We start from the raw sequence: 144,179 nt of genomic DNA, 5'->3' as shown, positions 1-144,179 counted from the left end.
ATAGCTCAAACTTTCCTAATGCGAGACCTATTGCATTGCAAATGCTTGTTTTATCTAGCAGACATCTCTTGTAGAGGTATGTTGATGTAGATATCGGTGGTAGGCCGAATTGATATTTGTCTTTCATTTGTGTTTTGATGCTCTGTTTCAACAGGAACGAGTTCCATTTCATTGTTGGAAATTCCATCATTTTGTATAGGTGACTCTTCTAATGTTATGAGTCTTTCTGTCTGAACTTCCTGTATGGTAGCAAGAGTAGAGCGTCGGCTAAACAGGAGCCCACGAGGCTTACTATTCAGTATCGGCCTCATAGTGTGGTTTGATCAGATCAATGCCGGCAAGAGGCAGAAGAAGTACTGCTCTTGTACCTTCGACAGCTAGGACAGGTATGGCTTTCTATATGATGGCCTAAATTCTTTTTTGTCCACAATCTTTTTTCTGACCAGACCCCCGACGTTTGAGATCGAGGCAAGCCTTGCAATGACTGATTTGACTTCCCCAGTGGTGGTGCGTTTTACTTGCATGTTGCTTTGCAGTGCCCGGAATTCATTGAGATCCTTTAAAACAGCCAAACGTTTATTGATGTCAAATGGTTTTTCATCCGCCACTGTGCATTTATAATTGAAATAATTACACACATTCTCCTCCCGAATAGGACTTCATAAGGAGTGACACCTCATAGGGAACTTCTTGGCATATTTTTCAGAGCTGTCTGGACCCGATATAAGTTATTGACCAAATTATCATCCAAACCTAATAGTCTTGCTTTGAGTCTCATTTTGTCCTCTCCACAACCAAATTTCCCTCAGGATGGTATGGCGAGGAGTAGCACAATGCAACATCCAAACTTCCCATGGCTTCCTTTTAACCCCTAAAGCTAGACGTAGGGCCTCGGTCAGAATGTAATGTGCCAACTGCATTTGTCTCTTTAAAGACTCGCAAATCTTTTATAACAGTTCGAGCGTCAGCTGAGTGCTGAGGCCAAACTCATAGGAATCTGGGGCACGAATACACTGCCACCAAGATATACTTGTAAGGTACATCTGATTGCAGGGGGCTGCATTGGTCTAAAAAGACACAGACGAGAGGTCTGTCTGAAATTAGAAATGGTGTCTGCGCTGGATGCGCCACTGTGGACAAAATTCTTCATCTGTTTAGTTAATCCTGGCCACCAATAGCATTGTTTCAATAAAGAAAATGTTGCCGTAGACCCTCATGTGCAGCTAAAATTAAACCTAATCTGCGATCTCTGTTTGGTATTACTCTATACCCCACTCCTGGAATTTGAGCATACGGAATGTTATTTGCATCTAACTTGTAGGAGTACTTGAGTGAAAACCTTTCGGTAAGGGCTGTGCTGTTTCTGCAAGAAGCAATGACAGCTACCATTACCAGTCAGTCTATTCTTGTTTTGGAATGAGTGATTGCAGCTATGGCAGAAGTTCGTACTGCCCCCTTTGAGGCTTCATCGGCTAATGAATTCCCTTCAACATGAACGCCATCACGTTGATGACTCAGTGTGTGTATACCGTGAGCTCTCGGTAGTTCCCATGTCATTTTATGCTTAATTGTGCAACCTTTTGAGTCTTTAAACCTCTTCTGGCAGCAGTAGTGAAGATATTCATTGTATGACTGGACACAGTAAAATGAATCGTACACAATCATAATTCTCAATCCATATTTATAAGTGCCAGTAACAGGGCTTTTAATTCTGCCAGCTGTGCTGTGTAGTCTCCTAGAGACTGTTTTCGTACTGCTAAGGTGGAACTTGCCTTCCTGCATACGACCATTCACAATTGCACATACAGCGCTGTATTGTTGTGTAATATCTATGGCCGACTGAGCAAAACCGTCAGTGTAAATAATGTATCCATACTGATCAAAAGGCATTATGCCATTCAGGAGTGGATATTCTTGTTTGTATTGCAGGAATGCTTATGTTTTTTGTTTAGAGTCAAATTTGTAATCTGCATCTGTTGCAGTGAGAGAATTAGCCCATTGTATCCATCTTGAATGTAAAGCTTTAGCATTTGGAGTGCTTGCCTTTGTAACAGCCACTAAGGCTGGTACCGGAGTAACGACAATTATTCGTTTCCCCTGGGCCAGTGCTCTTTCTCTCACCACAGCAGTCTGTACTGCTCTCAGAATTTTTACTGTAGAAGCAAAACTTATTTCAGTGTTTGTGTATAAGTGTGATTTGTATGCTATGGGTACTGTTTAGCCTTCATTGAATGTTAGGTAAGTATACCCTGATTGACCCTCTATGACACGGATCACCAAATTTGTGGTGTTTATACATATGTGTAGGTGTTTTGAAGCTATCGAGTCAGCTTCTAAGGAATGAAGGATATCTGTGTGTTCCTGTGTCCAATGAACTGAAACATCAGGTCTTATTATGTTGTAGAAAGGTTTCACTTTTTATGTGTAATCTATAATGTAAGTTCTGCAGAAATTCAAGAATCCTAATGTGGGTTATATGTTTTTCAAAGATTTAGGAGGTTGGAGCAGCGCAATTTCTAAAATGTTAGCTTCCAGTCTTTTCCCTTCACTTGAAAGCTCATATCCAAAAAATGGGACATTAAGGTGGGTTATTTTTGATTTTTTAAAGTTGAATTTGTAGGCCTCTGAGGCGAACCCCAAAATTATGACCCGGGTCAAGGGATCCTTCAAATCATCATCCATCAAATAAATATCATTTACATAGGACAATGCCTCTTCATCCAAATTCTGAAGTAACTCTGAAGTAACTCTGTTACACTAGTGGGGAACAACCCAGGGCCATTTTCTTACCATTGGGGGAGTCAACAAAATTGACCCTGAGTACCGAGCGCTGAGAATGCTGTTAACTATCTGCTTTCAGACGCTATATTTTGGCAGATAAATCCATTTGAGATACCTAATGTGATTTTTTATTTCTTCCTCTCAACGTTATTCATTAATGCGGCACTGTGTGCATTCTGTTCTGCAAATGTTTTAGTGCATGTGTTCAGATGTAGTCTAAAACTGGACGGTATGAATTGTCAGGTTTCATTACAGAAAACATAGGATTATTTATTGATGAGGTGCAACTTTCAATTACACCCTGGTATTCAAAATGATCTAAGATCTCCCTGACGTTTTTTCACTTCTTGTTTTATTGAATACTGTCTCTGTAGAGTTAGAATACTTTTTACTAGGATTTCATGGTGAGGTGACTCAGCATCCCACACAACAAATGTTGCATTATAATGCTGGAGCAAGTGCTACTGCCCACTCCTGCACATATGCATATTTTAAGTATGTTGGAACGAGGTCGGAAAAAGCCGGTAAAATTACCGTTTCTTCGTTTGGGCACTCCATAAGAATTTCAGGCGGACAATCTTTTTCAGCCAAAAGAATGTCATATCCATGGGTCAGGTTCTCCCAAAAGAGACCTTTAATTTTTCTGGGGTGTCTCCCTGGAGTGTTATTTTATGCAACTTATGCGGGACACTTACCCTTGTATGCGGTGTTTCCACCGTTATATATTCATTCGACTCTTCTGTCACCAGAAACTCCAACAGGTTCTAGCATCTATCAGATCCAGCATCGTCAGAGCCTATTCCCTGTTCAGAAAGTGAGCCATCAGAATTCTGGGCATGTCTGACTTTAAGATCTGTTACCTTCTTCTTTTTAAATTGAGGTTTTTATTTGTTAATTCTTCTTATTTGGACGTATAGTCTGATGCACGTTGCGTGTCTCTGGACTTCATTATCTCTTCTTGTTTGTGTTTCAACCGTCCTTGCCTCTCTGAGTTTTTGGATGAACCATGAAAGGAACGAAAGGAACGTGCATCAGTATCCTGATACCTGTCAGATTTTTTTATATTATCACGTTTCCTAAGGTTGTACCTCCTTTCGGAGGGTTCCTGTTGAGGAGATCCACCGCTATTCTTTCTATTCTTTTGTTTTTTATTATTATCCCATTTCTTCTTAGAATAATCTGATGCTTGAATGTTGTTCTCTTTTTCAGGACTACACATGAGTTGAGGTTTTGTTGCTCTAGTTCCCAATCCATTTCTACCTAATTCAGCATAAATGTCTTCGATAATTTTAGGTAATTTACATTCCTGCTGTAAAGGAGTGAAATCCCTCAGGCGTTTGTGTATTTCCACTGCTGCTGCCTTCCCTTTTATGTTTGCTAATATGATAGCTGAAACCTGGTCAAAATTACCTAACAATTTCATCCCTGAGTTCAGAGCAGTTTCTGCTCCATACTCATTCTGTATTTGTCTTAATACATCTGGTATTACTGCTAATGAAGGGATACCTTGAGTTCTGGTATATATGGCTGCAAAAACTTGTACCCCAAAAGGTACAGTCCTCTATCTGGGGAACTATCCCCAATGGCGAGCAGATTGTTAGCATTCTGTGTTTTTCTTTAGGGCTCATGTGTGGAAATATTGCCTCTAGCTGTGCTATCTTTTGGGCTATCCAGAATGGCATGCTCACATCTAGTGGGCATTTAACCCATAACAGCGTGTAGCATTTGTGGTGTTATTTTAGTTGAGATCCGTGAATTTGTCCTGCTGGTGTAGCCCTTGCTGGCTGAACTGTGACTGTTCTCATCCCAAACGGTGTCAGGTTTCTGTAAAGTTTTATTATTTCTTTGTGAAGTGGACGTAAGTCTGCTTCTGGCATTGTGTCAATGTCTGGATGTAGTGTGTAAGCCGCTAGGACTGGCCAAGTTGCTCCATCTCTTGTGTGTGGATGGGTGCCTTTAAACCAGTGTATGTGCCACCGGTAGGTGAGCTGAATTTCAATGTCCTCATACGGACGGTATTCATTTGGTGTTTCATCTTCAGTGTTAAAATGAAATGTATTTGTTTGTGCATCTGCTTGTGGGAATTTAACCCATGAATAGAATACCTCTGTTCTATATGATTCTTGTGCCTCAATCACACATGTTACTGTCCCACCCCGAGCTATGACTCCATGGTCTTCTAGTTTTAAAGAAAAGGCAGCTCTGACATTTTCTGAAATGTTTATTTCATCTTCCTCTTCCTCCCTTGCTGCAGCCGCACCTTGTGCTGGTGCATTGGCCTCTTCCTCAGCCATTAGTTGGAAGAAGGAAAAGTTTCAAGGCAACTGAGAAAAGTTTTTATGCACAATAGGAACTATTTGTCCTTCAAGATTGATAAAAATACAGCCAATATATAGGATATGCATACTCAGCTGTGGCGGATAGTTCCCTTCCCACTCTAGACGTCTCTGAGAAAATGTGAGTAGGGGTCTCTGAGAATAGCACAACTGAACTACTCAGATTTAAATAAGTATCAAACCAACATTGGTGGAGGCATGTCATGTAGTTCCTCTATATCTATATAGGATCTGCACATTTAGAAAACATAGACTGTGAGATTGGTGTCCTGACTGATTTCAGATATCCCCCCCCCGGGTATGATCACCTGTATAGCAGCAAGCTCACAGTGACACTGTAAACTCCTCTTACCAAGGAGAGAATAGTTATTGGCAACTATCGAACATGACAACTCTATCCCATCAGGGATCGTGGAAACAGTGCAGTACTTTTTGCTCAGTCACTCATGCTCACTTTGTCTCAGAGAGATACACAGAATATAAACGGTGGAGATGTTAAGCATTTATTGAGCCAGTATCATTCTTGTGTAAAATATGTGTGCTGAAACAACCATAAGACAGAAACCGATTTACATGATTATAAGCACCAACAGAGTAAAAGGATGGTAGATTTCTACCATAGTGCTGAAACAATTAATACAGGCAGGTAAAAAAATACATGACAGTAAATATGCGTACTCCTACGATGCAACTCTAACTCGATGTTCCTAAGTGTACCTAGCATGTATGTAGGTGTAGAGCCAAGAATCCCTCAAGGATAAAGTCAACCCCATTACCTGAAGTGAGAGACTGTGGGACCCCGTCTCGAGATGGACACCCTGCAAGGGACGTCAGACCACTGCGAGCTGGAGTGTCTGTGTGCAGCAACCTCAGTGTCTTGCATCAGTGTTGTCAGCATGGAAGTCATTTTTCTCCTCTCCCTGCCTAAACAAAGATATGGGGTTTATACACCCAAAGTGGTACCCTCAGGGGTTTTACCTAGCTGTGTCATGTCGGACTTAAGATGACGGAAGGAATGACCCTTATATATAGTTATTATGCAGGAGTTGGCAGTCCTGCTGAGTTTCCCTGATTCCTAATGCATAATGAATGAGGCTAGTTTTCAGGGAAAACCACCGTCCTGTAAGTAGTACCGTAACTAGGTAAAAGGTGAGTCTCAAGAACCATTATGTAGTGTAATGGCAGGGGAAATATAGGTGAAAGGTTTGGATTGCTACCTGAGTCTCTATTGGCATACCTATATGAAACATAACAATATATAACCCCAAATGTTTATCAATTTTAACTTATGGAATGGGTATGCAGAGATGTGGGTGTTATGCAATTTGAGGAAAACAGATTTTTGCCTGCCGGCTATTATCCCATGCCCCCCATCATTTATTGCAATTGTTTGAAAAATGTTGTACATTTTGAAATTTCAACACATTTATTCTCTAACTGTGATTTTTTTATATAGTATGCTACAGTTTCCAATTGTAAATATATAATCAGTAGCAGGTTTAATGTACTTTCTACTTGTTAAGCACACTAGTATTAATATTGTTCAGTTATTCCAGTTTTTTTATTTAAATGTATTTTTTTATTTCATTGTATCTTCTCAAAATGATCTTTCCTGCAAAATATTTCATCCATTTCCTGAACATTTTTCATTTATTTTTTTCTTTATTAATATTCAATTTCCTTAAAATTTGTTTTCAATGACTTGTTTTCCTCCAATGTGGCTTCTCAATTTTAGTGTTTCGATTAATTCACATACATCAGTGCGCACAGCCCATACAAGTCCACTCTCAATTTTACCAACCAGCTTTCCAGTCCTACAAAATCATTAACTTGGGCCAAGTGTACCCTTACCACATAAATAACAAGCATTTGCAATGCAATAGGTCTCGCATTTGTGAGAGTTGGCGCTATTAGCGTTATAAATGATAATGTCTTTTAGCCATGTGTTTTTGTTTGGAGTGTTTTGGATGTATGTGGTGTGGAGTGGAATTATGTGGGTGGGATTGACATTGCTAGGCATTATAATAAACACTGGGAAAGCGTGTGTGACATCAAATGCATTCCAAAGACAATCTGAAACCCACGTGAAAGCTTGTCAAAAGCCAATTTTATCTTAAGGATGTTAATAGATCTATACCACTAGAGTGACCAACCCAAGTCATTACAGTAAACCAGGTTTAAGCAATGGGCCGGGAGTATAGGAGAGTTTGCACTGTACAAAAGATTTGTGCATAGTTTGCTAACATCAGAGCACTTTGACTGTAGTTAACCTATGGATCAGGAAACAGGTGTGATGTGATCTACCGGCGCAAAGTATTAGAAACCTTATCATAGTAAGAGCTGCTTACCACGATGAGTGAGAGAAAAGGAATAAAGAGGGCCAAAAGGTGGGCTTTAAGTATAAAAAGCTATAAAATTACTTGCCTTTGTTCTAATTTTTTCCCCTTTCGTCGCTCTATTTAGCCCCAAACGACTGACCCTGACACGCAACCGGCGGAGGAGTAAATTTGCGGTCAGAGACCACATAGCTTACATAATAGCTCAAAAGAAGGACAACTGCAGAGAACAGGATAACCAGTTTTACGTCATACAAGGAAGTGAAAATATAATTTGATTGCATACCCTATTTCTAAGTTTAAATCAAAATGGGCTCCAAAGCTGCTGTGTCCAAATAAAAAAGGTAACAAGAGTTACAGGTATTGGAGTTGTAAATGACAATGTCTTTTACCCATGTGTTTTGACAGCAAGGAGATCCTTACAGTAAGCAATAGCTAAAGTGCATGCAGGCAGATAGAAACAGAAATGAGAAAAACAAGGACCCCCTGGGTAGTAGTGAAAACAGACTCCTAGGGCAGGGTAAGTAAATTATGTGAACAAAATTTCCTAGGCCGTCTAACTAATAGGCAAACAATTGATCTGACCCAATAGCAAAAGGAACATTCAAGAAGTAAATTTATAAAACAAACATATTTTTAATTGACATGATAAAAATCATATAGGAACCTGAGCAAAAATCAGACTATATGATGAGGTTTTACAATTATCATAGCATATACATACACTAATCAAAACATTTCCATTTAATACATAAAAATTTAAAAGAACAGGAAATTAAAACAATTCAATACAATAGATAGAAACAGAACATATTACAAATTACAACTTCATATCGTAAGGAGGTATGCAGTGTCAAACATATGGGTGTAAGTAATGTGTGGTGTATGCGAAGTTTGCAGGCATAACTGCTTGTTAGGCAGACAGCATGCAGAGACTGTGAGGGGCCAAGGAAGGCAGGTGCTGTGTTAAGCATTTCTATTTTATATGTTTCATTCTCATGAGCTAACTACATTATGAGTCAGAAGAACAGACTAATTGACAGTATTAGCAACGTTATAATATACTAACCCGCTACCTCTAAGACAACAACATCCTGGACCCCTCACAATCCGGTTTTCGCAGCAACCACAGCACCGAGACCGCCCTCATCGCTGCCACTTATGACATCAGGACCCTTATGGACAAAGGAGAAACAGCCGCCCTCATCCTTCTGGACCTATCAGCAGCCTTCGACACAGTCTGCCACCGCACCCTATCAACACGCCTCCACGACGCCGGAATTCAAGATAAAGCCCTGGCCTGGACGACGTCCTTCCTCTCCGGCAGAACCCAGAGCGTCCACCTCCCGCCCTTCTGCTCGAAACCCACCAAGATCATCTGCGGCCTCCCACAGGGGTCCTCCCTCAGCCCGACGCTGTTCAATATCTACATGGCACCGCTCGCCCACGTATCTCGACAACATAACCTCAACATCATCTCCTATGCCGACGACACCCAGCTGATCATTTCCCTCACCGAAGACCCCCACACCGCCAAAGACAACTGATGGAGCGAGATTTGGAAATAATTTTATTTCAACTCGTGAAGTCACACTTCCATAATGAAAAATAACTTTATTAACGTTTGGTGCTGTGTTTGTATTAATTCAACCTAGATTAAAGTTACACTACACGCGGGATATTAACATGTGTGCTCAAAAACGTGCATATTTGTTGCATCTTTTGTTCGTGCAAATTAATAAATTAATTTTGTCTTTTTGTCATGTTATAACTAATTGCGGCTGTTTTTAAAAGTAGCATGTGCTTATTTTGCTTTCCTTGTCTATGTGGTGTCACTCTATTCTCTATAGGTGCATAAAGAACCCTGCTGGATTTAAAGAAGATTGGTAGATATAATGCTGCTTTAATTGTTTGCTTTGGCTAGGTAATTTAGACTAATGGGTTAATTATTAGTAATTGCTGGGTGGCAACAGAACGAATAATATTTCTTACATTAATTTTTCTTTTGTGTTTGTTTATATATTAGTGGACGTTAAATTGACTGCTTTGGGCCTAGTTTACTCGTGTTTGCAAATAATTTCTGCACGGAGCAAGAGAGAGTCCTTTCAAAGAAAGATTTCCTTTCGATGGCAACATTTGGAAAGCGTGGTGTGTTTCTAGCAGTCTCCTATTCGGACAAGGCCAAGGCTAGGAACCGGCAGGAGGAACATTTGATGACTTTGCATCCGAGGAAGCGAAACGACATGATGTAAAATTTTATGCAAGAAAATGTTGCAATCTGAGGAAGCCTCGGAGCTCGAATGCTAGAGACAATGGACTCTAAGAAAGAGACGGAACTGATGTTTTGAGAATGAGGTGACATGTCACTTGTCACTTGTGAACCAATGGGACTCCGACTTTTGCAGAAAAGAATTACTTTTACTTAGATTAGTTAGCGTAGTAAGGTATAAAAACCCATTCCCCGTGGAAGGGTTATGCTTGCTGGCTGCTGCTTTTGCTGACCTTTGGAAGAGGGTGTCATGCTGACGGATTTCACTTGGAGCACGTAAGAGCCCTCAAAGACTTTACTTTATTTTCATTTATTTAGCTTAGTTAGGGACTTAGGTTCTGAAAATGCCAAACTAATAAATACCTTTGCAAAAATAATTTTGAAACTTATAAAGTTTATACTTGCAATGATTCTAATAAAAATGCTTTAATAAAAATTACATTTATGAAATTATAATAAATAGCTAATAAAATCTTACTTTTGAAAACAAGCTGGTCTTGACATTTCATGGGTTCAGGTTACCATTAGCTAGATTCTATTGCCATAAGTGGCTTAATAAATAGTTAGTTTTATTGAAAAGATGATATCCTTTTACCGCGGTTGTATATAAATGTATATAAATTGTGAATAGGTTAATTAGGCCACATGGTTCAGTTGGTCATAATATGTCATGTTTGATTAATGGGCCTTTGTGTTTAATTAGTGATTATTAGTATAAGTGTGTAGAGTTGGGTAGCGTATTTTATGACATATTTTCTATAGGCCGCTGGATCAATTACCTTGGTAGCAGAATTTGATGGTTGCTATGGTAACCAACATATACGGTAGTTACATAGGATCAATTTCTAACATATTTTGAGTCCGTTTTCGTGCTATATGTAAGGTTTTTTCCAGCAGCGTGAAAATTCCTTGTTGTATCGGTACAAATTAGTGTGATGAGAAGGTAGTCACACAGCACATTTGATCTGTTTCAGAGTAGTGGTATCGCCGTGTATCACAAGTGTTGTCGCCGTGCAACACAAGTTAGGGTTAGGAGTAAGTGTTGTATAGTGAGGATTATCTAAGAAATTTGAGCAGCATGAGTATAGGGACAATGAGCCCGCTCTAAAACTCACTGTGATAAGAGTAATAGTATATATTCAAACTTGAGTGAAGGGTAAAATAACGCCGGTGTATAATTATCTATAAACAGGTGAGAGTCCTGTAGGGATAACATACTTAATATCTATAAACAGGTGAGAGTCCTGTATGGATAACGTTGTTTATTTTACTAACGGTGCATGATTATCTATAAACAGGTGAGAGTCCTGTACGGATTTCATTGTGTTTGATTAGGGATACTTTCCGTTTGAAAGTGCGTAATTGTTTTGTAATGGTGTTCAAGTTAAACTTTGAATTGTCACTTGGATGTGCTTTCTGAGGGAAATGAGTTCATTATTACTTGTTTGAAGGGTAGAGTAAAAAGATTACTTTATCGGCAAATGAGTATTCTGTGAGAATAGCGTCGTCTATTCCACGTATAGAATTCTTGTATGATTGAAATTCTATCACTTATTAGAGAAACAGACAGATGAGTCTTTCTTGTGGTTGTTGAATTAATTTTTCATTGAAAAAGCGTTCTTAAAATGGCGCTGTGAAAAGTTTTTGTAAAGGAGAGGTGAGCGCTGAGAGTGAGACACGAGAAACCGCAGCAGCTGTGTACGTCACTCGGTTCGCGCAGTGATTGGGTAGCATACGTCACAGGCTGTGTTCTGATTGGCTCTCGTAACTCTGACGTGCTGTAAACTGATTGGTTCTTTGAGAAAGAACAATTTCTATTCGTTGAGCAAGGTAGTGACGTAGCTCAACTCTGATTGGCTTGTTGGTGTGTTTCGCGCACGGATTGGCTAGTGTTACGAAACATTCAGGAAATATTTTACGATCATTTCCTTTAATTGGATTTGATTTGAAGAATGAGTTATTATTTTAAACATGTTGAGAAAAAGCCTACAATATTTCAGAAGTTTAAAAATTTTATTTCACCTGACAAGAAAATAAAAACGCGAGGTGGTAAATTGCTTCATAAATATAAAACACCTGCAGCGTATATGGAAGGTGAATATCGATATCATACTGTTTTGTGGTTTGATGTTTGGAAACATTATACTAAAGATGACGGTGTTTTGACTTGGCCCGAAGATGGTTCATTTAATATAAAAATTTTAAGAAATTTGAGAGAGAAGATGAATGCTCTTATTCCGAAACCAAGACCTACTCAATTTGAAGCTTTAGTTGAGTGGGAAGATGAAATGTTTCAACATCAAAGAGAAGCGAGTGGTATTAAAAGACCTCCGAAAATACCAAGCTATAAACGAGAGACGCATGAAGATAGAATGCGAATGTGGAGCCTGGGAGACATGTGTGATGGTCTCTATTTAATTAGAGAAATGGTTTTGGGATCTCCTGGTGAAAAAAAGATCTGAAAAGAAAAATAATGTAGTCATAGAAAGTGAAACTGAAGATGCAGTTTTAGAAGAAATTTTTACTTCTAATAAAGGAAATGAACCTTTGAGACCTCCTCGATTATGGTCTACTCCGATGGTTTCTACTGAAACCACTCCAAGTGCACCTTCTATTAATGAATCTCCAAGATTATACCCTAATAATTCAGAATCTTTTGAAACTTCAGAAAAATCAGAAACTGGGACAAATGCTGATGTTTGCATTGGGGGTAAACATTTTTCGTTAATTCCGAAAGAAAGGGAAGCCCCTAAAAATTTAATGAGAGAAACTAGGAATGAGGAAGTTGTAAATACTTCAGAATATTTACGATCAAAAGAAGAATTAATTCGACAAATTACTAAAGGCATGGAAGCTGTAACTGTTCCAGTAACTATTGGTCCTGTTCAGCCTGTTTTTGAACAGAGAGAAAATAACAGGACAAGTTTAACGATTCCTTTAAATGCAGAAGTTCAAAAGGTTGCTGAGAAATTTTATTCAGATTTATCTGAAATTAATCATGAGAAAACAAAAATGCCTGATTTAACTTTCAATGAAGGTTCGTTTAACAATTCACCATTGGGAGCAGAATCTGATGCTGAGTCTTCTGAAAGAAGAGGGTCAAATCCAAAACTTGATGTTGCAAAATTAAAAGCAAATCTAGAAGAATTAATAATTGGTACAATTGGTTCTGACAGTTTAAAATTTTGTCGTGATGATGAATTACTGTTCATCTGTAAGAGTATTCAATGGAAAACGAAGAATAAATATGATCAATTGGAGGAACTGGCAGCAGAACTCGAAATTGATTTAAGTAGACAAAAGAATTTTGGAAAGCATTATAGATTGGATTTTTCAGAAAAAGATATTGAGAATTTAAACTCAATTGGAAGAATAATGCACATAAAAGATTTGATTGTTTACATCAAAAAGCTTGGTGAATTGAGTAAATGGAGAGTGAAGTGGACTAGAAAGAAGGAGGATGAAAAATTAGAGAAATTATCAAAACAATTTCCAATGAGAGAAATTGCTGGTGGAGGTTATGTTCATGTTCCTTGGTCGAGACAGGATATTTTACTTTTTACTAATGATTTTCCAAGACTGAGGGAGAAGCCTGTTGAATGGTATCGACAAGTAGACAGTTTTATAAAAGTTTCAAAAGTTCTGTGGATTGATCTGGACGGATTTTTTGACATCGTCGTTCCGTCAGATCTTTGGACAGAATGTAAAATTGCTATAAGTTGGCCAAAAGAGGAACCGGAGCTCCAGCTCCAATAGTAATGGATTTTTATGGAAAGGTGATTTATTGGTTAAAACAAAAAATTGCTCCAAAAGAAGTGGATTGGGTTAAAATAGACCGAACTAATCAGGAACCTAAAGAATCAGTTCATTCATTTTATGAAAGGTTATTACTAGTTTTTAAACAATACAGTGGCTATGAAATGTTAGATGAAAAGGATATGAGCCATTTTATTTACAGATTTGTTTATGGTCTTAGACCTGAAGTTGGGGAAATGATTAGAAATAATATTGTCGGATGGCAATCACTTTCAGTTGATGACATTTTGAGAAAAGCAAAATACTGTAGTGATGAGTTAGAAGTCAAACAAAAGAAGTTAAAAGAAAAAGCGATGTGGGCGCAAGTGAAAGTGGCTGAGCAACAAATTGCCAGTCTTGAAAATAAAAATGGAAATTTTATTCAAAATCAGAACATGAATCAGGGTCAAGGAAAATTAAAATTTAATAATAATAAAAGATATAATGCTAAAATGGATGATTTAAAACAGAAATTGCCTTGTTTTAATTGCAGCGAAATTGGACACTGGAAGAGTGAGTGTAAAAACCCACCCAGAAATTTAAAAAATCCATTGTTAAACCCACAGATGCAGAACGATGTTGATCTGCAGCAACAGCTACGTTTGCAGCGTAAACTAAATGACCTGAGTCTTCAGCGACAGCTACAAAATCAATTGATTCAACAGCAGAATCAAATTCCACAGCCTCCCTTTCCAAATTCTGGGGGAAGTCAAAAATATAATCCAGGTGTGGGATTTGAAGGAGATGATCAGGTAATAAGGACTCAAAGACAAATTGTGCAAAATGCTTCAGGACAGTTTTTGTTAACAGCGAATCAAGGAAGTGATTCTGATGATTACTTCTGACGGTGCCCGAGAGAGGGGGAAGAGTGTGTAATTGGAGCCACTCTTGAGGTTGACCAGTCTGGTCCATTTGTAAATGGGAAAGTTAATGATGTGGACATCACTTTTCTAGTGGACACTGGTGCTACCCGTTCTACTGTTAGATGAGTGGAAATTGAAAACCTACCTCTCTCTGGGGAAAGCATCCAAGTAGTCGGAGTAAGTAATCAACAAATTAAAACTGATTTAACAGATCCAGTGCAAGTTGAAATTGGAAATTTTAAAGATAAACATAGATTTGTGGTTTGTAATAGCAGTCCAGTGAATTTACTAGGGAGAGATATATTGTGCAAGATGAATTGTAGAATATATTGTTCTCCTGATGGAGTAGAATTGCAAACAATGGAGGAAGATGGTTTGTATAGAATGACAATGATGTTAGTAGAATCAGAAGAAACAAAATTGTTTCCTGCTTTTGAAAACGAAATTCTTCCTGTAGAATTAAAAGAGACAGTCAAGAATGAAATTTGGGATTTGACTGGAAATGAGATGGGTCTGATGAAACATATCGATTCAGTCAAAATTTCATTGAAACAGGGAATAGATTTTCCAAACATTCCTCAATATAAAATGAAAGCAGAAACCATAGAAGGTGTTATTCCAGTGATTGAAAAATTCATTAAACAAGGTGTTTTAAAAGAAATTGAGAGTAGCCCTTGTAACTCACCGATTAAGGGAATTAAAAAATCAAATGGAACATATAGAATTGTTTAAGATCTAAGAAAGATTAATCAGATTGTCATTCCATATTGTCCTGTTGTTCCAAATCCAGCAGTCATTTTATATCAGATTCCACATGATGCTGAATGGTATACTGTCATTGATCTTTGTAATGCATTCTTTACTGTCCCTTTACATCCAGAGAGTCAGGAAATTTTTACTTTCAAATTCCAAAATAGGACCCTTGCATGGTGTAGAATCCCTCAAGGGTATACAGAGAGTCCTTCTATTTTTAATGAGTTGTTGAAGAGATCTTTAGAAGATTTAAATCTACCTGGCAGGTCGACATTAGTGCAATATATTGACGATCTACTAATTGCAGCAAAATCGAGAGAAAATTGTGTGACAGACACAATTGTACTTTTAAATCATCTAGCAGATGAGGGACATAAAGTGTCTCCTGCAAAATTGCAGTTTTGTAAACAAGAAGTGTAATACCTTGGACATAGAATTGCAAAAGGAATAAGACAAGTAACAATTGAAAGAATTAAAATGATTCAAGCAATGCAACCTCCAAGAACTCAAAGACAGGTAAGAATGTTTCTAGGAATGGTTGGCTACTGTCGACAATGGATAAGTGGATTTTCAGTAATTGCGAAACCACTACAGAAATTGACTAAATCTGATGTAAAAGATCCAATCATTCTTAATGAATCTGAGTTGGAAGCTTTTGAAAATCTAAAAAGAAGCCTATGTGAAGCTCCAGCTTTAGGCATGCCAAATTATGAAAAAGATTTTGAACTGTATTGCAGTGAAAGAGAAGGATGTGCATTGTCTGTACTAATTCAAAGACATGGGAATCTGAGAAAACCCATTGCATACTTTTCAGCAGTTCTTGATCCTGTTGCAAAAGCCTTACCAGGTTGCTTAAAAGCAGTTGCAGCAACTAGTGTCAGTTTGGAGCAGAGTGAAGGAATCATAATGGGGTTTCCTGTAAAAGTCTATGTTCCCCATTCAGTTGAAATACTCCTGACAAGGAGTAAGACACAACATCTGACTAGTAATAGATTGACAAAATATGAGAAAGTTATTTTAGGAGCAGATAATGTTTCTATTGCAAGATGTGTGAATTTGAATCCTTCTACATTATTGCCTGATTCTGAAATTATTGATGAAATAGATGTGGAGCATGAATGCTTGGATGTTATGGAATACTGTACCAAGCCAAGGCAAGATATTAAAGACGAACCTTTGCCTGAATCAGATTTTGTCTACTTTGTAGATGGCTCCTGTCTAAGATCAGAAGGAGGTGTTTTAAAGGCAGCATATTCAGTCTGTACAGTTGCAGATGTTGAAGAAGCATCATGTCTTGAAGGAATTCGTTCAGCACAGGTGGCTGAATTGATTGCTTTAATTCGTGCTTGTGAAATATCAAAAGATTTGAGAGTTACCATAATAACTGATAGCCAGTATGGATACGGAGTTGTGCATGAATATGGACAGCTCTGGTCTCAGAGAGGCTATTTAACTTCAGCAGGATCTCCAATTAAAAATGCAGTTTTCATTAAAAGATTGATAGATGGCATTCAGTTACCAAAAGAAATTGCTGTCGTGAAATGCGCAGCTCACAAAAAGGGTGAAGATTATATCACCAAAGGCAATGCTTATGCAGATGAGACGGCTAAGTATTGCGCAAGAAATGGTTGTGCATATAATCGGGAAAGGAGTAAAGAAAGTGATTCGAATTCATTGATGCTAACAACAGTAGTTGAAACTTGGCAGGAAATCAGAGATTTACAAAATGAAGCTGATGATGAGGAGAAAAACACATGGTTAAAAGCAGAATGTAGACCACGAGATGAAGATGGACTTTGGACTTACAAAGATGGCAGAGTAGTTTTACCTAATTGTATGATTGCTGACATGGCCAGATTGTATCATGGCCCTGGTCATATTGCAAGGGATTCTATGATCAGACTTTTTAAAGAGACATGGTTTAATACCAAATTCAGAACAATTGCAGAATCTCTTTGTCAGAGGTGTTTAACTTGCCAACAAATGAACCCGAACAGAAAGTCAGTTGTAGGTACAGGAATCATAGGTTGAGAGGGTGGCCCTTTTACCAGATTACAAATGGATTTCATTGAAATGCCTTTACACAATTGTTTAAAATATGTTTTGGTGATTGTGTGTTTGTTTCCAAGATGGGTGGAGGCATTTCCAACACGTCATTGTGATTCGATTATAGTGGCAAAATTGCTTCTTCGAGAAATTATCCCAAGATACGGTTTCCCTGTCACTATTGAGAGTGATGGAGGGGGACATTTTGATAATAAACTTTTGAAATTGATCTGTGAAGCTTTGCATATTGAGCAGAAAATACATTGTGCATACAGACCAGAGGCATCTGGAGTAGTTGAGCAGATTAATGGAACGATCAAAAATAGGATTGGAAAAATGTGTCTTGATACAGGTATGAAGTGGACAGATGCTCTTCCACTTGTTTTAATGTCTTTACGAAGTATACCTGATAAAAAGACAGGTCTGAGTCCTCATGAAATTCTTATGGGCAGAGTCATGAGACAAGCTTTTGTACCAGTAGGGAAATTGTTGAGCATTAATGACAGTGCTATTTTGGAATATTGCAAAAGACTGTCTGACGTAGTTACTTCTGTGTCTAATCAGGTGGGAACTGAAGTACAATCAGATGAGAAAGTACAAACACATGATCTGAGACCTGGAGATTGGGTTAGAACTAAAGTACATTGAAGAAGAAATTGTCTAGTTCCAAGGTGGCAGAAAGCTAGACAAATAATTCTAGTAACAACGAATGCAGTAAAATGTAAAGGATTGAAAAGGTGGATACATCCAAGCCACACGATTCCAATTCCTACTCCTGAAAACTCTGATGAAGAGAGTGATTCTACTGATGATTCTGATTCTGAAGTAGAAGGTGAAAGAAATCCAGATTCTGAAGATCGACAAAGAGGTCGACATCTGGAAAACTTACAAGTGAATGAAGACTTGAACAGAAAAGATTTGGAAATCATTGAAATAGACTCTGGAAGTGATGAAGATCTGTTAAAAAGAAATTCAGCAGAAGAGTCTGTCAAGAAAGTGAATGGAGTAGAGGCTATTGAAAATTTTGAAGACAGAGAAGCAGAATCAATTGAAATTTCTGACCAGGAGAGTATCAAAAAGCAGAAAATAAGCTCTGGAAGGAGGAACAAGAAACCAGAAACTGGGAAGTTGAAGGTAATTGAAGAGGAGGAGGAAGTCGAATTGCCGAGTACCAGTGATGGAAGACAGAGTATAGTTCCTAACAGAGTGAGACTGCCGATTAGAAACGATCCTGAGTCAAGAATAGAAATTTCTGATAGTGATTCTGGAGAAAGTGATGTTGATGAACAAGAAGGAAGAGTGAGAAAAAGATCTTGGAAGAATGAAACAAATATAACAGAACCGAAAAGAAAGATCTTGAGGAAAGGAGAATCATGGCCAAGTGAAAATGGAGGATTGAGAGTCAGGTTGATTAAAAATTCAAAGGAGCAAGTGAACGAAATCACTAGTCAAAAAGAGCCTGAAAAGAAAGTTGAAAAAGGGAGGAAAATAGAAGTAGTGACTAGAAAAACAAAAAGAATTTTGAGACCTAATCAGAAATATAAATCTCCTGAGTGGACTTATCTGATTATTCCTCCTGTTATCGAAATTAACAGTAGTAGTCAGGAAGAGATTGAGGAAATTAGTGACAATGATTGAAATACTAATTTAAAAAAAAAAAAATTGGGGTTTTGTTTATGGCAAAAGGCTGAAGAAATTGTGTTAGGTGACACAAGGTCGAGGAAAAGTTGTTTAGTTGGAAATTAACTTGTGACATTAGGTCGAAGAAAAGTTGTTAGAAGAAAAAAAAAAGTTTTTAAAAGGGGGTATATATTTAGTATGAATTTTAGATAATTTTTTTTTAAAAATTTGTTTTCTTTTTATTTTGAGATAAGATTTTCTAAAGATGCCTTATGTTATGGAGAGGAGTACTTCAAAGTGTTCCATTTTCAAGAAATGCTGTAAGATGACTCTGGTGTGTGTGCTCATGTTAATTCTGCTTTGGTTAGTATTGGCTATTGTCACTCCTTTTGAAATTAGTAAGGATTTATATAAAGTTAACATGACAAGCAAAGCTTCAGTTAGTCAAAACAAACATAGTCCAACAGATATAGCTAACAAAGTAATTGATCACAAACCTGAAATTCATCAGGATAAATCTGTTAGTGATTTTTCAAGCAATTCATTCTCAAGGCTTTTGGGAGAATATGTTAAGGTAATGGGTGTTAAAGATTGCTACGTCTGTGTAAAATTACCTGCTTCTGTTTCTGAGGGAGTGACATATAATATGCTTCCTCCCACATATGGGATAACTTGTAGTGTGTTAGCTAGCTTATTCTATCAGACTGGTCGCTTAGAATATTACTATTCAAATTTTGATGAAATTTTTGCAAATTTAAAAATTGAGAGTGCTTTAAATAAACATAAAAGAGCTAAACAGATGAGGGAATTCTTTTTGGTCACTAACAAACTTACCTATGAGTATGCTTACAAGAATAATTTAACCTGTAAATTAAGAGCTGAAGAAAAGTCTTTCTTGAAGCTTGTTGAGGAGAGAAGAGCAATTTATAAGAGAAATTAAATAGTCAAGCAGACTAAATCTAAATTCTGGCAAAAAGAGGATGAGAAGCTTAATGGCAAGACTTTTGATAATGTTGCAATACACATAGATAAACCAATTAGTGGTAAGCTTTGCATTAGAAGAGATAATACACTTTTTGATAATTATTTTGTGGGTGCTAGCAATTGCGAGGACACTTATCAAATCATGGGAGGTTGGGGATTCAAAGGTGGCAAAGATCCAATTTTTCCTGGGATTTACTTTATTTGTGGTGATAAGGCTTATTATAACCTTCCAGATCATTGGTATGGAACATGTTTTGTTGGACAAGTTTTCCCAAAGATATTTCATGTTGATAGAAATGAAGAAGGACTGTTTAAAATTAATAATCATGTAAATAGATATAAAAGAGAAAGTTTTACAGAAATTTTAGGAGATATTTTTGAAGCAGTAATACCTTTAGTAGGTATAACTCTGAATGCAGGTAGGATCAGAAAAATATCCACAATTGTTGACAGATTGTCAACTGACACAGCAGATGGTTTCCAATTAGTGAATGTTGAGGTCATTGCAATTAGATCTATGGTAATGCAAGATCGCCTTGCATTAGACATACTCCTGGCAAAAGAGGGAGGAGTCTGTGGTATTTTACATGTTCAGCACTGCTGTACTTACATTCCTGATAAAAATAAGAATATTGAGATGTATATCAACAACATCACAGAAATGCATTCAGAAATAGTTCCTTTAGAAGAGGATGATTTTTCAGAGCGACTTACAAAGAGATTCCAGGCTATTAAAACCTGGTTTCAAGAAATTGGTGGTTCAGTTCTTGGCAAGATTTTAACACCTTTGTTTGTAATAATATTTATAGTAGTTTTGACAAAAATTAGTTGCATGTTACACAAGAGAAAGAAACACATGAAGGAAAAGAAATGAATTTATAAGATCAAAAAGGAACAGGAGAAGGAAATTGAGTTACAAGAGTTACGTAGAGTTCAATATGATAGTTGCAAAGATTTTGCAGAGACAAATTTTTACAGAATACTAATACAAATGAATTCGAACCATTTTTGGTTAGTCAAAAATTTTACTAAATTTTGGGTGTGGTGTGGTGATTTGTTAATCACCAGATGAGGGAGTTGATGGAGCGAGATTTGGAAATAATTTTATTTCAACTCGTGAAGTCACACTTCCATAATGAAAAATAACTTTATTAACGTTTGGTGCTGTGTTTGTATTAATTCAACCTAGATTAAAGTTACACTACACGCGGGATATTAACATGTGTGCTCATAAACATGCATATTTGTTGCATCTTTTGTTCGTGCAAATTAATAAATTAATTTTGTCTTTTTGTCATGTTATAACTAATTGCGGCTGTTTTTAAAAGTAGCATGTGCTTATTTTGCTTTCCTTGTCTATGTGGTGTCACTCTATTCTCTATAGGTGCATAAAGAACCCTGCTGGATTTAAAGAAGATTGGTAGATATAATGCTGCTTTAATTGTTTGCTTTGGCTAGGTAATTTAGACTAATGGGTTAATTATTAGTAATTGCTGGGTGGCAACAGAACGAATAATATTTCTTACATTAATTTTTCTTTTGTGTTTGTTTATATATTAGTGGACGTTAAATTGACTGCTTTGGGCCTAGTTTACTCGTGTTTGCAAATAATTTCTGCACGGAGCAAGAGAGAGTCCTTTCAAAGAAAGATTTCCTTTCGATGGCAACATTTGGAAAGCGTGGTGTGTTTCTAGCAGTCTCCTATTCGGATAAGGCCAAGGCTAGGAACCGGCAGGAGGAACATTTGATAACTTTGCATCCGAGGAAGCGAAACGACATGATGTAAAATTTTATGCAAGAAAATGTTGCAATCTGTGGAAGCCTCGGAGCTCGAATGCTAGAGACAATGGACTCTAAGAAAGTGACGGAACTGATGTTTTGAGAATGAGGTGACATGTCACTTGTCACTTGTGAACCAATGGGACTCCGACTTTTGCAGAAAAGAATTACTTTTGCTTAGATTAGTTAGCGTAGTAAGGTATAAAAACCCATTCCCCGTGGAAGGGTTATGCTTGCTGGCTGCTGCTTTTGCTGACCTTTCGAAGAGGGTGTCATGCTGACGGACTTCACTTGGAGCACGTAAGAGCCCTCAAAGACTTTACTTTATTTTCATTTATTTAGCTTAGTTAGGGACTTAGGTTCTGAAAATGCCAAACTAATAAATACCTTTGCAATAATAATTTTGAAACTTATAAAGTTTATACTTGCAATGATTCTAATAAAAATGCTTTAATAAAAATTACATTTATGAAATTATAATAAATAGCTAATAAAATCTTACTTTTGAAAACAAGCTGGTCTTGACATTTCATGGGTTCAGGTTACCATTAGCTAGATTCTATCGCCATAAGTGGCTTAATAAATAGTTAGTTTTATTGAAAAGATGATATCCTTTTACCGCGGTTGTATATAAATGTATATAAATTGTGAATAGGTTAATTAGGCCACATGGTTCAGTTGGTCATAATATGTCATGTTTGATTAATGGGCCTTTGTGTTTAATTAGTGATTATTAGTATAAGTTGTAGAGTTGGGTAGCGTATTTTATGACATATTTTCTATAGGCCGCTGGATCACAACCTCCACAGAGGAATGAAGGCCGTAGCCGACTGGATGAAGGACAGCAGACTGAAGCTGAACTCAGACAAGACGGAGGTCCTCATTCTCGGACTCGCCCCATCGGCCTGGGACGACTCTTGGTGGCTCACAATGCTAGGCACAGTCCCCAACCCACAGACCATGCACGCAACCTGGGGGTCATCCTCGACTCCACCCTCTCCATGACCAGGCAAGTCAACGCCGTCTCCGCGTCCTGTTTCAACACCCTCCGCACGCTCCGCAGGATCTTCAAATGGATCCCTCCCGACACAAGGAAAACCGTCACCCATGCCCTCGTCACCAGCAGACTCGACTACGGGAACGTCCTCTACTCAGGAACAAAACCAAGCTCCTTAGACGACTTCAACGAATCCAGAACGCCTTGGCACGACTGATCCTTGACGACCCCCGACGCAGCCTCATCACACACCACCTGAGAGGCCTGCACTGGCTTCCCGTCAACAAGAGGATCACCTTCAAACTCCTAGTCCACGCACACAAAGCCCTACACAACACCGGACCTGCATATGAGGTACAACCACCTGAGCTTCCACACCCCCACCCGAAACCTCCGCTCAGTAAACCTCGCCCTCACAACAGTTCCTCGTATCCGGAAAACCACATCCGGCGGCAGATCCTTCTCCCACCTCGCCGCCAAGACATGGAACACTCTCCCCACCAGCCTACGACAGACTCAGGACCTGCTGGCCTTCAGAAGACTCATCAAGACATGGCTCTTCGACCAGTAGCGGATTTCCCTTCCCCCCAGCGCCTTGAGACCCTCATGGGTAGGTAGCGTGCTTTATAAATGCACTGATTGATTGATTGATTTTAAAAAACTGGAAGCCTAGGAGCAGCTAGAGGCGGATTCAGTTTGTGGTGTTGTCGTAGGCAGGAAAGAATAAGTATTGTGCTTGCAGGTGATTAAAAGTGCCATATTGGGTGTGTGTTTGTTTTTAAGGAGAGCAGGACATGTGCGTGTTGCCTGTGTATCTGTGTGTGTAGGTAGGAAAGGTGAGACACTGTTGTGTATTTGTTTATGGTGGTGGGTAGATAAGAAATTTTGGAAGGTGCAGAAAAGAACAAGCATTGTGCTGTCCAGGAGTATAAGCCCACCAGTAATATGTTTGTATGAGGGGCAGGGAGAGACCTGCAGCTGTGGGTCGATGGGTGTTTGTATTGTGTGTTCAAGTTGTGTTTGGCTGACTAATGATGTCTGTTCCCTGAATTTTGACATAACACTTTGTAAGAGGAATGCTGGGGCGAGGTGATGGATAGCCAGGCAAACTGCTTCCAAAACTTTTTTGCAACTATGTCTTAAGCTAACAGTTTGTGGAAAAAAACTGCACAGTATAACAATGAATGTGAAAAATTGCTTAGTCATGTAGCAATGTTTTGCTATTAGTGACCATATTATCGTCAGCAGTGTGTGGCACGGTAGTGATCCGTACTTCCATGGCAAAATCAGTGTCATTAATAAAAATACTACTTAAAATGGCAATGACACTGTGACACTGAAATATCCTCTGCGTTCAGGCAGTGTAGCATGGTAATATCAGGAGCACCGTATGGTATCACACAATGCCGTGGCACGATGGTTGGTAATCTTTGTGACGCTGGTGGCAATGTTACATGCACTTAAGAGTGAAGTTCTAAAGGTGGCAGCCTAATTTTCTTTTCTCAAATTGTGCGCCAGTTCTAGCCATGTTAGGTGAATTTTATGTGGAAAACGGATGCATTTTATTGTGATGGAGGAGGGGCTGGGCATTTTATGCTGATAGATGCGGCACTCCTACTCCTATATGCGGATATTACAACATAGTGTAGGCTATTTTGTGAATGATATGCAATCAGCCTGCACTGTTAATAAGCTATATTTATTTACACTTTTGCGCTGAATCATCAGCTGCTTCGCCAGTAACATTTACGTTCATTTTTACTTGTTTTTTACTCAAACATTATTAAAATACCTTATCTGTTTATTGCAGTCCCAGACACCAGCACCGCTATGATGGCACACACTTAGGGGCCGATTAGGATGGCGGTTTTTCCGCATCCTCCGGGCCGCCGGAAGTGTCCGCCGGCCTGGAGGATGCGGAAAAACCGCGGCGGAGACTCCAAAGACCCACCGCCAAATTAGGATGGCTGGTGGGTCTGGAATTCCGTCCGCCGCTTTTCCGCCGCGGTCGGCTTCCGACCGCGGCGGAAAAGCTATAACATGGCAGGCGGTGTCTATGAGACACCGTCCGCCATATTATGATGTTGGTGTAAGTATGCTTTTCCACGGCGGCTTTTCCGCCATGGAAAAGCATACGGACATTCACTTTGGGGGCCCGTTGCGGGCCCCCTGGGTGAATGGGGGGTGGGGGGTGCACATGGGGGGTACCTATGGTACCCCCCTGCATTTGCGTACACAAAGCAGCAGGCACCGTGCGGTGCCTGCCGCTTTGTGCATGTAAATGCAACACATGCATTTTTAACATTGCGGCGGGTGCAGCTTGAAGCTCAGGGGTGGCGGACGGCCGCAAGTCCGTCCGCCATCCTAATCGGCCCCTTTGTGTTGATCTCAGGCTCAGAACTTGAGTCGGGGTAACAGAAGGGTGGAAAACCACAATGCCCCTGCACTCGTACAGAAGTGTAATTAAGGTGTGTGATAACAACACTGTCAATTAGCTCAGTATGAGGGAAAAATTAGAACAACATCCAACTTATTCAAGTAGATCAATTGTCGGTAATCATTTTTCAGACAAAATAGGGAAGGAAAATCAGGATGTAATCCGTTGTTGGTACGAAAGAGTTTCGTTTATTGTTCCTTTAGGTAGGCCAACACGTGTTTCATCGCAGGGAAACAGACTGCGAAACAGACTGCGAATCTTCAGGGCTGGATTAAAACATAGAGAGTACATTTGCGATCATGTTTACGTTGCAAGTGTATTCAGATGTGACTTGGTAGTGTCACCAAAAGTGACAGGAAGACATGCCAACTTGTGACTGTAGGTGACTTAGTGTTCAAATGTGTGGAGACATTTTTCTTGTTTGTGAGCAGTGAGAAAAAATGTGCAAATCTGTGACTTTCCTGGTCATGTTGTTAATAGTGACGTGTTGTAGACAGTTGAACATTTTGTGGCCGTTGAAAAAGTATGGTGCTATAAGTGAAAAGGTTGTGTCACAAGCAAGGAAAGAATACGACATCCCGAGTGACTATTGAGGTGAGTTTATATACATTTCATCAGAACTCATCTAGTAACTGTACCATGGCGCTTAGTTGGTGGATAATTTCTATATTCTCTAAGGCGCTTCTTTTTATGTACATAGTAAGTCTCAACTATTGAGTGTTGGAACGCTAGGTAGTTATTGAATTTAAAATTGGCTCTAGGTTCTTGGAGGCTAGCTATGTACTGAATGCGATATTTATGCTCTATTATGTTTGTCCAGATACGAGCGGTGATGTTACAGCCTGTCTACTATCCAGACGTGTGTCGTCTGAAATTGAAATCAGTAAAAAACTGAAGAAACCACAATTACTAAATTCAAATACGAGAGACTCCTGTTGAGTCGTCTCTAGTTCTGGTATTTTGTCAAGAGTTAAGCATCTAAAAATCGAAAAAATGCAACGCATGCTCAAGTGGATGTATTAGTTAAATAGGAAGGGACAGAGGAGCACTCACCCTAATAGGTGAGGTGCAAAGGCCACCTCGGATAAGTGTATTCGAAGGATCCTGTAAGGCGGAGTTTCACTGGTTGAGTGAAGTCGCACTCCGAGACCGGATAAGTCTGTTTATTTATTTCGGGCTTGTATCGCGCTGGCATCGACTCCCGGAGGAGTATCTCCGCGCTTTGACTTCTGCCCCAGTACAGTCAGAGTTACGCTAGCTGCCTAGGTGCTGAATAGGAATGTTTTTAACATTTTTCTGAAAGGGAAGTAGTCCTTGCATAGCCTAAGGGTGTTAGGGAGACTGTTCCATAGGGACGGGCCAGCAATTGAGAGTAAGTAAAGTTGGAAGTACAATCAGGGTTTTCTTTGTTACCAACGATTTATCCGGATATTATTACATAGTTTGGTCTATATGTACTATATGTACTGTAATAGACAAGGGTTTCAAAAAACACACGCAAAAAAACGCGCGCAAAAAAAAGGGGGGGAGGGGAGATGGACCTACCTCTTAAATAAAGCACAAAGTGTAAACCGGGAGGAGAGGATTGACAGGTAACTTCAGATACGTGACGTTGTCAACAAACACGAAAGGCGGGTACACCTATATTTGTCCGTCATGAGAGAGATAAATAAGAAGAGCAAAACGAATTATTTCGGCTCCACCAACAGAAGGGTGAACGGCGTCTCCTCACTTATTTTACCGGGTTTTTACCGGGTGGACGCCGTCCCCCCTGCCCAAAATCTGGATTTTCATGTATGGCGTTACTTACCGGCACGGCCCCCCCATCGATTTCCCTTTACCCAGTGACTCGAGAGATCCGTGCAATTGGAATTTTACCTGCAGCATTATTACTATTATAATATTAAGCATAACGCAAAGCAAGGAGAGTTGTAAAACCAGGACTGTCTGACATCGCCCACATGACAGTGGAAATCTTGAGAGCTCGATAACTGGAGCAAATGGAGCCACACATTCACTCTTTGGCCTCTCTGGGGCGAGATTGGAGCTCATCAAGAACCCTGCTCACGCGCTGGCTTCTCTGATGCAAACGCATCTAAGGAGTGAGCGAGGAGAGGCAATGAGTCTGATGGTGCAAGCCACCTTTTGTGAAGTCACTTGCTGTTGTGACGTCACTTCCGGTGACACCACCTAACTTGGAGCATCCTCCCACTTCTTTTTTTAAGACTTGTGCCCTGACTGAGAGAAAATATTCAAAACAAGCCTCAGTCACACTGCAAGGGGTGAGTGCACAGCCCGCTGCCAGCTAGAGTTGTAGCCTCTTCATTTGCATTGAAACCAATGCTCGGTCAACAAGAGGAAATGCAACAGAGAGCACGGAAAGGAAGCAGCTGTAACTGGAGCTGCTGTTCTTCGATCTATTTGAGTGTACGAAGGGACAACAAGGCAGCTTTACAGAAGGAGGCTGCAGTCGGACTCTGGACCTTAAGGACCAGAGTTCGAGCCTCGGCGTTGGCACAATAGTCGGTGATTCTTAGCAAATCCCTTAATCCACTAATTTAAATACACAAATCTCGAGATCTACTAATTTAAAAAAACGATCTTGGAGTGTTGCGGGGTAGGGCGAGACTAAGAAAAATACAAGCAGTGAGGGAAAAATCTATGAAAATAAAAAGTTCTTCCAAACAGGAAATGAAGAAGGAATGCGTATGTACACTGTACTTTACAGGTGCTTCTCAGGTGAAAGGAAGGCTCCAGGGTAGGGAGGTATAAGCTGGCAGAATGAAACAGGAGGCTACAAAGTAGAATGACGCTGGAATGAGCCAACGGTACGCAGGGGGTGAGAATAGAGTGGTTTTATCCATAACAACAAGTCTTGCAGACAGCGAATGTGTACTGATGCGCGACCTAAAAATACAAGAGCACCTTTCTGATTTAGAGGTTTTACAGAATATTGTGCTGGTAACATTTATTTAAGGGTGTGAACCTTAGCCACGTCTTCTGTAATGGCACAAATATGAATTTTCTATCGAATTTGTGTCCTTTGGGCTTGGACAGCAATAAGAGGAGGCGAGTAAGTCCGGAGATCCTCAGCACTCCGGGACCAGCAAGGAAGAATTCAGTGCTAAACGAACACAAGTGGAGATTCCAAGCAGAAATATTACAACCGGAAACCATCAGGCACAGTGTAGCGAAGAAAAAAGCGCTGAAAAACGAGCCGAAAAGTAAGGAGGAAACTATAAGCCCGAACGAAGCGGAAACAAACAAGATGGCGGTAGTGGTGCCCTAGTGGAGACTGGCGAGGCACGGCAGAACTTGCGGCAAACCAAAGAAGATCTCAGGGTCAGTGTAGCGCGATCGCATGCAAAGGATAACCCCTACCGAGCCCCCTAAGCCGGCCCGAGCCTAAGCCAAAAAGCCCAGTAAAGAGCACTAAGAACGCGACAGACAACAAACGAAAGCGAAACCGCAGCACTCACTGGGGGCGGCCATCTTAAAGGGGGCAAAGAAAGGCATAGAAAGGCGGCTCCGAGCGAAGCGCCGAAGATCACACAACCAACGAAAAACAAGAGGTAGCCCAGCCTAACAAAATGCAGAGACAGAGCAATCCACTACCTGCCCTAAGCCAGCAACAAAGCGCATTCCACACGGGCGCACACACTACGAGCAGTAATTTAACGGCGGCCATATTTGTTGGGGACAGTATCAACAAGTATCACCAAGCAAGCCATAAGCAATGTGGCGGCCATTTTGGGTAGGGACAAATAACTCAGAAGAAAGCACAACGGCGCAACGGCCAGCCAGAAAGGAGATAAACAACGGTACTGCTCAGAAGTGGAAACAGGAAATAATCACCAATTAGTGCGGCCGGTGGCGCCGACACAGGAAACACCAGCGGAACAGCAATTAGCAAAAGCGGAACCCTCCCCCACCACAATCAACACCACACAGGGCGCCCACACCGTCGCTTACAGGCATCGAAAGAGCAAGCACATATGCCCAAAGGTGAAAGCAGCAAACCACACAAGAAGATAAAGGGCACAAGCTAAACTGACCAACCGGCGAACAAAGGTGGCGTCAACCCCTGAATATAGAACAATCAACAAAACCACAGGAAAGACCATAAAAGAGCAAAAGCAGGGGGGGCTCCAAAAGCAACAGACGCGCACACAACAAGGGTACAAAACAGAGGCAGTAAGTGACTCCCTCGCAAAAAGAAAGCCAGACCTTGCACAAAAAGCAGTGAGCCCAAGGGAACCAAACAAGAAATCAGCACCAGGGAACAAAAGAAGGTTCGCGATCATACAGACCAAAAGAGGGCTGAACAGTATTGCGGGAAGCGAGGGGAAGGTGACCCAACAACAAAAGAAACCAAAAGCAGAAAACACACCAGAATCACCTTTCAAACAAAAATCAGAGATCAGCGTCACACTGGATAGCATCCTCAAGAAACGAGCTGAGGTCCATGATCTAGCAAAATTGACTAAAAAGGACACTGATGCCATCAAGCTGGAGATAGCTGCTTGCAGAGCAGACATCCACACGGCCAACAACAGGATCACCTCGGTCGAACAGAGAATCAGCGACATTGAAGACAAATCGCAACTTACAGGCAAGACAGTGAGCCACATCGCCAGAGCAACAACAGACCTACAAAAACAAGCGGCCGATTTTGAAGACAGACAGAGGAAAGGGAACATAAGAATCCTTGGCATACCTGAAGGGGAAGAAGACAAAGCGGGATCCTGTGTGGCCATGCTACAAGACCTCATCCCAAAAATAACAAATCTAAAGTTTGATAACCCCGTCGAGCTGGACAAGGCATACAGAATCCGAGCGCAAAGACAAGGAAACAGACAAACACCAAGACCAATAATCTGCAAGCCGCTAAAGTCACACCACATAGACGCCATATTCGGAGTGGCAAGAAAAAACACGAACTTGCAAAGGCGTGGCTGTAAGATCATACTCACTCAAGATTACTCCAAACCCACAGTAGACATCAGGAAAGGCTTCCTGGCACAAAGAGATAACCTAAGAAGGAAAAACATCACCTATTCGTTTGTAGGTCCCTCAAGAATCAGATTAACCAACAACGGCTCAACCCAAATCTTCGATGACCCGACAGAACTGTCACGGTACCTTATGGGCACGGCACCGCAAGCAATAGAACAAACAACCACATCAGCGAAAAGAAGAGCATCACAAGACGAAGGCAAAGAATAAAAGACGCACAACTAATGATCGATATACGGATGAGTGGAAAAGACCATGTTAATACAACCATATCTACCTCACACAAATAAACGAACTAAAGACAAGAGCACTGAATACGCCAAGCAACGTATCTACCTCAACCAAAGTGACGTGCGAATCTCCAATAACAGGTCAACACGAATGATCAAATAAGAACAACAGATCCAGAACAAGACATCATGAGCAATGAAGCGAAACACAGACACTCATATCCTTTCAAAGAAAAAGCTGAACACAGGGAGGGGGCACAAAAGATAATCGTAACTAGATCAACAACCAGGGCGAAGTCCCGGGGGAGCAAGGGGGCAGAGGACATTGCTGTCACACGCTTCCAGTATGACAAAGAAGAAGATGGGGGGAGGGGCGGGAGGGAGGGATAGGGGGGAAAGAGAGAGTTTCAGATCTGCTCAGTGTATTTGTTTTGTAGATTTATGTTTGTATGTCATGTTCGTCATGTATGTCACGCCAGAAAACCATACCCAGAGTACAACTCCAGACAGAAAGTAGGACCTAATCACGCAGATCTTGACCTCAGTGCCAGCCAACAAGGGATACCACAGAAAACACATCCCAGGAACTTGGATAGGTCGAAAACACAACAACCATCACCAGACTGCAATGAATAGCAAAGAGTCCCTACAATCCGACCTCAAAGTCGTATCATTGAACGTCAAAGATCTTAACCACCCGGTGAAAAGGAAAAAGGTTCTAGACTACCTAGCAAAAACAAAGGGAGATATCATCTTTATGCAAGAAACTAAACTATCAGCAGAGGATGCGAGCAAGATCAAGGCGCGTTGGATAGGTCACCTAGCCTGCTCACCGGCAGTAGGAAAAAATGGAGGAGTTATCACCCTAGTTAGCTCCAAGGCCAAAATAATAATGGAAGACGGACGTGAGACGGTGGCAGAGTCTCTACGCCGCTTAGCCATTCAAGCTACCGCGATTGTGCCCCATGCATGTTCTACTTGTGGTGGGTGAAAAAGTGATTGCCTGTCTTTTAACAATACTCGCTTTTAAATTACATTTGTTGAATTACTAACGATGTTTTAAACTGAGCACTGATACTCTGTGACACGCATATCATAGAAACCACGCACATATTGACACTGGGGTGATTAAAACCTCATAGCCCTTTTCTTGACTACAAGGAGGAGGGAAACGATATTTACTTACCTAAAGGAAGCCTGTGCTCGTCTTTTCTCCTGCCCCGCCCCGTTCCGACGCGGTAACCAGTACCGTTGCGCGGAGGGCGGGCCAGGGAGAGCCAGTCACTTCCTGCCGGGACACTCCACGAGCGGTTAGCGCTCTAGTGCACCAATCTGGAGGGCCTATTTAGGCGGAGCCTTGACCTGTGTTAGCTGCGGACGTGAGACGGTGGCAGAGTCTCTACGCCGCTTAGCCATTCAAGCTACCGCGATTGTGCCCCGTGCATGTTCTACTTGTGGTGGGTGAAAAAGTGATTGCCTGTCTTTTAATAATACTCGCTTTTAAATTACATTTGTTGAATTACTAACGATGTTTTAAACTGAGCACTGATACTCTGTGACACGCATATCATAGAAACCACGCACATATTGACACTGGGGTGATTAAAACCTCATAGCCCTTTTCTTGACTACAAGGAGGAGGGAAACGATATTTACTTACCTAAAGGAAGCCTGTGCTCGTCTTTTCTCCTGCCCCGCCCCGTTCCGACGCGGTAACCAGTACCGTTGCGCGGAGGGCGGGCCAGGGAGAGCCAGTCACTTCCTGCCGGGACACTCCACGAGCGGTTAGCGCTCTAGTGCACCAATCTGGAGGGCCTATTTAGCCATCGCCCCTTGTGAGCGCGCAGCGATCGCGCGCAGCATCGCCGAAGCAACGCCGAAGACCAGCCAAAGAGCTGCCCGTCTGCGCCCGTCTGCGACAGGACGAGGCAGACAGAGGCGCTGAGGCTACAAGGCGACCCCACGATGATTCCCGACATCGAAGGTATCAACCTTGTCACTTACGCACCCCAAACCCTCCGACTATTACAGCCAAGGGTGAAGTGTGATACACGGTTACAATATAAACAGCTTGAAGGGAGTTTTTCTTGCCTCCAATGTCGTTTCCAGTCAGACTCGACAGGAAATAGCATTTGCGACAAAGCTACTATCACTACAACTCCCCCGGAACTTAAATGTCTCCTTTTAAATGTGCGTTCCATGCCTAAGCACCAACTACAGATTTGGGATCTTATTCATGCAGAACAACCTGATCTTTGTTTTTTTACTGAGACCTGGATGAAACCCCATACAACACCTGCTGTTGTGTTGGGTGTCCCCTCAGGATACAGAATTATGCATGTTGATAGGCCCAATAAAACAGGAGGTGGCTTAGCGATTATATGTAAGGACACGTTTAAGGCAACTATTTTAGACAAAATATGTAGTCCAATGATGGAAATCATGATTTTTAAAATCACATTAGGAAGTACATCCTGGAAAGGAGCCCTCTTGTATCGTCCACCTATTCCCAATCCCGACTTTGCCCTGCTCCTTCTGGAAACACTTGCCCCCCATATGAAAGCCAAGGAGGATTTTATCCTCCTCGGGGACTTCAATATACATATGGACATTCCAGAATTGCCTGAAACCACTCACTTAACAACTGACCTATCTCATCTGGGGCTTAAAATAATTAACAACGGTGCCACACACACAGGTGGGCACGCCCTCGACCTTATATTCTCTAACTGCACCAAAATACGATGTCTTCCTGCAAAAAAGATCCTTTGGTCAGATCATTTTTTGATTGAGTTTTATCTAGCTGGACCGATCAAACGACCTCAGAAAGCTCTGCCCCCGCCTATTCTTCGTCGAGAATGGCATAAAATTTCAGTGACCAATTTGCACAAATACTGGGTGCAACCGACTGTCACGGATGCAGACACTGCTGAGTCTGCATTAGAGAAATTTAACCAGTCCCTGAAATCCGCTATTGACACCCTTGCCCCCCTTAAACCACACAAACAATTCCCCCATACCAAACAGGAGAAATGGTATACAGCTGATCTTAGAAAGGAAAAGCAAAGATGCAGACGCTTAGAAAAAACATGGAGAACATCTAAAAATGAAGAGGCCAGGAAAGCCTTTCACGAGGTTCAGTCAGCATATTATAAAAATATAAAATTAGCCAGGAAAGTCCACTTCTCCGCACAACTGGAGGAGGCAGGAAACTGTCCGCGTGAATTATTTAAAATTTTGCAAAATTTTATTAAACCCACAGCCACTGAAAGTACCGATGATGCTTCTCAACCACTCTGTGACGAAATTTCTGAGTTTTTCGAGGAAAAAATAAATTTGATTTATGACAAAATCTTAACCTCTAAAGGTGGGGTTACTACATCCATTCCCGAAGCTAAACCCGGCACTCAGGCCACAAACTCCCTGTTTGTCATTCCTCCCGTCACAGATCAAAATTTGGCAACCCTTATTGGCCATATGAAAACAGGCTCTCCCAACGACCTCCTTCCTGCTAAAATGATGGCCCCACTGATTTCCATCTTAGGCCCCTCGATCCAGGCAGTTATCAACACCTCCCTGGCCAAAGGCCAAGTCCCCATGGAATGGAAGACTGCGGTAGTAAACCCAATCAGAAAGAAGGCGACCCTACCCTGGACGGATCTATCTAACCTCCGACCTATCTCTCTCTTGCCATACATCGGCAAGTTAACAGAGAAGCACGTGAACACCCACTTTTCAAACTATATCGAGACAGCGGATGGACTAGATCCTTCACAATCTGGTTTTAGGCCCAACCATAGCACCGAATCCGCCCTACTGGCTGTCACCAATAACATCAGGATGACGCTTGATAGTGGAGGGTCGATGATTCTGGTGCTATTGGACTTATCCGCTGCCTTCGATACGGTGTCTCACGATTTGCTTCTCTGCCGTCTGAGAGAGATAGGATTGGGAGGTACGGCCCTGTCCTGGATGGAGAGCTTTCTTTCGGGTCGCTCTCAAGAAGTCAGATTGGGCTCCCATAAATCCATCGCTAGGGAGCTCACCAGGGGTGTGCCACAGGGCTCATGCCTAAGCCCCACATTGTTTAATGTGTACGTGGCCCCCCTGGCTGACTTAGTGAGATCCTTTGGGTTTATACCGGTGTCCTACGCCGATGACACCCAACTTCTGTTCCCCTTTAAGACCTTCTCTCCTGCTTTACAAAGAACTTTTGCAGAAGGTATGAGGGCAGTTTCCAAATGGATGGCCAATAACTGCTTACAGTGCAACGTGACCAAAACAGAGGTTGTACTTTATGGGGAAGTAGTAACATTATGGTCCAATGAGTGGTGGCCTCTTGAACTAGGACCTGCCCCTATCCCTAAACAGACCATAAGAAATCTGGGAGTGCTATTTGATCAGTCACTGACCTTCAAAGATCATGTCAACCAGGTTGCTGGTACCTGTTTCGGGGTTATTTCTCTGCTGAGAAGGGTGTTTCCTTTCCTCCCAGATCACCACAGAAAGACCTTGGTCCAGGCTCTGGTCGTCAGTAGACTGGACTACTGTAATGGCCTTCTTTTGTCAGCTAATGAAGGCCAATTTAACAAACTACAGGTGGTCCAGAATACGGCCGCGAGGTTAGTCATGAATGCTCCATCCAGGACTCCCTCCCGGCCACTACTGATGGAACTTCACTGGTTGCCAGTGCGACTGCGGACCAAATTTAAAATCTTGTGTACAATTCACAAGTGCCTGATGGGGAAAGGCCCGAAATTTCTCACTACAGCCTTCCTTCCTTATGTTCCTGGCCGCTCACTACGATCGAGCAATCTCCAGCTCCTTAAGGTTCCAAAAATTTAAAAAAACTCGCCAAGGAGGCAAGGCTTTGGCATACACAGGGCCTGTTCTCTGGAACACCCTCCCCCTCTCACTAAAGCTTAGTACTGACCACCTGTCTTTTCGAAAAACCCTGAAAACTTACCTTTTTTCTAGCATTTAATTCATCCCCCCCCCACCACCCACTAGTACTGTCCGGGCATAGTAGCTGGTTCTTCTGTATGGCAAAGCGCAGAGATACCCCTTCGGGGGTCTATTCAGGCGCTATAGAAGCATATAAATAAATAAATAAATAAAAGGTGTAGATCATGACGCCGAGGGTAGATTTCTGCTCACACGACTAAAAAGAGGAGAGGAAACAATAGAACTAACAAATCTATATGCACCCAACATTGACGACGCAGCATTTTGGGAGAACATAACTACGAAACTAGAAAAACACCATACCAACAACCTAAACATAGTTGCAGGCGACTTCAACCTAGTCCTAGATCAAACTCTAGATAGACAATCACGCGCCAAGATAAGGTCAACGGCCTCTCACAACACGCTGAGAAATATATGCAACAGATTCCAATTAGAGGACCCATGGAGACTACAACACCCAGACACCCAAGACTATACTTTCTACTCCAACCCGTACAACACGTACAGCAGAATTGACTACATCCTCATCTCCAAATCACACACACACCTGACTGAACATACAGACATAGCAGCAAGAACAATCTCAGATCACTACACATGTCAGGCAAACACAATGACACATGTCAGGCAAACACAATGACCGCATCACAAGAAAATGGCGTTTCAACAATATAACCCTGGCAAGACAAGAGGACAAAGACACAATAGAAACAGCGATCAAAAACTACATAACGGAAAATGACACAGAAGACACCAACCCAAAATTTCTGTGGGAGGCCCGGAAAGCAACTATAAGACGACACCTAATAGAAATCAAAGCCAGAAGGGATAGGGAATTAACAGCACAACTAAACAAACTAGAAAGGGATATCAAAATACTAGAAGCTAAACACGCAGAAGACACATCAAACTCAGATCTCCTACTAACACTCACAAGTAAGAAATATGAATACAACAGAATCCTCAGTGAGAGAGCAGGAATGTGGATCAGGAAGTACAAACATATCAACCTCTGCGAGGCTAACAAAGCAGGGAAAATATTGGTGTCATACCTGAAACGCAAACAAAGAAAGCACTCCATAGAAAATATCACAGACAAACAAAACACCACACGCACAAACCACTCGGAAATCCAACAAACCTTCAGAGAGTTCTATAAAGAACTATATACCAAAGACATCAATTTAGACGAGGCAGGCTCCGCAGACTACATGAAGAAACTTGAACCTTCCCAAGATAACAAATGAGGAATCAAAGGCACTTGGCCAAGCATTTAAGGAATCCGAGATAACAATGGCCATGAAGTCACTAAAAGACAACAAAGCACCAGGACCAGACGGCTACACAGCACCCTTCTATAAAAAGTACAAAGAGCTCCTAGCCCCAATCCTGACAAAAGCATTCAACCACTGCGCAGCGGAGGGCACAGTAACAGAAACTATGTCACAAGCTGAAATAATAGTCATCCCCAAAGAAGGCAAAGACATATAATGGCCCAAAAACTACCGTTCGATATCGCTTATTAACCTAGACTGTAAGCTATACGCAAAAGTGCTAGCCACCAGACTCAACAGAATCCTACCCCAACTAATAGGAAACACGCAGGAAGGGTACATGAAAACACGCATGTCACGCGACAACACTAGATTACTATGTCAGGTGATAGAACACTCCTCTAACTCAAAGCACCCACCCGTAGCTATCACACTAGACGCCGAAAAAGCCTTCGACAGAGTTTCCTGGCACTTCCGTGAGAAATGCCTGCAAGAGTACAACGTAGGAAGGGAATACACGAAGAAAGTCAGGACGCTATACAAACAACCCACAGAAAAAATTGCCATAAACGGACGATCCTCCGCCCCGGTAGAACTTGAAAGAGGAACAAGACAAGGTTGCCCGCTATCCCCACTACTTTTCCTACTGGCACTAGAACCTCTGATCACGTACATACTAGCAAACAGGCAAGTCGCAGGAATAACGATAAACAACACAACAGCCAAAATTGCTGCTTATACAGACGACCTGCTAATCATGACAAGTGACCCAGCCGTTTCTATACCTGCTCTCATGTACACGATAGAGAAGTACGCCAAACACTCAGGCACAAACTTAACAAAGACAAATCGGACTGCATGCCACTCAACGTGCACACCACCAAGGAGATACTAGGGAATATAGGACTGGCGTGGCAACCAAAAGCAATCAAATACCTAGGTATCCAGTTCAAAAGAAACCTGAGAAGCACGCTAGAATTGAATGAGACCCTTACGCTGCGCAAGGTAAAGGACCTACTAGACTCATGGTCCCCCAAGTTCATCACATGGTGGGGACACATTGAAACGATCAAAATGATGGTCACACCCATAGTCAACTACCTGGCGGATATGCTACCCGTGCCCATGACAGAAGACTTCCACAAAAAATTAGACCTAATGATCAACAAATTTATTTGGCAAGGTAAAAAAGCGCGGATAAGCCTCCGTAAGCTCAGACTAGCAAAGAAACTGGGCGGGCTTAACCTTGCCGACCTCAAAACGTTCCAGCTGGCTTTCATAGCCAGACAAGGAATGCACTGGATACTACCCGACCAAAAATACACGCCGAACTGGCTAGCCATAGAGAGAGCCATGCTAAACAACACGGCCCCACTCACTCTACTAACCACGAACACACAAGCACTCAGAAACAACCCGATCCTAAAACTCACAAGACAGGGACTACTAATGATAGATCGTAAACTAGAGGTCAGCATTAAAAACTCACAATGGGAAACACTTTGGGGGAACAACAAGATTAAATATAGAGGTAAAACCCTAGGCATGATAGAATGGAAAAGTTGAGGAATACAATTCCCACCACAACTAGAACTAGAAGGAACACCATACACCTTCAACAACCTGGGGAAAGAACACAATATACCAAGCATAGAACTATACAACTTCCTAGCCATAAAAACAGCACTAACGAAAGCAAATCTACACAGACGTACACCCTCGATCTTCCAACTTTTGGAGAACATAAACAAGATAGGGCACCAAGTCTCACATCTATACAAACTGCTCCGTCCAGCCATGTCCAAGCTTAACAAGAAGAAAACGGCCTATTGGAAAAGCAAAATGAAGGCAAAACTGTCGGAACAAGAATTGCAAACTATGTGGGCCTCCCCTTCTAAGAACATGATATCCCCAGTACTTGCCCAAACAAAGTTCTGGCTACTCCACCAGGCCTATTGGACACCGGCAAGACTAGCATCAATAGGTCTAAAGGACAGTGACAGATGCTGGAACTGTGGTATAGAAAAAGGTGATCTAGAACATCTCATCTTCAGCTGCACTAAAGTCAAAAACTTCTGGAAACAAATGTCAGCTTTTACCAACAACACGCTGGGCGCCACCATCAACTTGTCATTTGCCTCCTTAGGCACAGCACAGATATCGCAAGAAGTCACTAAGCAGGAGGACAGAAACCTTCTTGACTTTCTCCTCTCCACAGCAACAAAAATAATACTAACAAACTGGAAGGACACCACCAAGGCCACCTTCAAAGGGTGGCTTAACTGGTTGACCTTCCTAAGAGGAGCAGACACTACCACCCTCAGGAACACTCCAGGCAGACACCATAATAGAACGATGTGGACCAAACTGGACATGCATATGATCACCCTCAAACCACCATAGGCACCGGACGCCAACAGAGATCTCTCTGGTCCACACCTTGAACTGGTCCTATCTCTGTGCAACTGACCGCCACCACTGTACGGTTTACAGTTTATGTTTTATGTTTTATGTTTAATTGGCGATGAATACTATTCAAATGACTGTCAGTATATGTTATTTGTAACCTGTAAATACCAATAAAAATAATAAAAAATAAAAATAAAAAATAAGAATTTGTGTCCTTTTTGTCGTAACTTAGGGTACAGTTCTTGTGGTTATTTTTCCTGCAAACACACAATTTCCTATTTGGTGTTGTTTTACTGGTGTCCAGTTGATCTACAGCTGTGAAACGATCCCTACTGAAGCCACATTTAATCTAATTTTGCTATTTGGCCTGCAATGTTAACCTTTATGTAATTCTGCAGTTCGGTAGTCTTGATGAGGGCATACCTAGATGTTAATAATCAGGTATTTACCTGTGTAATCTCTGAGAATTGTGCACTGTTGTGGGGCCATTTACTGAAATGACTGACTGGTCCTCCAATAAAGTTGATGAACACAAGGCCACGAATACCCAAATGTCTTGGATGCCTGCCTTAATGTAACAGTCTTCAACTGTGCTAATACTAACTTATTTATAAATCAATTCAAATGACTTAAAAGACCTCAGATATTGTTTTACTAAATAACCTACATTAAATCCATTCATCAAAGCAGCATGATAGAAAACTCAAAACAGCAGTCCAACACAAAATGTTAAATCATTTAAAGAAGTACGTATTCTGTGATTTTTATGGCTGCCAGTGATTAGGGTGAGATGTAGTAGGCATGCAACTATGTTAGAGGTATTGGGAGGATCACAAAAAATGTGGCTAGTACTATTTGATTTCCTTAGTGGTAAGTTAAGGCAATGCTTTCTCCAAACACCTTTTACCACCATATTATGAAATCAGATTACTGTCAAGAATGTTTGTGCATATTTAACATGTGGCAATTGGTTGGGTGGAATTTAGTTGTGGTGGTGATATGTTGGTTTGCTTTTTGTGCTGTTGTGCTGCATTATTGCAGTATGATATCTTTTACATCAGTTCTTGAGTGGTGTTTATATTTTTAAGGTTTCGTTGTTCCTGGTGTATTTTAATTGTGGTGTGTTTCTATGTGTATCTTAGTATATCTTAGCTATGTTTACTTTAGAGATTCCAACAAATGAGGCTACATTTATTGCCACATGCAGCACATGAGTTTAAATGTCCTGTGACAAGCAACCAATACCACTGCCTAAAGGTGATAACATAAGGCTACTCCTGCTATGCAACTATTTAAGACATCAACCTGCCCAAAACTGTGTCAGAAAGTTCTCTTAAATGAGCACTTCCAGTGCTCACCTAATGTGATACGGCCTCTGGTGTTCGTAAATTGCGAACACACCTGTTCTTCTTTTACCACAGTGTTTTCTCACCAAAGTTTTAAATAGGGATCAATTAAGAATCATGTAAGAGAATACATTTCCTGGCATATTTCTCATTTGATCCAATTTTTTTTTACTAATTCTCCATGCACAAATAAACAAAAAATCCACTGAACAATTCTGTAATTATCACCGATTCCACACCTTTCTCCCACCTATGACCCCAATCATGATGAGGTCACATTTTGCAGGCCCAAATTGTGCACTTGCAAATTTGTTAAAGCTTATGGTTTGAAATAATAAATATTTGCGTTTAGCACCCATAAAAAATCCTGTGTAAAATTTGCAAGTTGACAGTGATATACAGGGCCTAATTCATTAAGCTTTTGAAAAACTCAGGGACTCATTTACAAAGGTCAGAGATCTACGACATGACTTCAGAGTCTAGGCACATGTAAAGATACCGAAATCTCCGCAAATAAAAAGATAGGACATGCAGAGACGTAAAACTCCGAGTTAGTTTGTGAATTTCACTTAAAGTATAAACTTACACAAAGTGTAAGCTTACCTTTGTAAATCAGTCTCTGAGTTTTTCAAAAGTTTCATTCACAAAATTTACTTTGGGCCGCTGAAAAAACTATATGTATCAATATGCAAGTGTACATTAAGTTAGAATAGTATTAGAATGGTAAATATACAGTCTTTGTAAAGAGAGAGATAGAGGGATCTGTGTGTGTGCGTCTGTGTTCTCGCGCGATGTGGGTGTGAACGTGTGTGAGTGTGAGAGAGAGAGTCAGAAAAACAGAAAAAAGCGAGCGAGATACAAGTTCGTTTTTGAAAATTGCAATGTCATATGATTCCTACTTAAAAGAGTCCATGTTTGTCAACAAAGATCTGCATCACAAGTTCCTTTCTATTTAAGGACCAAATAGCATCAGTGAAAAGTATGATTCATCAAAATGAAGTAAATAGCATAAAACATTTATTTTCAACACACTGAAGTGACAGTTCTTCCATACTACCTATTTTTTAAGGTATATGTTTCGATGCCAAACTGCTGTTCTGGTTGGCCAGACATTCTTTTTATCACCATGGACTGAGTCAGAATTCTGCAGTGGGTACCCAGGCCGTGATGGATTCCAGTCATATATTGTCCCTTCGCAAAAACGGTGTCAGATGGCAGCATTCCCTTTGATATCCTCATTGATCATCAATAATGACAAGTGACTTGGCCCATTAACCAGCCAACATTAACATCTCAGGTATAGGAAAACTTGGAGGCTTTTTCACAAAGGTAATTTTATACATAAGTAAATCTACACATGTAAATGCATTGTTACACTTTTTAGTAACTTTACTCCTTTTGGCTATTTACATTTTATGAGTGTGAGGTTATTCAGGGTGTAGATTTACATGTCCCCAAACCTTGAAGCAGCAGGTGGAGACACTAAACATGTCAACCTCAAAGTTGCTTCCAGTAGTGACTTTACACCTGTATTTGATTTTCGGCACACTTGGAGGAGACCTCTGCTTTTGGAGATCTTCCTATGGTACAGAGACATTTTGAAAATTTAGAAACATTAAAAAATATATATTTAAGTTGAATGGTTATTTAAATTACTTTTATATATGTACTTTAAATATGGAATATATTTTCTAAAAATTATGACATGAGTGACTACATTTTAAATTAAACATGTAATAAATTTAAATACATCAAATAGAATTAAAAATATTTTTTAAGATTTAAGCTAAAAATAACACTGATCTGAAGTGAAATGTTTATCTTTATTTAGTATATATTAAATGTTACTAATGGTTATGCATAAAATGAATTTAATTTCGCTGAATTACTTTTCAAATGAAGTTGCATCTATTTTCTAATTTAAAAAGTCATAACATATTTTAAAATATATTTGATAATTTATCATTAAAAATGTTTAAATATATTTTTGAAAAATCAAAAAGTAGGTACTTTTATTTACATTATTTCATTTGAGTTGGTTATTTTAAGTACCTTTTTCCATTATTTTCTACGTGAGGGTGATGCAGTATATGTGAGTGGCCATGGGTGGAGCTGGACTTGCCCTAGCTCAGAGCTGCAGGTACATTTACAACTGTTTAGGGTCCTTTTTAGGTCTTGTCTAGGAAGAATTCTTTCTGTTGCTTCAAGACCTTTTGTTTTCGAACAGTGGGCTTAGAGCTTGGGCATTGCTTACCGTTAGTTGGCTTCATTGTCTCTCACATTTGCTTGCTACTTATTGGTCAGCTGCCTCTTCATTTTCATATGTTTGTCCCTCCCCTGGAGCATTGACACATTACCCCAACTTTTTTCTTTGTGTCTAAGTATTCTACTAGAGTGCATCATTTTCAGCTGGCTCCCTCGTGTGCTTCTCCCCTCTGCATTTTCCTTTTTTGTTGCCTGCATCGCCTCACCCACCCTCCATTGTCACTGCTTGCAACCTCACTCCTTCCCACCGTTGTTGTTTGCACTCTTCTTCCTCCATCTCTCCCTCCGTTGTCTTTGCTTGCACCCGCCCTCTGTCTTTATTGCGTTAGCTTGCAATTGTTGTTGCTTTTGCTTGCACCCTCCCAATCTATCTCCCATTGTCATTGATTGAAACTACCCTCCCTCCCATTATCACTGCTTGTATCTGTCCTCATTGTTTCCATTGTAATTGCTTGCCACCACCTCCTCTCTCCATTGTCATTGCTTCCCCATCCCCCTCCATTGTTGTTGCTTTCCCCCTTCCCATCCTCCCTCCATTGTCATTGTTTGTCTACGCCATCTCCTCAGTCCCTCTGTTGCTGTTGCTTTCCACATCCCCATCATAGCATCCACCTGGTGGCTGCATCATATCTCTTGCACACCCTCTGTCCTTCTGTACTGCCTACTGCCAACAATAAAAAAAGAACTATCACACAGCCAGAGCTGACGTAGTAATAGCCATGTTTTTAATCTTTCAGCCATGCTGCACAGCTGCCTCACTGTTGTATAACATGACTAAACACAATGACAAAGCCAGGACCTTGCATAGGTGAGACTAATTGGCTTTGCCAATGTTTGTTGACTGTAATAACTTTAGAAGCGCAGTTTGAGAATAGAAATGGGCTTACGTTTTTGTGGATTTGTGCATGTTCCTCCCTAACCCATTTCTACCCTTCCCTTAACCTCGTCTTTCTCCCTCTAAAATCCCTATCAACTTAGTTGTAAAAATTCCCCATTTTACAGCCACTGTCCCCGTCTCTCCCACATTAACTACTAAAACGTATATCTACCTGTGCGCAAATTTCAGCAGTCGGAACAGAGATCCCTGCTAACAAACATCACGAGAGGCAGCGGTGGAGACCACCTAACGTAGGCTTCTGAATACTATTCTGTAGTACATTAGTAGTATTATTGTAGTATTGCTAAATATACTACAAAATGCAGTCTGTGAATAGGTTGCCTAATTGTAACATTCTGTCCCACTTATACTCATAGTTTGTTTAATTACTTCTTCTGTAATTTACCCCCTCTTCACAAGCTCACCTCAAAGAGTCCAGAAATATCACACACCCCAGCCCTTTTCTCTCCCGGAGGTACCTCTTCATTGATCTGAGCCGATTAAAAATCCACTGAAGACGACCCAATTTTAGCACCAGGACACTCCTACGAGCATCTGTGCACTTTATAATTTCATTAATTTATTCTTTCAATCTTGCGGTCATAGATAAGGTCTGCGGGCAGGGGTGTTCTTTCTGTTCATTTAATTCCAAAAAGAATGAGGCAGGATGTATTAGGCCTGCAATAGTTGGCCATGCATTCCAATTAACAGCACCATTTTTGTAACTGCTGAAGTGTCAGATTTCTTGTCCCTGATGATGTTGACAGTGGTGGTAAGAGCTAACCCTGGGCGAAACACTACGCTACGCTCGCGTAGTTTGCGAAGTTTGTGCAACTTCGCACAACGCGAGCTGCACGTAGCACAGTGCGAACACGCGTATCGCAGCGTAGCATAGTGCAGTTTTCATTTTTTGCTTGTTCGCGGTCCTCAACGCCATGTTCGCGACCGTGAGCAAGCAAAATGACATCCCGGCGAGATTCTCAACGCAGGGAGGTCAGGTTTCTCATTGCGAGTGGTCGCGCATGCTCGCGACCGCTCGCGATGAGAAGTTACCAGTCCGCGTTGAGAAAGCTGCTGCTCGAGTAAAAATCTACTCGAGCGGCAGAAAACTACAGCTTGCACTGTGCAAGATGCCGATTTCAATGATTGCACAGTGCCGGATGCTTGTCCGCACTGTGCAATCATTGAAAACGCATCTTGCACAGTGCGAACATGCTGCTACGCAGCTCGCGTAGTGCTACGTGAAGTTCGCGTAGTGCGAAGTGCACTTCGCGTAGCTTCGCGTAGCGCTACTTCGCGAACTACGCCCAGAGTTAGTATGAGCCTCTTTTTCATGAAGTGCTACGAGGTCAGGATACCAGAATCTTTTACATAGCCATTGAAGACACTTTGAAAAAAAGGTCCATTCATTGGAGCTGACCTTGTTCTGCATGTTTTACTGTAACAAGGACCAACCCTATATGCCCATGGGTACTGGTGTATTTATACTAAACACAACATTAGTCTCAGTGAGAGAGCAACCAATTGCATCGAATAATGGTAATTGTTGCAAATGGATGCAGCACATTTAGTCCACCAGGTTTTTTGCTATTGATTACCCAGTTTTTGATTATTTTCTGTAGGTGAGTCTCACTACCTGAGTCTCATTCCCAGTAATTTCACTGTGATTGAACTGAGCATGTTTACCACCAATGTTCACCTTTTAGGTTTAGGCTGCTGCGTCACTGCTAGAGTGAAGGGCACTAGACTAGTTACACATGAGCATGTGTGCACACACCTGTGCTGATGCCTGTGGGTTGTGTGTGCTGGTTGTGCATGTGAGACTATTGTCATGCACAGCCTGATAACTGAGTAGAGGTTGCCTGACACTAAAGGAACTCTGTAAGGATTTGTGTTGCCCTCTGGTAGGCCTTGGGCATTCATGGATAGGTCAATAAGGTTTACTGGAACATATGTAGAGCTTTTAGTGTATCAAACATCTAGGTGACATCAACCTCAAAGTGCACTTTATCTCCTCTTAAGCCAACACAGTCCAACAAGGTGTCAAACATACACAATGAGTTTTAATATGCAGGTTCCAAAAGCACATATACCCATCTTACGGGATGTCAAGAATTGCTATATTTCTCTCGATCAGCTCATAATCAGATTCCAGACCTTTGTCCCACTTGCTAGGCCAAGTTAATTACTGAGCTCCCCAGCAGAGGGAACAATGGCCTCTCCACATAAAAGGAGCAATTATCAGTGATTGACGCAATTTACTCATGAGGAATCGGCATAGGGGAAATCTGCATCAAATACTTAGCTTGTCACACTGCACCCAGACTGGGACAGCAAAGGCCCACTGAACAAAGAAGGAAGCCCAGACATCTGGTGCTAACACAGCAGGGTTTTGAAGTTTTGGTGGGAAGGGATCTGGGAGTGATGTCAGCTGGGGATGGAGCTGAAACCCTCAGTGGAGCTCTTCAAAGAGAAAACCCGACGGCGCTAAATTGGATTATCCTAGAATGCTATGTTGGCGGGTTGGGACAGGGTTGTACAGATGATGTGGCTGACTAATATTGGCTGGGTGCCTGGCATCTAGAACTTTCAACCCCTACTCATAAACCTGGTACTAGGGAGAGACAGGGAAGTTATTCCTAGACCTGGGTGGCAATGACAGAGGAAGAATTGCCATCTGGAAAGAGAAGCGACCTGATGCCCTGCAAAGATGAACAAAGAACTCTGTCTCCAGCGAGCCCTCAAGACTAGATGGATCTATTCCCTTGTGCCCTAAGGGGCCCATTAGGATGGCGGGTGGATTTCCCCCACCAGGCCGGCGGTGAGCCACCGCCAGCCTGGCGGAGGCAATCCGCCCGCCACCCGCACCTAAATTCCCCCCACCATATTAGGATGGCGAGGGGGACCGCGGCGGACGGAAAGTCCGTCCGACGCTTTTAAGGCGACCGGAGCAAAGGTTTAATATGGTGGCGGTGTCTAATAGACACCGCCACCCATATTATGATGGGCTTGTGTAGATGCCTTTCCGCGGCGGCGATGCCGCCACAGAAAGGCATGCGGTCTTCACTCTGGGGGCCCCCTGCGGGCCCCTAGAGTGAAGGAGAGGTGGGGGCTGCACACGGGGGTACCTGTGGTACCCCCTTCATTTGCATAAACAAAGCGGCAGGCACCACGCGGTGCCTGCCGCTTTGTTTATGCAAATGCAATAATGCATTAATAGCATTGTGGCAGGCGGTCCCTAGACACACTTTGTCCGCCCGTCATCCTAATGGGCCCCAAAATATCTAAATTAAATAAAATACTTAAAATTAAACGTACCCTTCCATACGCGACGCAGCCTCCAACCGCAAGCTCTTCCAAGTCGCAGTGCCTGCCGCTTTGTTCATGCAAATGAAGGGGGTACCACAGGTACCACCCCATGTGCAATTCCCACCCCTCCTTCACTCTGAAGACCGCATGCCTTTGGAAAGGCATCTACCAAAGCCCATTGTAATATGGGTGGTGGTGTCTAATAGACACCGCCACCATAGGCGACCGGGGCGGAAAAGTGTCGGGCGGTGTTTTTCTCCACTGCGGTCCTCCCCGCCATTGTAATATGACGGGGGGGAATTCAGGGAAGGATGTCGGGCGGACTGCCACCGCCAGCCTGGCGGGGGCAATCCGCTCGACATCCTAATGGGCCCCTATATATCATGAAAATAAAAATGTGTACTTAACATTGAAAAATTTCAATAACATTATTTTCGCACTTTATTACCCTCTTTTGGACATAATAAAATCTTTAAAACATGCTTTGAGTCTGATTAATTTAATTTCACGTACTGTCAATTATAATAATTATTTAATATTGTTTATATAAATGTTACTGTATGTTATGTATTTAAATACTGTAAATATCATTGTATATACTCTGACAAAGTGCTGGACAGTCAACCCATATAAATTACTAATCCCACTACACCAAGTATAAAGTCATGGAAGGTGCTGGACACTAAACCCATATAATTTACTATTCCCACTCCACCAAGTATTAAGTCAGGGAAGGTGCTGGACACTAAACCCATCTAAATTACTATTCCCACTCCACCAAGTATATACTCTGGCAAGGTGCTGGACAGTCAACCCAAATAAATTACTATTCCCACTCCACCAAGTATATACTCTGGCAAGGTGCTGGACAGTCAACCCATATAAATCACTATTCCCACTCCACCAAGTATATACTCTAGCAAGTTACTGGACACTAAACACATATAATTTACTATTCCCACTCCACCAAGTATAAAGTCATGGAAGGGGCTGGACACTAAACCCATCTAAATTACTATTCCCACTCCACCAAGTATATACTCTGGCAAGGTGCTGGACAGTCAACCCATATAAATTACTATTCCCACTCCACCAAGTATAAAGTCAGGGAATGTGCTGGACACTAAGCCCATATAATTTACTATTCCCGCTCCACCAAGTATAAAGTCAGGGAGGGTGCTGGACACTAAACCCATCTAAATTACTATTCCCACTCCACCAAGTATATACTCTGGCAAGGTGCTGAACAGTCAACCCATATAATTTACTATTCCCACTCCACCAAGTATATACTCTGGCAAGGTGCTGGACAGTCAACCCATATAAATTACTATTCACATTCCACCAAGTATAAAGTCAGGGAAGGTGCTGGACACTTAACCCATATAATTTACTATTCCCACTCCACCAAGTATATAATCTGGCAAGGTGCGGGACAGTCAACCCATATAATTTACTATTCCCACTCCACCAATTATAAAGTCAGGGAAGGTGCTGGACACTAATCCCATATAATTTACTATTCCCACTCCACCAAGTAAAACGTCAGGAAAGGTGCTGGACACTAAAACCATATAATTTACTATTCCCACTCCACCAAGTATAAAGTCAGGGAAGGGGCTGGACACTAAACCGATATAATTTACTGTTCCCACGCCACCAAATATATACTCTGGCAAGGTGCGGGACAGTCAACCCATATAATTTACTATTCCCACTCCACCAATTATAAAGTCAGGGAAGGTGCTGAACACTAAACCCATAAAATTTACTATTCCCACTCCACCAAGTATAAAGTCAGGGAAAATGCTGGACACTAAACCCATATAATTTACTATTCCCACTCCACCAAGTATAAAGTCAGGGAAAGTGCTGCACAATAAACTCATATAATTTACTATTCCCACTCCACCAAGTATATACTCTGAGAAAGTGCTTGACACTAAACCAATATAAATTACTATTCCCACTCCAACAAGTATATACTCTGGAAAGGTACTACATAGTAAACACATATAAATTAGTATTTCCACTCCAACAACTATATACTCTGGGAAGCTGCTAGACAGTAAAACCATATAATTTACTAGTCCCAACTCCACCAAGTATATACTCTAAGAATGTGCAGGACAATAAACCCATATAATGAACCTTCATAAATATTGCATACCTCTTACATCACAATTTTTTTTAAAGATATTAAACATAATTAAAATTAAATAAAAATTAACATTGATTTTCTAATTTTGTATCATTAATATATATTTTTTATATTTTTAAATATATTTCAAATAATTTTACATGATTTTTAAATACTTAGGAGCCCATTAGGCTGGCGGTAGCCACCGCCAGCCTGGAGGGGGCAATCCGCCAACCATCCGCACCTAAATTCCCCCCACCATATTAGGATGGCAGGGGGGACCGCGGCGGATGGAAAGACCGTCCGCCGCTTTTCCGCCCCGGTCGCCTTGTGTTCGGGGCGGAAAAGGTTTAATATGGTGGCGGTGTCTATGAGGCACCGCCAACTATGTTAGCATGGGCATGTGCCGCCACAGAAAGGCATGCGAAGACACTCTGCGGGGGCCTGTTGCGGGCCCCCAGGGACTCCGGGGAGGGTGCACATGGGGGGTACCTATGATACCCCCCAGCATTACAAAGTACGACGTGTCACGTTGTGCTTTGTAATGCATTGCATGTATCTTCAGCATTGCAGCGGGCGGTGTATTCATCACCGCCCGCCGCAATGCTGAAGATATACGATGCGCCACTGTGGCGGGCGCATCCTAATGCCCCCAATGGTACCCCCGCCCTTATGGCGGGTGGTCCCTAGACACGACAGGATGACGGGCGAACAAAGTCCGCCCGTCATCCTAATGGGCCCCTTTGTACCTCTTTATTAAATTACAACAATATTGTAAAATTTGTTAAAATTTAAAATACATAAAAACATTATTTTTCTCAAAACTTATCCAAAAAATGCATAATACTTTATTCACACTAAAATGAATTTGTATATTTGATAATTTAAAATTTAAAATTTTTGTTAAAATGATCTATATATTTAAATTAAAAAAATTAAATGTAAAAATGTAATAAAAAAAATACACTATTACACAAAAAACACACAAAACCTCCAAAATAAATGTCCAAATTTAAATGTTTAAATTATTTTTATAAAATCTTTGCTAAAACATTTTTATTTATAATTAAAAGTCACATGTCCAAAATGAAAATTTCTAAATTATATATAAAAAAATAACAATTTAAAAAAGAAATTTCAAATTCAAAGAAAATACACACCCTACACACCTAAAAGCAGAAATAAAAACAGAAATAACACACCTAAAACAAAAACAAATTTCAATTTCTTCAAAAATTTAAATTTGACATTTAAAAAATCACATATTTTAACACTCTCCCCACCCATTTCCTCTAAAAACACACATCCCACTCCTAAAATATAGACTTTTTTTATAAACATTTTAAAAATAACCACCCTATTACCCTAAAAATCCATAACCCGCCACTAAAATATATGAATAATTCAATTAAAAAAAAAATTCAAATTCACATTTTTAAAACACTCCCCACCCTATTCCCCTAAAACCCCACATCCCGCTCCCAAAATGTATTAGACTTTTTTTAAAATAATAAAAAAATGTAAAATATTCATAAAAATGTAAATAAAAAATATATATATATTTAATTTTATAAATTAACAAACATAATTTTTTTTTTACAAACACCTAACTTTTTTGACATTATTAACAGTCTATATTTCACACATCGATATTCTGACACTCTATATTTTGCCTTTCGATATTCTAACACTCTATATTTTAAGTTTCGATATTTTTAACTAACAAAAAAAACGATATTTTAAACAGTCGATATTAACTACTCGATATTTCTAACTTCGATATTTCTTTATTTTTTAAAAAATCGATAAAACATACCTCGATATTACTTACCTCGATATTAATGCCATCTCGATATTACTAAGTCGATATTCTGTCCAGTCGATAAAAATAACTCGATATTTAGACTGCACACCTAAAGTGGTATACCATATGCCCAGGGCCTGCACTTCAAATGCTACTAGTGGGCTGCAGCACTGATTGTGCCACCGGCAGAAGTAGCCTTTCAAACCTTTCTCAGGCCTGCCACTGCAGTGCCTGTGTGTGCAGTTTACTGTCACTTCGACTTGGCATTTAAAACTACTTGCTAATCCTAAGCTTCCCTTTTATTACGTATAAGTTATACCTAAGGTAGGCCCTAAGTCACCCTAAAGGGCAGGGTGCTATGTAAATAAATTAAGGACATGTACCTTTATATTTTTCATATCCTGGTAGTGACAAACAGCCTATTTTGATTTTTTTTACTGCTGTGGGGCCTACCCCTCTCATAAGTCAGCATTAGAAATTCCTTAATATACTTTTAAACTGCAATTCCTGATCAGCAAAGAGTATATTTTTCATGTTTGATATGCTTGGAATGGTAGTGATAAATCCTTCTTACTGGTGAACTTGGATTTAACAATACCTTTTTAAAAATGGCACCTTTAGAAAGTGGACATTTCTTTATACTTACTGTTCTTTGTGCCTGACAACATGTCTTCAATACAGCTCTGGAATGGGTGACAGCTATGCTTTATGCATTCCTTCTAGACAGCCACAAACACAGGAAGGGCTGGGTGTGACTGAGCATTCTTCTGCATTCATCAGCATTCTGATAGCCTTCCTGGGCAGGAAGGGGGAAAGGTGGCTCATGCTTACAACCAAATAGGCACTGTCCTGTCCTCAAACAAAGCGTTGATTTACCCCCAGGGGTAGCCAGGCAGAAAAGATTGTGTTGGAAGGGGTCCTGTGCACTTCAAAGAGTTTCTTTGAAATCACCCTCTACATCAAAGGCACTTGTGGGCATAAGTACCTGGTCTCTGACCCTCTAAAATTTGACATTTTGGATCTTGAACTGAACTACTTAAAGGCTTCAATTGGACTGATTTTCTGGAATAACTGCTTTTCTGCTTATTGCCCTCCTTCCTGCTGCTCCCTGACTTAGCTGAAAGGAGAGCTGGACTCTGTCTTCCCTCCAAGTGATCTCCAAGGGTTTACTGGATTGCCTCCTGTTTTTTAAAATCTCAAGAGACATAAAAGACTTCCTACAATTCTGCTGGTGCTGCTGGACCCTTGCCTGAGGTGCCCACTCCATGCTCTGGGCCTCAGAAGAAGGTTCTGAAACCTTATCACCTACAGCTCCTGGTCCCCTGACATCAAGCTTTTGGGCTCTTTGTGATCAAGAACCATTTGCTCTGAGACTGTACTTTTTGCTGAAAGGATCAGCACGAGCCACTACAACAGTGTCTCTTCGCACAACAAGCATCACTGCCTGCAATCACGATGCCTTATCTGCCATTGGCAATGCCCAGCCGACTCTTCGCCTCCACAGGATCATCACTAGAGACACGCTACTCTCTCCCGGCGACTGTCTTCCCAACAAACAGGGCTCTTGGCTCAACTTGAGAAGGTAAAACTTCAGCGAGACCTATTTGGAACTGTTTCAAACCTCTGCTTCATCGCTGTCAGCTGTACTTTAGATTTACCCTGGTCTAGAGCAACATAAACTAACCTTTTTTTTTTACTTCTAAGCATTGTTTTTAGTTTATTCTGTAAAAATTCATAACTCCAATTCTACTTATTTGATTTTTGTCACTTTGGTCTTGTTTATTCATAAACAAAATATATTTCGTATGTTTTTAAACCTATGTGGAGTATTTTTATGATGTCTTCGTAGTGTTACTGTGTGTTGCACAAATACTTTACACATTGCCTTTGTAGATAAGCCTGAATGCTCTGTGCTAAGCTACCAGAAGGCGAGCACAGGATATCTTATTGTGTATCTAGCTTACCCTGACTAGAATGGTGGTTCCTGCCTAGGTGCATACCTCAGCCAACCAGGAATCCCATTTCTAACACCCTTTGTCAAACCAATAGCCCCACCTGATCTATGTTGATGTTATGACCCCTTGACAAAGCGAATAGGCCTGCCATATATAATAACACCCCTCTAGATTGTGATTTTAATTCTTGTATGGGTGAAGTGGTATTGTGATTATAGGCTTCAGGCCCCACTAGCTGTGAAATTTGATATGAGGGTGTCACCTAAGGTATTTCCATCTACGTGCTGTATATATTTCTAATTTAATGCATAGTAATCAGCAGTGTGTGTGTAATCAATGTACTTTTCCTTTTTCAAAGGAAAAGCACTGGCTAGACAATAATTTATTCAGCAATGTTATTGCATGCCAGAGAATTAACAGTCCACACCACCTCCCCTGAGTAGGCCTTGGACTGCTCTGCTTCGTTACCCTGAGATAGTCAAGCACCAGAATAGGGTACTTGGATCCCAGTAAAGAGTGAATTTTGCAACTATAACTTGTGAAAGACGAGATCCATCACAACTAATAAACCAATTTCTTACAGTAATAGGATGAATCTTATGTATGAATGATATCACAAAGTGCATTTCATATTCCATTAAATCCATCAGTCAGAAATAAATCAAATGTTGCTCAGAAATTATATTTGTTTTGATACATGTAAAGGAGCAATAGGCACAGTAAAAACAGTGCAGACTACGCAGTACTCATAAAGATGAACATACATATATACAAGAATGTGAACAAAACACAGCATAAATCTCAAGGTTGGTATTAGATGCAGGGAGACTTTTGAATACTGTCAGATATGAATAAATCAAAGATCAACCAATTGGTTGTTGTTGGTTGTCGACGCTTCGACCCAAAATAATTCAAATGGTCTCATGAGGACCTTGTCATCTGTCTTAAGCACCACTACATAGGTGACCATACAAATCCAAAACAATCAGCTGAGAAGCAACGTTCAGAAAATCAGTGGTTGCTGTTTTGAGGGAACTAAGCTCAGGTAAGGATTGCACTGGGAGTGATGTCCATGATACAATCGAAACAAGAAAAAAGAATGCACAAGAAGAATCCTTATTACGTGGTATAGAGTATGTCGTATAGAGTATCACACAAGTTTGGGCTCAGTGTGTTTGAAAATATTTTGGTATAATGCTATAAAAAACATATTGCGTCCATCCTTGGTGCCAAAAGTATGAGTGATGATTTGTCAAGTTCACGTTAATTAAAAACATATTTCAGCTGCTATTGCTTGTGGGGTCGTGGTGCAGGCAGCAGCTCAGTGGCAGCATCCAGCGGTATTTTGGTGGGACAAGGTCTGCTGTGCAAAGTGGCATGATGTTTGTCGCAGTTCTGGCAGGTCATGGTGCAGGCAGCATCGCCATTGAAGCAATGTCGTTGGCTGATGAACTGGAGTTGATGGCACCTGTGTCGGTGGGTCATGCCTATGATGTGGGATGGGGAGGTGCATTGTGTAACTTACGAGTGGTGCCCCCAGAAGACAGTGCAGGCAGCAGCGTTGTTGTTGGCATGGATCGTTGTTTCAGGTATACCAGGGAGGGAGTGTGAGGCAAGGCGGTGTGAAATGCGCTGCCCTCAGGTTACGGTGCAAGCAGTATCTCGGTGGCGGCATCAGGTGTCATCGTCGGTGAGACCAGGGATGCAGTGCAAAGCAGGACAGTGCTCTCTACGGTGCCAAAGGCCACTGCGCCGGCAGCGTCATCATCGATGGCTTCTGGTTGCTTTTTCTTCTGATGCAGAAAAGAATGCACAGATTTGGTGCTGGTAGCAGATGAACTTGAAGTCTTTGCAGCTCCTGAGACTTCTTGAACAGGGGGCAAGCTCTACCTCAATCCCTTAGGGAAACTCAGGAAGATAAGTTGGAGAAAGTCCAGTCCAGTCCTTTTACTTCCCAAGACAGAAACAGCCACTGCAGGACAACACAGCAAAACACACAGCCAAGTGGTAGTCTCTCCTAACAGCTTCTTCAGCTCTTCTTCTTAACAGGTTCCATAGTCTAAATGAGTTCTAAAGTCCTGGGGTTAGGCCGCCAATATTTAGTACATATTTTCCTTTTAAGTTGGTACAAACAAAGTTCCTCTCGCATACATAAACCAGTTCTGCCTAGATCAGGTCAGTTTCTTTACAGGAGGTGGAGACAGCTTTGTGGAAGGCAGCCTCAGCAAATGTAAATCCGTATTTGTAAAGCTCGAACTACTCACCCTTATGGGTCTCAAGGCGCTGGGGGCCGTTGTGGAAATTAAGTGAGCTATTGCCCAGAGTCACATGGTACTGAGCTGAGCTGCCACCGGAGCTGGGGATGGAACCGTGAACCCTGTGCTCCAAAGTCAGCTGCCCTGGCCGCTGCACCACACCTCTCCGCAGTCTATTTGGGTGCAAGCCACAACTCCTCCCACTACTCTAAATGCAGACAGATCTATTCAGTCTGGCTACGAGTCACCCAGGGAAGGCAGAACACATCTCAACCCCACCTCCCCTTTTGTCTGTCTACTGTGAAAGTACACCCCCAGCCCCATGTCACTCTGAACCCAGACGGTGAATACCCAAATTGCAGAGGCACACTGGAAGGTTAAACAAAAAATGCCCGTTTTCTAAAAGTAAAAGACACAAAATTGATGGACGGAATGCAGAACAAATCAAAACATTCATCCCCAGTCAAGAGATCTGGATTAAATCCATCATTCTTTTGCTCACCATGCCACCCCAGTTTAGACCTGGTCATATGCAAATCAGTCTTGACCTTGTGCCTCATGGGAACAGTCCAGCCCGAACTGCCAAGCCAGGTCCTCCCTGGACCAGAAACAAGCATCCTAGGACCGGTTTTGGGGATTCACTCCTCTTCAGCCAGGATAGCTTGATTCCAGTGGCACAGTGAGCCCAGGACCCAAGTCTGGGCATAGCTGGTGCACTTTCTAAAAGTGACATTTTCAAACACACTATATAAAAATCATATTACCTTAAAGATATATCTTTAAATTCTGAGTTCAGGGAGCATACACTCCACATGTCCTGTCCTTCACATACACTGCACCCTGCCCACAGTACTTAGAGCTTACCTGAGGGGTGTCTTACATGTAAGAAAAGGGAAGGTTAGGGCCTGCCAAGTGTGTGCACTTGCCAGGTCGACATGACAGTTAAAAACTACAGTGCCAGGTCTGAGAGACCTTTGAAAGGCTACTTGTGTGGCCCTGTGCACACCTGTGCACATTACTAGGGACTTATCAGTAAATCAAATATGCCACTCATGGAAAACCAATCACAACACAATTTACAGTAGGACCACTTGCACTTTAGCACAGAGCAGCAGTAAGAAAGTGCATAGAGACACTAAAACCAGCAAAAGTGAAGCCGATAATACCATCAAAAACAGGAGGTCAGAAAGCAACAAGACAGGGCACCCATGCCAAGATGTGCCAGGTCTATCAGTTTTCAATTGCATAGAGATTGGAGATGTATCTCAGTCATGCCAGAGGTTGGATGGACATTAGTCCAAAAGATAAACAACATTTTGAAGTCCCAATGGCCTTTAGAAGTGCTGGGGTATCTGAGGAACTCTCCTCCTCCTCACAGGGCTTCATTGATCTTGGCAGCCAGGCAGAATCTAGGTGCTTATCGTCTCCACGTTGAGCTCACTAGTGTTGGCTAGTACTAGTATAGGGCACATGATCCACCCTTTCTTGTCCAAATCCAGACACATCTTTGATTTAGTGTCTGGACTTTAAAATTTGTGTTGTGAGTGTAAGCTACTTTGAAGTTCTCTTTCTTCTGCACTGTCCTTTCCCAAAGGGACAATCTGCCACAGCAGGAGGGTCTCAATGTTTCCAATGATCCACAACACAGGCCAAGGGAGTAACCAGGGCTCACACCTGGTTGTCAGCCTCCATTGAAATATTCCCCATAAAGGTTAAAAGGAGTAAGGGCCTAATTATTACTGGGGGTGTGGAGCTGCGCCGCCATGCCAGCATATTGCCCCAACTCTACCAAAGCCGCACTGCTATCGCCCGCCTGGCGATGAGTTTCCTCGTGTCTGGCAGGCAGGGCTTTGGCAGTCCGACAGCGGTGCCCAATAAATAGGCACTGCAATGGGAGCACCAAAGGTAGTTCCTGAGCAGCCCATGCTATGCAGGAAAGGGGTGAATGCAAACAGGGGGGTACAACATGTGCCCCCCTGCAGGCACCCCATGGCCCTGAAGAAACAAAGGGGGCCCTTTGGGGTCCCTTTGTTTCCTCACTACCGCAATTTTCATGGCGGCCTCACTGCCATGAAAGCTGTTGCAGTAAGGAAGCTCTTAATATGCTCAGCGGTGCCGCAGCAGCACTGCCAGCCTATTAGGACCTGTCACTGCTTTGACACAACAGAGGGGCCTCTGGCAGTTCCACCGCCGTAATTGTAATATGGCAGGAGGACCACCACTTTACGCATTTTGATGCAACAGCTGAAATATGTATCTGTTGTTGAGGTTAATTTAAAGAGTATCTGAGTGACATCAGCATACCTGTAGAAGTGCCCATCCATATGTTGTAATACTAGACTAAACGGCCATGTACATGTTATATAACAAGGGAGATAGTATTGAGTCTTGCTGGGCTCCCCAATTAACTGATGTTGCAGATGAATGAAAAGAATGGAAGTGGATTTTATGACAAAGATTTATAAGGAACAAATGTATTCATTTGATAGCGCTATCATTTAAATTAGAAATTGTAGCTTTAGAAAAAAGAAAGGGAGTGATTGATAGTATCGAATGCCACTGACAAGTACAATAGGACTAGAGCACTGACGTCTTTGTCATCTGACAATTGATGAAGATCCTTCAACACCAAAGTTACTACTAACTCCATACTCTGATTTGGTCTGAAGCCAGCCTGCAATGTGATTAATAGGAGATTTAATTGAATAAAAGGTTGGAGTTGATTACATTTAAATGTTTGGGTATTTTTGCAAAGTATGGGTGTAGGGACATGGAACGGTAGTTTCCCGAATATTCTGGGTCAAGGAAGGTATTTTCAAAACAGGCCTGACCATAGTAGACTTCCATGCATCTGTAGTTTGTGAAAAGGATCGATTGAATTAAAGAAACAAATCTGGAATTATTTGAAGAGGCAGTGCTTTCATTATTTTAGCAGTACAAGTGTCAGTAGGGAAACCTATTGCTTTGGTCTCCCAAATAAGATTTACGACTTCTGTTTCTGTTACTGATGTGAAGGTAAAATCTTCTGTACGTTACTAGGGCACTAGATAGAAATTGGAAGGACTATCTATAAGGTGAGGATTTGCTGTAATATCAGATCTGACCTTGGGAATATGTGCCATAAAAAATAAGCTTTTTTATTACATAAATCCTGCGAGGAATGTAGTATGCCGTAATTAAGTAGGGGTGATGCCAGATCTTTGATCACCACAAGCAGTTCCTTAGCTATATTAGATGCATTGATAATTCAGGAGCAGTGATATATTTTAGCTAAGTCTGTAGTCTGCGGACAGTGTGATAATGAGGTAGATATGCTGACCTGGCAGCTGGGTCATGCTTAGACCTCCAGCGTCAATGCCTTTTGATGAAATTCAGTTTCAGTACACACCTTCAATCGTATATGTACACCAAAAAAACAAATGGGCAGAGTTATAGTTAAAGATGCTTAGAACAATATAGAATAATTATTTATCTGTAAACGCTGACCTTTTTTCAGAATAGATGCAAAGCAAATAAGTCTTTTATATGCACAATAATATTTTGCTCTATAGCAAGACAAATCAATGGGCTAAAGTCCCTGTTTCAGAGATCCCTCACAACCTGCACAACATTAAGGTTTACACTACATCTTCAAATGCATTTTCTCTCAATAGTGGCCCCAGTACAGCTATTATTTGAAGTCGTTTTCCACATTTGTCTCCAAGCTCAGGAAATTAGTATTTCACAAAACATTCCTTAATGCTTTTGACTAGCACGTCATGGGTAAGCACAATCAAGGACTGTCACATATTTTTTGAGCAAATGTAAACACAGGCATCTAGTGTAGCACATTATTTCAAATGCTATCCATCCTCCCTAATTTTTACATACTCGTCAATCTTACACAAGTAATCTCCCATGCCTGACACACAAATCACTATCACATGATATACACCGAACCTCAGAGTACGTTTGGAATAATTTTTAGACTTTCCATTTACGTTCATTTGTGCATGCTTAATTGTACGGATAGTACCACTAAATGTGCAAATATATCTGGCATGAGTCCGAAAGGAGAATGGCACACTGCATTGGCAGGTAAGTTTGTGGTATATTAAGCAGTCTTCTCCACATCTAATGACCACCAGTGCATTGCCCCCAACTGTCCACCTAGAATCCCCACTGTCATACTTCCTCTACAGGCAAGCCTCAAATGCAATGAGGACAAATCCGAGATACTTCTCTATGGCCAATTCCCTCCGGCTTTCAGAGAATCTCTCTGACCTGCGGGGTTCCCTTGCCCCAGCGGTGATTGTTGTGGTGCCAAGAACCTGGGAATCTGGTTCGGAGCCGACTTAAGCTTTCATGAACAGATTAAGCGACTCTCAGGGACTTGCTTTGGCATGCTCAAAGCCCTAAGGAGGTTCTTTCCCCTGCTCCCCTGTCCTGCCAGGGAGACTGTGGCCAGGGCACTTATTCTATTGCGCCTTGATTACGCTAATGCCCTGTACATCGGCATCCCTGGGTACCTCCTGGGGAAGCTGCAGGTTATCCAGAATGCAGCTGGCAGGCTCCTGTTTAACATCTCAAGGAGAACGAGAGTTCGTAAGCAGCTCAACAACTTGCACTGGCTTCCTGTGGCTCAGCGAGTGCGCTTTAAAACTCTGACCCTGACACACAAAGCTCTTCACAGTCCATGCCCATCCTACATGAGCTCTAGGTTTGCGTTCTACTTAACCAGTCGCTCTCTCCGCTCTGCCTCTCAAAGACGGCTAGTATTTCCCAGGTTTCGTCGAACCCGACTTGGGGGACAATCTTTTGTGGTCAAGGCCACCACCATGTGGAATGCTCTGCCTGATTTTCTTCGACATACTAAGGAACTAGCCACCTTTAAAAAACTTCTCAAAGCACATCTGTTCAAGCAATCTGTGTAAACTTTCTGTCCTTCCTGTCACTGACCTCCCTCCGGGCCAGGATACTCCTGAGTAGCAGTGCGCGCTACAAATCTCTATATAACATAACATAACAATGTTCTGTGTTTCAGTCCCTTCAACGTTCTATGTTCCAGCACATGGTGGAACCCCCACAAATCTTTTCCCTTTAATGAAGTGACAAAATTAAGGAACATACGCAATACCTCTTTGAACTAAAAATGATCATAAAATATTACTCTAGATAAATATATATTACTAGGAAATTATTCAGGGATCAATATGTACAACTACAGGACTCAGCAACAGAAGTCACCATACTCTAAGACATAATCCTTGTAATGCTCAGACATTCGTCAACCCATCTAGGGTCGAGTAAAGTAGGGCTTATCATCATATCTTTTCCCTATGACTTCTGCTTTCATTGCTCCCAAATGAGCATGTACTTACTCCTCCTTGCTTTATGGAACAATAGCAGTCATGTCTTTATTCAAAACTTTGCCATCACATGTGTGTGCACCACACTTGGTAACACACATGTAACATGTACTGGAACCAAGAATCTATATTCACCCATGGGTACATGATCTGGTTTTTAAACCCCTCACCCAATTTCCAGCCATCATATTCTGTTTGTTACTTTCTTTAGGCACACTAGAATACTACCTTTACACTTTATCCCTTACATCAATCACAACCAACAATTGAGTTGCATCAACAGTATGACTATTCATCCCCTTAACAAATACTCCCCTTCTGGTTGGCATGCTATATTGTTAGTCATAGCAAGCTGTAACTGATCCTTTAGTGTGCTATTGAAGTGTACAACTAGACCATTGCTGGTAGGATGAAAAAAGGATGTTCTAGTATGGTTGATGCCCCTGGACTCCAAGAAAGATCTCATTTCATCATATACCTTCCGGGTGCCATTGTCTGTAACTAGTTCATTAGGGTATCCCTATTTCATTAACATCCTTTGTAGGAATTGAATTATAGAAGCGGTATTTAGATTGTTCACAAAACTGTCTTCAGGCCAATTAGACATGTAATCAAATAGTACAATGGTGAGCTTGGAATTTTCTCCCTGCCACATCTAGGGCTGACTTGTACTGGAGGAACTTCCACAGGGCTGATAGGGGATGGATGGGTCACTTGGTTCTTGTCGCTCAAAAACACAAACCCCAATCTCTCACAAGGCTTTCAATGTCTCTGTCTGCTCCAGGCCACCAAAAATCCATACGCACCCTACTTTTCATGTCTTGAAGCTCAATATGATAACTCCAATACTCCCTTCCTTAATGTGGATGGTGCAGACAACCGACGCCCCCCCTCCCAACCTGCACAGTAACCTATTATCACAAGTGAGTTCAGCTGCAATCTGGAAGTGGCACATCATATCATGATCCGAACTCTTGAATTGGGCAAACCTTGCGTCACCCACACCATAATACTCTTGAGTATCGCAACTGTTAGCAGTTCATTTCTCCAATAATTTTCTCTCTATGCAACGTTTGTTATTTCATTAAACTGACCGGTCATACAAATCTTTTCTTCATCCTGTACAACATTGACTTCTAACCCTTGTACTGGTACCCTAGATAACATTCAGCAATCACTTTCCTCTTGCTGGTAACATACTTGATTCAGTGATTAAATCCCTGTAAACAATACTGCCACTTAGCGATTCTGAGGGTGGGTTTGGCGACTCGTGTAGTACTAAATAAGTCAAACAGTGATTTGTGATTTGTGCAAAGGATGAAGGGTACCCCACAAACATATGTGAGAAAATATAGTGCATCCCATCCTAAGGCTAAAGTCTAAATTGTAGAGTAAGTGTGTTCCACCCCTCATGGCACCCTTGTTGCAAAGGCTACAACATCTTCCTTACCATTCTTTCTCTTTTGCATCAGTACTGCACCTAACCCAAAGTTACTTGCATCGGCAACAATGATGTCATCATCCTTGGTGTAATACAGTTTTAAAGGTTCAGCAAAAAGATGTCTTGGAGCATACCATATAAGGAGTCTTGGCATTCCCCATCCCCAACATAAACTGTGCCTTTCTTCAGTATGTTTCTTAAAGGATTCGTTTTGTTGGCAAAATAGGATACAAATTTGAAACTGAATTCAGCTAAACCCAAAAAGGGTTACAACTGATTGTTGTTACTAGGTGCTGGGGCCTCTTCAATAGCTTTCAATAACTTTCATTTGGTTCTGACCCCATTTCCAAATATATGATGGCCTAGGTAGTCAATGCCCATCTTTTCAAACATACACGTGTCATGTCTAAGTGTTATACCCTTTTACTGTAAAGTTTGCAACACTTTGATTAATCTCTCAAGATGCTGCACCACACATATCCCTTAAAACGAGTATTTCATCATAGAAATATCTAACTCCCACACAATCTTTGAACATTTCTTTCATAAGCCTTTGAAACACAGACAAGGCTGATGCCAAGCCAAAGGGCATTAGCATAAAACGTAAAGCCCCTTAAGGTGTTGCAAAAGAAGTTAGGATTCTTGACTTAAAACTAGCACCTTCAAGTGTACTTCTTATTTAATTTATATTGGGAAGAGGCTGCCTATCCAACCAACTACTTTGATTTTTGTCCCGTAGATTGACACATAAACATATCAATTTGTCACTCTAATGCGCCAGAACCATCAGAGCCAGCCACTCAGAGTCCCCTATTGATTCAATCGTATCTAAATCACACAACTTGTAAAATTCTTTAAGTAGAATAGCTCTCAATGATAAAGGTACTCTGCATGTGCAATCAGTAAGGATCCTGTTTTTAGAACCATTCAGTGTTGGAAACTTTATAATTTCTCAAGGCATTCAACAAATACGTCAAGAAAATTCTGATTCTCAAGAGCAATGTTTATTTACACTAGTCTTGACCTGGACACCATACATTCAGGATGATAGGGGGTGAGCGCCATGTCTAACTCACCCTTATCATTCCATCCTAAAAAACTTGAACCTTGTTTAGCTACACAAACTACACACATGGCTCTTTTCCCTTAAAATTCAAGTATGCTCTGAAATTGTCCCTACAGGTCAATTCTCTCACTACCATAGGCATGATGTTTTATGCTTGATTCTTTCAGTTCTTGTGGCATTATTTTTGTTAAACCATCAGAGCCAATCAATGTAAAATGTGACCATGATTTAGCCATTAAGTGCACATCATTGCCATTGATTGGGATGTTTCAAAACAGAGGCTTCCTTTTAAATAGTTTCACCAATACAACTTGCACACTGGTCACTTCCTCACTAACAGTACTTGAAGATTTACTCTGCATTTCCTGACTAGATGATTCGCCTTCTATTTCCACATTGAGTACCGGGTCATACTACTCTACTCCTCACTTACAATAGGTCATGTGTTTTGCAAAATACTCTGACAAAATGACCTTTGTGAATGCATTAAAAACACACTTGGAATAAAGCCGGACAACTTTTCGCAGAAGAAACTTGCGTGGATGCCACATCAAAGCCACACTCTGCTGTCTTCATTCTTTTCTTTGCCTTTTTAGCCGATAGGAAGATATTCACTTTTGGGTATTAGATCCTTCTTTAGATTTTCCTGTTCGTCTTTTGTTTGTGTACAATAACTTCCCTAAAAGAATAATTTTCAAAAGGCATCAACAATTGCTTAAAATACGCTTCAGAGGTTTCAATTGCAAGTGAAATTGTTATTACTGACTCAATATCAAGGTATTCATTAGACAGTAATCGTTCCTGTATTTTCTTGTTATTAGTCTTTTTTCAATAAGTTGATATCAAATGGTTTCATCCTTGAATTTTCAATTATTACATGTCATGGCTAGACTCCTTAAGCTATACATACAAAGTCATTGATTAATTCACCCTGCTGTTTGGAACACTGAATGAACTCATGTTTTTCTAAAACTACATTTCTGGGTGGCAAAAGTTTTTTATTGAATGTCTTGATAATACATCCATATGCGTCCATGGCTTCTGTGCTTAACATCTCTCCTGATGCCCCCTCCTGATTTAATTGGGTGTTCACAACTATCAAAGGTAATGTTTTCAATATTGACTTGCATTCTGGACCTACATTCTGAAGAAGCAAGATTTCTTACTTTTTATTAGTAAATGTGTCCATTGCACCCAATTCAAAGGTGATAATGGCAGTCCAAAAAGAAGGAGGAGCTATAAAACCAGCCATTTTCAGGAGTTAATTGTGTAGAATTGTTAGTATGCTACACGTCTTTTCCTTGATTCCGAATGACCTACAAAATCTCACTGAAAGTTTCATCCATTTCCACCAAATCCAAATGGTGGGCATTTTCAAAATACATATGTCCAGTGTTCAGGAAGTAGTTCTCAATTAATGGATGTTTTGGCTGACCCAATCCAAAATAGTGTCCCGAAATGGCATGGGAAGTGGAGTGCACTGGGGACTAAAGGATGAGTCCTCTTTCTATGCTGCTTGCCTACCCAATATGGTGGATGCGCCCAACATGAGATGAGTGTGTGTGCAGTTTAAACTGTGCCACACTGATCCACAAAGGGGCAAGTGGAGCAGACAAGTGCAACCCTATGATTTGCACACTGGGCACGACACTTCAGTCATTCACATAACGGCTGTCGTCCACTTCAACCAATACTCTCGAACCAAAGATTATCAGGCACACCCAGACAAGTAATGGTGGTGAGATGGTGGTGCCTTTAGGGTTTGGGGTAAGTTACCGGCTCGTCACCACTATAAGAAATATGCCACACCTGATTTGCAGGTAACTTTGTGGTTTATTAAGCAGTCTTCTCCACATCTAACGACCACCGGTATGTTGACTCCAACTGCCCACCTGAAATCCCCCCTCTCAACATTCCTCTACAACATTCTGTGTTCCAGCCCTTTCATCTGTCCATGTTCCAGTATATACTGGAATTCCAACAGAGTCCAAATGCAGTTCACATCGTTTGGGAAAAAATACTTCCCTGCTGAGAATTCCTTCACCATACACCCCAGCCAGTTGTGTGGATATTCTCAGCCTAGTCTCATCCTGAAAATAGATTTACTCCTGCCATTTCCAAGATGGATGTCAACCAAGAAAATGTTGTGAATACCCACAACAAATATGTCCTGCATGTTTACAAGGTTCAAAGGCTTTCATTCCTTCGATTTAGTGCACTCTCCCCGCAATGGTAAGGGATTTACTCGCACAAAAATCTATCTATGCCGGGCAAATCCTTTTGATTGCAGACTATTATATTGGTTAAAAAGACTCCATGCATGTATATGTTAAATATACAAATAGCTTAAGATCCAGGCATGTTGTACACCCAGTCAGTTTTATATGTTATCATTCTCTTCCCTCTCCATTTTTAAACAATATTTTTACCAAATAAAGCTTGAAATATGTTTCCCTTTGCACACACTTTTCAATCACACACTCTGCTACACAAGATATTATTATGATTTTTTTTCTCTTTACATACACCTGACCTGCTTCTCACAGGGTGTGTGCAACATGGGCTATATAATCCTTCTCTGTCGCACATCTAGACTTGTCTGTCCTCCTCTTTCTCAGTCCCACAGGCCTCTTTCTATCTAGCCCAAGATTATCTCGAGTTATTATGCACACTAATAAGACCTTCATGTTTTGCGTGCCAGGAGCAGACTGTGATGTTTTGAGTGGATCAGGCAGTATGCCCCTTGTGGCCTTGTGAGGTGTCTCAAACTGACTCTGTGAAGCATTTTTTGTTTAGAACTAGAAGGGAGCTGTAGCACAGAAAGGCTTCAGCACAATATAACTTATTTCTATGTTTCCGAATGCAGGTGTTTGTGAAATCAGTAGCAAACCTTTCTCCATGTTTTTATAAATCTCCATTCATTTCAATGGGTGCACCATTCAAAGCCACACAATTTCTCCCTCCCGTAAAAAGTTAAAAGGTTAAGAGGGAGGAAATGCTGCTCAGAAGGGGGTCTAAGGGAACCTCATCGTATTAGCTATGACAATTTTCCACCTCTCAAATGCACTCCAGCATCACAATTATTTCAGCTCGGCCCCCAGAAAATCATTAAGGCAAGATAATGGCTCATCATGGCCCTCACCAATTGTTTCTGCATGATTTGTGAATAGAGGCATGAACTACATTAATAATGTCACTTTCAACTTACGTGCAAAAAGCAAATAAGAATAAATCATCATTTTTACTCTCGTGATCAAAGAAGGCAAAATAGATTTTGATAATGGGATAGACCCAAAAAGAAGTTTTATATTGCCATTTTGTCCATGTTGAATCCAGTGTCATGTGTTGTGCCTCCATAAACTGTGCCAGAGCTGTTGAGTTTTATTATCTCTTCGAATAATTACACACTTAATCAATATGTAACTAAAATGTAGAACTAAGGTAATGATTTGATATTAGTTCCTCTGTGGAGTTATTTTACTTTTCTTCCTCCATTGATTTATATGAGAGTGTGTTGCAGTAACTGTGAGTGGCCATATGTAGTGCTCAACTTATTTCGAGGCAGGGCAGGAGTACATTTACACCTGTTTTGACACAGTTAGGGCTGTAGTACCTCTAGAAGTGTAGTTTGTAAATTTCAATGGTCTCATTCTTTTGTGGTATCATGTTTGCAAAAAGCACATCCCTCCCTAAGTATATACTTTAATTTGGCTACCCACCTCCCATTTGGAAAAGAAGCCCCCCCTCCAAAATTTACTTTTGAAACATACATCTATGTGTGCAAAGAACTCCTCCAATGTGGTGGAGATCACGATACAGAAATAGTAGGCAAGGTGGAGTACTCTGCATGTAGGTTTGGGAATAACATTTTGTAATGTATGAGTAGTACTACATTATTGCTATTTTCTATTCTATACAATTTTTTTTTAATAGGACCCTCAATGTTGAGTGGTGGTCAGTTCCTTCACCAGATCAAACAACGTCTTGCAGTCCCTGCCTTAAAACACCAGTCAGGAACCTGCATGCAGACATATTTTTTCACTTTCAGTAGAATATTGGAATATTGAGAGATCCATTGAAGACAATAAAGTGGCTCGGGGCTAATAATGACTAGTATAAGCCCTATGTTCCAAATTTCAAATGTTTATGTTTCTTTTTCTCTCTTTTTACTTCAGAACATTCTCCCCTCGATTAGTGGAATTTTATATAATTGCCTTATAGCCCTTCTGCCTCGGGCTATACTGGTTATTAAAGGCTCTTGCCCTCGTTATAGGCCTTCCCAAAGGTGTTCTGCGCCTTTAACAACTTGTATGGCCCTCAGCAGTGGGCTATAAGGCTATTATAACTTTTGAAACACAATTGTGTGTAATGATGGTGTGGACATGGACAGTCATGTCAAGTTTCAGAAATTGATAATTGTGCAATATTTAGCAATACGTTTACATTTCATAGGAGTGGGGTGTGTCTCAGTTTCACTCAGAACGTTCGAGCAAGCACAAAAATAAATTTACCCTGCAGTGTTGCAAACCGAGGTGGAGCAATATATGCGGATATTTACTTTGTTAGTATCCACAGGAGGTTTCATTTCAAGTATGCACCTCTACATACAGCTACAGTCCTGCCTGCTGACCCAAATGAAATAGCCAGACTCTGGCAGATGAAACAGTGTTTCCAGGACCCAACTTTCAGCCTGAGAAAGCGGGGTCGGAACACCTCACAAACTCACCACCAAGAGACACATGCTTATACAAATATTTGAAGTTCAAGTCCCAATTCTATTTCTGTCTCTCCTGCCCATGCCTTTCAAAAAACCTTGGAGCTATACAACATAGCTCGACTGTTTGTTTAAGCAAATAAGGAGTTGGAGCCAAAACATATAGGTCAGGGGATGTGTTCATGACAGCCGAAAGGCTAGTATTGAGACCAACAACCTAGGCCTTTCGTTGCAATGACAATCATCTTGGTGTGTTTCTCAGTATCAGACACTCAGGGCTGTGTGAGACCCTAACTTTCACTATGAATGTATGTAAATAGGACCTCATTAGTCGTTCAATGGTTCAGTTTTTTGCTGATCTTTCATTAATGCTTTGCCACTCTCCATGCTTGGTCAGTTCTAACGATTACCATTTATCATTCTCCACAAAGAAATAGAAAGGAAATGAACGATGAATCAACAAGTAAGTAAGCTTCAAATTTAAGGAAGTTCCAAGGAAGATTGTAAGGATATGTTAGAGGATGAGGAAGATAGTCGATGATAGAAAATGTTAGAAGATGAAGAGCTTAAAACATTGGTATTTGGGGGGGCATGGCTAAGCGCCCGATCTGGATGGAGGTGCGGCGGTAGAGCTCCGTCCGTACCGGAGCTGACTGGCGGTTCGCGCCACCGACATCGCACCGGAGAAGCAGCGCACGATGTGGGACAACGCCAGGCTTCACATGCGGTAACTCCCGCCGCGGCTTGAAGCCTCTACGCCCGCAAATTCCTGACTTCGCTCCGGTCGCGGCTCTGCAGCGGCCACGACTGCCATTTTGTGCTTCGAAGCGGCGCTCATTCCATACGTGAACTTTCTTCACGTCTGCACTCCAGCGACATGAGGCTTCCCGCTCTGTCTTCGCCCACTCTACCATCATGAAGACATCTCCTGACCTACACAGGTGACTCTTTTTTGCATTCTTGATATGACAAATGGCAATTACTTCGTCTTTTTCGCCTTCCTCAGAACGGGACGCCATTTTGTTTTTCGTTTTCTCTGCCCGGAATTTCCTTGCGATTTGAAATAGGAGTTGCCTTTCTCCTTTAACTACTTTGGTATTTTTCTTCTGCCACATCGCTCCATTGACTCTTATTTGGCTTCCTTCTACGACTTCCTCCATTTTTGGGCGCTGTTTGCTCTTATTATCTAGTTTTACTTCTTCAGCCCTAACTCGTGCGTCTTCTACAATCCTTTTTACGCACGCTTGGATGGCGGACTGTTCCAGCAGGACCCCTAAGCGCAACTATATTAAAAACTCCAAACTTTTTACAGCGTTAGCTCACTTAGAAGCTTCTGCACCCTCCATCTCCAGTGACACAATGTCTAATATGGATACTCCTTCACAAAATGTTTCTAAAACCAACTCAAAGAGGTTAAAAAAGTATCCCCCCTCTCCTACGAAATCCTCCTCAGTCATCTCCATGGAATTGCTTCTTGAGGAGATCAGGGCCTTGCGCCCCTACATGGAGGAGACTAATGCCAAGCTGCAAACGCTAACTGACAATTGGTCTCAAATGGACGTCAGGGTCTCCACCGTGGAAAAGTCTGTGTCATCTCTTCAGGAATCTGCCACCAAGATTCCCCACATGGATTGGCAGCTGTCCTCTCTCCAGAAGCAGGTGGAGGACCTTGAAAATAGAAACAGACGTAATAACCTTCGTCTTTACGGCTTGAAAGAAGGTTGTGAGGGGAATGATCCTATAACTTTCTTCAAGTCCTTTCTGCCCTAGCTCCTGCACCTACCTGGAGACACTACGCTCAATATCCAGCATGCTCACAGGCTTGGCCGACTCTCATCTTCTGCCTCTCCATCTACAAAGCCCAGGGGTGTCATAATGTATTTTCTTGAATACACGGATCTATGGAAGGTTCTCCTGGCTGCTAAAGCTTTTCCACGCCTTACCTGGTCTGGCTCCACCCTATTCTTCGCCCAAGACTACGCCAAATCCACTGCCAACCGACGCAAAGCCTTCCTTGACATGAGAGCGGATCTTCGATCTATTGGAGCCAGATATAGTCTCTTTCATCCTTGCTTATTCAAAGTTACCCACAACAATAAGACCACAACCTATGAAGATCCAATGAGACTCCGAAGTTTCCTTAATTCCTGCGGTCCTGCTAACATGGAGTTCTCCAGTTCCAGTTCTTCATCCTCATTCCCTCCGTGACTTTTCACATTGTTGTAATTGGTTCTCCTAGTGTCCTGCTAGCCTTTTATTCATGTTTCTGTATCCTCTTTGATTGTTAATCCCCGTCCCTGTTTTTGACCAGTCTTTTTTGACTAGCCGACCTCCGTTGCTGTTTTACGCATTCTTATCTGTCTGTTTTATTGTCATAGTATATTCTTGATGTCTTTTCCTACTTAATCACGCTGTTCTCCTTCTTTTGCAGATCCCTATTTAGCGCCCCGTCATGTCTATCCGGTTGGACGTCTCGTTGCCCCGTTTTACTGCCCTCCGTTGGTTGGCCTTACCCCCCTCGTCTCATCTTCGTTTTCATCCCCTTTGTCCTCCTTCCAGATTTTGTACCCTTATTCCTTCACCCTTGTAAGTACCTACCCTTCCTTCCTTCCTATTTTTGAAATGTTTTCATAAGTTGTATCTGTTCCTAACCTCGTACCCTACTTCACCTTGTTATTTATTTTGGTGTCACTCTTTTTCGTACAACTTTGCATCTTTTCATGTCTTCTCCCTTTTCTCATATGCTTGCATCATTTGTCTTTTACTCTTTCCTTTCCTTTCATCCTTTTTTCTCTCAGACTCTCCTTGATTCTCGTTTCAATCTCCCTCTGGTTTGCTCCTGTTATTTCATCTTCACCGTTTTACCCTTTCCTGCTGTTTCTTTCCTGTTTTTACTTCTTAGTTTTTGCTGTAATCCTCTTACCACGTTCTTTATTCTTCTTTTTTCCACTTACTCGCTCCCCTTTTTATCTCCGTCTTCCCTCTCCATTTATCTGTACTACGCACTTGTTTGAGGATTCTTCTTGTTTTCTTACTTTTTTCATGCTTCACTCTTTTAATATTACTTAATGTCATTACGTATTGTATCGTGGAACGTTAAAGGTTTGCACTCACCAATTAAGAGGCAAAAAATTCTCTCCCATTTAGCTAAACTGAATGTTGATTTTGCTTTTTTGCAAGAGACTCACCTATCTGACACTGAAGCTACCAAACTTAAAAGAGGTTGGGTGGGGGCTGTGTTCTCCGCTCCTGGTGATGGTAAGAGGAATGGTGTTTCCCTGTTAATTCGCAAATCTTTTCCTCATTCAGTTCTGTCATTTGAATTTGACCCTGAAGGTAGATGGTTGTTTGTTAAGCTCTCCTCGAAGGGCACCTCTCTTTCCCTGCTTAATGTTTACGCCCCCACTGGCGGCAATCCCGCCTTTTGGAGTTCCTTTACCACTCGTATTACTGAATGTATAGATGACAATTTTATTTTAGCTGGTGATTGTAACTTGCCCCTTGATCCCTTTTTAGATAGGAAATCCACCTCATTTTTTGTTCCTAATAAATCGCACAAACTTTTCACACATGCCATCTCTCAACACAAACTTGTCGATGCATGGCGAATTTGCAACCCAACCTCTGAAGAATTCACTTTTTACTCCCCTGTACATCACTCACAATCTCGAATTGACTACATCTTCCTTTCCCATCATCTATCGCAATCCCTCACTCAAGCTGATATTGGCCCCATAATGTTCTCTGACCATGCTCCGGTACTCATTAATATCGATATCCTACCCAAATCTATTGGACCCAAGAGGTGGCGCTTCAACAACGCCCTTTTCCTCGACCCTAAATTCACTGAATCCTTCACGGACTTCTCCATTGAATTTTTTACCCTCAACGACACCCCTTCTCTACCCAAACACACCATTTGGGATGCCTATAAAGCTGCTGCCAGGGACTTCATTATCAGACACGTTGCCACAATACGCAAAGCTGCACGCAAGCTTACTAGTGATCTCCTACTTCAAATCAAGCATCTAGAACACTCCTTTTATACCTCCCATTCCCGAGACAGCTTGACTGCCCTTGTTTGCGCCAAAATGAAATACAACAAGCAAGCTACTGAAGACGCCTCATTATACCTGTTGAAATGTAGCTCAAAATTTTATGGTGGAAAAAACAAGGCGGGGAAAATTCTTGCAAATTATTTGAAAGGTAAACAAAACAAATTGAACATTGAATCTGTTTTTGATACTACTTCTGTTTTACGTTATAAAGATTCTGATATTTAGAGGAGTTCTCCCGATTTTATTCCACACTCTACTCTTCTGACACCCACCCCTCTACTCACTCCCTTGATGCCTTTATTGCAAGTATTCAACCGCCTTCTAATTTTCCAGTCGATTTATCTACCCTCGAATTACCCATAACCACACGCGAATTACATAATGCCCTCAACTCTCTCAAAAAAGATAAAGCTCCAGGCCCGGATGGATTCACGGTCGAATTCTATTTACCTTTTGCCTCCCTACTTTTACCAAAATTGCATGCCCTCATTGATTCCTTTGTATCTAGCGGTGCTTCGTCTGGCACATTCTCCGACGTCCACATCTGTATTATACCCAAGGAGGGTAAAGATCCACAACACTGCAAAAATTATAGACCAATATCACTTGTCAATATCGATTATAAATTATATGCCAAGTCCTTAGCAATCAGATTAGATCCTTTCCTCCCAGAACTCCTAGGCCCCGAACAATCCGGATTCGTTAAAGGCCGTTATATCACAGATAACACTAGACACCTTTTCAACGTCCTTTCCAAATCCTCACGTTTCAACGATTCCCTGGCTGCAATCGCTTTGGATGCCGAGAAAGCATTCGATAGAGTCGAATGGTCTTTCCTTTTCTTTGCGCTAAAGTGGTTTGGGTTTGGTCCCAATTTCATGGCCCTCATTTCTTTCCTTTATTCTAATCCCAGAGCCGCGGTTTGTGCCAATGGCTTAATCTCATCCTTTTTCGATCCAGGTAGAGGAGTCCGTCAGGGCTGCCCTCTTTCTCCCTTTCTCTTTAATCTAGCCCTCGAACCCTTTCTCTCCAGGTTACGTCAGAATCCCCATTTATATGGCTTTCAACTTTCTCATACCCATATCAAACTAGCTGCCTACGCAGACGACATTTTCCTCTTCATATCCAACCCTTCTGTCTCTATCCCCGCTTTCCTCGCTGAAGTTCAGGCCTACTCTCAATTGTCTGGCTATAAATTAAACAATGACAAGTGCGAGATCCTACCCCTCACCAAATTTACCTTTAAGCCAGATTTTGCTGCATCCAACTTTACATGGAGTCCTACTCACATAAAATATCTTGGCTTGCACATTAACCCTTCTGTCTCAGATACCGTTTCACTCTGCCTCAACAAATGCTCCCAGAAACTTTCCGATCTCACCTCCAGGTGGCATCCCCTTTACCTCTCCTGGTGGGGCCGGCTTGATACCGTTAAGATGATGTTGACCCCAATAGTCCTTTACGTCATCTCAAATATCCCTGTTTCTATCCCGACCAAATTCTTTCGTAAAATCAATACCATTCTTTCCTCCTTTCTATGGTCCCAAAAGAAACCGCGCATGTCCTTGCTCCGACTTCGTCTTCCTAAATCAGAGGGTGGGGTTAACTTTCCAAATTTCCCCATCTATCATAAGGCTTTCCTCCTCCGGCAAGCTTCCCTTTGGCTGAAAGATCCCGATGAGCCATCCCCCCTATGGGTTACAATCGAACGTCTTTCCCTTTCTCCTTTTTCCTTTGCTGAATACCTCTCCTTTTCCCGCAAACCCCAATTTCTCTCTACCCCTATTCACAAACACACCGCTAAGTTACTCCTTTGTTCCTCTCCAGACCCCCCTACCTCTGTCACTGAATTTCTTAACTCCACCATCTGGTATAACAATAGCATTCTCATTAAGCAAAAACCTTTTTATTGGAAAACCTGGAGACGAGTATTACTCTGGGTTTCCCAACTATTTGAAGGACCGGATTTCTTATCTTTTTCTGTCCTAAGTCAGACTTTTTCACTCCCTTCTTCTTTCGCCCACAAATTCCCTTTGTTGAAAGATGCGGTCTTGTCTGCCTACAACTCTCTTCCTCGATCCCCTCCCCTCTCTGACCTCCCTAACCCAGCCTCATCTCTTCACGCCTTGCTAAGCACTGGGCCTAAGGCCTCTTCCATTTATCCTTCATTTCACACACCCTTATCTCCCCGACCGAAGTCAATGGTGGAACGGCTTTGGGAAACAGACTTAAACACGTCCTGGCCTTCCTCTTTATGGGATAAACTCTGGACTAAACTTCGCAAATGTTCCAGAGCTGCCTCCCTCACATAAACTCTTTTCTTTATATACAAGTGACTTCTTTACACTCCGTCTCTACTTCACAAGAGATTTCCCTCAGCCCCAGACTTCTGTTGGTCTTGTTCCGCACCTAATGCCACACTCCTCCACATGCTTTTCTCCTGCCCTCCTACTTACACCTTTTGGACTCAAGTCTGGGATCAAATCAACTCCATATTCCATACTACCTCTCCCTTCTCTATTGTTGACATTTTTCTAGGAAGCCTCTCTCCTTCCTGGGCACATGTTGACTCTAATGTACAAATTATTGATCTATTACTAGCTGTTGCCTTTCAGCAGATAACTGTTAACTGGAAGAATTCGAACAATATTACCTTCAAAGCTTGGTGGTTTAATGTTTGCCATAATCACAGATTAGACACTGCATTTGTTTACCCTCTTACCGTAGCCCCGAAGAGACACGTCTTATGGCTTCCCATTACCCTTTATCTAGATGTTTGTGCTAATCGTGCTACCCATTTATCTCCCTCTCAGCAAGAGGTTTCCAAACCTCCATGACTCACCTTTCGTTCCATTTCTTTCTTCTATAGCTCGTTAATTTTCACAAATGCCTTCTGTTTTTCTTTCCTTCAGATAGCCTCATATATTGTATATCTTTTTCCTCTCTCCATTATTGTAATGTTTTCATGCATTTTTTTTTCTTCTGTATTTGACCTCGACACTGATATTGTATTTTACTTTGACTTTGTATTGACACCTCTTTTATTTTAATAAACTTTATTTTGAACTTAAAAAACATTGGTATTTATGAGAGAGGTTGTTGACTAAATAAGAAAGTAAGAACTGTATTTGGATGATAAAGGAGGACTTTAGCCTGGAGAGAGGGCTGTTAATGAGGGTAAATAAGTGGCTTGAGGAACAGGGCTAAACTTCATAGCCGAGGAGTGTCTTTTAGGCATCTAAAAAATCAAGCAGTTGTTCAGAAGGGATGCGTCAATATGGATGATGAAGAAGAAAGCAAAGTGAGAAACTGTATACTTTTTGTAAGGCTTTTCTCTATGTCATGGGGATGTTAGTATTTTGTCTAGACAGTATCACTTGCAGGGACTGTTTCACTCAAGTTACAGCCCCTGTGTTATCACTGAACTCAGATTGGCTAACCAAATTACTCTCTTCTGACATTTAACTCCAAAAAGGTTGGGTAACTGAACAGTCAAGCATTACTACCATGGAAGTGGTCGTGCATTTAGCACTCAGATACACTATGACAATATAATCACACACTTTAAATTCAAGGTCCAGTCAGAGCTATACATTTTCAAAAATTCAAGTGGTCTAGGACCTTGTCGTACTGAAGTATGGCAGTAAATGTATTTATAGGGCAAGGCACTATATACAAAATAAGATTGGTATTAGGAAACAATATTATAATTCAGAAAAGACCAGGAGAGTTCTGCTGTTGACAGAAACACCCTTGTCTTAGTTTTCATGTGATAGCTTTGTTTACTCTCCACGCCAATGGAACTATAGATACTAGACAGAATGTTACAATGTAATAGGTATGCTATGATAGGTCTACTCTACCTACTAGTTTCTCACATTCCCAGGGCAAGGGGAGACTACTCATTGCCATTGAGTCAAGGCAGATGATAATCTGAAAATATGTCCACAAGAATAACAATATTTTAAACACACAAAATGGATGAACAAGCATTGCCAAATATAATCTCTCTAAACATTGCCGAAGACAAACTGACTGTTTAGCATCCGCCTCCCACCAACTTTAGAAAAAGCAAACACAAAGCAAACTCTTAAAGGATTTGCCCAATTGCCAATCAATTCTTGTTTGGGCAGGATCATCTGTCTCTTAAGAAGACCAACTCTAGCTCCATAATTGTGAAGACTGGGAGACCTTGTTATTTTTATAGACTGTTGTGCTGTGACGTAGCTGCAATAGTTCCAAACTGTTAGTGAAATGATCCTTCAAAAGTATAACTTGGTAGGCCAGTTTTTGTACTGCACTGTCGTTCCTAGTTACTGACAGGATAGTGCTGCATATGAGACTATTAGGAAGCTGTGGATTGATTTTTTACTAAACTTCTTGGAGAGTCTTATGCACCAAATACAGTGGCCCAATTAATAGCTATAAGTATGGTAACTACTGTTAGCACACATGTGTCAATTATGAGTTTTGTGCTGAGCACCGCACCGCCTGCAATTTTCCCCAGGAAAATTTCAGCAGGTCAAAACAGTCTAAACTTACCTGGGGGGAAGCTGCAGGGCCAGACTGGGAACCAAAACCGGTCCTGGCAAAGAGCTCGGCTGGCCCCCCTCCCCACCGGAGGGTTGTGGGTGCCGCCGAGCTCTTTGCCAGGGCCGGTTTTTGGCCGATTTTTTTTACAGTGCCGATTTTCCAGCTATGCTGCAAAAACGGCCCTGTAACAAAAACGGCTCCCAGGGGCCCAAAACTGGCCCCCACCCGTGCGGCACACCGGAAGAATGCCAGGTGCCCGCTACAGCCAGTCCGGGCCTGGGAAGCTGTATAGAAAAATAGGGCATGCAGATATTAGTGCAGCAAGCATCAAATTCTGCAAGGTATGTCTAATCTTTCAGGCTATAATTGTAAATGGATGAAATGTATTGCACCAGATAAATACTGATTCTGCCTTGTTGGACTATATTGGCTGCGTGAAACATATGCACCCTTTTCTGGTACCACCATAATCAGGGCCTTGTGTATAGTTTGGTGGATAGGGTAGTGTTAAACCTGTAATCTTTTGGCGTGTTTCGCCTGTCTGTTCAGTATTAAGGTGGAAGTTCAACTACTGTATATTGGCCCATTATTGGTGTTTCCCTGATTGGCTTAGTTTGATTCATACTAAGTACCTAGTACAGTGCCCCATAGGTGCCCAGGGCCTGTAAATCTAATGCTGCTAGTGGGCCTGCAGCACTGGTTGTGCCACCTACACAAGCCGCCTTCCAAAGGGGTTCTCAGACCTGCAGTGTCTGTGCGCAATTTTTACTGCCATGCTGCCCTGGAAAGTGCACCAAAATTCCAGGCCCTAACCTTCCATTTTCTTACATGTAAGGCGCCCCTTGGGTAGGCCCAAAGTACCCCTGTGGGCAGGGTGCAGTGTATGTGAAAGGTGGGGCATGTATTGGTGTGTTGTACATGTCCTGATAGTGAAATATGGTGCCTTTTGTTTTTACTGTTGAAAGGCTATCCCTCCCAGAGGTTAACATGGGGGATGCTGTATAACACTCTTACAAACATAGGGGTCCATTAGGATGGCGGACGGACAAAGTCCGTCCGCCATCCTGTCGGGGGCAGGTACAGTCCGCCACAAGGGCGGAGGAACCGTGCCCCAAATTAGGATGCACCCACCACAGTGGCGGGTGCATCCCGCATTTTTAACATTGCGGCAGACGGTGCATAAAGCACCGGCCGCCACAATGTGAAAAATGCTTGTTGTGCGTTTCACAGCACAACATGACAGGCACCGCGCGGTGCCTGCCATGTTGTGCTGTGAAACGCAGGGGGGTACCAAAGGTACCCCCCATGTGCACCCCCCACTCCACCCCTTTCACCCTGGGGGCCCACAACGGGCCCCCACAGCAGGAACCGTATGCCTTTTTGTGGCGGCATTGCCGCCACGGAAAGGCATTCCTCCCAGGCCATCCTAATATGGCTGGCGGTGTCTGATAGACACCGCCACCATATCAGGCCTTTTCCGCTACGGTCGCAAGGGGACCACTGTGGAAAAGCAGTGGACGGTCTTCCCCTCCACCACGGTCCCCCCGCCATTGTATTATGGCGGGGGAAGAAAGGTGGCGGACGGGCAAGGATGGCAGACGGATCGCCACCGCATGCATGGCGGTGGCGATCCGTCCGCCATCCTAATGGATCTCTATGTTGGCCAAGGGGAGATGATCGAAAAGTGGTGTTTAGTATACCTGAACTCAGGATTTAAAAATACATCTTTTAATAAATATGATTTTTGTATTGTATGTTTGGAAATACCACCTTTAGAAAGTGGGTATTTCCTTGTCTAACTATCTATGTGCCTCTGTCTGTTTTGTGTATTAGCCGTCTGGGTTTTAGACTGACAAGATCTGGCTTGAGCATTCACACTAGACAAACCCAAGGAGGGGTTGAGGTGTGTCCTGCCTTTCCTGGGTGACTCATAGCCAGGCTGAATAGACCTGTCTGCATTTAGAGTAGTGGGAGGAGTTGTTGGTTGCACCTGAATGGACTGTGGCTGCCTTTTACAAAGCTGTCTCCACCTCCTTGAGTGAGCCTGGGCAGGACCAGGCGTAACTGGTTTAGGTATGCCAATGGAACTTTGTTAGTACCAACTTCAAAGGGAAATGTGGTATAAATATTGGGGCCCTACCCCAGAACTTTAGAACCTGCCAAGAGAAAGCTGTGAGGAAGGACTGTGTTGTGATCACCCCCCACTTGAGAGACCTACACTGGCTCCCTGTCGACAAGAGGATCACCTTCAGGCTCCTCACCCACGCACACAAAGCACTCCACAACGCCGGACCAGCCTACCTGAACAGCAGACTCAGCTTCCACACCCCCACCCACCAGCTCCGCTCTGCCATCCTCACCCTTGCAGCTGTCCTCCGCTTCCAATGAACAACCTCCGGCGGCAGATCCTTCTCCTACCTCACCGCCAAGACCTGGAACACTCTCCCTACCCACATATGGCAAACCCAAGACCTTCTCGCCTTCAGAAGGCTCCTCAAGACCTTGCTCTTCAAGCAGTAGCAGCAACCCCACCTCCCCTCAGCTCCTTGGGACCCTCACGGGTAAGTAGTGCACTTTACAAGTACTTTGATTGATTGATTGATTGATTGATTAGTGAATGACTAGAAGCCGAGGAGTATCTTTGAAGATTATTTACTGCCACTTTGCTGTGTGCTTTGCTGTGCTGGCCTACAGTGGCTGCTTCTGTCTTGGGCACAGAAAGAAATGGACTGAACTTTCTCCAATCTTCTTTCTGAGTTTCTCCAAGGGCTTGAAGTAGAGCTTTCCTCCTGTTCAAAAAGGTTTCAGGAACAGCAAAGACTTCACCTTCTTCTGTGTACCGCCTCTGGGACCTTGTGTCTCATTTGCAACAGAGGGAAACCGCAAACTGACACCGTCAAACTGAACGACGGTGGTTCTGCACCACAGAGGGCATTGCAGAGGGCACCCCAGAGGGCACCACCGCACTTTGCAACTTAACCCTGTTGTCACTGATGACAATGTCCGCCGCTACCACTGAGACTCTGCTTGCACCGTGACCCGTGGGAACCACACTCCACAATACATTGCTTCGCTCCAATGCCCTGGTCTCACCCACAACGACATTACCAGCTGACTTCGCCGTTGCAGTCTGCACCATGGTATGGGGCACTCCTCGTAATCAAAACAAAGTACCGCCCCATCCCACACTGCCGCCGTGGCCCACCGACGCCAGCCCCATCGACTTCCAATCTCCAACAGACGCCGGTGCTTGCACCGTGACGGTCAGAACTGTGACGAGCACAGCTCCTTTTCACACTGCAGTCTGGGTCTCACTTTCTGCAATAGGGGACTCATCATTTTGTGCTAAGCCACTGAAATGTGGTGCCTTGAAAGCCCTTCAGTCTCTGCTCTTGCCGACAAGGAGGGCTGACCTGACATTGCAAGTGCAGTATCTATGCCTCCTGGCTATCACCATGCCCACCCACAACTTGCAGGTCCAGATTCTGAAACCTGTAACACAAAGTTGCGTGACAGGGAGAGAGCAAGAGAGCACCACAGAGAAATGGCCCTCTCCTCCCCTTTTCCTAGCACTGGCACTGATTTCAGCTGCTGTGCGCCAGGCGCACAACTTAATGTCATAGCACTAGGATGTGTGCCTTAGTCTAGCATAGATTTTGTACAGGAAGACTAGCCTTCTTGTACAAAATAATATTCCTAGACATGTTTGAAAGCTTTTCCAACTTTGTATGTTTGCTGCACAGTGCAGCACTAATGCAAATCCGGAAAAGCACCAAGAAATGAAAATTTCTCTGTTTAACGCCTGCTTTTCAGTGACAATAATTTTGGGTGCTAAACCCTGTCATAATGTGACTGCCTGACCCTGTATGTGACATGACAGGCAAGGGGCGGAAAGGGCGTGGGGAAAGGAGGAAGTGAGGAAGGAAAAGTTAGTTAGGAGGTACACACGTGAAATAAAGATGTGTCCAACTTACCTCCTCGGCTCCCGTGTTTTATTTGGGTGTAAAGCGACAATGGCGACGAGGGTGGGATGCCAAGACTAAATCCCACGTCGCTCCAGCACCCTGCTGCCCGAACACCCCGAGCCTGCAGCCCACGTCGGAGCAGTGAGTGAGCAGACAAAGACGCGCTCACCCGCTGCCCGGTTGCCATCAAAGCGGCGCCAAAGAGAGAAGCCGTCCTCCATGGAAAGCAACCCTGATACCCAATAACCCGGTGGCTGTGACCGGAAAGAGCGCGAAAGACGCTGTGGCCACCCGACAGACAGAAAAGAGCGCGAGAGACGCTGCGGCCACGAGGAGGAGAGCGCGAGAGACGCTGCGGCCACAAACAGAAGGGGTGAGTCCCTGAAGTGAAGCGACAGCCCCCAGTACAGTAGTGTCCCTAAAACTACTAGCGAGCACCCTGCAGCACGCTCCTACAATTAAACTCGCCTCACACAAGCAGAGCCACGTGTCACAAACGGCGGCCATCTTAAAGTCAGGCGTCGCCCATAGACTTGTATGCACACCATCTGTGTCGGCCATCTTGAAGTCAGGCAACTGAAAATAAGTGCAACAAGCATCCATACAAAGGGATGTCTGTACAACCCAGCTCTTCCAGTGACGCAGGGGGGTCGCCAGCAACACCAGCCCTACCAAGTAATCCCACAGTAATGGCTCAAGGGCCCCCAGCAATCATGGGACTGTCATATCTCAGGCCACCTGAGCCTCTAGAACTCACCTCCGGCAGCAGCATGGGCCCCAAGTGGAAAAGCTGGTCCGAGGACTTTGAAGACTACATGACTGGGTCGCAAGTACAAGACCCCAAACAGAAGCTAATTGCCCTACGAAACCTAGTGGGGAAAGATATTGCCCAAATCATCAAAGAGCTGCCTGACGCAGCCACAGCCTCATATGATGACGTCAAAGGAACTCTAGACCGGCAGTTCTTACCCAAGTACAACCTTGACTATGAACGGTACACGTTCAATCTAGCCGCGCAGGAGAAAGAGGAACGAATGTGCGACTTCATACTGCGCATACGACGGCTAGCCCGACACTGCAGCTTTGACAACTTCAACACTGAGGATGCCCTACGGCTCCGCATAATTGCAGGATGTCAGTCTGAATCTTTACGACGGCGCCTACTGAAGAAGCGCTATTCATTAGAAGAAATTGAAGAAATGACACGCATAAACGATCAGGCGGAAGACCACGCCAAGAAAATGGAGACAAATAAACCGGACAAGACGGAACAAGCGTTCCGGCTTCAAGCCCACAAGGATCAGAAGCACCAGTCTGATCGGCGAAAATCAAACAAGTCAACGTATCACGCTTCATCTCGAAGGTCTGAAACCGGCCATAGATCACGAGAAGCACGACAGTCCAAATCCAACAAGCCTGCATCGACCTGTTACAAATGTGGACAAGATTACCCTCACTCAGGCCAATGCCCAGCCATGGGACAGCGATGCCACCGTTGTGGCAGAGACAACCACTTCGAAATTGTCTGCCAGACCAGGTCGTCGAGACAGAGATCGTCGCGCTCAAGACGAAGGTCATCGCGGCCCCGATCCTCGACACATCATCATGCACGGGCAGTCAGAGAACGGGAAAGACGCTCAACCAGCTCCTCCCGATCCAGTGACCACTCCCTCAGATCACGTCAGTCACGCCGATCGAGGTCAACGTCTAGTGATTCCGTGACCCACACACCAGTGTCCCAAGACAGTGACGAATACATATGCATGGTCGCAGATCCAGATCGTTTGAGGAAATATCCGAAACTCGACATCCGAATTGGAGATCACCCAGCAAAATTCGTCCTTGACTCAGGTACCTCGCTAAACTACATCTGTGCCTTAGAACATCAAAGCATGAAGCCACGTCCCGCACTGGAACCGGCCGCGGTGAGAATATTTACGTGGATGTCCCGAAAACCATTTCCATGCCTTGGCCGATTCCACACCACCCTGTCATACAGGGACCGATCAATTCCAGCATACATTCATGTTGTAGAAGGTCCAGATGTAGCTGACTGCCTACTCAGTTTGCCAACGGCGGAACGGCTTAGACTGGTAGAACTTCTCTACATGACCGAAGACACTCCTGACATCGTTGCGAAGTTCCCCAACCTCTTTAAAGGACTTGGAAAGTTAAACCACTTCAAGGTCAAACTACACATAGATGAACGTGTAATGCCAGTAGCACAACACCATCGGAAAGTACCATTCCATCTGTAACAAGCAGTCGACGATGAATTGCAAGAGCTACTCAGGACTGACATCATTGAACGCACGTCCGGCCCCACTCCGTGGATATCACCCGTGGTGGTCGTTCCCAAAAAGGGACAGAACAACAAAGTGCGCCTATGTGTGGACATGCGTGCAGCCAACGCAGCCATCGAGCGAGAACGTCACCCTGGCCCACACATCAGTGACATGATTGCCCGTCTCAATGGAGCCACCATGTTCTCAAAGCTGGATCTCAATAAGGGCTACCACCAGCTTGAACTTCATGAACGATCTCGTTACATCACCACATTTACAACACACCAAGGCCTATTTCGCTACAAACGCCTAAACTTTGGCATATCATCTGCCGCTGAAATATTCCAGGAAACAATCAGGCGTGTGATCCAAGGGATACCAAACACCTTCAACTACAGCGACGACCTGCTGGTGTTTGGCAAAGACCAAACTGAACATGACACTGCCCTTGATAGAGTTTGCCATGCCCTACTCAATGCAAACTTAACCCTGAACGCTGCCAAATGTGAATTCCATAAATCTAACCTGAAATTCTATGGTCACATATTCTCTAAAGACGGCATGACTCCAGATCCGGAAAAAGTGTCAGCCCTTGCAGACACTCCAATCCCACAAGATGTGAGCGACCTTCGCTCTTTCCTAGGCATGGCGAGCTACTGCGCCCGTTACATCCAGGACTTTGCCACACTCAGCCACCCTCTGCGAGAACTCACCCGCCAAGGTCAGCCATTCGAATGGACGGATGCATGCCATCGCTCCTTCCAAAAGATCAAGAAAGCCGTCGGCTCCGCGATCAACCTAGCCTACTTCGATGCCAAAAAATGTACGGAACTCACCGTGGACGCCAGCCCGGTCGGGCTTGGTGCCATTCTTGCCCAATACACGGAGGACTCCGACCAGCGCCACATCATTGCATACGCCAGTCGCAGTCTCACTGATACCGAGACCCGATACTCCCAACCGGAGAAGGAAAGCCTGGCTGTGGTCTGGGCGTGCGAACACTTCCACCTTTTTGTTTATGGCAAGCATTTCACCATCGTCACGGACCACCAAGCCCTCATCACCATCTTCGGCAACCCTAAGGCCAAGATGCCTCCCCGCATCGAGCGATGGGGTCTCCGTCTTCAGGACTACATCTACACCATTGTCCACGAGCCTGGGAAATCGGAGAATCCTGCCGACTATATGTCTCGCCACCCCAAAGCCTCGGCGGCTGCTCCATCCTCTGTTGCAGAAGAATACCTGCACTTTGTTATTGATGCGGCGTGTCCTCCCACTGTCCCGCTGGCGGCCATTCAAGAAGCGTCCGTCCAAGACCCAATCCTTCAGGCTGTGTCCGAACGCATTCGCAATAACCTGTGGCGCCATGTGCCAGACGATCAAACTCCACAATCTCGTGAGCTCATCGCGTTCAGACATGTACAGGACGAACTTTCCATCAGTAGTGAAGGTCTAATTCTGAGAGGGGGGAGGATCGTCATTCCCCAAAGACTGAGACAAGGGGTCATCAACCTCGCCCACGAAGGCCACCGAGGGATAAGCGCCACCAAGAAAGCGCTAAGGGAACGTGTCTGGTTCCCGACATTAGATCAAATGGTGGAGACCACTCTCAAGGACTGCGTATCATGCCAACTGGTAAGCCGAGACGAGCCCCCAGCTCCACTACAGATGTCGGAACTGCCTGAAGGAGTGTGGCAACAAGTGGCCGTAGATTTCTTTGGACCCCTAACGTCAAGCCAGTACATCATTGTCGTTATGGATGAGTACTCCCGATTCCCCTTTGCACACCTCATACCATCCACCAGATCAGCCGCGGTAATCCCAATACTTGACGAGACATTTGCAGCATGGGGCATTCCCCTACGCATCAAGTCAGACAATGGGCCCCCGTTCACCGGCCACGAATTTGCGGACTTCGCAAAACACCTTGATTTCAAACATCAAAAGATCACACCACTATGGCCTCAAGCCAATGGCATGGTGGAAAGGTTTATGGGAACATTGAAGAAAGCAGTACAACAAGCAGAATTGGCCCACAAAGACATTCAACAAGCACTGAATGAAGTACTGAGAGCCTACCGCACCACGCCTCACAACACCACAGACCAATGTCCAGCTACTCTCATGCTAGGAAGAGTCCCACGCACTCGACTGCCCAACCTAGGCAGCGCGAGCCAGTCCCGACCTCCGAACATTGATCATGAAACACTTGTAAATATTGATCAGGAGAAGAAACTGAAAATGAAAACATATGCTGATCAGCGCAGACACGCGAGACACACCGATATCCGAGAAGGAGACTGGGTGGTGGTTCGACGAGATCGAGGAACAAAAGCAGACAGCCGCTACCATGCGCATCCTTTAAAAGTCAGCCGCCGGAAAGGAACCATGATCACGGCACAAGGTGATCATAGGAGAATCACACGAAACGTGTCGCACTTTAAGAAGTGCAGTCCCCAAGGAACAAATGATCGCCACCCCTGGGAATCGTCCACTGACTCTGAAAGCCAAAGCAGAAGCAGTGATCATAGCCATTCCAGTCCAGCAAGACAGGAACATCCTACGCATCGCCGGAACACCCCTGGACCATCTGAAAGACCCCGACGACAAACTCGACGGCCAGAACGCCTCATCGAGATAATCTGAGACACAGTAAGACTTTGTACAAAAGGGGGAGATGTCATAATGTGACTGCCTGACCCTGTATGTGACAGGACAGGCAAGGGGCGGAAAGGGCGTGGGGAAAGGAGGAAGTGAGGAAGGAAAAGTTAGTTAGGAGGTACACACGTGAAATAAAGACGTGTCCAACTTACCTCCTCGGCTCCCGTGTTTTATTTGGGTGTAAAGCGACAAACCCTTCTATTTATGTTAGTGAATAGTGTTTAGGGTCAAAAAGCATGGATGGTTGCATGAAAAAGCCCATCTTCCACCCATGTAATGCCCACTTGAAGCACAGAAATGCAAAGCAGCGTTTCGCGCTTCTATACGTTACTTTTGGCTACAAACCAACTCAAATACTAATTTACATTGGTTTGTAAATCCCAAAACAGGTTTAGGATACAGTTTGCGCTAAAAAAGTAACACTAAGCTTATGCTAAACCTTTGAGAATCGGGCTGCAGAGTCTGAAACTGCAACCACGCTTTCACAACAGGCATTTTGGTAATGGCCCTTTTTTGGACCCTGTTTTATAAATCGGTCCCTCAGTTTTGTGTATTGCAACAGAGACTCTAAAAAATCGTCCCAGGCTGGGATAAAGTAAGATGAGGGACCTCTTGTATTTAGATTTACATTAATCTGGACATTGCATGCGTAGCATGGGCACCCTCCAATTCCCTATCACCTTCATTATTTACCAGCCTTTTTCTGAGTTTGCATCTGGGGGAGGCTTTAGTCCACTGCTTGTTGACATCAGTGAATGGACATCGGTTTGTCTTGTGCACTAGCCGATGGCCGTCAACCCACCCTGCATCAAACGCCTCCCAGTACACATATTTAACAGCACTCGGAGGGGCAGGTTACCTCATGGTTGGCCTGGGGCCTTTTTACCTTGAATGCTCAGTCCATTTGGCATTCTGCTGCAGACATTGTAAGTGAAAAAGATCCATATCCGCCCTGGTAATGCTTTTTTAGTACTGTGTATTCAATGCAGAAAAGAACTTGTGATTGATAAATATGCATATGGATCATTAGAGTGTTCTTTTTCTTCATCTCACTAATCAAATCAATATTATTTCAGAGGCCAATGCCTAATCGTAAAAGCAATAGCTAGTGAGTTTGTTTTTCATTAGGTAATTACAGAAGAAAATTAAACAACTGCTGCACTTGCTTAATTATCGGAAAGATCTAATGTGTTCATTGCAGATCTCGAACACAGTATAATGTATTTGAAGTAACCACAAGCCAGACCCTGTAAAAAGAGAATTAGCATGTGGCATTGCTATCTCCAAACGTAGGTCTGAAGGAGCAATGTGGGCTCAATTGCTCTAATTCCTGAGTTCCAAAAGAGTGTATTTGACCTAATGTACTTATTGAGCTGGCACAGTGAGTACATCAAAGACATGGCACATCAAGCCCATCAGCAATGAGCCAGTAAAGGAAGAGATACGGCAAGTCTAGGTGCGACATCTAAATCTTGAGCTTCTCACCTGAAGATCTACAAAAAAAGATTAAGGCTATGGTCTTTATTAAGAACTGGGTGAACAGTTTTGTCAAAATATAGCGAATGCACTGGCTGCTGTTTTTAGAGTGCCATTGTTATAATGTGCTCTTAATAAGGTGGCAGGCCACCCACTACTTTATTGATGGACTACTTGTTAGAAATGGGGGTCTCTAGGTGGCAGGTTGTTACCTCGTCCAAGTAGCGACCCTTCTTTCTAGTCAGGAAAAGGGAGTTACACTTCTGGAATAACCCCTACTCGCCCCCTGGTAGCATGGCGTGGGCAATCAGGCTTATCTGCCTATCTCAGAGGCAGTGTGTATAGCATTTGCACAGAACATGCAGTCTAAACTACAGAAGTGTACGAAGGGAAATATGAAAAAATCACATGTGTTTGCCTATCACAGCCTTCATAGCTGCCTCCCATTTCCAGTCTCTAGTTGAAGTTATGCCGTATCGGCACACCCGCCATAAATAGGCAGATGTGATGTCCACACAATGTTTTCCCTGACTCATTTAACGAGGGGAACTGCTGTGTTTCCAAAGGTAGAGCCTTGAGTGGCTCCACTGTCAGAAACATCCTGCCATTTGGATCATGGCACTTTATCGAGGCCATTTATAGCCCTTCCCGCACATCGCCTCTCACTACAACGCCATGCTACATATACTATTTTAATTCCACCTTTATTAGATACGTTTAAATCGTCTGCCTAACCCTAGTAACTATTGTATTCTATTATACTCACCCAGACGAGCATTAATGCTATGACAATGTACTGGGTGTATTCTAACTCAAGTACGATATATTCCACGTGACACAATAGTGGCATGGCTCCCATCAGTCATCTACAATGACGTTGATTGGTTCGCACTATTTCAAACAGCCTTTCCGATGTCATCCCATCGGTTTTTTCCTCATATTCATAACCACAAAGTAGCTCCTGGCATCACACATGCTGAAATATCCCCAAGCACTTGGAAATACTCCCAGTGCAACAGCGTCCTTGCGTTTTTTTGTTTTTCAAAGCTAAAACCATGCTTTGGCATGGTGGGCCACCGTTAACCCTTTGCTTGCTCAAAATGCTCAGAGGAAGGCTTTTCTGCAAACCTTCCCCACCCAGTACAGAGGAAGTCCCTTAACAGCCGAGCCCTAAATGATCACCTAGATCGTATCACTATATTATGATCAGGGCCCAGCTGGGATATGATTCAATGATGCTTTGTGTAGTTAATGCACAATCCACCCTTTCTCCCTCTCGGGTTCATTCTAGTATTTATTAATAAACGAAAAGCTACGCTTGAACTTAGTCTGCAACCACCGATGATAATAATAGATTACTCCGTTTACAAATTAGAAAGCAGTACATACATCTGATTATAAAGGCATATAAAACAGTGTGCAAATGTGGAGAGGATGCAGTGGAAAAGTTGTAATATTGAAGGTCTTTATCATTCACAGATAACATTGAGCTGGTACAAGAATATCCGCAAATGATGGTTCAACAGAATACTAACGAGATAACAGTGGATCCCGACTACATTTAAGGAGCATTGGACCCTGATGAGCTCTCTCTCTCCAACCCATTTGGAGTTGAATTTAGTTTATTTTATGTGTTTCATGCTGTGAGTTTCCATAATGAGAATGCAAGTGTGCTCAGAGTTACTCATCTTCCATGCAAAGCAGAGCAGCATCCAAATGCGTAGTGTTATGCAAGGGAAAAGCACAATCCAGCACCATTTCTATAATCTTTGGTCTAATAAAGGTGTCAGCCTCGGAGCTGGTGCTCAGACAGGTCAGTCTTGTTTGAATCACAGCCACCATTGTGCAGAGGTGGGTAGATACAATCTGGTATAGGATTTGTCCTAGTGGCATAACCTTTAGTTGGAGTATTCTGAATGTGGGAATATGAAAATGGAAAACATTTTGTTTTCTCACAGTAGAGGGAATTGGCTATGTGACCACTTGGTGAACACTAGGACCACGCTGATTAAAGAGAGCCGCTACCCAGTCGACATATAGTCCCAACCAAGAGTATTGGCACATCGTTCCGTTGGAGTTGTACAATTTGTAGGTTCACCATTGGCACCACGGAATTGGATATTGGACTCACGTGTCAGATGAAACGAAAAACACACTAATTGTAATTCTGAGTGGATCATCCTCTTGATTACTTTCGCTATGTTAGAATTGTCACACAGAATATCTAGATTAGAATCAACAAACACAGGAGCAATATTTACAAACCTTTATCAAGCATTTTTTTCAAAGAAAAAAGTACAAATAAATTAGATAAAAACTTTAAATGATATTTCCATAGGCGACTTAAATATAGTGTACCCTATTATATATTTTCCAATATTTAAACCTAAAAAATACAGTTATGTTGATCATGTGTACGCAGCATAACTCAACAAATCTCAACACTACTCAAATATAGTCATTATATCACCAGGTATTGCAACGCAGCACATCACAAAACAACACAAATCTTTTAAAAATCAAAATATCACAACACAACAGATTGCAACACTGTGCATATATTTTCAACATTAGTATATTGCCATACATATATCAAACTATGACCATTTGAATTTCTACAGAACCTATGACTCTGTCCCCAACCAAGATGGCCGACAAACATTTTGAGGAAGGTCAAAAACATGACACAAAATCACCAGCAAAACAATTGCAGGAATAATCACATTTTGTTCACAGAAAAGCACAGATTACAACAGTTGTATTACAAAAAATTATGGTTAAACCTTAAAAAACAAATAAAACAGGCAGCCACCATTTTGTGATCAGGATTGCCTTCTGAAGTGACTACATACACTGGAGAGAGCAGGACATTGTCATAGACACTTTTTGAAATTATAGCTATCTATCTGCCTTAGTAAGCATAACTAACAACAAATAATGCATGTAGAAACAGAATGATGAATGAAAATGACTAACATTTAACACCATTTATTTAAACATATTGAGACTTTTATTCTGCAAAATATCCTAGTTCCCAGATCAATAACAGTTGTTAACTCTTACAAATTTATTAAAAATGTAAGTTATTAATAATCCACATTTGTAAAGCACGAACAATCACCCGGAAAGGTCTCTAGGCGCTGGCGACCGTCTGGAAGATTAGGCAACCTATTGCCCAGAGTCACATGGTGCTGGGCTAACCTGCCGCCGGAGCCAGGGACCGAACCGTGATCCTCAGATTCCAGCATCAGTCACCCTGGCCGTTAAATAAATTGTTTATTACCAAATGGAAACAAATGCAGAACTGAAACTAGGGTCTTAATTTATACTTTTTTTCAAATCAGTGTATAATCAGGAAAGGTTTTGGACAGTGACTGGGGCGCACAATTACTATTCTACCTTCACCAAGTGCAAACTCAGAGAAGCTACTGAACAGTGGCTGGGGGACAGATTTACTGCTCTAACTCTGTCAAGTTCAAACTATAGGAAAGTGATGTACAGTGAATGGGTGCAGAATTACTATTCTAACTACATCAAGTGCCTGGTCAGGGAAGGTGCTATACAATGGCTGGGAGAGAAATGTGCTGTTCTAGCTCAGCCAAGTGCAAAGTCAGGGAAGGTGCTGGACAGTGACCGGGGCAAATTTACTATTCTAACTCCGCCAAGTGTAAACTCAGGAAAAGTGCTGGAAAGTGGCTGGGGGATGGATTTACTACTCTAAATCCACCAAGTGCAAAGTCAGGGAAGGTGCTGGACAGTGACTGGGGAAGATTTACTATTCTAACTCCACCAAGTACCTAGTCATGGAAGGCGCTGAACATTGAATGGAGAGCACATTAAAAAATCTCTTTTTGTAAGACAATTACAAAAGCAAACTAAATAAAGAAATTGAAAATCCCTCAAACCACAAAAAAATACCTCAAAACTCCTCTTGCGTCCAAAGAGAAGTCAACTTAAATAAGGTATGGATAATGAATTGTTCTAAGTAATCACATTTGAAAAGCATAAATAATTGTAATCATGCACGAAGAACTCAACACTGTGATATACATGGCTTTTGTCCTTAGAAAAACATCAAACAAACCAAGTCAACTCTAATTGAAGAAAACATATGATAAAATGCACAAAAACCAGATGACATAAGCAGAAGAACCAATTCAAATATGTAAATATGTTTCCAATAAACAAAAATGAAATTTAGCAGTCACATATTTTCCTTAATATGAAGCGGATATTTGTTTTTTCACTCCACAGATCAGACAACGTAATAAAGCTCTGTCTTCTCAGCAGGTTACAAGAAATACCTTTCCTTTTTGTCCCTATTTATGGACAATCCAAGAAAAGGAAAATATATACTGTATCATTACTTCACACATATATTTTTGCAGGTTTTTTTTAGGAACTCCAAGAACGAAAAATGCAAGATAAGTCAGTTATAGTCAATTCAAACATGGAAATAGACTCATAAAATATGGTTGGTACATTTATTGTTAAGAGAAATTAACTGAGCCCGGGAGTCATTGGAAGTGAATCGAATATTTCTCATGCCATTCCAAAGGCAGAGCAGTTACACTTGCTGACACAGTGGAAAGAACCAAGTGCATAACCACTCTGCCTTCGCAATGGAGACTGGAGTAAGAGACAATATTTAACAAATTAAGGGCCTGATTTAGATCTTGGCCGATAGGATACTCCATCACAAATGTGACAGCTATCCCGTCCGCGATATTACAAGTGCCATAGGTCAGCGGACGGGATATCCGTCACATTTGTGATGAAGTATACCATCTACCAAGATACAAATCAGGCTCAAAGTCACTTTCAGGCCCCTTCAATGAGCCCTGTGGCTCAGTTCTGCGGCAGGTAGCCCAGAACATCACCATTCCTCCTGCCAATAGTATGCCCAAAATCGCAAAGTTACGCAGAATTTTGCAACAATAAAAACAGGTGAGAAACCCCCAAAGAGTAACTCCACAAGCCTACTCTGATATTAGCATTTCTCATGAACTAACAGAATACTTTAATCATGATCTATTTCCTCTCTATGATAACCAGAACCCTGAAAAATGAATACTAATCTTTAGGGCAGTGCATAACATGTAACCCTAGAGAATAGTGAAATTTGGATGATGGATGGAACTTTTAAATTAACTCCCCATTCATTCACTCAAGTTCATAATATTCCTTCAAACATTAACAATACAACAATACAATTCATTTATGGTTTACCACTTAACAAACAATCGTCAACTTACACTGAGTTTTTATCAGTTGTAAAATCTAAAACAGAAAATAAAGGTTCTAGGAAAATCATTATTGATTGTGAATTACAAAGGATTAATATAACTACTAAAATCTCCATAACACTCAAATTTAAGAATGTTTTTTTCATCTTTCCCAGGCATATTGTCCAAAAAACAAAAACATCCTTAGATGAGGATTATGGCTCGATTATGAGTTTGGTATTGAGGGAGCTGGCTGCCATGCAACCGCTCAGCTCCCACACAAACAAACAGGGCTACCAGCCGCATCCTTTGGCTTTACCTTGGCGGTCCCTTTTAAATAGGCACTGCAATGGGAGAGCCAATGTTTGTTCCTGCACAGACCAAAGTACACAATGTTGTGCATTTCATTCCGTGCAGGAACTGGAGGTGCACACATACAGGGTGGCACAACATGTGCCCTCCTGCAGGGGCCCCCTAAGGGCCCTCAGAGTTTCCTCACTGCCACCCTTTCCATGGTGGGCTCATTGCCGTGGATAGAGTCAGAGTGAGGAAACCCCTAATATGCTTGGCGGTGCCGCAATGGCACCACCAAGCATATTGCAGCCTCAAACCGCTGCACCTCCGCCAAGCATCGCACATCGCTAGCTGTTGCGGTGGTCCCATCACAGTCCAACCATCGTTCTCGTAGTACGGTGTTCAGACCACTGATGTGGCAGTCTCTAACTGCCACTGCACTCAATGGTGGCTGGTGACATTTGAAAGTAGTGGGGCGAAAATTAGTGTCCGAGTGGACCCCGGCAAGCGAGCGTAGCGAGCGAACTCAAACAACTTAAGGAGGGTTGGGGGATTCCCCCTTGAGAAAACTTTGAAAAAAACAGTGGGCAAATGGTGCATTTTCAAGCAAATTTGAGAAAGCAAGAAGGTAATATTGCAATTGTGAAAGTGCAGTTATTACTTTAAACATTACTAAACACCTTTTTTCTACAAAATGTCTGTAATAGACTAGTCTCCCACATTAAAAAGAAATGTCAAGGAAACGGTATTCAAAACATAATGTTTATGGAAGTCATCAGGGCGAGACTGCAGAACAGAGCTGGCAAACTTTCTGTGCATCTCTCTCTGAGAAGCATACATGCTGCGTGCCAGCAGGGCCTAGTTTCAGAAACGTTTCTATCTACAAATGTTCAGTCTCTGAATCTAGGCACTGCTGGCACGCAGTGTGTATGATTTTCAGAGGTGCATGGCAGGGCCTAGCTTCAGAAACATAACATTTCTTTTTTTTGTTTTTTTTTAAAAAGATTTTTATTGAAGTTCCTTGGGTCATAAAATCGGAACAGGCACAGTTTAGGACCACATAAGCAGTTGGCGCAAAATACAATCATATAAACAGAAAACCCAAGATTTTAAACTAGGTACATTAATCCATAATTACTCAAAATAAGATCTCTAAATTTTTTCAAACTTCCTCATCCCTCCAATTAGTTTTGCATATAATAGTTCACTTTTTCTAACATTCTTCATTTTTTGAAGCCATGCGTGGAACAAAGGAACCTGTGTTAATTTCCAATTCTGTAATAACAAAGATCTTGTCACTGCCATTACAATATATAATAATTTAACCATATGATCTACAAATTCCAGCTCAAAATCATAACCATACAGAATTAATTTAATATTATAAGTAACATGAATCTCACAGTAAGTTTGCAAAAATGAAAAAATCTCATTCCAAAAGGGTACAATTTTAGGACAATGAGCTATAATATGAGACCAATTAGCTGGGGTATATTGCTGACATCTAAAGCAGTTGGCAGAGATATTAGAGTACATTTTTGAAATGACAGCCGGGGTACGATAAAGAAGCCATTTACTAAAAAATAGCATTCTTCTCCAGCTAGAGCCACGCAACACACTAAAATTCAATTTATTTATACTCTTCCAGGTATTAACAGATAGAGCATGGTTCTCGTATTCTTGCCATTTTTTAATGGCTTTGAAACTCAAATCCACCTCATTATAATGAGCTAAACAACGTTTCCATTCCCCCGGCTTCCTAATCTGCTCAATCAAAAACAAATTGTCCCATAACGGGCTAGTGAAACAGATATGCCTAGGATCCAATTGTTCCAACATGCTATAAATCATAATATAAGAACCTATTAACACAAAGTTCCCCACAATTAAATGTTGCATCTCTCCCGGAGTTAGCCAAGCTTCTCCATTCAGAAAATCTGCTAGGGTATTAAATCCAGCACGATCCCACTGCATTAAAACGTCAGATCCGATTTTAATCCCTATGTGATTAAGAGCATACATTAAGGGAGTCCTGAAATTAAACTGCGGGAGAGAATATCTTTTAAGAATAGCATCTCGTCGTTTGAAAAACCAATTCATAATTTTATATTGGACGAGTTTCGGGGATTTAGGGATTTGCAGAGGAGAGGGAATTTGAGCCTCATAGCAAATTTGATCATAAAAGAAGTTAATGAATACATTTGGACTATGTATTCCATTTTTAAATCGCTCTAAATATTGAGCAAAATAAGCGCTATAATAATCTTTGATGTTAGGTAACGAAAGACCTCCCTTTTCGGTATCTGCATAAAGTGTCCTTATTGCTAAACGGGGAGTCTTTTTAGCCCATATAAACCATAGAAACAAGGATTCTACTTTAGAGAAAAAAGCGCCAGTCAAATAACATGGGATGGTTGAAAATAAAAAATTAAAAAGCGGAAGAATAGACATTTTGATCAGGGCCACACGGCCCAAGATAGTAAGTGGTAATGGATTCCATCCAATAAACATGGACTGAACCTTCCGAAGAAGAGGGTCAAAATTAAGTTTGTATAAGTCGGAGACGGAGACCGAGAACATGACCCCAAATACCTCTTAGGTCTTGAATTGATACAGCCAGCTAAATCTGGATGTAACTCTAAATCAGAGCCTCCACAGACTAATATTTCAGTCTTCTTTTTATTGATCCGATAGCCACCTAAGGCTTCGAATTCTTCAAAAAGCTGCAAAGCAGAAGTCTGAGATTGAATGTCTGACTTAATTAATAGCATATCATCAGCATCAGCATCAGTTGGAGAAGTGTGGCTCACTGGTTAGAGGCGGCAGACCCGTAAGCAGAGAACGGCCCGGGACCAGGGTTCGATTCCCGACGCGGCAGGGTCGTGGACCAGGGTCAGCGGACTCGATAATTCTCGCCTCGGTGCCTACTCTAGTCAGAAACCACACTCGGCAACTCTGGGCATCAGCTTGCCTCATCTTCACAACGGCCCCCTCACACCGCCGGGGATGCTTGGTCGCACCTTAGAGATACCCATCAGGGACCATCTCTCAGGGTGAGCCAGGACGGGTTCCCCAGTGGTCGAAGCGTGGAGATACTCCTCCGGGAGTCGATTCCTAGCGCTATATAAACCTGCAATAATAATAGAGTTTAATTTTGGCCATAGAGGTAATCGGAGGAGCATTATTCTCAGAGTTACGGATTGCTACAGCTAATGGTTCAATGAAGAAAGCAAAAAGGATAGGAGACAAAGGGCACCCTTGCCTGGTGCCTCGCTGAACCAACACTCTGCCTACCATCACAGAATTAATGATTATATTGGCTTTAGCACCCGTGTATAAAATTTGAATTAAACTAATAATTTGTGAAGGAATTCCGAAATGCTCTAAAATAACAAATAATGTTGTCCAGACCACCAAATCAAAAGCTTTTTCTGCGTCCAACAGTAAAACTAAAGCAGAAATCTTTTTAACCTGAAAATAATCTAAGGATTCAATCAAAAAGTGGGTATTGGTAGCTAATTGATGGCCGCAATAAAGCCGTTTTGATCGTGATGGATAAGTTCCGCCGCAATGGTATTAAAACATTGATAATAATTTGGTAGTGATCTTATAATCGGTGTTCAATAATGTAATTGGTCTGTATGAGTTAGGGTCTTTAGGATCTTTACATAACATTTCTTATAGATAGAAATTAGTTTTTTTTTAACTTGTTCGGTTTAAGGCACCATGGTGGAGGACTTCTGTGTAGTCAACAAAACACATGCCAGCTTTTTCATTACAAACTATGTTGTGGCATGAAAGTTGCTGGCAGAGGTAGAAGGCAAGCTGGTGCCTGCTAGAAGTTAGAACATGTCAACTCAAAGCTGACAAATTAGCACAGTACAAGCAGAAGCAGAAGTCAGACTGTCCCAAAATGCACATGTTCTATTAGAGACATGCGAGAGAGAGAGAGAGAGGGTAACAGATAGCCATGGAGAGGTAAGGGGAGAGGCACAGAGAGAGAAACTGTGAAGGGGAGGGAGAGAAACATTTGGAGGGGGTGTGTGCGCGACTTGTGTGCACTGCAGTCATGGCCATAATGGCCAGACTCACCGAAAAATAAAGTAACAACAAAAACAATTCAATGAATGCATGATTAGTTGGTAGACGTACAGTAACAGACAGCACGGGACACAGCGTTCATTCCTAATAGTCTAACTGTTTTAATTGTAGTGAAAGGAATAATTTTTGGTTAATTCTTTCTGACATTTTGGCTTTCACTAGAAAATAGAAATGCATTTCTAGACTATTACAGCCATTTACTGGTCAGGCAGAGCTCAGCTCTCCTAAGTGCGCCTCCCAACTTTCTCTCTTCAGTGAGTGCAGTCTGGACTGTGGCAGACAGTCACTCAAATGAATGTTTCTGAAGTGAGGTGCGTGGCAGTGCTTAGGTAGTCACGACTAGCTGAGCTAGACTCTGGTGCAGACAGATAGGCCGCTCTGCTGGAGCCTGACACCATGCAGGCTGCAAATGTGAGTTTGCTAAAGTCTTGTGCTCGGCCAGCATTCATCCCCTAGGAGGGCTCCTTAACACACACACTCCGCTTATCACTGCAATTCGGTCTTTCCTTTCCACTTGAACTAAAGGCACATCCACTTTTTTCCATTATCAGCTTTAGCACTCGACCTAACTATTGCGGCTTGTGAAATGGGCGTGTTTAATTGATCTTTATCTACTGCTCATTCCAGCTCAAGTCCTGCTCCTTCACCCCTACCTTCCGCGCGTGGTGCTCCTGTTTTGCACAAGACAACTTTACTGCTAATAAGCAATGGCGCAGCTTTTTATATTGGCTGGTTAACGCTTCTGTAGTAACACAGGAAGCACGGTATAATCCACCCATTATGTACACTATTAAAACAAAGCCTCCCAGCAAAAAGCCTTTAAAAAAATAATTTTACTCCTTCAGGGTACGCAGCGTAGCACGTGAATTTTTGTGCCTGGAGAAAGTGACAGCGTTATTAACTGATGCAATCATTCTGTCCGGCATCTGAGCAACCATAATAATAATAATAAGCCACATTTGTTAAACGCGAACAATCACCCGTAAGGGTCTCCAGGCGCTGGGGGCCTTTGGGAAGATTAAGCAAGCTATTGCCCAGAGTCACATGGTGCTGGGCTAATCTGCCGCTGGCATCGGGGATCGAACAGTGACAGGGCTCGAGTCGGGGTACCACGCGGGTGGACGGCATCCCCCCACTTATTTTACCGGGGGCAGTGGGGGGGACGCCGTCCCCCCTGCCAAACAGCTGGAGAGAGAAAGAAATGCTTATTTGTTCTTAATTAAAGAAGACGATTTCCCAGGAAAACCACTTTACTCGTCTACTCGCTCCACTTGACTGTTCGGATGCCCTCTTTGAACATATTTAGCAGGACATAGGCAGGTTGCAGAGGCGCCGCGAGGGAGGCTGCGTGTGGTTCAAACGAGCCAATCCGAAGCAAATATTTTTCTGAACTCGGAGGGGGAAAAGAGAGTGTTAGAGGGAAGGGAGCTGTTTGTAAACAGACACTGACGCGCTGATGACACACTCGGCTCGGATAGCCGTGGCTTATCAGGGTTCATTGGCTGCGACAGTAGTATTTATAATGAGCGGGCAATTTCCTGTAAATCAATGTACCTTACTCCAGGCGGTGGTTGTTCAACAACAAACCCCGGCCCTAGGAATAAAGGACAGTCTAATTATTTTTTATGTTTGTATTTGTGAGCACATGGTTTAAAGTTTTAATTGAATTTCAACACGCTGCTCGATTTGCAGGAGATACAGAGTACATCCTACGTGTGTGGTGGAAGTAACATATACGGAAGTGTCAATCAACATTGTGTGTTTGCTTTGAACTCCCCCTTGATGTACCATTTGGATTCAGGGCTGTTTGATGTAACCTGGATTTGTGGCACTAATGAGCACTTTTTCCTGAATAAAAAATCCAAGCCTGATGGTGCTAGCCACCTTTGATGACGTCACTTCCGGTCGTGACGTCACTTCCGGTGACAGCGTCCCCCCACTTATTTTTTTACGACTTGTGCCCTGAACAGTGATCCCCAGATTCCAGCGTCAGTCGCCCTGGCCGTGGCGCCACACCTCTCCCCGTCCCCTCTCAACCATCTGGGCACCAACGACAGAAATAATTCGCTCCTTGGATCCCGTGCTAAGCGATGATAAACATATTTATACCGTTTTCCTCCTCAACCTGCAGTCACGGCAAAAATTCAAATAAACTCATGCAGAACTACATTATACATACTTATTTTTCGAGGCACTGCTTTCCTTCCAGAGGGTCCCTGACTGCTGCGTATGCTTCAGAGGTGCGTGGTAGGGCCTAACTAGGGCCTACCACGCACCTCTGAAGCATATAGCTGCATGCCAGCCAGGATCCAGCAGGGCGGGCCTAGCTGTCTACAGACTGCACCAGACCAGTATGTTTGTATTTCCGGTGCTATATAAACATTAACACGGGGGCGTGGCTACGCAGGCGAACGATTGTAGAGCTCCGCCGAGCGAGAGCGGAACGGGGCCATTCGCAGTAGATCCGGCACTGCGCTGGGGTCGGGATATGCCTGAAACCGACCCCTAATACCACCTGATGCAGCCTGCCAAGTTTGGAGGACGGGGGACGGCGAGAACGGGCGGAACAGCGGAGGGGTGCTGAGGCCGGCTGTGCCTCGCGGGCCATTAATCTGCAGCGCCGGAGCGCCTGGTGAGTCTTCTTGGCGGCCTCTGCGTTGCCCCCCTCGGCCCTGGGGTCGCTGTTGTGCTCTCCCGGGTCCGCTGCTTGGCCCCGGTTGTCTCCGTTGGTGGAGGTGCGGCCCCTCGGTACGCGACCGGCTCTTGCGGCCTGGTCCGGCCTTGGGAGCCGGGGCCTCGATTTTTGGAGGCTGCCTGGGACGTGTGGCGGCGGGCGGGGGGAGCGGGCGGCGGGCTCCGGGTTGGGGGGTGAGTGACGGGGGGTGCGACTGGCGGGCTCTTAGGCGCTCTCTGGACGGCCACGCATCGCTGCACTCGGTGGGGGCGCGCCACCTTTGCCCTCACCGTTAATGTGCACCCCATACCCGCGCCTGTCCCCCTGCAGGCCCAGAAACTGCACGCTCTCCTGTTCTCCTGCTGCTACGACTGGCCACGATTGTCAAACGCCTGTGCACATTTACACGTCCGGCGCTGGCTGCATGACCTATGTGACTTTTGCCCATTTTTGCTGCTGATGCCTCGATGGCCTGAATACCTGGTCCCCCTGCTACGCCACCGTTTGTTACCTGTCTCGGCGGAGGCCTGGTCCTGCCGGCTGCTACTGAGTGATCGCCACGGCCTTCTACTGGCCCTACTTACTACGCAGAGCCTCTAACGCTTTGCTCCAGCCGGGTTAATACCCCGACGACCGGCGAGACTCTGCCTTGGCGTCTCTGAGGCCCCTGCGGTGCGGCACAGCCCTGGTGCGGGGAGGTAGCGGGAGCCCCTGTTCCATTGGTCCCGACCTGACCACCTTGCTGTCGGGGGGCCCTGTGTCTGTGCTCAACGCTCTAGCTGGTCGCAGTTGTCTTTGAGTCCTGCGGTACTGGTGACCTACCCGCCATTATTTCCAACATGGTAAAGAAAGATGTTACCCAGAAGAAGCTTACCTTCGGCACAGCGTCCCTCCGTGCGGCTGCGGTTTCGCCTGCAACTGAGGCGGACACCGGGGGCCAGGCGACGGCGAAGGACACCGCTGGTATGGTCGCTGAGATGATGGGTGAGATGCGGGCTGGATTCAAGGCCTTGGACTCTCACTTCGATACCCTCGAAAAGAAAATGGCGGACATGGGCGCGACGATTCAACTGCACGATAGGCGCCTGGACTTGGCGGAATCCAGAGTTTCCGACATCGAAGATGGAGCTGCGTCGACGCTGAAAAGACTGGAACGCGTGGAAAAGATCCTTAAAGACGTCGCAATTAAGAACGAGGATTTAGAAGCGCGCAGTAGGCGCAATAATATCCGAATAATTGGTGTGGGCGGAGACGACAGCAACCGGACGATTTGACACTTTTGTGGAACATCTCCTAATCGAACTATTTGGTCGAGACACGTTCACGGCTGGCTTCGTAGTGGAGCGCGCACATAGATCACTGGGGCCCCGGCCTAATCCAGGGCTGCCGCCCCGACCCATTATAGCCAGGCTCATGAACTTCAGAGACAGAGACGCGGCGCTGAAGGCTGCCAGAGAGGCGGGCGAGGTTAGGTGGCAAGGTCACGTGCTTTCTTTCTACCCGGACTTCACAATCATGGTCCAAGATGCGCGCCGTAAGTACACTAGTGTCAAGGCTGCTTTGCGCAAACTGGGGTTACGTTATGGAATGCTGTACCCTGCCAGGCTCAGAGTGGACGTGGATGGCAGGTTTCGCATTTTTGATTCCCCGGCGGAGGCACAGGAGTTTTGTCGAGCCTACAAAAACAGAGGGTCGCCTCGAACCTCAGGCGATGCACAACGATCTCCCCCACACACAGACTCGCAGACTAGTGCTGACCTTTTTGCTGAAAGCGGTCAGGGTTGACTTGTTTCCACACCATCTTTTCCATGACAGGCCATTTATTTCAGTATTGTGCATCTAAAGATGTTGTTATTTTTCTGCAGTGCTTTCCATAATTGCTGAGGATTGAATGTTGCCCCGATTGCGGTTCTCGCATGGCGGAGCGTTGCCAACCCCCATGGCACGAGCCGTACTGTACTTTTCTCTTAATTTGTCTTTATTTTTCAGGTACGATTTCGGACAACTGTTTTTGTCTGTTGCTCTTGGTTTTCTTCTTAGGGGTGGGAAGAGCCTCCTGGGGCTTAAGGAGTGGCTGGGTGGTGGGTGGTTGGGAAGGGTTGTTTTATGCTCTGGTTCTACTGGTTGTGCAACTGCACTGTTTTTCTACGTGAATGATGCCTGTTTTGCGGGAGGGAGACGGCGGGTCTGCACACACATGTTTTATTGTGATTCCTACGGGTTTGAATGGCTAAGATAGGGCAGCAGTCTGGTCCTTCCAGACTTACCTTCATGTCTTGGAATGTCCGGGGTTTGAATGACACGAGGAAAAGACGGCAGGTTCTAAACTACGCAGCGCGACACGGGGTGGATGTATTGTTTCTGCAGGAAACACACCTGGTGAGGGCTGACTCTTCCTCCTTTGCAAAAGGCTGGGGCATGCACAGATTTTTCTCTAGCTATAGCAGATACGCAAGGGGGGTGGCGCTCTTGATACATAGGCGCGTCCCATTTGTGCACTCAGACAGTATATTTGATGTGGATGGCAGATATGTTGTAGTTACAGGGATACTTCTTGGCTTCAAGATCACCTTTGTTGGAATATACGGCCCCAACTCAGATTCCCCTGCCTTCTTCCAAAATCTCAAGGATGTTCTGCTACGCTTGGACACCGATATGTTGGTACTGGGGGGCGACTTTAACCTGTTGATGGACCCTACCAGGGACAGCACCTCCTCTTCCCCAGATTGTAAACCCCGTTCGCATGCTGTGGTGGCGGATATGTGCGCGCACTACCCACTCATTGACATTGAGGCCCGTTTACACTCCAACACACCCGCCTATACCCACCACTCGGGATATCACAACACTAGCACCAGAATCGACTATTGGCTCCTTTCCCCAGGGGTGGCCGGGTGGGTGAGGGACCATTCGACACTCCCACGCACGCTGTCTGATCACTCTCCCATTGTGCTGACCCTACTGATCCCCAGGTTGGGAGGATATGAGAAACAATGGCGCTTTCCTGGCAAGGCGTTATCTGATCCGGTCTTCAAAGAAGACATTCGTACTGCGATAGAGGAGTATTTTGAGTTCAACGAGGGCACGGTGGACACTTGGGCTACATTGTGGGAGGGATTCAAGGCCACTATTAGAGGGGTTTGCATCAATAAACATGTGGGGGCTTTGCGCGAGATCCGGGCCTCCCTGACCCGTATCGAGACTGAAATTGCTACGCTAGACATGGGCACGCTAACAGATGCGGACGGCAGGGTGGAGGCGAAAAGGCTAGAGCTGCTGCAAGAGTTCAGGGACACTGCAGACAGGGAACTGACATATCTCTGCACACAACACTCAGCTAGACAATACGGTGAGGGTGACAGGCCTGGCAAACTCTTGGCCCAATTGCTCCGTCCTCCCCGCCAGGCTTCATACATCTCTGACGTGGTAGATGAATTAGGTGTTCGTCATCAGACCACCCCCGCCATTTGCGATGCCTTCCTCTCCTACTACAAGGACTTGTACACCTCCACTCTGACGGCGGACTGTCGCGACCCAGGCCCCTATATCAACGAGATCTCTATGGTGTTCCTGGAAAAACATATGCAGGAATTTCTGGCGATGCCTATCGATCCAGACTGCGTTGTGGAAGCCATTGATGCATTAAAGGGCTCCTCGGCGCCGGGTCTGGATGGCTTTTCGGCCGACTTCTATAAGGAGTACAAGGAGGAACTGGTCCCTCGCCTGATCGAGGTGTATGCGGAGGCACTCGAGACGGGGGTTCTGCCACCCACGCTGCGAGAGGCAGTCATCATTCTACTTCCTAAACCAGGCCGAGACCCCACGAGCTGTGGATCCTACAGACCCCTTTCCCTACTCAATCTGGACTATAAGATTTTGGCAAAAGTCCTCGCAACTCGACTGTCGTTACTTATGGAATCTATCATTTCGCCAGCCCAGTCCGGATTCGTCCCCCATAGATCCACCTCCTTTAATCTACGGACGCTGTTTTCTGTACTTCACAGAATTGACCCAGGCACACCGGCGGCTGCGGTGTTTTTGGATGCCGAGAAGGCATTTGACTCCCTGGAATGGTCGTTTTTTTTATCAGTCATGAACCGGATGGGCATGCCATCACTGTTTGTCTCCACGGTCGAGCTGCTTTATACCGCCCCTAGGGCGCGACTGCGCCTTAACGGCACGCTCTCTGATAGCTTCCCTCTTTCCCGGGGCACCGGGCAGGGATGCCCCCTGTCCCCCCTACTGTATATTCTGGCCATGGATCCCTTGGTGCGACACTTTCAGGAGCGCCACTTGCACCGCGGGCTCCAGTTTCGGACGGGTCCGTTACTTATCTCCCTCTACGCAGATGATACCATTCTATATGTCAGATCTCCGGAGACCAACCTGGCGCCCTTGCTGCTTGAGGTGACACGCTTTGGGAAATACTCCGGCCTTCGTATTAATTGGCACAAATCTGATATCTTTCCACTCACCCCCTCCACTGCCCGCTGGGAATGTCCGTTCCCGCTTGAGTGGAATACTGATTCGGTGAAATATCTGGGTATCCACATTCATCTAGATACGGTATCCATGATTCGTCTAAATTACGGCCAGGCGTTAGACTTTCTAGAGGATAATATAGCGCGTTGGATTCGCCTCCCTCTCTCGATGGCTGGCCGTATCGCCATAATCAAAATGATTATACTTCCCCGTTTTCTATATTTATTTAATAACTTGCCGATCCCGCTCACTCAAATCTTCTTTACCCAACTACGCTCTCTGTTGTTGCGGTTAGTGTGGGGGGACACGAACCCGCGAGTCTCGTGGCGAATCCTGACGCTGCCCTATGAGAGAGGTGGCTTTGGAGTGCCAGACTTTTATATTTATTACCTGGTCGCGCAATGCGCCTATGCGCATCCTTGGTTCCATCCGTACGCTCGGATCCCATATCTGAGGCCTGAAGCAGACTTGGTACTGCCGCTTGCCCTCAATTCGATACTGCCCAAAGGCTTACCCCGAGACCCGCTCGACATACAAACTGTGTCCACCACATCGTGGGCTTGGTTGCAATTGCGTAAACTGCTCCAGCTAGACGTGTTGTACTCTCCGGCTCTTCCACTACCTAACCCACACTGGCTCCCCATCACCGCGGAGGCAGTGGTCCGCAAAACGTTGTCCAAATTCCAGCTCGCCACAATAGGAGCTCTATTCCCAGACGGACATGTTTTTTCGGTGTCCGAGGACCCGCGATTCACGGACCGGACGTTTATGGATTCCTTTGTCCTGACCAGGGTGAGATCCATGCTTAGAGCTCAGTTTTCCTCGTTCCCACTACCGCCAGATGACATGGCAGCGCTGACTTTCCTACTCCAGTCACAAACGGGAGCTCACATGGTTTCCAGGCTGTATGGACTCTGTGTGGAGGCCCTTCCTGCTTCGGATGCGAGAATTCGTGCGGCCTGGGAAGCTGATCTGGGTGGTCCTATCACGGACGACCAATGGACTGCCTGTTGCCGCGTCACTAAAGAGGTATCAGTCAACAGTAGGCATAAGCTAATACATTTTAAATTTTTGAGGCGCCTATACTTCACGCCAGCGCTGGCCCACAGAATTGACCCGGCCAGACCTCATCACTGCCCTAAATGCACTGCTCCACATGCCGATTTCGCACACCTCACATGGACTTGTCCGAAACTACACACCTACTGGCTACAGGTACACCGCATCTTGGGCGACATTTTAGAATGCGAACTGCAACACAGGCCGGAGATTGCACTGCTTGGGTATGTCGCTGAGTTCCCCCGCGCCACGCGTAAGCTTGCTGCCATAGGTTTCTTGCTGGCAAAACGGGAAATTGCTTTACTCTGGGGGTCCAGACGAATCCCCGATTCCAAGACGTGGCTGCGCAGCCTTGCCCAATGCAATACCAATAGTGTGGAATACTCCATGCAGGTCCCAACTGCCTCACGCCCGATCGACATCTGGGGCCCATATCGACAGTATGTTAGCAAGATCGCGCGGGATACCCTCTCCCAAGCTGCTAGTTCTATTGTCCCGGAAGGGGTGGGCTAGGTGGTTTTGGTGGGACAGTCGTGCGCTGCCTATAGCGTTCTAAAGGACTTAGCATCTGCACACTATTGGAGAGGGGTATGCGTGAGCTGCTGATTTTAGTGTATATGCTGGTTGGGGCCAGGAGGTTTCCCTCCCCCGTTTCCTTGCATGTTTTGCCCCGATTGGAAGGGTTGCTTTACCCAAGTCTTTTCATTTGTCGTTCTATCTACCCTCGTATGCCTATGCCACTGCTGATGCCATCTTGCTCGTAATTGCTGTGTTGCTTGCCGCTCTCTCTGTCACGAAGGCTCATTCGTTTTTGTTATGTTTGAAACAGGTTATGTCTCTTTGCATCAACTTTCCACATGTGCTATTCTCCTTACGATCTGGAAAACGGAAAATAAGACTCTAGACTGTGTTACAATGCTTGTAATATTATTGGTTTAGTCCTCCGCTTACTAACTTTGTATAATGACCACTTATGTTTTCATTGTGAGCAGTTTACTGTGTGATTGTATGCTTGCACGAACCAATCTGATGCTAATAAAGAGATTTAAAAAAAAATATATAAACATTAACACTCTTTGAAGTGCAGAGTGACTCTGCCAGAGAATCACTCTGCACTTCAAAGACAGTTAATGTTTATAGTGGGAATGCGACTTTTCAAGAGCTACGGGCGGCTGGCTGCGCTTTGGAGAGGATATCTATAATCTATGCCACTTGAGTCCTGTGCACTGCACTACAGCCATGACTGCAGTGCACTGCACACTAGAGTACCACCGCTCGTATGAACATATTATTGCGTATATACAGCAACTAACAATACAAGAACAAAAAAACATTAACTAATATTTATAGTAACTCACTCACTTGTGACTCGTCATCTAGTAGGTCGGACTAAACGAAACCAGGTGCCTGCAGGGCGCCTAGCTGCCAGACACAATGCTGTTGCTAATTAAGTGATTGGATGCCTGATGCACATACTACCGGAATTCCGCGAGGCCGCCTCAGGGCTGTCACTGCTACCCCTTACCTCTGACTCCAGCATGCCCGTGCAGGGGACAGCGCGGCTCCTACAAGGCCAAAGGTACTAGGCACTCTGCACTGCTCCCTTTGCCTCCTGCAGTGGCCGCCTGGAGAGGTGGAGTATCACTTCGGGGACATAGAGGAGGAGAACGAGCAGCAGCGGCCGGGGTAGCAGTGAACACGAGATGTGTCCGCCTCGAAGTCGACGAAGAGGCTCTGACGTTATCCTCACTCCTGGTAGCACCTGTTACTCAGCCAATCCAGATGCTGCTCCAGCAGCGAAAGGATTGGCTTGAGCAGTAGTAGTGCGCATGTTCTGTTTAGGGCTTAAAAAAGTTTGCGGCCAGCTTGAAAATACGCAATAGGCTGCTCATTAGAAGAGCGGCTTGGAACAACCCTCAATCTTCTAATGAGCAGCCTAGTGCGCATGTTCGGACTGGTCCCAAAATTCTTTTGCCCTAAACAGAATATGTGCACTTTTGCTGTGCACTCCGCTGACTGGCACCTGATGTTATGATGACTCATCACCAGTCATCAGACTTTGTACTGAACTCCTGCTGCCCCGCCCCCTTCTGAGCAGACAGCCAGTGCCTCCGGCGGCCTGGGATTTCATTTAAATAAATCATGTGAGTGAGAGAGACTGAGAGTGACGTAACAGCCTCAAATTAATTGGTGAGGCAGCGCCCAAGCGCCCTTATGGACGCAGCGCCCCTGACTGCACTCCATTGCAGGTTTGGTAGTCTGATGGACTGCCAAACTCATAATTAGACCCTATATCTCAATTATTAAACCTCAATATGAACTCGAAAAACAACCTGCATTCTGGTTTGTAACTCCTGAATCTGTGGATGACTTCTACACTTCAATAGTACAATCAGAATTTTTTTTCACAAAGCAAGGAAAAATTGGCCAGCTAATCAGGTCGGGTCACAGAAGGAAGCCAAGGTTTCCTATTGGATGGTGGAACTGTTACTTGACCTGCTTAGAGGAAGCTGCAAAAACCAATAATGCCAGTGAGGGTTGGAGTAATTCTTCTAACAACTTTATTGGAAAATGTCACCCCAATCTTTATCAATTCCTGGAAAGAACACATTTTCCAGGAAATGAGAATAGTGCACTCATTATCTGGTAGTCTGAACCAGCATATATCTAAAAACTGTAAAGAGAGGTTGGAAAGACTATTGCCACAAATTCATAAATTTTCGTTGATGGGAACTTCAGACTTCCTGGAAAATATTGTGTTCATGTTACACTACTAATATCTTCAAAAATTACTCTCCTCTTTTGACTCAATAACTTAATTCAATTGCCATTTTTGAAAATATTTTTTTTGAAATTTTACAAATTCTTTCACTTCCTACATGTAGATGTCTTCTTTCGTCAACTCTTGATATTCTAAGATTCCTTTGCGAAGATTCACTGGTAATCCAACAATCTAGATAGTTAACAACAAAAACAAACCCAAAAACAAAAATGCTATCTCAAGTTGATATTGCTTTCTTTGAAACTTTAAAAATGTCACAATCCAAATGCCATGGTCCCAGAAAAATGTACACTTCTTAGAAGTAAAAACCAGAAAAAAATCAAAAACAATTTTAAGGAAAACGATATGGAGTTTTGTTTTTCTTCAAAAGCGTTCACTTCTTCTTCCAAAGTTGAACAATCTAAAAAAACGACAGCAAAAATTAAAATGTTGCTTTAAATTCAAATAGCTTTTAAGGGAAGTATAAACATGATTTTCCTTTTCTTTTTGAAACCTAAAAAAAACAGGCGTTCCTAAAAGGGCATACGAAAACAACCCTCAATGGGGATGTAAATCTGATTAAAACAAAAAATTCTACACTTTTATTAGGTATTAATATCTATCTACGTCCCTCCTTCTCTCCTAACAATAAATTGTCTAACAAATATTTTCTAAAAATGTTGTTAATGTTATTTCCTAACTGTAACTTGTAATCTTTGAGAGTGAGTTTGTGAGTGCATTAGTGTCTCAGGTGGTGTGTGAGAGAGTGTTTGAGTGTCTCACTGGGTGTGTGAGTGGGCGCATGAGTGTTTGAATGGGTCTGTGAGTGGGTGGTAAGTGTCTGAGTGGGGGTCTGAGTGGGTGTGTGAGTGTCTGAGTTGTTCTGTGAGTGGGTGCATCATTGCCTGGGTGGATTATTATGCTTGCTTTATGTCTTTCTCTGCTCACTTATGACCCACGGTTTGCCTCATTCTGCTCATTGCTTATTTCTGAGCTCTATGTTTCCTCTTTCTGTTCATTTCTGACCTTTATTTTGCCTCTTTCTGCTTGTTTCTGACCTCTTTTGTGTCTCTTTTTGCTCGTTTCTGATCTCTATTTTGCCTCTTTCTGCTCATTTCTGACCTTTATTTTGCCTCTTTCTGCTCGTTTCTGACCTTTGTTCTGCCTTTCTCTGCTCATTTCTGACCTTTATTTTGCTTCTTTCTGCTCATTTTTTATCTCCATTTTGGCTCTTTTTGCTCATTTCTCACCTTCATTTTGCATCTTTCGGCTTGTTTCTCACCTTCATCTTGCCTTTTCTGCTTGTTTCCTACTTTTATTTAGCCTCTTTCTGCTCATTGCTGACCTTAATTCTGCCTCTTTTCTGACCTCTATACTGGCTCTTTCTTATCTTTATCTATCACAGCTCCTACCAAGCTAAAACAAACAGTTATGTCCCATGGGTGGGCAGCCCAGGACATAGCAGGAGTCATCCCTGGGGGTGGAGGTCCCCAGGATCATATGGCTCCAGGAGGAGGGCTGCTTGTCACCATTTGTTTGATCTGTATGAGGTGGCCCAGGGGAGGTGGTGGTCCAGGGGCCATATATGACCCGGGAGGGGGACTGCGCACCCCTCCGTGTGTAAATTTTGTGTTTAACCCAGGAGAGGTGGTGGTCCCTGGGGCTGGGGGTCCGCACTGTACCCCTTCATTTTGTTTATTTAGCCCCAGTGAGGTGGTTGTCCATGGGTCTTCTAGAAAGCCTTTGGAGGGGTATCCATGCGGCCCCCTTTAATTTGTTAAAAAAGCCCCTTGCATGTTGTGGTCGACAGGGCATGGTGGAGTCTGAGCGGCCCCCCTCTATGTTTATGGAGCCCAAGGGATGTGGAGGTCCCCGGGGAATACAAATGTCCTTGGTGGGTGGCCACGTGTGCCCTGCTACTTTCATATTCACTACAAGGCATGTCCCCGGGACCTGGCCCACCAGTGGGCTATATTAAAAAACAAGCATGGGAGACCACTCTTGGTTTCCTTTCATATGTTTTCAATGGCTTTGTGGCTCCGTCGTATTTCAGTGGCAAAATAATGCTTTAAAAGGTGCTTTTTTGCCTTGGCGGTATCCCGCAGTTCGGGCTGTAGTCATGTCGAAAATCCCGATGGGAATTTGCATAGGGAAAACCCACTTTGGGGAACCCCCTTTTCTCTGCCACTGCTTGACGGATCACCTCAAAACATTCAAGACAGCAAATAAGTATCATATTAGTTTTCAAAATTTCTTGAAGATTTGTCAAATGGTGCCCAAGATTTTGTTTAAAAATGTATTTATTAAAAATGCTGCTGAAATGATGCTTCTCACTTCACAATGACACTTCACAATGGCAGTTCAGCAATTTACAAAAATCTAATCCAATAATCATAAAAGTGTGTAGTATTTAATTTACAATTATTGTAAATAGCATCTCCCATTTCCCACATTTGGATGGCTAAGAATTTAAAAAGTAGCGGTGCGTCAGTTACAAAAATCAAATGCAATAATCATAGAGGTTAATAGTATACTCATCATTAAGCATGATTGTGAGTGGTGTCTGTTATATCCTGCAAATGGCTGGCGAAGCCCACTCCCCGTTAGTATCGCCGATCCCAACTCTTTGTCAGTTCCGCCAAATTTGATTAAAGTGCTTATTAGCATCTATCCTCTTTGCATGCAAATTTTCATGTTTTTTTACCTTTGACATTTTAATACTCTACTGAGCCAAAGTGGGCTTGATTGGTGACTTCTCATTTGCTAGTATACAGGACTTTACCACTAGAGTGGCAATGAAAGAGAGCTGATTAATTCAGTAGGGAGATTGTTTAAACTCGGTGGGGTGCCGAAAAGGGCCACCTATGGGTCGGGAACAATCACTCGTATCCTCCGAACTTCTATTTCATTAAAGATATTGGTCCAAAACACGCTCAGTTTAGGGTAAGTAAAAAACATGTGGAGACAATCCCATTATTTGGACCCACATCTGGCATCAGCTCCACTATACATCTTTTAGATTTTTTCTGGAGTATAGTATAACATCAATTTACAATAGAAAGCCATGTGCTTAAAATTTGCCACTCAGATGGCTTTTCCATAGGCCTGGGCGGTAAATTCCATTCCGTTCGCGTATTTGCGGAATTTGATTAATTTCGCGTTCCGCGGAGTTCGCGAAATTGCCCAAAATTCTGCATTCCGCGACTCCGCGACATTTTTTGCTTGTTTGCAAGATAATTCCCCCTGAGCACGCAAACAGCAATTGCGAAAAGGAAAAAAGCATCGCGAACAAGCAATTCCGCGTGTTTGCGGAATTTCTGCGTGTTTTGTGGGGATTTTTACCGTTTCACGGAAATTTGCGTAAAGTGATTCCGCAAATTTCGCCCACCCCTACTTTTCCACTGAAATTATTATAAAACTTCCAGTGTGCTGTAGTTATATCACAGCCAGATAGTCGCTATTTTACTTATATGGTTGGGTACTAACTTCGGGCCTAGATGCTAAAGTAGAACTTTATACCAATTTTCAGTCCCCGATAGACGGGAGATAAAAAAAGCCCAACATATTTTCTCTGCTACTTCATTGATCTCTAATGGGTTACTAAAACATAAACACTGTATTTGAGTGAAACTAAAGAAAAGAGTTGGACTAATTGATGGGTTCTCCTGACTGAGTGTTTGCCATGAAATAAATTGGGTCATTTCATGTGATATCATTTGAGATGTAATCAGTGATGGCAACAGTGATGTCACTGACCATGTCATGAGTGATGTAATATGTGAGGTCATAAGCAGTGTATTGCGGGGGCATTCCTTGCAGTTAGCTCAAGTAAATATAACTCCTAAATTTGGTTTTGTACGAGAGAAATCTGAGCCTAACTATAACATGCCCGTAACATTTGTTTTTTTCAGTGAAGTTCAAAGTTATTTTCAATTCTATTTCCTACCTATAACAACCCTGTAACCTTTAGCTTGTTAAGTGAATTTCTAAGGTTTTTTAACTAGTAGTAGCGTTTCCAGAGTGGTGGAGAGAGGGGGTGGGCTGACGACCAGCTCTCAAGAATCCTGCTGTGTCGAACTTACAGGAGGTAACAGGAGGGCTTCTGAGCCCACAAGACCGCTCAGCATTTGAGAGGACTTCATCCTCCAACAAGCAGTGCACTAGGAGGCATGTTTGCAGAGTGGTGGAGAAAGTGGGAGTGGCTTCTCCGAAACCTCTCAGCAATTCAGCTGTGTGGGACTTACTGCAGGTAGCAGGAGGGCTTGTTGCCACCCAAATACAATCTTGGGCCAAGGGGACTTTACCCCTCTACCAGCAGTGCTGGTTGGCACCTAAGGATCCTTTGGAGCCAAGGGTACTTCATCCCCCTATCAGCAGTGCGCCAGGAGGCGTGTTTGCAGAGTAGTGATGAAAGAGGCCAGAGCCTCTGGAGACTTGCCGGTCATTTTTTTTCTATAACGGGAGGCAGGTTGCATGGTTCCCCTTCCCAGGGCCACTTGTGGCCCCAGGGACCCCAAACCCCGGGGCCAGACTTTTAAAACAAATTCTAAATTAATACTAGGGAAGGGGGTCCCTGTGGCTCCACTCCCTCAGCTGCTTTTGGCCAAGGGGACCCAAACCGCTGGGGCCAGGCTACTTCTCAAGTTTTTTATTTCAAAACAGGGAAGGGAGGCCACGTGACCTCCCTCCCCAGGCCGCATTGGGCCCCAAGGACTCAATCCCCTGGGGGGCAGTCATTTAAAGTAGGGGCCTCCAGGGCACCCACTCACCACTGAGACCTCAAGGCCCCAGAGGTCTCTGCCAGCTCCCTGCCTCCTGCGGGAGCCAGCATTGCTTTGACACAGAGAGAGCTGCTAACATGCAGCTCCCTCTCTGTCAAAGCAATTCTGCTCACTTGCTGTAATTGAGAGCATTTCCAATGCTGAAAGGGAGCACAAATTGCTATGACTTGGTGGGAACAGTGAAGATCCCACCAAGCCATTGCAAACAGCCATGTCCCGGGGGTGGGCTACCTGGGACATAGCAGGAGCCGGCCTGGGGGGGTGGAGCTCACCAGGGCGATGTATGGCTCCAGGAGGGGGGGTACATTACTCCTCTCCTTCCTTGGTTAGGACCCTACCGCAGGGAGGTGGCAGACCCCAGGGCTGAGAACGGCCCAGGAGGGGGCCATTTCTTTAAAAGAAATGAGGCCCCCCAAGGCAAAAGTTAAAATCCCTGGTGAGGTGGTAGTCAATGGGGCATGGAGGCTCCTACATTAGTAGTGCCTGGTGCTCTTTATATTTGTATCATAGCGCTAGACTGCCAAAGTGCGCTTTCACGATCATTGTACTGTGCCGTGCTGCCTTTGCCTAATTATATCTCTTGTGCCTAATTGTGCCGGTGCCATTGCCAATTTGATCGCGTTTTTAAGTTTGTGACCCAATTCCTCTCTCACTTTTGGCTCGCTGCCATTTTGTTGTTGTTTGTTATTGTGCCTCCCTGCCCGGCTCTCCACCCCGCTCCCGCCTCCCAGCTGCTCCTCCCTCGCCCCTCCCCCCTCCACTATCCTCATATGACAGATGCCTCTACGCGCAGCATCCATGTGCAGCGGTCACGACCCCTTGCACGTCGAAGGTGCGCCAAAGGTAAGCCCGTCTATGCCCGTCCGCATCTGGACCGCGCCCAGCGCCAGACCCCCTGCCCCCCGCAAAACCCTTATCACCCGCATTACATACGACACCGCAACCCTCTCAGCCCTTAACCCCGGCCGACTCCCAAACTGCTATCTAGCCGCACCTGGACACACCCATGGACCCTTCACCTGCCACTCCTGCAAGTTCGACTGCATCAGGACCCGCACCAATTCCACGAACTCCAAACAGAGCTCCGACACTAACCACCTGAAGTGCATCCTGCTCAACACCCGCTCGGTCCACAGACACTCCATTGAACTCTGGAACCTACTCGACACCACATCGCCGGACGTCGCCTTCCTTACAGAAACATGGAGGAACGCCTCATCAGCACCCGACATCGCCATAGCCATCGCGGACGACTACAAGATCATCCGAAAAGATCACACCAACCAAACAGGAGGAGGCATCGCTATCGTCCATAAGAACACCATCCGCATCACGACCAGTTCCGACGATAACCTCACTTCCACCGAACACCTTCACTTCCAGATTCACACCGACCCCAAAACCACACTCAGAGGCACCCTCATCTACAGACCACCAGGACCCCGCACACAATTCAGCGAAGACATCACTGACTTCATCAGCCCTCACGCCCTCCCCTCCGAGGACTATATTCTACTGGGAGACCTCAACTTCCACCTGGAAAAGGAAAACGACAACAACACCACCACTCTTCTGGACAACATGGCCAATCTCGGACTCAAACAACTTGTTGACACCCCCACCCACATTGCCGGACACACCCTCGACCCTATCTTCACCTCCAGCAAGCACATCTCCTTCGATCACACCACAGCTCTCCACTGGACGGACCACAGCTGCGTTCACTTCTACTACAAAAAGACCACGACCCACAACCCCCCACAACCTATTCCTCGAAGAAATTGGAACAAAATCACCACCGACCAGCTCTTCACATCGCTTCACCAAAACCCCCCTGCCAAATCATCGGACCCAAACCAAGCAGCCACTAACCTTACACAATGGATCACCCACAGCGCCGACGAATTAGCACCCCTGAAAAACCATTTAATCAAGCAAGGTAGCAAAAAAGCCCCCTGGTTCAACGATGACATTAAGAAATCCAAGAAGCTCTGTCGTACTCTCGAGAAAACCTGGAGAAAAAACCCCAACCACTGACAACCTAGCCACCTTCAAGAACGCCACCCGCAAACACCACCAACTAATCAGATCCACCAAGAAATCAGCATTCAAGGATCGACTAGACAACAGCAAGGAACTATTCAACATCGTCAAAGAATTTACTAACCCCACCGCCGGCACCAACGACATCACTCCCTCCCAAGACCTCTGCAACTCTCTATCCTCATTCTTCCACAACAAAATCGCCGAAATACATAACAGCTTTGAAAACCAGTCTGAAGACCAGTCCACTCCACCTACCCCCGAACCAAAACTGCACTCTAGCAACCTCTGCGCCTGGAACCCAATCACCACCGAAGACACCATCTGCCTGATAAACTCCATCCACTCAGGATTGCCAACAGACCCATGTCCCCACCACATTTTCAACAAAGCAGACTCCATCATCGCACCCCACCTCCCCGATGTCATCAACTGTTCCCTCAACTCCGCTACCTTCCCGGAAAACTGGAAACATGCCGAACTCAGCGCCCTTTTGAAGAAACCCACAGCAGACCCCACCGAACTTAAGAACTACCGCCCCATCTCACTCCTCCCATTCCCCGCCAAAGTCATTGAGAAAGCCGTCAATAGTCAGCTCGCCGCCTTCCTCGAATCCAACAAATCCCTCGACCCTTCACAGTCCGGCTTCCGAGCCAAACACAGCACCGAAACCGCCCTCATCGCAGCAACAGACGACATCCGAACACTACTGGACAACGGAGAAACAGTTGCCCTAATCCTACTTGACCTTTCCGCAGCCTTCGACACAGTCTGTCACAGCACCCTCATACAACGCCTCAGCAATGTCGGAATACAAGGAAAAGCATTGGACTCGATCATCTCATTCCTCGCTGGAAGAACCCAGAGAGTCCGCCACCCCCCTTTTAAATCAGAGGCCACCGAAGTCATCTGCGGCGTACCACAAGGATCATCACTCAGTCCCACCCTCTTCAACGTATACATGAGTCCCCTCGCATCCATCGCACGCCAACACAACCTCAACATCATCTCTTACGTAGACGACACCCAGCTGATCCTCTCCCTCACCAAAGACCCAAACACCGCCAAAACCAATTTACACGAAGGAATGAAAGAAGTAGCCGAGTGGATGAAGAACAGCCGTCTTAAACTTAACTCGGACAAAACGAAAGTCCTCATCTTAGGGTCATCCCCCTCGGCCTGGGATGACTCATGGTGGCCACCGGCCCTGGGAACCGCACCCATACCTACGGACCACACACGTAACCTGGGCTTCATCCTGGACTCCTCCCTCTCGATGACCAGACAAGTCAACGCCGTCTCATCATCATGCTTCAACATCCTACGCATGCTCAAAAATATTTTCCGTTGGATCCCCACCGAAACAAGAAAGACGGTCACCCACGCACTGGTCACAAGCCGACTGGATTACGGAAACACCCTTTACGCCGGAACCACACCAAACTACAGAAAAAACTCCAACGCATCCAAAACGCCTCAGCCAGACTCATTTTGGACATCCCTCGGCAAGCTCACATTTCCGGCCACCTGAGAAACCTCCACTGGCTCCCTGTCAACAAGAGAATAACGTTCCGTCTCCTCACCCACGCACACAAAGCCCTCTACGACCTGGGACCCGAATGCCTCAACACGAGACTTTCCTTCTACACCCCCTCCCGCCAACTTCGATCGTCCAACCAAGCCCTCGCTGCAATTCCGCGCATCCACAGATCCACCATGGGGGGTAGATCCTTCTCCTACTTAGCTGCCAAAACTTGGAATTCCCTCCCCACCCACCTCCGTCTTACACAGAACCACCTCTCCTTCAGAAAACAACTAAAAACCTGGATATTCAATAAGTAAAGCACCTCCCTCCCTCAAGCGCCTTGAGACCCTCTGGGTGAGTAGTGCGCTATACAAATCTTGGAACTTGAACTCCGTGAGGCCCTACCATTACATTAGCACCGGGGAGGTGACATTCCCTGGGGCTGTGGGAGAGGCCATACAGGACTCCCTAGTACTAATTTTAATTAATAGCCCTGTGGAGGTAGCGGTCCCGGGGCTGAGAATGGCCTAGGCGGGGGCCATTTCTTAAAAATAAGTTTGGCCTCGGGGAGGTGGTAGTCCCTGGGGCTGAAAACGGCCTAGGAGGGGGGCGATTTCTTAAAAAGAAGTTGGGCCCCAGGGAGGTGGAGGTTCCCGGGGCTGATAACGGTCCGGAGGGGGGCATTTCTATAAAAACAAAATTGGCTCCTGGGAGGTGGTGATTTCCGGGGCCCAAGGGGTTCTGTGAGGCCCCCATGTCAAAATTAAAAAGCCCCGGGAAGGTGGTGGTCAGTGGGGCAGGGAGGGTCCGTGAGACCCCACCATTACATTAGCCCGGGGGAGGTGACATTCCCCGCGATACAGACCTCCCCGCACTAATTTTAATCAATAGCCCTGGGGAGGTGGCGGCCCCCTGGGATGCAGGGGGCCCAGACAGGCACCCCCACATTATTATAAAACACTTCTCCCCGGATTTGGCCCACCCAGGGGATTCTTTTACCAGACGTGCGGTGTTAGGCCACATTTAGTTTGAGCATTTGCTCCTCCATTTTGTATGCCACGTCGCATTTGCTCCTCCATTTTGAATGCCATGTCTTCAGTGTACATCTGTTTAATGCATTGCATACTGGGTTGCCGTTCTTGGCTAAACAAAAGTTATTAAGAAAATCACGTGACTCATGTGAGACAACCCAGCTGTGCTTTAGTCTAGAGAGCGTGCTGTCCTTTTCAAGGCTGCAGTGTCTGATACTGATAAGAACATGTTTGCCACACCTGCAGATTTTTGTAAGACATGTCTAGGCTTGAGCTGACTGGAGAAAACTGGTTCTAACTGGTCTGTTATCACCTTCCTGTTTGTTCACTACTATAAATGTAGCCGTCAGATACCTTACGTAAGCTCACTCCTGTACACTATCCCTGGAGATTGTATGGACCTTCGCCCACTCAAGTGTATAATAAATATGGCTTGTTATACTTCCTCTCTGACTACCTGGTTATTTGCCTACGAGTGGTTTTGAACCAGAAGAGATGGTCCTGTTGTGTTACAAATAATTTCTTCTCTCCACAGAGGGAACCTGCATATCTTTTCTTTATTTTGCTGTGGATTTGTTGGTCCACCGCGATGCTTGTAACCCCCGGCGGGGTCCCTGTGGGACACCCCACCATATCTGGGGGTCAGGGTATTCCTACTCTGCCATCTTTACTTTACTGTTTACTTTTTTGTGGGACTCTGCTTCAAGAGAATCCCAAGATGGCTCCTAACACTTCCTGGTTGAAGCGTTGGCAGCCAATCAAATTTTAGTAGGATTCCACAACTCCACTTCAAGGACTCGCGTCCCCAGAGATCTATATTTTTTAAACTTAAATATCTCTGGAACTACTGAACAGATTTACACCAAATCACAAAAAGCACACTTTCAGGACCAACATCTAGACTTCTGCAAAATTTGGTGTCATTCCGTTCAGTCGTTCATGGGAATAATGTGTTTTGGGACCCTCCTTTTTTCTCAGTCCCTGCTTGACAGATCACCCTAAAGCTTTTGAAACATATATACATACATATATATATACTTAATATTTCACTTAAAAAACAAACGAATTTGTATTGTCGAATCTTTTTGTTTGAATTTTGCTCAATAAAAAAAAAAAAAAAAAAACAAAGGCTACAGGAACATTTCTAGTTAGGCTCAGATTTCACAAGAACAAAATCAATGAAATTTGGCAGTCATAGTTACCTGAGCAAAGTATAAATTACCCCCCGCCCCCGCAATGCACTGCTTATAACCTCACCTATTACATTACCCATGACATGGGCAGTGACATCACTGATGAAATCACTGATGGCATCATCTAGTGAGTGTAAGTATTTTCAATGAGTTTATGATTGTTAAACATGTATACTAACCTACTACAAAAGTTAAATCAGTATATTAGGTGCACTACTACTGAGTGATACTACTTCTAACATATATTATGTGACTGGCTGTATGACTGTATGTATCCTTGTGTTTTTGGGGGTGGGAGTGGGTGTATAACTGGGTGTGTGAGTTTGCTGTGTGGGTGAGTGAGTTGCTGTGTCAATGGTTGTATCAGTGAATTTGTGGCTGTGTGAGAGGTTCTATGGGTAGGTAAGTGGGTGAGTAGTGACTGTGTGGGTTACTGAGTGGTGTCTAAATAGGTATATAAGTGAGTGACTGGGTGTATAAGTGGCTGTATGGGTGAGTGAATGACTGTTAAAGTGAGTGTTTGGTTAAGTGAGTTGCTGTGTGAGTGATTGTATTGGGAGGTGAGTATCCATGAGAATGTAGATGTGGGAGTGCTTGTAGATGTGGGAGTGCATGTATGGTTGTGTGAATGGGTATGTAAGTGATTGTGTGTGTTCAAGTGAGGGAGTGTGTGAGGGCTTGTTTGGGAAAGAGAGTACCTGTGTTTTCAGAGGTTATATGGGTGTGAGAGTAGGTATGTGAGTAGCTGTGAAGGTCAATAAGTGCATGTGTAACTTTCTGTATGGGTGAGTGTGTGAATGTAACAGTTATTGGATAGCTGAGTGACTAGTTATATTAGTGGCAGCATGGGTAAGTGAATGGTGTGAGTGAACGGGTGTGTGAGCTGCTGTATGGTGTAAAAGTAGGTATGCTAGTAGCAGTGTTGGTGAGTGAATGGGAGTAATTTTGTTGGTGAGTGAGTGGGTGTGCCTTTGGATGTATGGGTAAGTGATTGAATTAGTGACTGTGTGTACGGGTGAGTGAGTGGATATCAATTGAGGGTATAAATGAGTGAATGTTTGAGTAAGTAGCTGTGTTGGTGTGAGTGGTTGTTTGAGCATTTAATTAAGTGAGTTGGTGTATAATTGGTTGTATTGGGGAGTGAGTATGTCTGTAAATGAGTATTTAGATGAGTGAGCAGATGTAGGAATTGTTTTATGAATCTATGAATGGATATATAAGTTGTTGTATGGGTGTGTGATAAAGTGTGTAAGTGATTATGTAGATGAGTAAGTGGCTGTGTTGACAGGTACTATAAACAAGTGAGTGGGTATGTCAGTGGCTATATAGGTCTAATAGTGAGCGATCAATTAGCTGTGCAGGAGTGTCTGTTTGTGTAAGTGAGTGTACAAGTGAGTGACTTGGTGTATGAGTAGCTTGTTTTGTAGTGTGTGGTTGTGTAAGTGCCTGTATTTATGAGTTATTGGGTCAGTTAGTAGCTCTATGCTTAAGTGACTGTGTGTGACTATATGTATGGGTGACTGAGTACAAGTGTGACTGTTTGTATGGGTCTATCACTTGATGTATCAGAGTAAAGATGAATGAGTGGGAGTATAAGAAACTTTATGGTGAGTGAGTGGTTGAGTGAGCAGCTATATGAGTAAGTGAGTGAGTATGTGAGTGGTTCTATGGATCATTGAGTGGTTGTATGAGTACTCATATGGGTGTGCAATGGGGTGTGTATGTGTGAGCAGTTGTGTGGGTGTATGATGTATGTATAAGGGATTGTATATTGTGTGAGTGGTTGTGTCAGTGATTCCGTGGATGATGTCATCAGTGATGTTATTTGAGATGTCATGAGTGATGTAATCAGTGATGTCACTGACCATGTCATGAGTGATGTAATATGTGAGGTCATAAGTAGTGCATTGTGCGGGCATACGTTATAGTTAGCTCAAGTAACTATAACTGCCGAATTTCATTTGTTTTGTATAAGTGAAATCTGACTAACTATACTGCCCCGTAACCTTCGGGTTTTTTAGTGAATTTCTAAGGTTTTTATAAATTCTATTTCCTAACTATAACAAGCCTGTAACCTTTGGTTTTTTAAGTGAATTACTGAGATTTTTTAACTACTAGCTATCTTTGCAGAGTGGTGGAGAAAAGGGGTGGGGCCTCTGAGCAGCTCTCATAAATCTTGCTGTGTCGGACTTACTGGAGGCAACAGGATGGCTTCTGAGCCACCAAGAACCCTCAGCATCCAAGAGGACTTCATCCCGAACCAGAAGAGCGCCAGGAGGTGCGTTTGCAGGGTGGTGGAGAAACAACTCTCAGCAATTCTGCTGTGTGGGACGCACTGGAGAAACCAGGAGGGCTTGTCCCCAAGGACACTCTAGAGCCAAGGAAACTTCATCCCCCAACCAGCAGTGCACCAGGAGGCATGTTTGCAGAGTGGAGGAGAAAGGGGGGGTGGCTTCCAAAGTCCCCTCAGCAATCACATTCTGTGCGACTTCCTGGAGTCAACAGAAAGCCTTTTTTGCACCCAACATGCCTCAGCATCCAAGGAGACTTCATCCTCCAAACAGCAGTGTGCCAGGAGGTACTTTTGCAGAGTGGTGGAGAAAGGGGATGTGACCTCTGAAAACCGATCTGCAATCCCACAGTGTGCGACTTATTGGAGGTAACAGGAGGGCTTGTTGGTCCCCAAGGACACTCAGCATCCAAGGGGATTTATCCCCCAACCAACAGTGTGCCCGGAGGTGTGTTTGCAGAGTGGTGAAGATAGAGGGCAGGCCTCCCGGTGACTTGCTGGTCGTTTTGTTTTTTTATGTTTTAAATTTATTCTGGCCTGGTCCCAACCAGGGCACCCACTTTGAAGTGCTGGAGACCACAGGGGAGCCCCAAGGCCCCTGCTGTCTATGCCAGTTCCCTGCCTCCTATGGGAAATGGTATTGCTTTGACAGAGAGGGAGGTGCTAACAAGCAGCTCCCTCTCTGTCAAAGCAATTGTTCTCTGCTTTGAGCAAGCAAGAGCATAATGCTCTCCCTTGCTCAAAGTGAAGCATAGATTGCTATGGCTTGGTGGGAGTGGTAAAGCTTATGCCAAGCCATAGCAAACAGCTGGGTCCCTGGGGTGGGCTCCCCAGGGCTGAAAACAGCCCAGGAGGGGGCTGCATGGCCCCCTCCCAATTTTTAAAATCAAGATGACCTGGGTAGGTGGTGGTTCCCGGGGCATGGGTGTGAAAGAGGCCCTTCAATTTTCTATTTTGCCTTTGGTCCCAGGAAGGTGGTAGTCACCAGTGGCTGGGAGGGGGTCTGGGAGCCCCCCTTTAAAATTAGTCAGCCCCGGGGTGGTGGTGGTGGTACCCAGGGCATATTGAGCCACAGGAATGGAGGCCCCTGTACCACTCCTTTATTTGAGAAATGCCCCCAGGACCTGGCCTACCAGGGGGCCTAATATTAACAAAGCAAAGGAGTTTTATTTAAAAAAAATATTTCAGTGGAATTCATGGAACCAGCACAACTCATGTTGAAAATTTAAAAAGAAAATACTTTTTTGGCCCTGCAGGGTCCCTGTGGGACCACCCCCCAAGAGGCGTTTCTACCCTGCCCCTTTTTCTTTTTCACAATGATGTGAGTGGGTGTGTGAGTGGTTCTGTGAATGGTGTCATCAGTGATGTCATTTGAGATTATTTCAGTGATGTCACTGACCATGTCATGAGTGACACTATAGAACTAAAACTGCTGAATTTCTATGGTTTTGTATGAGTGAAATCTGAGCCTAACTATAAAGTCCATGTAACCTTTGGTTTTTTAAGTGAATATTTATATAAAACTTTGCATCATCTGCCAATGTAAAAGGCAGAATAGGTGTGCAAAGTTTTGTGGAGATTATGTATACACACACACACACACACATATATACATATATATATTTTAGGACTGGGTGGGGAACTTCGCTCCGTTGGCGTAGTTTGCTGATTTTTTTTGTACTCCGCACTCTGTGGAGCTCGGGGAGTGCAGAAAACTCTGCTTCCCGATGTGGAGCAGAGCTTTTTCCCCCTCGCAATCACGAACGAGGTGGCAGAAATACCAGCACAAACTGCAGTTCGCACTGCACTCCACCACTCGCGGAACTTCGAAGAGTTTTTTTGTAACTTCGCAAGTTCCGTGTAGCAAAACTCCGTGAATTACACCCAGGCCTAATATATATATATATATATATATATATATATATATATATTCGTGAAATTTGGTGGTATTTTGCTGTTTTCACAGAATTACTGTGGCAAATATGAGTGGCAAGTCATTATGTGATTGACTGAAGGTTGCCTTTACAAAAGTTAAAGTCAGACATGTTTTTTTTTCTTTTTATCTGCGTTCACCCTTAGATGTAAGTAAGTATTCTGTTTGATATTGGCACTTAAAAATGTACACTCGTTACTGCCTCAGGAGTTCTGATGTACCAAAATAAATGAAATATATATATATATATGGCAGTCGCCAGTAGGTAGTTATAGTTAGGATCTTGTTTCTATTCAAAAGCGTTTTTTCTTTTGCCAATATCTTTGGCGCCGTTTGACGAATCGTTCCGAAAATTTAAAAACTAATGGCCCGCTTCAGTCAGCTCTTGTCTTGAAGGTTTCGGAGTGATTCGTCAAGCAGGGGCTGAGAAAAAAGGGGGGTCCCAAAATGCTTTTTCCCCATGTTAATATCCTTTTTTAATTCTTTTTATTAAGGTTCTTTTGTGTTTTTCCAAGTATTCCAATACATGTTACAGGAAAAATAATCAGCATACACAATAGCGCAAATATTTTCCACCGCTATGAGGAGATAGGCTTTTTTACCTGTACATTTTCATTTCATTTTCATATCATTTTCATACAGTAGGTATAACTTCCGCCCCAAACCCAACAGTGGAGGTCCCTCCACTATCCTGCCCTTTTTTCCACTGATCTATTGGTTTCCATATTCTCCTCCCCAACGTTCTAGCCCTACAACCCTTCCTATCATATATAGCTTTCTCCAGATTATACGTAGAGAGTAACCTTGCAATCCATATTTGAAATGTCGGTGGTGCCCTGTCAAGCCATGCCCTTGCAATGCCAATCCGATATACTGCAGCTACCATAAACAGAAATTCTGTGGGGACGCCCTCTACCGCTGCCATCACCCCCAGCATTATTAGTTTGTCCGACATTTTGACCTCAATCCCCAATGAACCCTGCATAAACTTCTCAATTGCCACCTTTAATGAATGCAGTTGTGGACATTGCGCAAACATATGGACAATATCTGCATTGCTTGAGTCACATCGCTGGCAAGTTGTTCCTGAAACCCCCCCCCACTGTGCGATTCTGGCAGGAGTATGGTAAAGCGAGTACAGCGTTTTATAATGCTGCGCTTGTAATGTCGCTGAGCATAAAACTGTACGCCCCAGGTCTAAAGATGTCTGTAGTCCCCCGGGACAAGAGCCCACTTTCTCCACCCACTTTCTAGCGTATTATTCCCTGTCGTCACTTTTCATCGCGTAGAGTTCTGCATACAACTGCCGAATTGTACATTGATTACGCCGTTCTATGTGGTCCATTATTCTACATTGGCCAAACCCTATTGAGCCTCCCTGTTTGTTTGCAAAGTAGCTTCTTACCTGCAAATACTTAAAAAGGCTACTACCGGGTAGCTCAAAGTTTCCTTGTAATTCCTGAAACTGTAGGATACCCCCCTCCCTATCCAATAGATCCCCTACCTTCTTGATCCCCTTATTATCCCAATCACTCATGACTGAATCCCTAAAAATATCCCCTGGCAGTGAGTGATTTGTGTACATTCGAGTGTATCTATTATACCTGCCTAATCCAAGTATCTTTGAGACCGCCTTCCAGATATTGTATGCCGCCCTTAAAGTCTTAAACCTGGTGTGTTCAAAATAACTGTAATCGATTGTATTTAAGAGGCCATTCTCAGCCTCCCCTCCCACCAGTGCCCTATATACATTCGTGAAGCCCAGTCTGCCATCCCTTTGATCGATTTCCCCTCCACCTATCAGCCCTTTGAAATACTGCAAGGCCGCTGCCCAATAATAGAGTCTGAAGTCTGGGGCCCCCCTTTTCCCTAGGGAGTGTCATATATCGGTAAGTTCTCCTGGTCTTCCCTTGTGCCCAGATAAACCTGTTAAGTATTAATTCCAATTTGCTAAACCATGCATGGTCAAAAAAAAGTGGTATAGCTCTAAAAATGTACAAAAATTTCGGGAATGTTATCATTTTGATCACGTTTATACGCCCCATTAGAGTTAAATGTAGAATGTTTATCCTTTCAGTATTTCTCTTTACTTTTCCTAATAATGATTTCATATTTAACCCCACCAGTCTGTCTAAATCGGCGGTCACTCTTATCCCTAGATATAATGCTTCGGGCACCACTCTAACATCCTGATATATTGTACAACTGTTTTGCACTATCTGAGTCTTCACTTTGTTAATCAAGTAGCCTGATACTGCCCAAAGTTCGTTGCCTCCTGTTCTTTTTCAACTATCGCTCTCCCTGGATTCGAAGTAATGACAGCCACATCATCCGAATAGGCAAATAATTTATACTCCTTTTCATGAAGCCTAACCGGGGGGATGTTATTATTACTAGCTAGTCTTCTTAGCATAGGGTCCAGGTATAAAGCGAACAACAAAGGCAAAGCTGGACTGCCCCGCCTAGTCCCGCGTCTTATCTGCACTGCCTTTGTGTAGCTTTTGTTAATTCTTACCCTCGCAGTCGGCCCTACGTAAAGGGCCTGAATTGCTTTAATATAGCCCCCACCTATCTTGAACCACTCCGTGACCTTCCACAGATAGTTCCAGGAGACCCTGTCGAAGGCCTTCTCCGCATCGAGAAGTATAGCCGCGACAGGGTCTCCTGCAACTCCTGCCACATCCAAGATGGTGATCATTTGCCCTGTATGTTGGGTGGTTCCTTTTCCCGGAATAAAACCATGTTGCGAGGTGCTGACTATACCCTCAATAACCCTACTCAATCTTTGTGCCAATGATTTGGAGAACATTTTTGTGTCCGCATTTAAAAGGGTGATTGGCCTATACGACCCTGGTTCTGGTGGAGGTTTATACTTCTTTAAAATCACTATAATATCTGCCCCTGCCCGGGAGTGTGGACTGACCTCCCTAACTGTGCCTGCCTAAAAGTCTCCAGCATGTCCTCCCCGACTGTATCCCAGAAAGTCTTATAAAACTCTGCCGGAATTTGATCCGGCCCTGTGGCTTTCCCCGATGGAAGATTAATTACAGCCTCTAGTACTTCCTGTAAAGTTAAAGGGAGGTCTAACTTCTCTTTCCCTTCTGCGCTAAACGCTACGTGTGGTATCTCTGCCAAATATTCCGTAATCTCTAAATCTGTACTGTTTAGGCTCTGGTCGTATAGATTTTCATAAAATGTCCTAAAGACCTCTTGCACCTCTTCCACCTTGTTTACTAGTTACCTATGCCATCTTTGATTTCCTTTATTTCACATGCTGCTAAACTTTGTCTAGTCCGGATTGCTAATAGGTGACCTACCCTTTCATTGTACTCATAGCATTTTTCTTTTTTAGAAAGGAAATTTCTCGCGGCCTTCCGTGCCAAGCTTTCACCTGCCTCTGCTTTATTTAGTTCTATTTCCAGCAATATCCCATCTATTGATTCTTGCTTGGTTATAGCCACAATTAGACGCTCTTCTAGCCCTTCCAGGTCTCTAAGCCTTTTATCCATCCTCATTTTCTCCTTCTTACCCCTCTGCAGCGTATAACTCAGCGTTTCCCCCCTAACTCTAGCCTTGAACGCATCCCATATCATGCCTGCTGAGGCTGATCCCCCTATTACTCTCCCAGAACTGTATAATCCATTGCTGCATCTGAGTAATATAGCCTTCTTCCCTCAACAACCCTCTCTCAAAAGTCCATGTGTTAATTTTTTTCTCCCCTCTGTTAACTAACGGCAAGCTTAGCACAAGCGGATTATGATCCGATACTATCCTTGGAAGCCGTTCCAACTGGGAGCCACTTATCAGTGAACTTGAAATAAAAAAATAATCTAGCCTGGCAACCATCCTATGAGGCGCTGAATAATAAGTACTGCCTGTCCCTTTTGGGTTGTTCTTAGCCCACACGTCCACCAAAGCATTGTGTTGTGTTAGGTTATGTATAGCCTTGCAAGTCCTCCTCTTTCGCCCCCCATAACCTCCCCCGCCCGTTATACCCAATCCATCCAAACCATTGATGTTAAAATCCCCACAACATATTACAGGCTCTGCCCACAGCAAAAGTTCCAAGTCCAAATATTCAAAAATCTCAGGATCATCGTCCATAGAGCCATAGACAGAGACAATTGTGCAACACCCAGCAGCTGTTTCCCCTTCCACCAAAACCCATCTCCCCCATTGATCCTCCTTTTTCCTTTTGACTTTAACTGTCCCTTTCTTAGCTAATATAGCGACCCCTCTTGTCCTAGTTTCTTGTTTTGTGTGAGCGAGCACATCAAACCCCATCTGTTCCAACATAAATGTATTCCTCCCCTCGATGTGTGTCTCCTGGAGGCATACTATATCCAGTCTCAGCATTCTTAGCATGTCAGCAACCTTCTGCCTTTTCCCTCCATTGTTAAGGCCATAGATATTTATAGAGGCAATCCTTAGCGCCATGTATGCTTGCTGGGATTTTCCTTACTAGTCACCAGTTTAGTACTCCCCTCCATAAAAACTCTTATCAAAGCATCCTCTTTTCTGTGTGTTTCTTCATTTTGCGCTGTATTTTCCATACACCCATCACCAACACCCCCCCTCTCCCCACCATCCCCCCCCTTGTCATCCCCTTCCCACTGACAACCCTCCCCCCCTTCTACAGGCAAATAGGTCACACATGACCTATGTGTGACTGCTATAGGTTGTATTGTCGCATCCCTCTCCTTTCCTAGTTTTCTACCCTAGATATGTGCTGTGATCCTAATCTATGGACAATATATTATCCTTTTCATCTATCATTTTTTCCCCCTGTGCTGCTCAGTTAGTTCTGCTAGGAATTCCCCGCCTTTATTTCTGAAAAAAACATCCTAGAATGCCCTCCGGAAATAACCTTTAACTTTGCTGGAAACATTAAATCTGCACCTTGTCGCTGAAGAGGGGCAATTAGTTGCCTGAGCCGCCACCGCCCTTCCACTGTCACGTGGCAGAAATTGGGTCTTGCGAAAAACGTGACCCCCTCATATGTCTTTTTAGAATCTGGTCTGGCTTTCTCCATAACTTCCTGCCTTGCCCAAAAATTCCCGAAAAACACTAACATAGCCCTAGGCAGGGTATCCTGCATCCCATCCTGTCTCTTTTTAATTGATAGTGGGATCCTATGCGCCCTTTGGACCTCTAGCTCCCACTGCCACTGGGCTTCAGGAAAGCGCCTTTCATCAGCTTAATGACATACCCTCTTGCATCCTGCCCCTCCACCCCTTCTTCTAGCCCAAGAAGTCTAACGTTGTTACACCTCTGGCGGTTTTCAAAGTCCTCAATTTTCCATTGAAGGTCCTCCACAGCTTTTGTCTGCTCCATCTTGAATGTCTACCAGCCTGTTACCTCATCCTCCAGCCTGCCAGTTCTTTCCTCCACTTGCACCACTCGCTCCTCGACCTCTTCATACTTTTTATTCATTTTCCTAATTGATGCTTGTATCTTTTTAGCGTCGCGCCTAGCTCTCCGGCTTTCTGCCCTGGCTTCTCCCTGCATCTGTTTTATGGTGTTAAACATCAGGTCCAGTGTAGTGTGCTGTGGAGATCCATGATCAGTGCCCCCTGCCGCTCCTTCCCCTTGAGTGCCTTCCTGATAAACTCTAGAGGTGGCAGAGTAGTCCCATAAAAGTTTCTTGTTTGTGCTGGCTGGAGATCCTCCACCTCCTCGTCTTGCCGCCGATTTCCTCCTTTTCTGCGTGTTTTTATCCTTAGAGCCACTGCTCCCCTCTGATTCTGAACTAATGTCTGTAGTATCCTTGTCTTCCCCAATACTTGAGGGGGTGGAGTCCGACCCCTCATTGACCGAAAAAAATCTATCTCCTTCTGGTGAGCCCCCTCTGGCCCCTTTATGCTCCCTGCGCTCCTTCTGTGAGTCCAAGCTTGCCAAGCTCCCCACTTCGCACACTGATTCTGCCTGCTATCAATGCACAGTTCTGCCTCCACTTGTAATAGCGCATCCATCATCTGGGCATTTTTCTGACTTTCTGCCCCCCCAGTACCCCCCTTGCGCCCTTAGGGGAGCCCCTGCTCACCGGTTGCTTGATACTCATGTCCAGTGTTGTCTGAGCAGTTTCAACCTTCTCCGCCATGGGAAGCGTGCACTCCAGGACTGTTCCCTCTAGTTGCCCAGCAACCCTGACGCTTACGTCCTCGAGGACGGCATTCTCTTTTCCAGCGTCTTCAGGAGGCGGGTGACTCACCAGTGGCCTGACTGCTGTTCCTGTCGGCAATATCATTCTGAAAGACTCCGTTAAGGTAGGCTGCCTAAGATTAGAGTCTTTATTCATCAGGCTATTGTTCCGCGTCGAGACAGTGGTTAATCCGCATGATTCGTGCGGCATTTCATTGCGGGCCGCTGCAACTTGAGTCGGCCTTGCATCCACCTTCTTTTCTTTATCCGCCTTCTTCTGCTGCGTTTTTGGGGCTGCATTTGCTGCAGGGGTCACCCGCTTGCTCGATGGAGGGATCTTCGGCACGGTCCCGGTGTCCAGCACGTCCCGCTGACCTAGCGCCTTACTCGCGCTAGCTGACGCCGGTGGAAGCTTCGCCTTCTCCTTTTCTTGCCTCCCACGTTGTGACATTCCCCTTGATGTCCTGAGACCTCCGTACAGACCCCTCCAACACTCCTTCAAGATCCTTAGTGCTATCAGTACCCCCCGCTGTATCCGGAGCTCTGTACCAATGCTTGCGAGCCCATAGATCAGCACCATATCTGCCTCATGGAGCCATCTGCATTTCTGGTCAGGAGAGGGAGTAGAGTGCGACTATCCTCCGCAACCCTGTAGCGGCCATCTTGCCCCAGCGGCCATCTTGCCCCTCCCCATGTCAATTTCCATAGGAAACTTTAGACACGCTACAGCCCGAACTCCTAAACGGAATTACACCAAATTTGGCAAAAAGGTAGCTCTTGGTTCAGAAAGCTCCCTATGTTTTTAAATGGTGTAAATCCCTTAAGTAGTTGCTAAGAAATGAAAAAAATATCGATATCTGAGCACCGAGGAGTATTCATGACTCTTCCAGAGCACAAGCTTCATTTTGATTGGCTTTCAACACCCCAAACCAGGAAGTGTTGGCATCCATCTTGTGACTCGGTTAGGGTGAAAAAGTTCAAAAAACAAGAAAAGGGGGCAGGGTAAAACCACCCTGACCCCTAGGCCTCCTCAGGTGGTCCCACAGGTACCCTCAGGCCCAAAAAAAAGAATAAAAAAAAGAATTGGCAGAATTCGCGATGGGTGTGCGAATACTGCCCAGAAAAAAAAAAGTAAAGTGAGGTCTCCAGAGCTGCGTTATCTGTAAGCCCCTGGGTGGGCCAGGTCCCAGGGGCAAGGTCCAGTTACTTAGAAGGGGCCCGCAGCCCCAGGGACCGCCACCTCCCCGGGGCTACGCTAGTTATATGCTGGGGGATCACGTGTCCCCATGCAGCCCCGGAGACCGCCACCCACCCCGGGGCTTGTTTAATAAGAAGTGGGGTGGGCCTCCCAGGCCCCCCAAGCCCCGGGGACTGTCACCTCCCCGGGGCTTTATTTAATTATGCACGGGCATGCACCTCCCCACTGCCCCAGGGATTGCCACCTCCCCAGGGCTCTAAATAAATTAAAGTGTATGGGGCTGCTGCCCCTCCCCACACTGCCCAGGGGACCACCACCTCCCTGGGGCACAAAGTATGTTAATGTGGGGGTCTGTTATGGACCCCCGGCCTGGGAACCACCAACTCCCCAGGGCTATGCAAATGAAGGCCCTCCTGGAGTCCTTGATGGCTCTGAGGACTGCCACCCCCCAGGGCTGGCTCCTGCAATGCCCCGGGGTGCCTACCCTCCGGGAGCACATGAGCATGGCTCCCGCACTGTCTAGCAAACTCTGCTTTGCTTCGTTGAAGTGAGAGCACTTCAAGGAAGCAAAGCAGGATTGCTTTTGAGCAAGGGGAGCTGCATGTTAGCAGCTTCCCATGGCTCCCCTTGCGTAAAAGCAATACCGGCTCCCGCAGGAGGCGGAGAGCTGGCTGGGACTGTGGGGGCATTGGGGCTCCCCCCACGGTCCCCAATGCTAGGGGCTGGCCTGGGCCAAAAGTGGCTCGGGAGGGGGGCCACTTGGCCCCCCTCCCGTTACTTTAAAAAAAGAATGGCTGGCCCCAGGAGATGGGGCCCGGGGGTCAAAATCAACCTGGGGAGGGGGGCAACATGGCCACCCCTCCTCAAACAAAAATATTTCAAATAATGGCCAAGCCCCGGCTGATGGTGCCCCCGGGCCAAAAGTGGCCCAGGGAAGGGGGGCCTACTCGGCCCCCTTCCTTATAAATATACGTAAAAAAAGGAGGCCATTCTCCTGGAGTTTGGGTCCCCGGCACAATAATCGACCTTGGGAGGAGAGCCGCACAGTCCCCTTCCCGTTTTCTTTTATTTTTTTTAAAGGTCAGGCCCTGGGGGATGGGGCCCCCAGGGCCCCAAAAATACTAAAAGAAGGAGGGCCAACCAGCTCCCCTTCTGAAATTACATTTATAAAAAAGCCGGCATCTGACCTGAGGCACTGCTCCCTCCCTGCAGCACTCTGCGAATGCACCCCCTGGTGCATTCTAATCTGGGGAATTGAGTCCCCTTGAATATTGAGGGTCCCTGGGGGCCAACTAGCCAACCAGGTACCTCCAGTAAGTGCCAGACAGGTGGATTGCAGAGAGGTGGTCCAAGGCCATGCCCCTTTTTGCACCAATCTGCAAACACACCATGTGCCACACTGCTGGTGGGGCGATGAGGTCCTCTTGTGTCCTGAGGACCCCAGGACACAAGTGGACTTTCATACCCCGAGCAGCACTGCGCCAGGAGCCACGTTTGCAGAGTGGTGTTACAAGGGGGCATGGCCTCAGACCACTCTCAGCATACAGGTGTGTGGCACTTACTGGAGGTACCTGGTGGGCTAGTTGGCCGCCAGGGACCCTCAGGAATGAAGGGGGCTTAAGACCACAACTTAGAATGCACCAGGAGGCACGTTTGCAGAGTGGTGGAGAAAGAGGGTGTGGTCTGTGTCCACCTCACAGCAATTCCACTGTGTAGGGCTTACTGGAGGTAAGAAGTAGGCTAAGGACCCTAGCACTGAAGGAGACTTCAATCCCCATCCATGAGTGAGCCAGGGAGCGTGTTTGCAGAGTTGTGGGCCACGGGGTGTGGCCTGCTCTGAGAATTTAGCAATCCAGCTGTGAGGGATGTACTGGAGGTAATATGAGGGGTAGTTGGCCCCAAGGTTGTCCTTGGGGGCCAACTATCCCTCCTGTTTCCTCCAGTGTGTCCCACACAGTTGGATTGCCAAAACATCTTTGGAGGCCACGTCCCCCTTTCTCCACCTCCCTGCAAATGCGTCTCCTAGCAGACTACAAGATGGGGGATGAAGTCCACTTTAATCCTGGGGGACTTTGGGGGCCAAGAAGCCCTCCTGGTACCCCGTGAAAGTCCTATGCGGCAGAATTCATGAGCTCTGCTCGGAGGTCGAGCACCATTTCTCCACCACTCTGCAAACGCGTCTACTAGTTACAGAAGTGTTTGCAATGCAATATGTTTCGCATTTGCGAGAGTTAGAGCTATTGGCATTGTAAATGTAAAAGTTTTTTACTAATGTTTTTTGGAGTGAAGGGGAGTGGATGTGCATTGTGTGTAGTAGAATTATGTGGTAATTGTGCAGTGAAACTATGTGGATAGAAAGAATGTGGTATTTAGTTTGTAGGAATTATGTAGAGTGGGATTATGTGTTATGGAGAGTAATTATGTGGTATGGTAGTCTTTTTTGTGGAGTGTAACCTCAGGTTTAATCTTCCTGGTTCCATAGAAGCTGAACTATGAACTCAGTGAGACACAAAAAGAAAGAATCACTGATGAGCACTTGTGAGCCTAGTCAGAGGTATGAGCAGGGCCACTGGAATTATGTGACTGTTTGGCTGCACCAACCTTCATGCCTCTTTCATCAACTCTGTTGCTTCTTTCTGCACTTCTACTCCTTCTTTCTGTACCCCTCCTGCCTCTTTCTCTACCCGTTAGCCTTTTTTGCACCCCTCCTACCTATTTCTGCACCCCTCTTGCCTCTTTTTGCACCTCTGTTGGTTCTTTCTGCACTGTTCTTGCTTCTTTCTGCACCTCTTTTACAAATTTCTGTACCCTTCTTCCCTATTTTTCCACCTCTTTTGCTTCTTTCGGCACTTCTGCTTCGTTCTGCACTGCTCTTGCTTCTTTCTACACCTCTCATGCAAATTTCTATATCCCTCCTACCTCGTTCTGCACTTCTGTTCCCTCTTTCTGTACCTTTCTTGCCTGTTTGTGCACCTCTCTTACCTCTTTTGGCACCTCTGGTGCTTATCTCTGCGCTTCTCTTGCTTTTTTCTACATCCCTCTTGTCTCTTTATGTACCCCTTTTGCCTCTTTGTGCACCTCTCCAGACTCTTTCTGCACCTCTCCTGCCTTTTCTGCAGTTCTCTTGCCTCTTTCTGCACATCAGTTGCTTCTTTCTTCACTTTTCTTGCCTCTTTTTGAACCCCTGTTGCAAATTTCTGCATCCCTCTTGCCTCTTTCTGTACCCCTCGTCCCTCTTTCTGCGCCTGTTGTGAGAAGTTGGCCTGATGTGCAGTGCTCACTATTCTAGTGATCACTATATATCAGTCCAAACAACCCTTATTGATTATTGGTTGTAAGTCAACCTTATAGACCAGCTATCCTAGTAGCATGGATACGAGCAGTCTAAGGCTAAGACTCTAGAGGGCGTGTTAAGCCAGCTGTTTTACCATCACATTACCCCTTGAACACCCAGTGAAAGGACACCACACAAGTTGTTATGAAAATAAACAGTGTATTTATTTATAACAAGACTACCCTGGCTCTTTATGAGACAGGGAGCTAAGCACACAACAAAACTCTTATAAAAATACTTCAAGTCGCACAATTTACACAAATGCCCGATGGGCACGAAAAACCATATACTACAAAAGTGGAATGCGAATTACTAGCAGGTAAATAACGATTCTCAGAGGCTTTAGAAACGCTAGGCCTACAATACTGAACACTCAGGTTAGGAGCAGGAGGCCTAGGGACACCACGTGCAGAGTGGGAACTCTCACGCGTAAGGCGGGAAAAAGCCTATGGAAGCTAGTATTCACAAAGTTAGTGTTCTCGGGCGAACCCGACTAGGTAGGTCAAAAACGAAAGTGGATCTGGACCCTTGGATAGTGAGGCTATGCTGGGGCACCGAAATGCCGAAGTTACCTAGCCCAGGGGCTGCAGCTGCATAGGTCTGAAAAGACGTCGGGATTCTTCGTTGACGAACCAGGAGCCTGATGGAAAGGAGTTGCTGGCAGGCGACCAGTGAAGATTGTTCGAGTGATCCAAGCCTGGATCGAAGATGGATGACACCTGAAAGCAGAGGGGACCAAGTTCGTGACTACTAGCCAGTAGTCAGGTGGCACCAGGAGGGCACCGGATGGTAGTCACCTCGACTAGGTGAGTGGGTGACGCTGTGCTCTGCAGTCTCACAGACCAGGAGGCGTTGTCGGCGACCAGGATGGAGGTACGAGCTGTCCCACGATGGATGATGCTGTCGACGTCGCTGGACCCAGGATTGGGGCAACAAGTCTTGGCAAATTCAAGCCCACGCGGTGGACCTAAAATGGCGTCTGGAGTGGACCAGGAGGGTCCGGGGTGCTCCTCTTTTGGAAGGGAGCAAGGGCCAGTCTGGAGCAACCAGACCAGCAGCAGTGATGTTGTCGGGCGTCGTTAAGAAGGCTACAAGCCAACGGGCTAGTAGCCAAACAACGCGGTGAGCAGCCGAAAGCAGAAGGGCCCCACGCAGATCGTGGAGATGCTGGGAGGCTGAACTTCGGTGCTGGAGCTGCTCAGGGTCGGGGCTTCTCGGACCCCAAAGTACTCACCAGAGGATCCCTCGGCGGTCGTGCTGGAAAGAAGTCGTGCAGTCTTGAAGATGGCCGGTCCCTCGAGGTCTCGTCGCACCCACGGTTCTCAGCTTTGCTGTAGAGGTGGGTAGAGGTCAGAGGTGCCAGGGAAGCCGGTTCTCGTCGAGCTGGGCAGTCGGATTCCGGAGGAAGGACTTGCAGCAGACCGCAGTGTTCTTAAGATGGTGCCTGCGGATGCAGGGTGACTACTCCTTAGTCACAAGGGAGAATCTTTGAAGAAGAAATCTTGATGTCCTTTCGTAGAAAGTCGTGTCTTGATTCCAAAGATGATCTAATTTGGAAGGGGGCCTGCTCCTACCTTTATCTGGGAAAAGGGGGCTGGCACGCGACTAAGTCCTGCCCTATGGGTGGGACCAGGAGGGGGGTGGTTACACCCCCTTCCTTGGCGGGCTTTTCCCCAGCTCAGGGTCTGGAGTGTCCCTGGAACTGGTTCAGGCCGGCCTATGCACAGTGAGCACCGGGGTGCCACTTGCAGTCACCTTCCTCTGTAGCCCTGCCTACCTAGAATACACAAAACCCTGTCTGGGACGGTGCTGGCACCGCCCCTGGCAGGAAACCCTTTGTCCTTGCCTCCTGCTCTGGGAGGACTCCCAGCAGCAGGAGGGCAGACTTGTGTCTCGGTGGCAGCATCCATTTTGTGGATGCTAAGGCTCTGTCTGACTTTAACCGGGGTTACAGGTTACATCCATGTTGTGTCCCTCTAGAAGGGTGGAATGCTAACCCCGTCGCCAGAATTGGCGAGGGGTTAGTATTCCAATTCGTATGACACCTTACTCGACATGTTTTGATAAAGCGATACCAGAGTTGGCATATAACCGCGAGGATTATAATGCACTTAAGAGTATATGGTATGCGATATCATGGAAACGGCTAAGGGATGGATCCCGAAAGCCGCAGACAGGCTCAGCTCATGCCAGAGCACTATCTCACACGATTCCAAGCACTCTGCCTTCAGGATTGTTAAGGCCTGCCATAGGAGTGACTGATAGGAGATCTATGTGTCCATTTTAGGGTTAGATATAGGTATACTATATCTAAAGCAAAGGGTGAGTACACCACCTTGCCCCAGCTGTCGTGCAGCCAGTTGTGTCAGTTTAGTTAGTCAGTCCAGGGGTGGCACAATACATGCTTCAGCCCCTGGGAGACTTCTGGGTGCACCTCAGCCCTGGGTACAGGGACTTAGAGAGGGCCCAGTGCCAATTCAGTGCCTGAGTACAATTTGGATAGAGAGAACAGCTAGGCTGTGGGTCTGATTAGCAGGCCCACAGCCAGGGAAAGTCGTAAACCAGTGCAGCAAAAAGCAAAAATCTGGGTGATCATAGGATTGCAGACCCTACTCTCCTACATGACCCCCCCCAAACTTTGGGACAATAAACTAACCTTGACCAGGTGAGTCTTCTTGCTCTAAGTGGAAATACCTGGAGAGCCCATCAGCATTGCTGTGATCAGTACCAGGTCTATGCTCCACTGTAAAATCCATCCCCTGTAGGGAAATGGACCACCTAAGCAGTTTGGGGTTTTCACCCTTCATCTGATTTAGCCACAAGAGGGGCTTGTGGTCGGTCTGAATGGTGAAGTGAGTACCAAACAAGTAGGCCCTCAGCTTCTTCAGGGCCCAAACCACAGAAAAGGCCTCCCTCTCAATAGCTGACCAATTTTTCTCTCTGGGGGTCAGCCTCCTGCTAATGAAAGCAATAGGCTGGTCATTACCATCAAAATTCAGCTGAGACAGAACAGCTCCCACACCCAACTCAGAAGCATCTGTTTGGACAATGAATGGGTTGGAGTAATCTGGACTCTTAAGGATAGGTGCTGTGCACATGGCCTGCTTTAGGTCATTGAATGCTTTCTGACAGCTTGCTGTCCACTGAACTTTCTTTGGCATCTTCTTGCTTGTCAGGTCATTAAGAGGGGTCACTATGGACCCATAATTTCTGACAAACTTCCTATAGTACCCAGTCAGGCCCAAGAAAGCTCGAACCTGAGTCTGGGTGATTGGAGGAGTCCAGTCCTTGATGGCCTGTATCTTACTCTCCAGTGGCTGAACCTGGCCTCAACCTACAAGGTGGCCCAGGTATACAACCTGTGTCTGCCCTATCTGGCACTTAGTGGCCTTGATAGTGAGGCCTGCCTTTTGCAGGGCCTCTAACACTTTCCTCAGGTGGACTAGGTGATCCTCCCAGGTGGAGCTAAAGACAGCAATATCGTCAAGATATGCTGCACAGAAGTCATCCAGCCCAGTGAGGACTTGATTCACCAACCTTTGGAAGGTGGCAGGGGCATTCTTCAACCCAAAGGGCATTACCACAAACTGATAATGACCACCAGGGGTAGAAATGCTGTCTTGGGCCTGGCTTCCTCAGCTAACCTGATTTGCCAATACCCAGCTGTCAGGTCAAATGTGCTTAAGTAGTTGGCAGAAGCCAATCTATCTATAAGTTCATCTGCCCTTGGTATTGGGTGGGCATCAGTCTTAGTGACTGCATTGAGGCCTCTGTAGTCTACGCAAAACCTCATCTCTCTCTTACCACCCTGGGTGTGAGGCTTTGGCACTAGAACTACTGGGCTAGCCCAAGGGCTATCTGAGGGCTCAATGACTCCCAACTCCAACATTTTCTGCACTTCTGTTTTGATGCAGTCTCTGACATGATCAGGCTGTCTGTATATTTTACTCTCGACAGGCAGACTGTCTCCAGTGTCAACCTCATGGGTACACCAATCAGTTTGGCTGGGTGTCAGAGAGAACATATGTCTGAAGGATTGCAGAACTTGCCTGCAATCCTGTTGCTGATGTTCAGAGAGGCTGCCACAAAAGACAACACCATCTACTGATCCATCATCAGGATTCTGAGTGAGCAGGTCTGGGAGAGGGTCACTCTCTTCCTCCTGTCCCTCATCTGTGGCCATGAGCAAGCTCATGTCCTTCCTGTCAACATATGCCTTGAGCCTGTTTACATGGAGCACTCTGAGAGGGCTCCTGGGAGTTCCAAGGTCCACCAGGTAGGTGACCTCTCCCTTTTGCTCAATGATGGTGTGGGGCCCAGACCACTTGTCTTTGAGGGCTGCTGGTGCCACTGGCTCCAGTACCCACACCTTCTGCCCAGGCTGGTATACAGTCAGGACAGCCTTCTGGTCATGCCAAGCTTTTTGGAGTTCTTGGCTGGCCTCTAGGTTTTTGGATGCCTTCTCCATGTATTCAGCCATCCTGGAGCGGAGACCAAGTACATAGTCCACTATGTTGGTTGCAGGCTTTTTGAGAGGTCTCTCCCATCCTTCCTTCACCAAACACAGGGGTCCTCTTACAGGATGCCCATACAGAAGCTCAAAGGGGCTGTAGCCAACCCCCTTCTGTGGGACCTCTCTGTAAGCAAACAAGAGGCAGGGGATCGGGACATCCCATTTTCTCCTAAGAGTTTCAGGTAGTCCATGAATCATCCCTTTGAGGGTCCTGTTGAATCTCTCAACAAGCCCATTGCACTGTGGGTGGTAGGGTGTGGTGAACTTGTAGTTCACACCACACTCCTTCCACATTGCAGTCAGATATCCTGACATGAAGTTTGTACCTCTGTCAGAAACAACCTCCTTAGGGAAGCCCACTCTGGAGAACACTCCAACTAGGGCCCTTGCCACTACAGGTGCTGTAGTGGTCCTAAGTGGAATAGCTTCAGGATACCTGGTGGCATGGTCCACCACCACCAGTATAAACTTGTGCCCTGATGCTGTCTGGGGTTCCATTGGACCAACAATGTCAATCCCCACTCTTTCAAAGGGAACCCCCACCACAGGTAGTGGTATGAGGGGGGCCTTTGTGGTGCCACCTGACTTACCACTGGCTTGGCAAGTGACACAGGAGCGACAAAACTCCTTGGTATTCTCATTCATGTGGGGCCAGTGAAAGTGTGAGACAAGCCTGTCCCACGTCTTTGTCTGACCTAAATGACCTGCAAGGGGAATCTCATTGGCCAAGGTGAGAAGGAAACCTCTCAGAGACAAGGGGATGACCAGCCTCCTGGTTGCACCAGGCTTGGGGTCTCTTGACTCAGAGTACAGGAGTCCATCTTCCCAGTATACCCTGTGGGCACCTGTGGCATTCCCTGCAGCCTCAGCAGCAGCCTGCTGTCTGAGGGGTTCAAGGGAAGGGCAGTCTAACTGTGCCTTCCCCAGGTCTTCTCTGGAGGGTCCCCCTGAGCCCAGAAACTCAACTTGATCAAGTTCAAGCTCTTCAGGCTCAGTTTCCCTCAGCTCTCTCAGATCAGCCTCCTCAGAGACTTGATCCTCAACCTGGGGCAAGGGGGGAGGCAAAGCCTTACCCTTACTGCTCTTCTTCTTGGAAGGTGTCTGGTCCTTTCTTCCAGGATCCAGCACCTGTTCAGTGGGGCATCTTCTGGCCTGTGACCTAGTCACAGCAAGCACATGTGCTGGCAAGCCTAACATTTCCATGTGAGTCCTCTGCTCCACTTCTGACCATAGTGATGACTCCAAATCATTGCCCAACAAACAATCAACTGGGAGGTCTGAACTGACTACAACTTTCTTTTGACCACTTACCCCTCCCCAGGAGAAAGCAACAATCGCCATACTATGACTGGTAGTGACGTTGCTGGCATTGGTCACCAGGAAATCTGTACCTGGCATGATCTGTCCAGGGTCCACAAAGTTAGGTGTCACCATGGTGACACTGGCACAAGTGTCCCTATAGGCCTGAGCCATTTTGCCATTTATTAAAGGTGTCTGCCTGTATTTGCCCAAAGTATTGGGACTTACATCAGGGGACATATCCATATCCCCTGTACAGACAAGGACAGCCTGAGTGAGTGTGCCAACTAAGTTGTCAGACTCCTCAGTTCCCAAGGTTAACCCAACTAATCCCTTGGGAGGTGCACTACCACTACTGACTGTACTAGGGGGTGCAGTTGCCTTAGGGGCTGTAGTGGTAGAGGTTTGCCCTCCTCTTTTGGTGCACTCACTAAACCAGTGAGACTTACTTTTACAGTACTGGCACCACCTTTTTGACTGGCCTTCTTGAGTCTTCTTCTTCTGGGAAGCCTGACCCCCACCCTCTTTGGTTTGTTGGGGACCTGGTGAAGACTTCTGGTCATTTTGTTCACTCTTAGCATTACCCTTCTGGTCTGCTTTCTTCTGACCACCCTGGTTCTGGTTCTGGTTCTGCTTGATCCTTGTTCTGACCCTTTTGTCTGCCTTCTTTCCCAATTCTTGGGGAGAGGTCAGATCTGAATCAACAAGGTGCTGGTGCAACAACTGGTTCTGACAATTATTTAAAATTTGTTCTCTCATCATCAGATTATACAATCCTGTGTAATCAGTAACTTTGCTACCCAGCAACCAGCCCTCCAAAGCCTTAGTGGCACTATCCACAAAGTCAGACCAGTCCTGAGACTGAGTTTTCTGGGTGTCTCTGAACAGCAACCTGTACTGCTCAGTGGTTAAACCAAACCCATCAACCAGTGTATTTTTCAGGACCTGGTAATCATTAGCATCCTCCACTCTTGTAGTGAGGAGCTTGTCTCTACCTTTACCATCAAAGGAGAGCCACAGTATAGCTGCCCACTGACTTTGGGGAATGCCCTGCACAGTGCAGGCCCTCTCCAAAGCAGCCATCCATTTCTGGATGTCATCCCCTTGCTTAAAGGGGGGCACTATTTTTGTCAGGTGTTTAGTGTCTAAACCCTTCTCTCTATCTCTTGGGAGATTGCTGCCACCAGTGGGAGCTAACCCACTCATCTGCTGCTCTCTTGCAAAGGCAAGCTTCTCTTTGGCCAGGGCAAGTTCTTCCCTTTCAATCCTCAGAGTAGCCTGCCTCATCCTAGCTTCATGCTCCCTTCTCTGAGGGGAAGTCAATCTCCTCTGGGGAGAGTTCCTTCTCCTCTGGGAAGAGGCATTAGAGTGCAGAGATCTATTGGAGTCCCTAGAAAGAGATCTATCTCTCCTAACTCCAAGGTTAGGCCTACTTAGGGTCAGTACTGGGGGTCCCCCAGATCCTAGCCCAAGCAAGTCTATGTTGGCCCTAGTTAGCCTTCTGACTACCTCAAGACCTTTGTCTACCTCATCCCCAGAGAGCTCCTCAGGGTCCTCCTCCTCAGCTGAATTTACAGTGTTGTGGAGGTCTGGATCACCAAGGTGCCCTTCTAAGGCTGGCATATTCCCATCTCCCTGAGATGCTTTCCTAGCATCATAAGTCTCTAAGAGACCCAACAGAAAGGGAGTGGTGGGGTTAGACCCCTGTTTCAATTTTCTGGAGGTACACAAGTGTCTCAACTCCTGGAAATTGAGAGCTGCATATCTTGAGTTGACCTGTGGAGGGTCAATAACCACAAGGGGAGTCTCTGAAGACTCTCCATGGGTAGACATGCTTTTCTAGTGAGGTGTAAGTGGTGCACTTACCTACACTATATGTTTACCTACTGATCCCTTGCTAGAGTTGTAGTTTAGGGTGTGCTAGGCCCTAGGAGCTACAACAGCTGGTTCAGTAGAACTCAGAGTATTCTAAGCTAAGTTATATGTACCTTTAGTACTTATGTGATCTTTCAGAAGATATTCTTAGGATATGTGTGGTAAAACAACAGCAAGCTCAAATCCCAACCGCTGCTCACCAATGTGAGAAGTTGGCCTGATGTGCAGTGCTCACTATTCTAGTGATCACTATATATCAGTCCAAACAACCCTTATTGATGATTGGTTGTAAGTCAACCTTATAGACCAGCTATCCTAGTAGCATGGATACGAGCAGTCTAAGGCTAAGACTCTAGAGGGCGTGTTAAGCCAGCTGTTTTACCATCACATTACCCCTTGAACACCCAGTGAAAGGACACCACACAAGTTGTTATGAAAATAAACAGTGTATTTATTTATAACAAGACTACCCTGGCTCTTTATGAGACAGGGAGCTAAGCACACAACAAAACTCTTATAAAAATACTTCAAGTCGCACAATTTACACAAATGCCCGAGGGGCACGAAAAACCATATACTACAAAAGTGGAATGCGAATTACTAGCAGGTAAGTAACGATTCTCAGAGGCTTTAGAAACGCTAGGCCTACAATACTGAACACTCAGGTTAGGAGCAGGAGGCCTAGGGACACCACGTGCAGAGTGGGAACTCTCACGCGTAAGGCGGGAAAAAGCCTATGGAAGCTAGTATTCACAAAGTTAGTGTTCTCGGGCGAACCCGACTAGGTAGGTCAAAAACGAAAGTGGATCTGGACCCTTGGATAGTGAGGCTATGCTGGGGCACCGAAATGCCGAAGTTACCTAGCCCAGGGGCTGCAGCTGCATAGGTCTGAAAAGACGTCGGGATTCTTCGTTGACGAACCAGGAGCCTGATGGAAAGGAGTTGCTGGCAGGCGACCAGTGAAGATTGTTCGAGTGATCCAAGCCTGGATCGAAGATGGATGACACCTGAAAGCAGAGGGGACCAAGTTCGTGACTACTAGCCAGTAGTCAGGTGGCACCAGGAGGGCACCGGATGGTAGTCACCTCGACTAGGTGAGTGGGTGACGCTGTGCTCTGCAGTCTCACAGACCAGGAGGCATTGTCGGCGACCAGGATGGAGGTACGAGCTGTCCCACGATGGATGATGCTGTCGACGTCGCTGGACCCAGGATTGGGGCAACAAGTCTTGGCAAATTCAAGCCCACGCGGTGGACCTAAAATGGCGTCTGGAGTGGACCAGGAGGGTCCGGGGTGCTCCTCTTTTGGAAGGGAGCAAGGGCCAGTCTGGAGCAACCAGACCAGCAGCAGTGATGTCGTCGGGCGTCGTTAAGAAGGCTACAAGCCAACGGGCTAGTAGCCAAACAACGCGGTGAGCAGCCGAAAGCAGAAGGGCCCCACGCAGATCGTGGAGATGCTGGGAGGCTGAACTTCGGTGCTGGAGCTGCTCAGGGTCAGGGCTTCTCGGACCCCAAAGTACTCACCAGAGGATCCCTCGGCGGTCGTGCTGGAAAGAAGTCGTGCAGTCTTGAAGATGGCCGGTCCCTCGAGGTCTCGTCGCACCCACGGTTCTCAGCTTTGCTGTAGAGGTGGGTAGAGGTCAGAGGTGCCAGGGAAGCCGGTTCTCGTCGAGCTGGGCAGTCGGATTCCGGAGGAAGGACTTGCAGCAGACCGCAGTGTTCTTAAGATGGTGCCTGCGGATGCAGGGTGACTACTCCTTAGTCACAAGGGAGAATCTTTGAAGAAGAAATCTTGATGTCCTTTCGTAGAAAGTCGTGTCTTGATTCCAAAGATGATCTAATTTGGAAGGGGGCCTGCTCCTACCTTTATCTGGGAAAAGGGGGCTGGCACGTGACTAAGTCCTGCCCTATGGGTGGGACCAGGAGGGGGGTGGTTACACCCCCTTCCTTGGCGGGCTTTTCCCCAGCTCAGGGTCTGGAGTGTCCCTGGAACTGGTTCAGGCCGGCCTATGCACAGTGAGCACCGGGGTGCCACTTGCAGTCACCTTCCTCTGTAGCCCTGCCTACCTAGAATACACAAAACCCTGTCTGGGACGGTGCTGGCACCGCCCCTGGCAGGAAACCCTTTGTCCTTGCCTCCTGCTCTGGGAGGACTCCCAGCAGCAGGAGGGCAGACTTGTGTCTCGGTGGCAGCATCCATTTTGTGGATGCTAAGGCTCTGTCTGACTTTAACCGGGGTTACAGGTTACATCCATGTCGTGTCCCTCTAGAATGGTGGAATGCTAACCCCGTCGCCAGAATTGGCGAGGGGTTAGTATTCCAATTCGTATGACACCTTACTCGACATGTTTTGATAAAGCGATACCAGAGTTGGCATATAACCGCGAGGATTATAATGCACTTAAGAGTATATGGTATGCGATATCATGGAAACGGCTAAGGGATGGATCCCGAAAGCCGCAGACAGGCTCAGCTCATGCCAGAGCACTATCTCACACGATTCCAAGCACTCTGCCTTCAGGATTGTTAAGGCCTGCCATAGGAGTGACTGATAGGAGATCTGTGTGTCCATTTTAGGGTTAGATATAGGTATACTATATCTAAAGCAAAGGGTGAGTACACCACCTTGCCCCAGCTGTCATGCAGCCAGTTGTGTCAGTTTAGTTAGTCAGTCCAGGGGTGGCACAATACATACTTCAGCCCCTGGGAGACTTCTGGGTGCACCTCAGCCCTGGGTACAGGGACTTAGAGAGGGCCCAACGCCAAATCAGTACCTGAGTACAATTTGGATAGAGAGAACAGCTAGGCTGTGGGTCTGATTAGCAGGCCCACAGCCAGGGAAAGTCGTAAACCAGTGCAGCAAAAAGCAAAAATCTGGGTGATCATAGGATTGCAGACCCTACTCTCCTACACCTGTCTTGCCTCTGTCTGCATACCTGTTCCTTCTTTATGCACCCCTTTTGCCTGTTTCTGCAACTCCCTTGGCTCTTTATGCAGTTCTCTTGCCTCCTTCTGCACCTGACTTGCCTCTTTCTGCACTTCTCTTGCTTCTTTATGTACCCTTCTTTCTTTTTCTGCACATCTCTTACCTCTTTCTGTACCTCTCTTGCCTCATTATGCACATCTCTTAGTTCTTCATGCACTGATCTTACCTCTTCCTGTATTGCTCTTTCTGCTACTCTTTTGCTTTTTTGTACTTCTCTTTTTTCTTTCTGTACCCCTCTTACCTCTTTCTGCACCTCTCTTGCTTCTTTCTGCACTTTTATTGCCTCTTTGTGCACCTCTCTTGCTTCTTTCTGCATCCCTGTTGTCTCTTTCTGTACCCCTGTTGTCTCTTTCTGCACCCATCTTCCCTCTTTCTGTACCCCTCGTGCTTCTTTCTGTATCCTTCTTCCCGTTTTTTCATCCTTGTTTCCTCTTTCTGCTGTTCTCTTGCCATTTTCTGCACCTCTCTAGCCGCTTACTGTACCTCACTTGCCCCTTTCTGAACTTCTCTTGCTTTTTTCCGCACCTCTGTTGCTTTTTCTGCACTTCCAACTCTCCCTTTCCCTTTTTGGAGACATTTACATATGCTATAATACTAGATCGTTGGGGTTGTTTCGCAGAAGGGGCATTGGGAAAATTAATCTATGTTCCTGCGCAAGTATAAGGTACCATATCTCTGAGGTTTTTTAAGCAATTATCTTGCCTCTTTCAGCACATCTTCCCTCTTTGTTCACCTCTCATACCTTTTTCTAAACCCCTCTTGCCTCTGTTTGTACCTCTGTTGGTTCTTTCTGCACTGTTCTTGCTTCTTTCTGCAGATAACTTGCCTCTTACTGCACTTTGCTTTCTTCTTTCTACACCTCTGTTGCATCTTTGTCAGGTCCCTAGAGGACAAGAACCCTACAATGTGGGCTATACTTCAAGAATCCCCCAATCACCCATCCCAGAAGGGAAAAACATTACTTGGAGTGAGACATGGCGAATTAGGAACTCCAAGATGGCCGACGTCCAGTGGGAGTTCGAGTATTTTTTACCTTGCCCCAAGATTCGACT

Source organism: Lissotriton helveticus, chromosome 3_1 (assembly GCF_964261635.1).
Source record: "Lissotriton helveticus chromosome 3_1, aLisHel1.1, whole genome shotgun sequence".
Classification (NCBI taxonomy): Eukaryota; Metazoa; Chordata; class Amphibia; order Caudata; family Salamandridae; genus Lissotriton; species Lissotriton helveticus.
This window is presented reverse-complemented; position numbering follows the sequence as displayed.